The sequence below is a fragment of the Aquarana catesbeiana genome, linkage group LG12 (genome assembly GCF_042186555.1).
Source record: "Aquarana catesbeiana isolate 2022-GZ linkage group LG12, ASM4218655v1, whole genome shotgun sequence".
NCBI classification, from domain to species: Eukaryota; Metazoa; Chordata; class Amphibia; order Anura; family Ranidae; genus Aquarana; species Aquarana catesbeiana.
In genome coordinates this window covers 142,019,268-142,163,446 of record NC_133335.1, presented here as the reverse complement: position 1 = coordinate 142,163,446, position 144,179 = coordinate 142,019,268, and positions in this window count along the sequence as shown.

The window sequence follows — 144,179 nt, the reverse complement described above, 5'->3', positions numbered from 1 at the left end:
AAAAGTTATAGTGTCTACAAAATGGGTGATACATTTATTTTTAATGTTTTTACTGTAATGGCGGTAATCTTTTAGGGGACAAGTGACTTTATTACAGTGATCAGTGCTAAAAAAATGCACTTATCGATGTATAAATGACACTGGCAGGGAAGGGGTTAACACTAGGGGGTGATCGAGGGGTTAACTATGTTCCCTGGGTGTGTTCTAACTGTCTGGGGGCTGGGCTCATTGGGGCAACACAGAGATCACTGTTCCTGATCACTAGGAACAGCAGATCTCCATGTTGTCCCCTGTCAGAACGGGGATCCGCCTTGTTTACATAGGCAGATACCCGTTCTGCCTCTCTGTGCAGCGATCGCGGGTGGCCGGCACATCCCCACAGTATCTACTGCATGAAACAATGTACAGTTACGTTGTTTTGCACAATAGAGCCACCCTGCCACAGTATATGGCCAGTCTTGAAGTGGTTAAACTGTCTTCTTTAATTCCTAGACCATTCATTTTCTGATTCTTAATCTAAGTCTATGTTCCCGATACATGTCTCTATTGTAGTTGGTAAACCTGAGACGGTCGGTCTCCTTATTATGTTCATTTACTTGTGTTTTGCTGGTACTTTATTCAGTTGTACTATTACTACCCTTTTGCCGATTTCTTATATTTCATGGAAATACAGTAAAACCTTGGTTTGAGAGTAACTTGGTTTGAGAGTGTTTTGCAAGACAAGCTAATTTTTTTAATAAATTGTGACTTGATATATGAAAAATGTAGAAATAACTATAATTCTACTATTCTTATTCTCAGGGGCGTTTCTGGAAGTATAGCAATGTCTTTGTGTTATATGTCAGTGTGCTCTCTCCTAGAGGGTAGGGTGTATAGGAGATATGTTTGTGTCTTTATCCAAGGTCACATTTCCAACTTACTTTTAGGAATTAGTTCCTTAGTAGAAATCTAAGAATCCTTCATTCACACGATGCTTCCAGAAAGGTTGTTTATTTGTTCAAAAAGATAAGCAAAGACAAGACTGACATCGGTAACATGAGGCATGGTGATGGTCTCAGGAGGAGGAGGAGACATCTTGATGTTACATTCTCCAAAGCGTAGGGTTACTTCCCATCTCTTCAACCCTACTCCATTCCTTTTCTACCATAAATCTCATCCATTCTTATACTGTTTCATAATGTTATATCAGCATATCCTAGTAACACCCATATTTGCATATATACTTTAAATGGTTATAGTCTAAAGATAAGTAGCATTACTCCACCCATTGTCCTGACATGGCAACTCAAAATAGAAATACCTACCCAGCTAAACCACTCCTCTCTGTCCTCTGTCCTCTGTCCTCTGTCCTCCGTCCTGTTAACCTTCAGAACCCATCACTAATTACATATAACATTCATGTGTTTCATATATTTTTTCAGAAACTTTTATCACTTAAAATAATAATAAACTTAAAACCTTCTAACAATATACAAGCGATGTCTTGATATACAAGTGGTGACATATCACAACTGAGTATAAAAGAGAAGAGGGGCGCCTCTAAGTGTAGCAATACAGTTACATTTAATGAAGTTACAACATTTAGAAACTCACATGGTTGATGATTAAAACAGGCACATCTAAGTATGCAGGCAACCGGGGTAAAGATGTCAGACCATCCTCCTGAACGCCATTGACGTCATCCCTTCCACACTGCGCTCCACGAGCAGTTCAAGCTTCGCTTTCAGACCTCTCTACTGCAGAGTAGTCTTCCCGGTCATTATTGCAGACAGCTTTACCCCGGATGCCATTAAATTGCTACACTTACAGGCGCTTCTCTTCTCTTTTATACATAGTTAGTCAGGTTGAAAAAAGACACAAGTCCATCCAGTTCAACCTTAAAACCTTATACTCTGTAGCTCCTGCTGGATTTTGCTTCTAATCCCCTTGTGGAGGCCTTCATGTGTGGATGGACCTTTTTTTGGTTACAAAAACTATCAAATTGCTATAATCTTTTTATATAGACTATAAACTAAAGGACCAACGAATAAATGGTTGTGGAACAAATTATTTGAGTTTCCATTATTTCTTATGGGGAAATTCACTTTGATATACAAGTGCTTTGGATTACAAGCATGTTTCTGGAACGAATTATGCTCGCAATCCAAGTTTTTACTGTATCCTGTTTTGTACAATGTTTCTCTTTCTTTGCCCCACTGGGTTTGGTTTGTTATACTTGTTTAACACAATTATTAACACAATTATTTAAAAAACTCACATAAAACGAATTTCTAACAATAAAGTCAATTATTCTGCATTATATAAACTTTATCCTATGTCACAAGCTTATGTGCCAAATGATTACAGTGATGTCTTTGAAAAATATCAGCACCAGTCTCCCATTTTTCACCAAATTATGTGTCACTTACTTTCTTTGTCATAGAAAACTATACAGCTGGGGATTTAATTTAGTATGTTTTCAAATACATATATTTTTATTGCACAGGTTTTCATTTAAGTAGAAAAGGGAACATTTTCAGAAAATGCAAAATCTTCCTGAAACTAGGATATGAGCAGAGATTGTTCATTTAAGCTTTAGTTAAACAAAACATTTTTTTTACTCATAGTTGAAATCTCAAAAATGCAAAATGGCATCATGCAAGCTTCCCATTGTTCAAGGAATAGGTGCACATGTGATTCAGAGTGTTCTGAATGTGCTCAGCCCTTGGGGCTGTAGGAAGAGGAGGATGTTAATTTCTTCACTTCTACGGTAATAACACGGAAATCTGTCACCTGAGAGAGAGTAAAACTAGACCAGTTCCATCCCAAGATGGCTGCTGTAACTCACAAGAAATTGTGAAACTGGCACAGATGTTTTCATTAGATTTTCCATGGAAATATCATGCCTGAGGAATTGTGCTGTAATACTTTGTATTAGGAAAAGAAGCTCAGGAGAGATATTTTACTATTGTAATACAGCATTATTGGTGTAGTACCCTCTAGTGTGTGCTACTAGTGTTGAGAGTAGGAAAGAGTAAATTGGGTCAGGGTACTAGAGGCCAGGGGTGGATGACTCATCTTGGCAGCTCTCTGGTGCCTCCCCTGGGTGACTGGAAGGTTGGAGAGGGCAGGGGGTTAGTAGGAGCTTCCATGAATATTTATTCCAATCCAAACAGAGTTGGGCTGGCAGAGGGCTGAGAAAACCTCATTAATAGACAAGGGCCATTCCAGCAGGGGAGTGAGTCGGAAAATGGAGAAGTAGTGCTGGGGAGAGGCTGTTAATGGCCCTTGAGGGACCCCTTACTAGGGGGGTGGGGTTTGTCTCGGGCTAGGTGCTCAGGAAAGCTGACCTGGAGGGATCCTAAGACAGGAGGCGGTAGAAGGATTCATGCCGGAGAGGCAGAAGGAAATGAGCAAGGAGAGACAGTGAGTAGATCAGCAGCAACGCAGCAACAGACAAGGAAGAAACTGCCATCTACAGCAGGCCTCTCTTGAAGACTGCATAGTGCCAAGTCTTCATCTAACCTTGCCCTGGGAGGACTCCATGTGTGTAAGCCAGTCAGGCAGGACTGGGCCTAAAGTCAGTCAGAAGGACCAGGAGAAGGATCAGTCAGGTGTGGCTGGTGGCGGCCAGGTGGGCTAGCATTTCCTGCAAGCAAGTGGAGCTGGGATCAGTGACCACAAGGAAGCAGAAGGCGGAATGTCATGCTGTTCACTCACATTGCACTACTTTGTCAAGGGACTGAAAGTTCCTGCCTATAACGAGCCTTTTGCTAAACTAGTAACTAGTTCCTACAGGAGTGAGCAGCAGGTGTTGTGCTGTGAAAACCAAGTTTGTGCAGGAGGAAGGAAGAGGAGGACTTTTTGTGAATAGGGAAGAAGTTGTCCATTTGTGCATAGTTCTGGACATTTTTCAATTTGGGCATCCCATAATTCCCTACCCCATCCAAATTATCAACCCATAATAAAACACACTAGCGACTCCTATCTGGGGTAGTGCTACATGATAAAGGGGTTAATCTGATTGTCTTAAATACATTAATACCTGTGAGTCATTTGACTGGGTAATTGTTCAATTGACAATTGTTCATCATTTTGCTTTGACGAATGCAACAGCTAAAGGACAAAGCAAAATGATGAACAATTGTCTAGACAGAAAATGTATTAATTCCAGCCTGTAATGACTGCTTTGATTCTGCATTTATTACCAAGGTAGGGACTTGCCAAAACATATCTATTAAAAATGGAACAAATGTTCACCATTGTCAAGTGTGGCATTTTCAGACCTATCAATTAAAAAAAATATTTTTTTTTTTTTCAGCAGACTGAAAGTACACGGGTGCACAGGTTTGCTCTTCTACTTCTAATGTTAAACAAAAACTCTGTATACTGAAAGGCACCTAAATGTTTTACAGCTATCTTTTTTACTCTACGATGTCTCCTTGATCTCCTTTTCAATGTTTTTATTTGAATTTCAAATGTATAAATACGCCTGGCTGTTCAAGTGAAACCAATTCAAAACGCATGTAGTCACTGAATTAAGCATGTAAGTGACAGAGATTGTCAAAGGATTTGTCAATGTCAATTTTTTAGGAGAGTTACATTGATTAAATATAAAATGTTAAGGTCTTCCTAATTGAGTTATTTTCCTAAGTAATATGGAATAAAAAAAGTTATGGTCGGTTACTCAAACAACGCTAATAAAAGCAAATAATATTTATATTTATATCAGAGAGGGAGGGTAGGGAAAGAAAAAAACCCTACCTGTCACACACCCCAGATCACTTATTATTGCTATCTATAATTCACAGTGGAAACATTCCAACTATATGCCTACTATTAGATTTTTCCAAGAATCTGTGTACCTGAAAATGTGTCCATGATTCTGATGTTTTCATCCCTTGAGTCAATTTATAATAGGCTGCATGATTGTCGTCTGATGAAAAGAAATTGTTTACCTAGAAGCAGCATGCAAATATTTGGCTAATGCCTTGTTAAATAACCATACAGATCCAGAGTTAGTAAAGTAATTTCAATAGTATTTTATTTAGAGGGTGATGTAACACTGTGCATTGTTGCTGTAATGCAGATCTTTATTTTTACTACAAGATGGCAGTGTTCAGCAACTTTGTTCATCATAAGGTTCAGGATGGGCATGACAGTAGACAAGATGGCTCCTCTGGGAGGACTTCTGGGCATTTTCACAGGCTAATCCACATGCCTTCTCAAGGATGTAGGAATTGGGCACATGCTAATAGTTATGCACATGCACACCAATACACGTGCAGTTTGGCATGCTCACATGCACCCATGACAGATAGAGGCACCAAATGGACTAAATTGAGCCAGTGCTCATGTTCAGTGCTGCTTTGTCTTCAACCTTCTGTGTCCCTAGAACCTTTGATCCTGCATTCTGTCTCCAGTTACTGATCGGACTCGTCTGACTACTCCCTGAGCTCTGGCAGTACTGACCTCAGCTTGCCTTCTGACTACCACTTCTGCCTTCTCAAATTGCTACTGTTCCACTGATCGACCCCTGACCTGGCTTGTACCTTGCCTACACTTTTGCCTGTGCTCCTATACCTGTTCTGTCTTGCAAGTGTATGACCCAGCTTTCCTGACTCTGTCCTTGCTGTCGCTAAGATCTACCTGTCAACCGCCTGTGCCTATTTACACATTGTCTGCTACCAGTATACGCCTCGCCTGCTTACTAATGCACTACTGAATGACTGGCTACAATAGTATGTTACAGTCGACAGACTGACCTTTCATTCCAACATTATGCTGATTACTGCTAGGTCCTCCTCATTTTTCAATGCCATATCACGATAGTGATATTATCACAAACTCATAGTTCCATTGTGCTAGAGGGAATCACCCTTCTTTCTGCCTCTGACTATACAGAGAAACTGACTTCAGTTGATGAATATTAGGGATGAGCCGAACACCCCCCGGTTCGGTTTGCGGCAGAACATGCGAACGGACCAAAAGTTTGCGCAAAACATTCGAACACTTAAAGTCTATGGGACTCAAACGTGAAAGATTAAAAGTGTGAATTTTAAAGGCTAATATGCAAGTTATTGTCCTAAAAAGTGTTTGGGGACCCAGGTCCTGCCCCAGGGGACATATATCAATGCAAAAAAAAATTTAAAAACGGCTGTTTTTTCGGGAGCAGTGCTTTTAATAATGCTTAAAGTGAAAAAATAAAAGTGAAATATTCCTTCAAATATCATACCTGGGGGGTGACTATAGTATGCCTGTAAAGTGGCGTGTGTTCCCCATGTTTAGAACAGTCCCTGCACAAAATGACATTTCTAAAGGAATAAAAGTCATTTAAAACTGCTGTAATGTAATGTCGGGTCCCGGCAATATGGATGAAAATTATTGAGAAAAACAGCATGGTTACCTCCCCAGCCCATTACCAGGCCCTTTGGGTCTTATATGGATATTAAGGGGAACCCCGCACCCAAATTAAAAAAAGAAAAGGCGTGGGACCCCCAGGCCCTATATACTCTGAACAGCAGTATACAGATGGTCCAAACAAGACAAGGGCTGTAGATTTGTTCTTAAGTTGAATCTGTTTGTAATTTGGAACAGGCACATTTTGTAAGTGTAGCTCCAGCCAAAAAATCAATTTTTCAATTTTTAAGCTTTTTGGATAACATAGGGAAGGGTTATCACCCCTGTAAACATTTGTTTTGCTGTCTGTGCCCCTGTTCAGAAGATTTCATCTCACTTTCTGTCCCAATGACAATTGGATTTTGAAAATTTGGGGTTATTAGGGAAACAAAGATTGGTGATAAAGCATCAGTAGAGACACCTTTTTCCCATATTAACCCTTACAGGAGAAAATTTCCCTTCCTAGGGGTAGATTTCCTCTCATTTCCTGTTGTCTCCCTCCGTTTGTAAGTAAGAGTCATTTGTAAGTTGGATGTTTGAAAGTAGGGGACCGCCTGTATATACTATATGGCCTGCCCTATATACTCTGCAGAAAATTGGGCCTTAGGTGTTGGTGGTACCAGAACACTGTAATGCCCCCGTACAAACGGTTGGATTTTCCAATCGGAGCGTGTTGTCGGATATTCCGACCGTGTGTGGGCTCCATCGGACATTTTCCATCGGATTTTCCGACACACAAAGTTGGAGAGCAGGAGATAAAATTTTCCGACAACAAAATCCGTTGTCGGAAATTCCGATCGTGTGTACACAAATCCGACGGACAAAGTGCCACGCATGCTCAGAATAAATAAAGAGATGAAAGCTATTGGCCACTGCCCCGTTTATAGTCCCGACGTACTAGTTTTACGTCACCGCGTTCAGAATGATCGGATTTTCTGACAACTTTGTGTGACGGTGTGTATGCAAGACAAGTTTGAGCCAACAGCCATCGGAAAAAATCCTAGGATTTTGTTGTCGGAATGTCCGAACAAAGTCCGACCGTGTGTACGCCCTATAAGCCCTCACAGTTACTCTTGGTGGGTGCTGGAAGGAACCCTGCTGTGAAATATTATATCAAGAATTATAATTACATGCCCCTGTTAAACAAGGGCAAAAAAACTGGGCCTTAGGCGGTGGTGGTGGTGGCACAACACTCTAAAGTTTCACAGATACTCTTGTTGAGAACAGGAACGGGCACTGCTGTGAAATATTAGATCAAAAATTTTAATTACACGCCCCTGTTAAACAGGGGCAGAAATATTGGGTCTTAGGCAGTGGTGGTGCTGCCACAACACTGAAACCCCTCACAGATTCTGTTGTTGAGCACAGGAACAAGCCCTGCTGTGAAATATTAGAGCAAATATTGTAATTACATGCCCCTGTTAAACAGGGGCAAAAAAATTGGGCCTTAGGCACTGGTGGTGGTGCCACAACACTGCAACCCCTCAAAGACACTCTAGGTGAGTGCAGGAATGAGTCCTGCTGTTAAATACAGTGGGGACGGAAAGTATTCAGACCCCCTTAAATTTTTCACTCTTTGTTATATTGCAGCCATTTGCTAAAATCATTTAAGTTCATTTTGTTTCCTCATTAATGTACACACAGCACCCCATATTGACAGAAAAACACAGAATTGTTGACATTTTTTCAGATTTATTAAAAAAGAAAAACCGAAATATCACATGGTCCTAAGTATTCAGACCCTTTGCTGTGACACTCATATATTTAATGCAGGTGCTGTCCATTTCTTCTGATCATCCTTGAGATGGTTCAACACCTTCATTTGAGTCCAGCTGTGTTTAATTATATTGATTGGACTTGATTAGGAAAGCTACACACCTGTCTATATAAGACCTTACAGCTCATAGTGCATGTTAGAGCAAATGAGAATCATGAGGTCAAAGGAACTGTCTGAAGAGCTCAGAGACAGAATTGTGGCAAGGCACAGATCTGGCCAAGGTTACAAAAAAATTTCTGCTGCACTTAAGGTTCTTAAGAGCACAGTGGCCTCTATAATCCTTAAATGGAAGATGTTTGGGACAACCAGAACCCTTCCTAGAGCTGGCCGTCCGACCAAACTGAGCTATCGGGGGAGAAGAGCCTTGGTGAGAGAGGTAAAGAAGAACCCAAATATCACTGTGGCTGAACTCCAGAGATGCAGTGGGAGATGGTAGAAAGTTGTAGAAAGTCAACCACCACTGCAGCCCTCCACCAGTTGGGGCCTTATGGCAGAGTGGCCCGACGGAAGCATCTCCTCAGTGCAAGACACATGAAGTTTGCTAAAAAACACCTGAAGGACTCCAAGATGGTGAGAAATAAGATTCTCTGGATCTGATGAGACCAAGATACAACTTTTTGGCCTTAATTCTAAGCACTATGTGTGGAGAAAACCAGGCACTGCTCATCACCTGTCCAATACAGTCCCAACAGTGAAGCATGGTGGTGGCAGCATCATGCTGTGGGGGTGTTTTTCAGCTCCAGGGACAGGGCGACTGGTTGCAATCGAGGGAAAGATGAATACCAAGTACAGGGATATCCTGGAAGAAAACCTTCTCCAGAGTGCTTAGGACCTCAGACTGGGCCGAAGCTTTACCTTCCAACAAGGCAATGACCCTAAGCACACAGCTAAAATAACGAAGGAGTGGCTTCACAACAACTCCCTGATTGTTCTTGAATGGCCCAGCCAGAGCCCTGACTTAAATCCAATTGAGCTTCTCTGGAGAGACCTAAAAATTGGCTGTCCACCAACATTTACCATCCAACCTGACAGAACTGGAGAGGATCTGCAAGGAGGAATGGCAGAGGATCCCCAAATCCAGGTGTGAAAAACTTGTTGCATCTTTCCCAAAAAGACTCATGGCTGTATTAGATCAAAAGGGTGCTTCTACTAAATACTGAGCAAAGGGTCTCGATACTTAGGACCATGTGATATTTCAGTTTTTTTTTTTTTTTTTTTAATAAATCTGCAAAAATGTCAACAATTCTGTGTTTTTCTGTCAATATGGGGTGCTGTGTGTACATTAATGAGGAAAAAAATGAACTTAAATGATTTTAGCAATTGGCTGCAATATAACAAAGAGTGAAAAATTTAAGGGTGTCTGAATACTTTCCGTCCCCACTGTATTTGATCAAAAATTGTAATTACATGCCCCTGTTAAATAGGGGCAGAAAAATTGGGCCTTAGGCACTGGTGGTGGTGCCCTGAAACAAAAATGTTCTTAGAAGCGATCAACATGAACATTGAGGAGGAATAGGATAGTCACTCAGCATAACAGGATAGTAACTCAGCATAGGCAGTCTTCAAGGGATCTCACATTCATAGAAAAATGAATCAATTACATCAGCATCAGGTGCTTGGTAGCTGGTGATCCAAGACTGATTCATTTTTATGAAGGTGAGCCGATCAACTGAGTCTGTAGACAGGCACACTCTGTGATCAGTTACAAAGCCTCCAGCAGCACTGAATGTGCGCTCAGAAAGAACGCTGGATGCAGGACAGGCCAGTAGCTCAATTGCATATTGTGCAAGCTCTGGCCAGTGATCCATCCTCAAGACCCAGTAACCCAATGGATTTTCACTTGAAAAGGTCTCCAAGTCTGATCTTGCCGCTAGGTATTCCTGCACCATGTAAATGTCAGGGCTGGGCTCAGCCCTTCCTTCTCTGAGCTGGCCGCTCAGCAGTCGGCTAATTGCTAGCTCCCATTTCTATCCACAGTTACCCAGCTGTTGTTGATTCTGCTCGTCAGTCCTGCCTACTTAAAGTCGTCCAGCTCACTTGATCTTTGCCTTCGCCTTTGTCAACATCACAGAGACTTTCTCCTGCGTTCCTGTTGAAGACTTGCTTGGCTGACGTTCCATCTGGCTCCTGATCCTGCTTGCTGTTCTACTACGTTTATCTCTGGCTCTCTGACATTTGCTAGGCTGATTACTCCATCCGGTTACTGAACTCTGGCTTGTTTTGACTACGCTTACTCTGTTTAACTTATTATTATTTTTAAACAAGTGTGATTTAACTATACTTCTGTCTCGGTCTGATTCATGGTTCCTGATAGTAAATCAGACGCTGGCGATGGTTGCTGGAACTGATCAGGCCTTGGGGGTGCGGACTAAAGAATTGTCTGAACACATCGGTCAGACAGCCACCTTCTCCACTGTTCCTTCTGTGACTGACCGAAACCTCAGCAACACATTGTCCAGGAGGACCAGGAAATTGTAACCTCCCAGGCTCTGGAAATGCATTGCACAAACCCTTCTGCAAGGCCTCCCGAAGATGTTTCATCCTCTGCTCCCTCTGCGAAGGCTGGATAAGTTCCGCAACCTTACCCTTGTAACGTGGATCAAGAAGGGTTGCCAGCCAGTAATGATCCCTCTCCTTGATACCACAAATCCGAGGGTCCTTTCGCAGGCTTTGCAGGATCAGGGAGTCCTTGCAGCGAAGGTTTGCTGAGGCATTCGATCCGGAGTCCTCTGGGTCACTAAGGATGACATGATCCACAACCACCTCCTCCCAGCCACGTACAAGTCCATGGGTTTCTGGGGACTGAAAACAATCCCTTGAAGACTACTGCTGATGCTGAGCTCTAGGTCCACCTCCATGCTGACACAATCCTCATCCTCCTCCTCCTCTTCCTGTGTGATTGGTGGCCTGCAGGAATACTGTCTGGATAAAGGGGGCCTTGAGAGATAAGGAAGTCCTCCTCTTCCTCCCGCTGTTCTGCCTCAAGTGCCCTGTCCATTATTCCACGAAGCGTGTGCTCCAACAGGAAGACAAGGGGGACAGTATCACTGATGCATGCACTGTCACTGCTCACCATCCCCGTGGCCTCCTCAAATGGTGACAGGACAGTGCATGCATCCTTGATCAGTAACCATTGGGGTGGCAAAAAAAAAGTCAAGCTCCCCTGACCCTGTCCTGGTGCCATACTCACACGGGTACTCATTAATGGCCCTCTGGTGTGTGTGCAGCCGCTACAGCATTGCCAACGCTGAGTTCCACTTGGTGGGCATGTCACAAATGAGGCAGTTCTTGGGCAGGTTGCATTCCTTTTGAAGGTCAACCAGCCAAGCACTGGCATTATGTGACCGGTGGAAATGCCCACAGACTTTCCTGGCCTGCCTCAGGAGATCCTGCGCATCCTCCTGCAGCATATACTCGACACTGTGGTCAAACAGTTCGGGGGACTCCTCCATGCATGATGGTGGGGCTAGGGAAGGAGTGACTGATGACATTAAGCCGATGTAATAGGCTGCTTTGGCAGCTGCATTGGTAGGCAAACTACTCTGAGCCTGGGTGACAGGGGATGAGGAGGATGAGAACGGCTTAGTTATCCACTCTACCAACTCTTCTGCATGTTGTTAATCAACATGGCCAGCTACCAAAAAAAGGACAAGCGTGCCCCAAGGCCACGTGCTGAGGATGCACCGTGTCCATGACCAGCACTGTTGGCTGTAGACACAGAGCCTGCTAGCCCTCTTTTAGTGATCTGTGAGCATCTGCCTCTCCTTGGTGGCCTTCCAGGCATGCTGTAAAATTTTATTAGCAAAACACCTCCTGAAGTTTACCAGAAAAAGTACACCAGGAATGGCCTGCAGTCAGATATAGGCTTGGCTAGACTAGAATGCAGTGGATATATATATATATATATATATATATATATATATATATATATATATATATATGTAGGAGACTGTATATATTTAATGCACTGCAGATCACTGAATCACCTGCCTGCCTGCCTGAAAGTATATTTGAAAACGTACAGCAGGAATGGCCTGCAGTCAGATATAGGCTTGGCTAGATCAGAATGCAGTGGATATATATGTAGGAGCCTGTATATATATTGTATGCACTGCAGATCACTGAATCACCTGCCTGCCTGAAAGTATATTTAAAACAGTACACCAGGAATGGCCTGCAGTGAGATATAGCTGAACTGTATGCAGTGGATATATATGGATATATATATATATATATATATATATATATATATATATATATATATACGAAACTGAGTCACCTGCCTGCCTGAAGTATATTAGAAACAGTACACCAGGAATGGCCTGCAGTCAGATCTAGCTAAATTGGATACAGTGTATATATATATATATGATGTCAGCCCCGCCCACTGACTGGAGCTACCAGGTCAGAAGAGAGGCGGGCGGGGCTGACATCAGAAGAGACGTGAGAGAAGGGAGGCGCGGCCGAGAGTCACATGAGCGGAATATACACACACTAACAGCTTTACGCACGGAGCGCTCTCCCTGGAGAATTCCCTGCTGACCTCAGGAGAGATGTGGCTGGAATGGAGATCGGGGGGAGATGGTGAGCAGGCAGATCGCTCTGCTCATTACAGGCTGCCACTAGCACTGGCAGAGCAGCATGTAAGTACAGGGGGGGAGGGGGGCGCAGTGACACAAGTCCATATCATAGAATTGTCTATGTGCCTTCATCACACCACAACTCTGCATTACAGTCTGTGACCATCTCCTGTGCCATGTCCGCCGCAGTCTGTGCCCATCTCCTGTGCCATGTCCGCCGCAGTCTGTGCCATGTCCACCGCAGTCTGTGCCCATCTCCTGTGCCATGTCTGCCGCAGTCTGTGCCCATCTCCTGTGCCATGTCCGCCGCAGTCTGTGCCCATCTCCTGTGCCATGTCCGCCGCAGTCTGTGCCCATCTCCTGTGCCATGTCCGCCGCAGTCTGTGACCATCTCCTGTGCCATGTCCGCTGCAGTCTGTGACCATCTCCTGTGCCATGTCCGCCGCAGTCTGTGCCCATCTCCTGTGCCATGTCTGCCGCAGTCTGTGCCCATCTCCTGTGCCATGTCCGCCACACTCTGTGCCCATCTCCTGTGCCATGTCCGCCGCACTCTGTGACCATCTCCTGTGCCATGTCCGCCGCACTCTGTAACCATCTCCTGTGCCATGTCCGCCGCACTCTGTGACCATCTCCTGTGCCATGTCCGCCGCAGTCTGTGCCCATCTCCTGTGCCATGTCCGCCGCAGTCTGTGCCCATCTCCTGTGCCATGTCCGCCGCACTCTGTGCCCATCTCCTGTGCCATGTCCGCCGCACTCTGTGCTCATCTCCTGTGCCATGTCCGCTGCACTCTGTGACCATCTCCTGTGCCATGTCCGCCACAGTCTCTGACCATCTCCTGTGCCATGTCCGCAACAGTCTCTGACCATCTCCTGTAGCATGTCCGCAGTCTCTGACCATCTCCTGTAGCATGTCCGCAGTCTCTGACCATCTCCTGTAGCATGTCCGCAGTCTCTGACCATCTCCTGTAGCATGTCCGCTGTCTCTGACCATCTCCTGTACCATGTCCGCCGTCTCTGACCATCTCCTGTAGCATGTCCGCAGTCTCTGACCATCTCCTGTAGCATGTCCGCAGTCTCTGACCATCTCCTGTAGCATGTCCGCAGTCTCTGACCATCTCCTGTAGCATGTCCGCAGTCTCTGATCATCTCCTGTAGCATGTCTGCAGTCTCTGATCATCTCCTGTAGCATGTCTGCAGTCTCTGATCATCTCCTGTAGCATGTCTGCAGTCTCTGATCATCTCCTGTAGCATGTCTGCAGTCTCTGATCATCTCCTGTAGCATGTCGGCAGTCTCTGATCATCTCCTGTAGCATGTCCGCAGTCTCTGATCATCTCCTGTGGCATGTCCGCAGTCTCTGATCATCTCCTGTAGCATGTCCGCAGTCTCTGATCATCTCCTGTAGCATGTCCGCAGTCTCTGATCATCTCCTGTAGCATGTCCGCAGTCTCTGATCATCTCCTGTAGCATGTCCGCAGTCTCTGATCATCTCCTGTAGCATGTCCGCAGTCTCTGATCATCTCCTGTAGCATGTCCGCAGTCTCTGATCATCTCCTGTAGCATGTCAGCAGTCTCTGATCATCTCCTGTAGCATGTCCGCAGTCTCTGATCATCTCCTGTAGCATGTCAGCAGTCTCTGATCATCTCCTGTAGCATGTCCGCAGTCTCTGATCATCTCCTGTAGCATGTCCGCAGTCTCTGATCATCTCCTGTAGCATGTCCGCAGTCTCTGATCATCTCCTGTATTATGTCTGCAGTCTCTGACCATCTCCTTTAGTATTTTGGAAGATAGCCTGGAGCTCCTCTGCTGTCTCTCTTTTTTTCTTAAGAACAGATAGAATAAAAAAAATGGAGTTCTCCTGACTACTTGAGTTTTTTTTGATGAAAACCATGAGCACTTGCGGACTTGCGCTGTAATCGTGATGCATCGTGATGCATTGCGGAATCAAATCGAATCGTTGACTTGATAATCGTAATCAAATCGAATCGTGAGGCCAGTGAAGATGCGCACCCCTAGTATATATATATATATATATATATATATATATATATATATATATACTAAATACACTGCAGCTAACTGAATCGCCTGCCTGATCAATCTAAATGAAATGACACTCTCTCTCGGTCAACGCCAGCAACACACTACACAGGGCCGACGTGCAGGCGGCCTTATATAGTGTGGGGTGTGGAATTAACCCCCTGAGCCATAATTGGCCAAAATTGGCACCCTGCATCATAACCAGTCAGGTGTGTTATGCTCCGTACACACGGTCGGATTTTCCAACGGAAATTGTGTGATAGGACCTTGTTGTCGGAAATTCTAACTGTGTGTAGGCTCCATCACACATTTTCCATCGGATTTTCCGACACACAAAGTTTGAGAGCAGGATATAACATTTTCCGACAACAAAATCCGTTGTCGGAAATTCCGATCGTGTGTACACAAATCCGACGGACAAAGTGCCACGCATGCTCAGAATAAATAAAGAGATGAAAGCTATTGGCCACTGTCCCATTTATAGTCCCGACGTACGTGTTTTACGTCACCGCGTTTAGAATGATCGGATTTTCCGACAACTTTGTGTGACCATGTGTATGCAAGACAAGTTTGAGCCAACATCCGTCGGAAAAAATCCTAGGATTTTGTTGTCGGAATGTCCGAACAAAGTCCGACCGTGTGTACGGGGCATAAGGGTTTTATAGAGGAGCAACAGATATCAAGATAAGTCTGTCATTTTATACAGGTATTCAATGAGTGCCACCCAATTATATTCAAGATTAGCAGAGACATGGAAAGGAGAATGATAGATCTATCAGTTTAAACCAAACGTTTGAGGGTTCTATCGTGTGGGTGTACCATGCCCACAAAGAGTGCTCAGTAGAAATTAGAAGCTTACCTGGTGTGTGTCATCTGGGCACAAAGGAATCCTGTGTCCGTGTGGGTCAATAGGATAACAGCATCCGCGTCATGCAGATGCGCTGCTGTGATTATATATGGATGCTTGCTCAGTGCGGTCGATATCAGTCGTGTCACATCGGCTAGCGTCATAACGAACGTGATGATACGGGTTGGAAGGCCAACTCAGTATGGGAGAGAGGGAGTGTGAACGAGTGTGAATACCTGATCATAAACACCACAACACGTAGCAAAAGACGGGAGTGACATTTAGAGCATCATCATCATGGGAGGCCACAGAAGGGATCCCCTGAACCAAAAGTGCACGGTACCTCCCCACACACACATGAAGTGTGGGAGGATGTTAGGCACCAATAGCCCACCAGCACACAAGTATGCAGCAAATGCACGGAAGAGGAGCAGTACCACAGGGCAGTGGACATACCCAGCATCCTGCAATGCCGCGTAAATAGGCTGACCATACAGAGTCTGCCTTCTAACCCACATCATCACATTCGTGATGACGCTAGACGACGTGACGCGACAGATATCGACCGCACTGTGCATGCGCGGGCGTCCATATATAATCACAGCAGTGCATCTGCGTGACGCATATGCTGTTATCCCATTGACCCACATAGACACAGGATTCCTTTGTGTCCAGATGACACACACCAGGTAAGCCTCTAATTTCTACTGAGCACTCTTTTTGTGGGCACGTTGCATATGCAACATATACGCCCACATGATAAACCCCTCTAACGTTTGATAGATGATAGATCTATCATTCTCCTGTCCATGTCCATGTCCATGTCTCTGCTAATTTTAAATATAATTGGATGGCACTCATTGAATACCTGTATAAAATGGCAGACTTATCTTGATTTCTGTTGCTCCTTCGTGAACCTCTAATACACCTGAGTGGTCATAATAAACACAGGCCCCACAATAAATCTCCAATATAAGGCACCTCTAGGGTCAACTGCATTTGACAGAATTATATTTATTTATTTTATCACTTGATGACTTGTTAACCTTTAAAATGCCTCTATATGTCTACCCTTGTGTGCTTATTCTTCTTATAGGTGGAGCCATCATCCATTTTCTATTCCGACCCTCAAGATCTCCTTTTGTGTAGTCTTGATCACATCTGAAAAGCCTCCACTTCTCGCCCTTTTTGGGTTGGCTACTACCTCTTTTGAGATCCTTGAGACTCCTCTAAATGGGAGAATTAAAAGGACTCCTTCTATAACACAGGTGGACACTAATAGGAGGTAATGATGGGGTAATGATGGGGGGGTGGGGTGCTCCAGCCCAAAGGGATTTGGTCAGATTCCATACACTAGATCAGTGATGGTGAACCTTGGCACCCCAGATGTTTTGGAACTACATTTCCCATGATGCTCAACTACACCAAAGTAGTACAGGGAGCATTTTCCGACTTGTGTTGGACCAGTTAAGATGGCTCCCATAGGGAAACATGCGACATGTGCCCCCAATGTCGGAGCGTTTGTCACACCAGTGTAAACCAGACCTTAAATGCCATTTTTGTGTGCGCTGTAATCTTTTTCTCTCTTACACTCCCTGGGACTGAAAAGTTTAATACTTACGCCAGGATCACAGTTGAGATATTTGTATATCTCTATCAAATCTCCTCTCAAGCGTCTCTTCTCCAGGAAGAACAAATTTAGCACTTGTAGTCATTCCTCATAATTGAGGTCCTCAAGTTCCCATATTAATTTAGTTGCCCTTCTCTGGACTCTCTCCAGTAGGGATGGGCAAACGGTTCGGCCCGAGCATAAGTTTGGGCCGAACTTTCGCTGTTCGAACGTTCGATGAACAGCCAAACAAACGGTTTAGTCGACCATTTGTTCGGCCCCCCGAACCGACCACAATGCATTGCGGCTCTGAACAGTGCATTGCAAGCCCTGATTGGCTGAAGCTGTAAAAGTGTCAGCCAATCAGGGCACAGAGCACTGTCAGAGTCATGATTGGACACTGTCATCATGACTTTATCCAATCATGGCTCATTCTCACCCCACAGTATAAAAGTATTCTTTTAATGGCAGCCACTTTCAGTGTGATTTCAGCATGGAGAGAGATAGAACAGGGCTCTGTTCAGTGCTATTAGTTAGTTCGTGTGCTATACTGTGCTATTTTGCTTCAATTGTCAGTGTAGAATATTAGTTTAGTGTCAGTCTAGGGATAGTGTGAGTGTAGTGAGGAGGTCCATCCTTCAGCTTTTCATAGTGTGCAGCTAGAGTAGGGACAGCTCAGATAGTTTCAGTGTAGTGTAGTGAGACCATGTCAGTAATCTTTACATTAGTGTATAGTTAGAGAAGGGACAGTTTAGATACTGCCAGTTTAACGCCATTTACTTCTGTGTGCGTTACTGCCAGTTTAACGCCATATAGTTCTGTGTGCGTTACTGCCAGTTTAACGCCATATAGCTTTGTGCGTTACTGCCAGTTTAATGCCATATAGTTCTGTGTGTGTCACTGACAGTTTAATGCCATATAGTTCTGTGTGTGTTACTGCCAGTTTAACGCCATATAGTTTTGTGCGTTACTGCCAGTTTAACGCCATTTACTTCTGTGTGCGTTACTGCCAGTTTAACGCCAGATAGTTCTGTGTGCATTACTGCCAGTTTAATGCCATTTACTTTTGTGTGCATTACTGCCAGTTTAACGCCATATAGTTTTGTGCGTCACTGTACGTTTGGCGCATTATATTGCAGTATATTATAGTGTATCCGTGGAGTGTGTCTATGTAGTGTGAGTACTCAAATTAAAGTGCACCAAACACCTCTTTACATTGATTAAAGTGCGTAGATTAATCTACGTACAGATTTCAACTTCTTTAAATTTGCTTATAAGCACCATCCCTTCCCTTCCAATAATGTCTGGGAGGACAACAAGGAGAAGCAGACATTCCCCTGGCACTGTAAGGGGGCCAGCAACAAATGTGTCCACAGGCAAAGGTGGACGTGGTAGTCAATCCTCAAGCAGGGCATCATTTCCCCTGTTTAGTGAGTTTGCCTGTGCTATCCAGCCACAGCATGCAGAGGAGGTGGTGGACTGGCTTACTAAACATTCCTCATCCTCCTCAGCCTGTCATGCAAGCAAAGACAAGTGTACAATCCCCTGCAGTTGCCAGAGTGGATAAACCTACCTTTGTCCACATCTATTCCTGCCATAGCCCCAACATCAGCCATTGAGGAGTCAGCTGAGTTATTTGACCACAGCTTCAGCCACTTGTTCCTTGATGATGCGCAGCCATTACTGGATTCAGATGTTGGTTCTGAGGTTGAGGATGACAGGAACATGAGCCTAGAGAGAGGGAGGAACACTGGTAGACAAATTGGCATTCATGTTCCCAAAGCCACAGCATATTGCCAAGTTGTCTCCAGTGGTATTGATGAAGATAGAGCAGATGGAGATGATGATGATGAGGTCACTGATGTGACTTGGGTGCCAGATAGAGCGGAGGAGGAAACTGAAGATGAGGAGGCACAACCGCAAGGATGCCGACATCAAGAAAGAGTAGAGAGCAGTCACCCTATTCCATCACATTCTGCAGCTGTTATCTCCCGGACCACTCCCCAAAGCTCAAGGAAGCAAATAGTGTAGCTCTAAAAAATAGCATGGCACATGGGCCAAAATAGGGGCAGTGAACCCAAAAAAAACTCAAATAAAAAAAATATGCAAAGGAACATATATAGGTGTTGAACAAAAATAGATATAATAAATGTCCACACAAAAACTAGCAATATCCAACAAAATAGTTCATAAACTTCATGTGGGTAAGTGAAAAATTCCTTTTGAAAAGCTTCAATATAGATATCCCCTCAGTGAACCAGGATGTGTAGTTATAGTGAAGAGAACCACCACCATATAGAAGGGAGGCTTACCAGAACGTTTGAACGCTCAAAAACATATGTTACGTACAATACGTATGTCAAACAAGCTTGTGTTGTAAAAACAACCAACAGAAATGGACGCTGGAACCATCAATTGCCTGTACTAGAAACTCCCGACTCTCATCAAGATGGAGATGTCTGTACAGGTTTATCTCATGAAGGACAGTGCTCAGAAGTCCATGGATGTAATGGGAATGGTTAGGGGAGAGAAAACAAAAAGGGGCCACATAGCATAATTCCGTTGAGTAAAAATGGTATATTTAATGCAAGTAGGAAAACTCACATTTTAGCAGATAAAATCAGAGCTTGTTAAAGTCAAATGGTGGCAGTGGAGACCTTCCCGATGCATTTCATCTCCAAGGACATCATCTGGGGTGTCCCTCCACTGCTGCCCTCCACATATTTATAAAGAACATAACCCCCATTATGAGAGCCAAACCCTGTGTGTTTGCAGCTTATGTAGTATGTATTTCCGGTTTGGAAAGATGGCGCACCCGCGTGCGTTTCACGCCTCAGTTTCAGCCATGTATAATGCATCCAAACCTCTTCATAACATAACGTCAGGTATGGGAAAATCGTGCATCAGCGTGCGTTTCACGCCTCGGTTTCAGCCATATATGGTGAATTCCTAACCTCATCATGACCTTACATCGTCAGTGGGATGCATATGCGTCCCAAACCTTGATGGGGAGAGCTGATAACGATGTTTTGCTAGTCAGCCCTGCACAAACAGGACATCGGAGAGCATGATAGCGCAATGACGTCATGCGCCTCAGCGGCTAGACGAGCGTGCGCTTCACAGTGAGATGACAAAAATGAAACCAAGTGGAATGGCAGGAGAAAATTAAGTGGCACATTAGTGTCACATACCACGGGGTATATATAAAGAACAGGACTGATAAAATATGCTGTCAAGGACCTTCTAAACAAAAAGGAAAAAGAAAAGGAAGGAGCCCATAACCTCATGAGCCCGGGTCACAGTGTAGTGAATGTGATCACAACACCACGACACATAGATTAATGCAGGATCAAATTAAATTTAAATTTTATAAAAAAGAACGACAACTAAGCTCACCCCTGGGCATAGGGAGGCCACAACAAAAGATGAATAAATGAGTAAAATAATAAAAAATATGTGATAAAAGATGTGCCTGATGGAAACACACAATTGGTGAATCCACTAGGACAAAGTAAGTATTATGTGTAGACGGCTCTTTGGTATAAAATTGATGTATCCAATGAGCATGTCAATAAGTTAAATAGATAACCAAAAAATATTGTCCATTTGTTATACTAAAATTAAAGAAGTAAAAATGCAAAAATGGAATTATATTTATCCAGACACCCATGGAATGGATTCTCATGAGGGACATATGTACATACCAAATAGTATTGTAACACTTATAAGAGAGAGAGGAAAAAGGGAAAAAATGTGAATATAAAATAATAATAATAATAAAAAGGAAACCAGATAAAGAGGCCCTAATAGGATTCCTATGCTTTTCTAATAAAAGAGTTGATGTAGCACTCCATGTTCAGGCCGAACGGCAAGTAGGATTGCAACTCATAGATCCAGAAGGTCTCTAGTTGGGACCGAATCTAAAGTAATGCCACCTCAAGGGTCCCCAGGCATACAGCTAACAAAGAGCACTGTTCCCCCAAATGCAAGGGCCCATAATCGGTCGGCAAGACCCTAGCATTCAGTCCCCTACAAAAGGCTCTGTCCTGGCTAGGTCTGTCACATTTCTCCCCTTTCGGCAGGAGACTAACACAGGAGGAGACCCCAGACGGGTCGACTTCAAAGTTAGTCAGTAGTTCCAGTCCTCTAATGCTGGTCTTCACACAGTACCCCAAACAAATTGTTCCAAACAGAGCATTACTCACCCAGCCAACCTCTGCCCCTCTCAGAGAAAATATCCGCCGCTGGAGAGAGGCCTGGACTGGCCCTTCTCCCTAGAGTCCTTTCAGCCGCTGGAGAGAAGACAGGGGCTCACTCCATCATGTTGTTGGGGATCTGGGCCGACTGCCCAGCATCCCTGGGGTATACAGGTGGGGACTGAAGCCTCCTCCACTGTTACAGGAAATTCATCCTCTGTTAGTTGAGGGTAGAGGCCAGCATCACTCTGCCCTGTTGCCAGCCCTTCTTCTGGAAACCCCACACCATCTGCTCCGGCTCACTGTTGGGGAGGGAGGCCGACTGCCCCGGCTCCCTGGAACTCTGTAGTTGTTGCCGGTACTGGGCAGAGGTTGGTAGCACTCTGCCCATTTGCCAGCGCTTCAGCTGGGTTGGTGTCATCATTCTGGGGCGCCGTCTGCTGTTGGCACTCCCTTTCACTGGTATTGTCTCCCAGGTGCACAAACCCTTGTTGGGGAGGGAAAATGGCTGCTTCTCCTCCCTGCATCTCTGAAATCCACTGGGAGAGAGGAACCATCACCTTCTCACCTCAGGCCTCCGAAACTGCCATGGGTGTAGAGCAGGGGTCTGCAGTACTCTGTCCTGCTGCCAGTACTTGAGCAGGTGATGCATAATCTATAACATCCTCCGAACAGTCCATTAAGTCCATACATTCTGTAATCTGTGGCTGGAGAGATGAGCTGACTGCCCCAGCTCCCTGAAACTCCACAGTTATTGCCATTGCTGGGCAGAGTTTGGTAGCACACTGCCCTGTTGCCAGCACTTCTGCTGGGGACTCCACATCATCCGCTTCGGCTAACCATTGGGGCAGGAGGCTGAATTCCTCCACTCCCAAACTGTGCAGCTGCCATTAGGGAGGGGAGCTGGATGCTTCCTTTTCCGTTCCCTCATCTGGCTGCTGGGAAGCGATTGCCACCTTCTCACCATGAGCCTCTGGACCTGCCACAGGTGTGGGGCAGAGGTCTTGGACCCTCTGTCCGGTGACCAGCGCCTCAGCTGGGGAAGTTCCTTGCAACTCCAAAGATACTGCTGTTGGTGCTGGGCAGAGCACACTGAAGTTTGGTCCTGATACCAGCTCTTCTGCTGGAGGCTCATCAGGTTGTTCTTCCTCACCTGAAAAGTCTATCAAATCCCCTGTCTCTGCAACTGGTGTCTGGGGATAGAGGTTTACCATCTCCTGTCCATGGAACCCAGAAGATGCTATCAGTTCTGGGCAGAGGTTAGCAGAACTCTGCCCTGTTGTCAGCACTTCAGCTTTGGGGATGGCAATCTCCAGATTTTCCACTTCCGATTCTTCAACCAGGATTTCAGAGTTGTCAACTGGTATTTCCTGATAGTCCCAGGCAAAGGGAGTCCCACCCTGCTGCTGTGCAGCGTCTAGCAGCTGTCTGTAGGCGATCTCCAGCTCCCATTCCTGAACGGCCAGAAACTCCAAATCTTCCTATGCCCAGTGCCCTTCCGAGACATTCAGTCTTCACTCTCTGTGCTCCATTATTTCCTCCAAAAGCCACTTCCGATCACTCCCAAAGTCAGGGTCCCTGGACAGCCTCCAATACAACAATCCCAGGCCATCATAGTCAAAGCCTTCCGTGGGGCTGTCATCCACTGACCATGGGCACTCTTGGACTACATACCATCGGAGGGCTCTGTAGCTCTCGTCCAACCGCATCTCTGCCTGGATCAGCCTGCTTAACTCAGCTCTCCACTCCTGCTTTATTGTTCCCCCAATAACAGCATTCGTACTTCATACTGTGACCAGTACCTCCAGTAACTTTTCCCTGGTGTTGCTGCTCGAGAGCTAGCGCTTTCTTCCAGAGTTCGCAGCGGATAGAATCAGATCATCCCAGCAGGACCTGCTCTGATACTGGTCCTCTATGCTGTATTTGTATCTTTCGCAACCTCCTTCTGAATTCCTCCTCCATGGTGGCTGGTATCTGTACCTCTCCTTTCAGTTGATGCTGCTGTGACTTCTGCTACTGCAGCAACTCTTTGCTGTAGCCAGTTTGCATCCACAGCCACTATAACTAGGTCTATGATCTCCACTGTAGGGTTAGGACCATAATGTGCCAGTCTTATTTTAACAGCCCGATCAAACCTTTTCAGGTGTCCTGTCTGTTATGCTGGGCCTTTCCGTTATGTTCGGTCTTTCGGCTCTATCCATTTCGATTAGTTCTGCGATAGTGTCCCTCTTCTTACGGTTGTTGTCTGGTCGGCCCCGGTTCTCAAGTAAGTCCTTGAGAGTAGAGCGCTTTAGCCATTCAAACTGTGCTTTCATTGTCCTGTGTCCTCTTGTAGCTGTCCTTCTGGGCTGTGGGAATGATCCTGCTGCTTGCCACCAGTTGTAACGACACCCCGAGTATGAAAGGGGTTAAAGTCGTTTTGGACATTCCATTCCCAAACACAAAGGCAGCTACCAGACACATTAATCAGCCGAACAAGAAACCCATACGAATAATTCTCCCCCAAGTACGAGACGAGGCTCTGTCTTGAGGTTCAAACAGGACTGACTCTTTATTAGAACCAAAATTACAAGTCTTTATATACAGTTAAAGAGGGGGTCCCCCCTCCTGCTCATATTACTCTAATAATACACCTGTGACCAGAAACAGAATTAACATGAACTAATTAACTAATCCTTTAGACAGCCTAGGTGACTCAGAGACATGACCTTTAGGGCAGACTTCATGTCTCCTAGCTAGGGATGAGCCGAACACCCCCCCTGTTCGGTTCGCACCAGAACATGCGAACAGGAAAAAAGTTCGTTCGAACACGCGAACACCGTTAAAGTCTATGGGACACGAACATGAATAATCAAAAGTGCTAATTTTAAAGGCTTATATGCAAGTTATTGTCATAAAAAGTGTTTGGGGACCTGGGTCCTGCCCCAGGGGACACGGATCAATGCAAAAAAAGTTTTAAAAACGGCCGTTTTTTCAGGAGCAGTGATTTTAATAGTGCTTAAAGTCAAACAATAAAAGTGTAATATTCCTTTAAATTTCGGACCTGGGGGGTGTCTATAGTATGCCTGTAAAAGGGCGCATGTTTCCCGTGTTTAGAACAGTCTGACAGCAAAATGACATTTCAAAGGAAAAAAGTCATTTAAAACTACGCGCGGCTATTGCATTGCCGGTCCGACAATACACATAAAAGTTCATTGATAAAAACGGCATGGGAATTCCCCACAGGGGAACCCCGAACCAAAATTTAAAAAAAAATGACGTGGAGGTCCCCCTAAATTCCATACCAGGCCCTTCAGGTCTGGTATGGATATTAAGGGGAACCCCGGCCAAAATAAAAAAAAAATGACGTGGGGGTCCCCCTAAATTCCATACCAGACCTGTCTGGTATGGATTTTAAGGGGAACCCCGTGCCAAAATTAAAAAAAAAAAAACAGCGTGGGGTCCCCCCAAAAATCCATACCAGACCCTTATTTGAGCATGCAACCTGGCAGGCCGCAGGAAAAGAGGGGGGACAAGAGAGTGGCCCCCCTCCTGAACCATACCAGGCCACATGCCCTCAACATTGGGAGGGTGCTTTGGGGTAGCCCCCCAAAACACCTTGTCCCCATGTTGATGAGGACAAGGGCCTCATCCCCACAACCCTGGCCGGTGGTTGTGGGGGTCTGCGGGCGGGGGGCTTATCAAGGGGACCCCCAGATCCCGGCCCCCCTGTGTGAAATGGTACCCCTACCATTTCGCTAAAAAGCTGTCAAAAATGTTAAAAATGACAAGAGACCGTTTTGACAAATCCTTTATTTAAATGCTTCTTCTTTCTTCTATCTTCCTTCATCTTCTGATTCTTCTGGCTCTTCTGGTTCTTCCTCCGGCGTTCTCGTCCAGCATCTCCTCCACGGCGTCTTCTATCTTCTTCTCCTCAGGCCGCTCTTCTCTTCATCTTCTTCTCTTCTTCTCTTCTTCATCTTCTTCTCTTCTTCATGTTCTTCTTCATGTTCTTCTTTTCTTCTCTTCTTCTCTTCATCATCTTCCTCCCCGGGCCGCTCCGCATCCATGCTGGCATGGAGGGAGGCTCCCGCTGTGTGACGCGTCTCCTCTTCTGACAGTTCTTAAATAACGGGGGGCGGGGCCACCCAGTGACCCCGCCCCCCTCTGACGCACGGTGACTTGATGGGACTTCCCTGTGACGTCACGGGGAATGCCACATGGAAGTCCTGTCATGTCCCGTGCGTCAGAGGGGGGCGGGGTCACCGGGAACCATCAGAAGAGGAGACGCGTCACACAGAGGGAGCCTCCCTCCATGCCAGCATGGGTGCGGAGCGGCCCGGAGAAGAAGATGAAGAGAAGAAGAGAAGAAGAGAAGAAGATGAAGAAGAGAAGAAGAGAAGAAGATGAAGAGAAGAGCGGGAGCCTCCTCCCATGCCATGGGTGCGGAGCGGCATAAGGAGAAGAAGATAGAAGACGCCGCAGAGGAGATGCTGGATGAGGACGCCGGAGGAAGAACCAGAAGAGCCAGATGAACCAGAAGAAGAAGATGAAGGAAGATAGAAGAAAGAAGAAGCATTTAAATAAAGGAATTGTCAAAAACTGTCTCTTGTCATTTTTAACATTTTTGACAGTTTTTTAGTGAAATGGTAGGGATACTTTTGTACCCCCTTACCATTTCACACAGGGGGGGTGGGATCTGGGGGTCCCCTTGTTAAAGGGGGCTTCCAGATTCCGATAAGCCCCCCCTGCCCACAGACCCCCACAACCACTGGCCAGGGTTGTGGGGATGAGGCCCTTGTCCTCATCAACATAGGGACAAGGTGTTTTGGGGGGCTACCCCAAAGCACCCTCCCAATGTTGAGGGCATGTGGCCTGGTACAGTTCAGGAGGGGGGGCGCTCTCTCGTCCCCCCTCTTTCCCTGTGGCCTGCCAGGTTGCGTGCTCGGATAAGGGTCTGGTATGGATTTTTGGGGGACCCCACGCCGTTTTTTTTTAAATTTTGGCGCGGGGTTCCCCTTAAAATCCATACCAGACCTGAAGGGTCTGGTATGGAATTTAGGGGGACCCCCACGTCATTTTTTTTTTAAATTTTGGTTCGGGGTTCCCCTGTGGGGAATTCCTATGCCGTTTTTATCAATGAACTTCTATGTGTATTGTCGGACCGGCAATGCAATAGCCGCGAGTAGTTTTAAATGACTTTTTTCCTTTGAAATGTCATTTTGCTGTCAGACTGTTCTAAACACGGGAAACATGCGCCCCTCCACAGGCATACTATAGACACCCCCTAGCTACGAAATTTAAAGGGATATTACACTTTTATTGTTTGACTTTAAGCATTATTGAAATCACTGCTCCTGAAAAAACGGCCGTTTTTAAAACTTTTTTTTGCATTGATCCATGTCCCCTGGGGCAGGACCCAGGTCCCCAAACACTTTTTATGACAATAACTTGCATATAAGCCTTTAAAATTAGCACTTTTGATTTCTCCCATAGACTTTTAAAGGGTATGCCGCGGCATTCAAATTTGCCGTGAACACCCCAAATTGTTCGCTGTTCGGTGAACTTGTGAACAGCCAATGTTCGAGTCGAACATGAGTTCGACTCGAACGCAAAGCTCATCCCTACTCCTAGCTCACCTACTATACAATACACATTATCATGCATCTCAATACAATTGTAGGGTTAATTAGCACACTGGATGAAAAGACTCTTTAGAAGCTGTGACAAGTCATACTGGACTAATTTACATTATAACAGACACAGACAGAGACAGGTGGCTGGAATTGACATCAGCATCTCCTCACAGTATGTGTCCCAACAGTATGAATCAGTCACTATTTGTAATATGGCAAATACAGGGTCCCCAGAGTCTGTGTCTCTTGGGGGGATATGGACCCGAATATAAAGTAATGCCACCTCAAGGGTCCCCAGGCATACAGCTCACAAAGAGTACAGTTCCCCCAAATGCCAGGGCCCATAATCGGTTGGCAAGAGGCTAGCATTCAGTCCCCTCCAAAAGCCTCTGTCCTGGCTAGATCTGTCACATTGTGCACCCCTAGTGCAGTTGCTACTACTTTTCTGGTGGTGTATACAGTACACAATACAGTGTAGTGTGGTTTTGCTAAACAAAATTTACAGCATGTCCGGAAGGCCATCAAGGAGAGGCAAATGCTTACAGACCACTAAAAGAGGGCAAGCAGGCTCTGTGTCTACAGTTGACAGTGCTGGTCATGGACACGGTGCATCCCCAGCATGTGGCCGTGGGGCACGCTTGTCCTTTTCTCTGCAGCTGGCTGTGTTATTGAGCCACAACAAAAAGAAGAGTTGGTGGAATGGATAACAAAGCCGTCCTCATCCTCCTCATCCTCTGTCTCCCAGGCTCAGAGTAGTGTGCCTGCCAATGCAGCTGCCAAAGCGGCCTATTCCATCTGCTCCATGTCAACAGTCACTCCTTCCCTAGCCCCACCATCATGCACAGAGGAGTCCCCCAAACTATTCGACCACAGCATCGGGTACATGCAGCAGGAGGATGCGCAGCATTTTGAAGGTTCCGATGATGGTGCCCAGGTTGAGGAAGGGAGTAACATGAGCCTAGAGAGAGGGGGTGCCCAAGAAGGTCAATAAACTGGAAGTCATGTTCCCCCAGCTGCAGCATACTGCCAAGTTTGCTCCAGTGATGAGGAGGGAGGGGATGATGAGGTCACTGACTCTACTTGGGTGCCTGATAGAAGAGAGGAAGAGGCAGGATGCCCTCCAGGGGGCAGCTTAAGGGCAGCCACCCTATTGCATCACACCGCAGAGCTAAGCAGGTGCAGGGCACTGCTGACTCCCCGCATATTTTTTAAAGTTCTTTGGTGTGGGCCTTTTTTGACACGTGTGCAGCAGATCACACCGTTGCTGTTTGCAACATATGTCTGAAGCGCATCAAGCGTGGCCAAAACAACAGCCACTTGGGCACCACATGCTTGATCAGATATATGACGACCTCCCATGCAGTCTGTTGGCAACAGCACTTAAAAGACCCACATCAAAGAACAAGGCGGACCTCTCCTTGCTCCTCATTAGCTGGGATCTCCAACCCCACTATACCTCCAGTCCTCTCAGAAACCTGCACCGAGAGGAATGAATGTATAGAAATAGGTGTCCCAAGTCCTTGCGGACAATCTGCTAGCGGTACACCAACATCCGATTTTAGCAGGCAAATTTCCCTACCCCAGTTGCTAAACCATCAAAAGAAATTCCGTCCCAGCTATCCACATGCTCAGCGTCTGAATGCTAGATTGGCCAAATTGCTAGCACTGCAACTGCTGCCTTTTCAGCTGGTAGACTCTGCCCCCTTTTGTGAATTTGTGGAATGTGCGGTACCTCAATGGCAGGTTCCCAAACACCATTTCTTTTCATGGAAGGCCATTCCAGCTCTCAACCAGCATGTGGAAGGCAATGTCTTGGCTTCGTTGGACAGGGAGGTCAGCAGTGAGGTGCATATTACCGCTGACTCATGGTCCAGCAGGCATGGACAGGGACGTTACCTTTCTTTCACGGCGCACTGGATACCTCTGCTGGCATCTGGGAAGGATGCAGGACAGGGATCAGTTTTGTTGGAGCTTGTCCAGCCACCATGCCTGCAAAATGCTAGTAGTGGTGATTCTGCCACAGCTCTCCTCCACCCCCTCCTCTTCTTCTTCTTCTTCTATGGCCTCTTCCTCTGCAGATTTGCTCCACAGACATTCAAGGGGCTACGCAAGCACTCAGGCAAAAAGATGCCATGCGGTGCTTGAGTTGGTATGCTTTTGGGCAGGAGCCACACTGGGGCAGAGATTCTGGCAGCTCTGCAGGGGCAGGCTCAGAGGTGGTTGACACCACGCCAGCTTCAGCCAGGAATGGTTGTATGCGACAATGGTACCAACCTCCTCTCCGCCCTCCGACGGGGACACTTGTCCCATGTTCCCTGTTTGGCTCACATCCTGAATTTGGTGGTGCAGCTGTTCTTCAGCAGGTATCCGGGCTTAAAGGATCTCCTGAGGCAGGCCAGGAAAGTCTGTGGTCATTTCCACATGTCATATAATGCCACTGCTTGGCTGGCTGACATTCAAAGAGAATGCAACCTGCCCAAGAACCGCCTCATTTGTGACATGCCCACCAAGTGGAACTCAACGTTGGCAATGCTGCAGTGGCTGCACATGCAGCAGAGGGCCATTAATGAGTACCTGTGTGAGTATGGCACCAGGACAGGGTCAGGGGAGCTTGGCTTTTTTTCGCCACGCCAGTGGCTAATGATCACGGATGCATGCACTGTCCTGTCACCATTTGAGGAGGCCACGAGGATGATGAGCAGTGACAGCGCAAGCGTCAGTGATACTGTCCCTTTAGTCTTTCTGCTGGAGCACATGCTTCGTGGAATAATGGACAGGGCACTTGAGGCAGAACAGGGGGAGGAAGAGGAGGACTTCCTTACCTCTAAAGGCCCCCTTTATCCAGATAGTATTCCTGCAGACCCGCCGATCACCCAGGAAGAAGAAGAGGAGGAGGAGGATTGTGTCAGCATGGAGGTGGAGGATAACACTCAGCATCAGCAGCAGTCTTCAATAGGTTAATTTTCAGTCCCCAGAAACCCATGGAGATGTACGTGGCTGGGAGGAGGTGGTTGAGGATCATGTGATCCTTAGTGACCCAGAGGACTCAGGATCAAATGCCTCTGCAAACTTACGCTGCATGGCCTCCCTGATCCTGCAAACCCTGCGAAAGGACCCTAAGATTTGTGGTATCAAGGAGAGGGATCATTACTGGCTGGCAACCCTTCTTGATCCATGTTACAAGGGTAAGGTTGCAGAACTTATCCCGCCTTCACAGAGGGAACAGAGGATGATACATGTTTGTGAGGCCTTGCAGAAAGGTTTGTGCAATGTGACTCCAGAGCCTGGGAGGTTACAATTTGGTGGTGCTGGACAACGTGTTGCTGAGGCTTTGTTCAGTCACAGAAAGAGCGGTGGAGAAGGTGGCCAGCTGACCAATGCCTTCAGACAATTCTTCAGTCCTCAGCGCCAAGGTCTGATTGGTTCCAGCAACCATCGCCAGCGTCTGAATTACATTGTGCAGGAATATCTAGGGGCAAGATCAGACTTGGAGACCTTTACAACAGAACATCCACTGGGTTACTGGGTCTTGAGGATGGGCCACTGGCCAAAGCTTTCTCAATAAGCAATTGAGCTACTGAAGGCTTTGTAACCGATCACAGAGTGCGCCTGTCCACAGACTCTGTTAATCGGCTCACATTCATAAAAATGACTCAGTCTTGGATCACCAGCTACCAAGCACCTGATGCTGATGTAACCGATTGATTTTTCTGTGGATGTGGGATCCCTTGAAGACTGCATATGCTGAGTGACTATCCTATTATGCTGAGTGACTATCCTATTCCTCCTCAATCTTCATGATGATAGCTTGTAAGAATATTTTGGTTCAGGGCACCACCACCACTGCCTAAGTCCCAATTTTTCTGCTCCTGTTTAGCAGGGGCGCGTAATTACAAATATTTAACAGCAGGGCTCATTCCTGCACTCAACAAGAGTATCTGTGAGGGGGTTGCAGTGTTGTGGTATCACCACTACTGCCTAAGGCCCAATTTTCCTCCCCTGTTTAACAGGGGAGCGTAACAACAATTTTTGATCTAATATTTCACAGCAGGGCCCGTTCCTGTGCTCAACAAGAGTATCTGTGAGGCTTTACAGTGTTGTGCCACCACCACCACCTAAGGCCCAATTTTTCTACCCCTGTTTAACAGGGGCATGTAATTACAATTCTTGATATAATATTTCACAGCAGGGCTCATTCCAGCGCCCACAAAGAGTAACTGTGAGGGCTTAAAGTGTTCTGGTAACACCAACACCTAAGGCCCAATTTTCAGCAGAGTGTATAATGCAGGCCATATAGTATATATGGGCGGTCCCCTATTTTCAAACACCTGACTTACAAACAACTCCAACTTACAAACGACTCCTACTTACACTTTGGGACAGAAAGTGAGGTGAAATCTTCTGAACAGGGGCACAGACAGCAAAACAAATGTTACAGGGGTGATAACCCTTCCCTATGTTATCCAAAAAGCTTAAAAATAGATTTTTTGGCTGGAGCTACACTTTAAAAATGTACCTGTTTCAAATTACAAACAGATTCAACTTAAGAACAAACCTACAGTCCCTATCTTGTTTGTAACCCGGGGACCGCCTGTATACTGCTGTTCAGAGTATATAGGGCCTGGGGGCCCCACGTCTTTTTTTTGTAATTTGGGTGCGGGGTTCCCCTTAATATCCATACCAGACCCAAAGGCCCTGGTAATGGGCTGGGGGGGACCCATGCTGTTTTTCTCAATGATTTTCATCGATATTGTCGGGACCCGACATTACAATACAGCCGCAAGCAGTTTTACATGACTTTTATTCCTTTAGAAATGTAATTTTGTGCAGGGACTGTTCTAAACATGGGAAAATGCATCACTTTACAGGCATACCATAGTCACCCCCCAGGCACGATATTTAAAGGAATATTTCACGTTTATTGTTTCACTTTAAGCATTATTAAAATCACTGCTCCCGAAAAAGCGGCCACTTTTAAAACATTTTTGCATTGATACATGTCCCCTGGGGCAGGACCAGGGTCCCCAAACACTTTTTATGACAATAACTTGCATATTAAAATTTAAAATTAGCACTTTTGATTTTTCACGTTCGAGTCCCCTAGACTTTAACAGTGTTCGCACAAATTTTTTGTCTGTTCGCATGTTCTTCCGCAGTTCTTCCGCATGTTCTTCGGCTCATCCCTAGTCCTATTCATTCTTTCCACAATACCTGCAGACTGTGGATGATATGGTACATGAAATCTCTGTTCTATTCCCACGATTTTACACATTGCCTGCATGATTTTACCTGTAAAATGGGATCCTCTGTCAGTACTGAGGTCTGTTGGTATACCCCAAACTGGAAAAACATGATGAATTAGCATCCTAGCAGCTGTTAAATCATCATCTTTGCGAACTGGTAAGATCTCGATCCACTTTTAAAAAATGTCAATCAAAACTAAAGCAAATCTGAATCAGTGTTTCCCTGATGGTAATGGTCCTATATAATCTATTTGTATAGTGGACCAAAGTCCTTCTGCTGGGGGAATTCTTTGTAAAGGAGGTTTCTGACCCTTTGGTCTAGAATTCACTTGTGCACAAATTAGACAAGATTTAATTACAACAATGGTAGAAGAAAATGAGGGGAATTATAACGGTGCCAAACAATTATTGGAATACTATGTACTAACACGTTGATTAAAAATTATAATGTTTTATTAACAAACAGACTAAAAAAGTATACAATAAATATACACATCAAGGGTGTGATCATACAAAGGAGGGAATATACATAACCAACTTATACAGCAATATAGCAAGACCCAGCCTGTGGCATGGCGGCAGGTCTTGTAAACAGGTATTGAAATCCTACATGTTTTGCCAACATTGGCTTCCTCAGGGACAGTTGATTATACCTGTATTAATTTCCTGAATTCTAAATAGAGAAATAAATGATCAGAAAAAGTATAACAGTATGTATCTCGGACAAAAACAAACAAAATAAGGTAGTATACGTTATAGGGCTGTCAGACATGACCACAGATCTCCCCACACAAAGAGCATTGCTGGAGCGAATGACCGTTCCAATCACCACCCCCGAGGGGACAACTCCCCACCCAGCTGGTAACCCCAAAAAACGCTCAATGCCCTAGATGGTGAAATAATTACCAGTGGGTCACAAGAGGTGAACATAACAATCCCCAGGGTGAATTCAAGGCTCCACGGTGCAATTAGGAGGCTGCAGGGGGCAAAGAAGAGGGCCTGGCAAATTAAAGAAAATTATATATAAATTATATAGTTCTGGTGAACCCCAGAGACAATCTGAGTGTCCAAACCAAACTGATATTGGGCTAACATAGCCTCAATAATACTCACAGTGTATATCTTAATAAATACAACAGAAGAAATGTAAGGGCACCCGGTTGGCTGATATAAATGTTGACTGAAATATCTGGTGAAAGATAACTAGGGAAGAAAAAAGAAGGGGGTACGGGCATATAAAATATGGTATTGAAACCATCATCAAAGAAGTATATTAAAAATACAGTATAAGACCATAACCGATGTTCAAGGAGGCTTGATGCCCCATAACATTCTTTAAATAGATAGAGAGGGGAAAACAAACTCACCTATACCTCCAGTAAGACTGTTCAAAGTAATTTGGACTATGAAGGTACAGTCAATGGGGATAGTATATAAGGCACAGTGAGGCTGTGCTGTAGAAAGAGGCAGAAGGTCAAGCTTACTATTGAAAGCATGTGCAACAAGAGAGCCGACAGCATGGAGTACAAAGTAGATCATAGGCTTACCACATTGCATACCACAGCAGGTGTGGCAGCAGAATGGCCGGAAAGACCGGCCTCTAATGCCCCCCACACACGAGCGGCATCTGACATCACGGAACGTGTGAGCGGACACGTGAAGCCACTGCGCATGCGCCTGTCAATAGCTCCGTGGGCCTACAAGGTCCAGGGGGCTGTGCGGGAGGGTCTGACGCCTCATGTGTTGTGAATGACGCGGAATGTTCAATAGACTGTATAGCCAGCCAAAGCGGTGGCACCACAGTGTACCAGGAGGTGTCAAACTGATCAGAAGATCATCTACATGCCAGTGGCTAGAAGCGGGCGGACACTGGTAAAGGACAGTGCCGCCCTTGGGTGTCCATACAGCCAAGGCGGCATAAGGAGCCACAACCCACCGGAAGGGTGGCTAGCCAAGCACACCCCGTGACACCAATCACAGCAGGAAAGGGAAGGGTAGAGGAAAGGGGAACCCAAGGGCAGCAGAGAGGGAGCCGGGGAGGGGGAGAAGAAAGGACAGTCGCAAACACCCAGCAATTAGGGGAGAAAAACGGGACATACACAGGGACAAAGTGACCACGAGCCGCCCACACACCAATTGGGGGACAGGGGCCAAGTCCCCGCAAAGGTCCCAGAGGGGGCCATGTCTAGCAACCTTTTACAGTACTGACAAATGTAAGTTGATGTAAAGTACATAACATAGCATAAATACATATAAGGTAATGTATATCAATAATTGATGGCAACAATTTGGCATTCAAATATTGTCAAATATAAGAGATGGTACGTAAAATAGGATCTAAAGTTAATGAAGATAAATTGGTCCAGGGATCCATGGTGTGACTTAAGAGTGGGAGGGCAAGTGGGATTAAAAGATGGAAAATGTTGCAATGTGTTAACAAGAACTATCATAAAAAACCATAATTAAAGGATTTGAAGCTAATGTATTCATTTAGCTCTGAAAATTTGGTAGCCTCCAGGGTATGTATCCACTTCTCGAGTTGAAGTAGCTTTTGATCAATGTCGCCGCCCCTGGCATGTAAAGGAACATGCTCCAGGGCAGTGAACCCAGTGACCTGAGGATTAAAATTATGTTGTAAAGCAACGTGTCTATTGATAGCAGTGTTTGTAGTACGTTTGTATAGTGGTTTTATGTGGTTTCTAATGCGTATGCAAAACGGGCGTTTGGTCTTACCGACATCCGCAGCGGCAAGTAGCTAAATAAACTACTCCCAGAGTTTGACAAGTAATTGTGTGTTTAATGCTGTGGATGGAACCATTAGGAAACAGTGTTTCTCGAGAGTCATAGATGAATTCGCATACGTCACAATTTCCACAAGGAAAAGTGCCAAGGGCAGTTAAAGAAGACGCTTGCATGGGAGAATGGTGGCTGGTTATTAAACGGTCTCTTAGTGAAGGAGATCGTCGGTAAGTTATATCCGGGTAGGATTTGATGTATTTTTTGTAGTATCAGCCATCAGTAGTGGTCAAAATTTATTAAGAATGTCTCTTACTTGGTTGTGATGTTGGGAAAATTGTGTGATGAGACGGACAGGTTGAAAAGTATCACAATTCTTGGTGGAGAAGCTTTAAAGAAGTCCATTTTGTGTGAACAATTTCGTTTAATGTGGAGGTACTGGCTGAAAGGGATGCTGTTTAATAGTGGTTTTGGATGTGCACTACCTGCGTGAAGGATGGTATTACCGGACGATGGCTTCCGGTAAAGTGCTGAATAAAGGGTTCCATTAAAATCCAAAAGGATTTCTAAATCTAAAAATGTAATTTTAGTGTGGCTGCACTCCATAGTAAATTTCAGATTATAGGTAAAGATTTAATTACACTGTCTACAGTCTCTCCCATTTTGTCACAATAAAACTTCTCTTTAAGAATTTCAAGCAATTTTTGCTTACCAATGTGACCTAAACTTTCATGATTAAAGCTAGTGAATTCCACCTGTAGGTGTTGTAGTATAACAGGACACAGAAACCCATCTAAATCATGACACAAGATCCCATTTTCACAAACAAAGGAAGATTTTGGGTCACCCGGAGAAGAAGAAAAAAGAGACACATCCCTTTTCTGTTCTTCTGTAAATGAGGGAATCTGTGTGTCTGTTTTCCTCACAACATTAACTGGGACTGATTCAGGTTGAATCACTAATTCTCCATGCAAAGCTGCTTCCTTTGCTAAAGTGTCTGCTGTTCGATTGCCTACAGTTAACTCACTATTGTATTTTTTATGTGATGGAATTTTTACAATTGCATATTGTCATAGCAAATTGGCATTGTATTCATCCTGTATTTGTTTAGGTGACAGAGCCAACAACCATTGAGAAAATATTTGATTGGAGACTCCAGGAACATTCTTCTCAAAAAGGAACTTCAAGGTACTGTGGGGTCTGTAAAATGATTTTGTTAAATCCTACAATATGCTCTGTTGCTTTTACCGAATTATGTACACCCATTAATTGCCGGACATATTTGTCGAAGCCCTTCTCCACAGGAGTAATCAATCGAGAAAAATACCCTATAATTTTCCAATCTTCTCCCTGTTTCTGAAGCAAAACAGCTGAGAAGGCAATTTCTGAAGCATGCACTTGTAAATCAAATGGTGCTTGTTTATCCACAGTAGCTAGTGCAGGAGCTGACTGCAAATCATTTTTCAACATTTCAAAAGCTTTTTGATGGACTTCTGTCCAGGGACCAAATTCATTCCCCTCTTTATGTTTTAACAAATTATATAGCAGTTTTGCCTTCTCTGCCAATGACTCGATAAAATCTCTGGAGAAATTTACCAAACCCAAAAATTGTCTCAATGCTTTGAATGTTGTTGGTACAGGTAAAGATGCAATAGCCTAGATACGTTCCTGTAAAGGCTGCTTCTTCCCTGGACCAATCAAAATTCCTAGATATTTCACTTTTCATGAGCTGAACTTTGCGTGTATTCAACTTCAGACCTTCCTCTTGCAGAAGTGTCAACAGTTCTGCCAGAAGAGTCAAGTGCTCCTCCTCATTATCACTTGAAAGAAGAATGTCATCTACATACTGAATTAAACAATCTGGTCTAGAGAATTTTGATAAAACATCTGCCAACTCCTGATGAAATATAAACGGCGAACTGTGATAGCCTTGTGGGAAGATGATTAAAAACATATTGGACATTTTTGTAAATAGATGAAAATTTATATTGACAGTTTTTGGCCAAAGCAATGCTAAAAAAGCCATTTGCAATGTCTAATACAGAAAACACTTTAACGTTAGCGTTTAATTGTGACATGATGTCTGGTGTTTCCGCTACAATAGGTGAACAACATGGTATGTATTTGTTCAGCATTCTTAAGTCAATTAAAAGTCGGTATGCACTAGGGTCATCTAGCTTTCCTGATGATTCCCTGTTCTAAAAACTCTTGAATAATCATTGAAACAAGTTCATCAGACTCTGATGGTAATTTGTATGGTTTGACAAATGAGTGGTCCTTACCCTCAATATTAACCTCAATACTAGGGATGAGCCGAACACCCCCCTGTTCGGTTCGCACCAGAACATGCGAACAGGAAAAAAGTTCGTTCGAACATGCGAACACCGTTAAAGTCTATGGGACACGAACATGAATAATCAAAAGTGCTAATTTTAAAGGCTTATATGAAAGTTATTGTCATAAAAAGTGTTTGGGGACCTGGGTCCTGCCCCAGGGGACATGGATCAATGCAAAAAAAGTTTTAAAAACGGCCGTTTTTTCAGGAGCAGTGATTTTAATAATGCTTAAAGTCAAACAATAAAAGTGTAATATCCCTTTAAATTTCGTAGCTGGGGGGTGTCTATAGTATGCCTGTAAAGGGGCGCATGTTTCCTGTGTTTAGAACAGTCTGACAGCAAAATGACATTTTGAAGGAAAAAACTCATTTAAAACTACTCGCGGCTATTGCATTGCCGACAATACACATAGAAGTTCATTGATAAAAACGGCATGGGAATTCCCCAAAGGGGAACCCCGAACCAAAATTAAAAAAAAAAAATGACGTGGGAGTCCTCCTAAATTCCATACCAGGCCCTTCAGGTCTGGTATGGATATTAAGGGGAACCCCGGCCAAAATTAAAAAAAAAAAATGACGTGGGGTTCCCCCTAAATTCCATACCAGACCCTTCAGGTCTGGTATGGATTTTAAGGGGAACCCCGCGCCAAAAAAAAAAAAAAAAAACGGCGTGGGGTCCCCCCAAAAATCCATACCAGACCCTTATCCGAGCACGCAACCTGGCAGGCCGCAGGAAAAGAGGGGGGGACGAGAGTGCGGCCCCCCCTCCCTCCTGAACCGTACCAGGCCACATGCCCTCAACATTGGGAGGGTGCTTTGGGGTAGCCCCCCAAAACACCTTGTCCCCATGTTGATGAGGACAAGGGCCTCATCCCCACAACCCTGGCCGGTGGTTGTGGGGGTCTGCGGGCGGGGGGCTTATCGGAATCTGGAAGCCCCCTTTAACAAGGTGACCCCCAGATCCCGGCCCCCCCCTGTGTGAAATGGTAAGGGGGTACATAAGTACCCCTACCATTTCACGAAGAAAGTGTCAAAAATGTTAAAAATGACAAGAGACAGTTTTTGACAATTCCTTTATTTAAATGCTTCTTCTTTCTTCTATCTTCCTTCATCTTCTGGTTCTTCTGGCTCTTCTGGTTCTTCCTCCGGCGTTCTCGTCCAGCATCTCCTCCGCGGCGTCTTCTGTCTTCTTCTCCTCGGGCCGCTCCGCACCCATGGCATGGGGGGGAGGCTCCCGCTCTTCTCTTCTTCTTTTCTTCTCTTCTTCTCTTCTTCATTTTCTTCTCCGGGCCGCTCTGCAATCCATGCTGGCATGGAGGGAGGCTCCCGCTGTGTGACGGCGCTCCTCGTCTGACAGTTCTTAAATAACGGGGGGGCGGGGCCACCCGGTGACCCCGCCCCCCTCTGACGCACGGTGACTTGACGGGACTTCCCTGTGGCATTCCCCGTGACGTCACAGGGAAGTCCCATCAAGTCACCGTGCGTCAGAGGGGGGCGGGGTCACCGGGTGGCCCCGCCCCCCCGTTATTTAAGAACTGTCAGACGAGGAGCGCCGTCACACAGCGGGAGCCTCCCTCCATGCCAGCATGGATTGCGGAGCGGCCCGGAGAAGAAAAGAAGAAAAGAAGAAGAGAAGAAGAGAAGAAAAGAAGAAGAGAAGAGCGGGAGCCTCCCCCCCATGCCATGGGTGCGGAGCGGCCCGAGGAGAAGAAGATAGAAGACGCCGCGGAGGAGAAGCTGGACGAGAACGCCGGAGGAAGAACCAGAAGAGCCAGAAGAACCAGAAGAACCAGAAGATGAAGGAAGATAGAAGAAAGAAGAAGCATTTAAATAAAGGAATTGTCAAAAACTGTCTCTTGTCATTTTTAACATTTTTGACACTTTTTTCGTGAAATGGTAGGGGTACTTATGTACCCCTTACCATTTCACACAGGGGGGGGGCCGGGATCTGGGGGTCACCTTGTTAAAGGGGGCTTCCAGATTCCGATAAGCCCTCCGCCTGCAGACCCCCACAACCACCGGCCAGGGTTGTGGGGATGAGGCCCTTGTCCTCATCAACATGGGGACAAGGTGTTTTGGGGGGCTACCCCAAAGCACCCTCCCAATGTTGAGGGCATGTGGCCTGGTACGGTTCAGGAGGGAGGGGGGGGCCGCACTCTCGTCCCCCCCTCTTTTCCTGCGGCCTGCCAGGTTGCGTGCTCGGATAAGGGTCTGGTATGGATTTTTGGGGGGACCCCACGCCGTTTTTTTTTTTTTTTTTTGGCGCGGGGTTCCCCTTAAAATCCATACCAGACCTGAAGGGTCTGGTATGGAATTTAGGGGGAACCCCACGTCATTTTTTTTTTTTTATTTTGGCCGGGGTTCCCCTTAATATCCATACCAGACCTGAAGGGCCTGGTATGGAATTTAGGGGGACTCCCACGTCATTTTTTTTTTTTAATTTTGGTTCGGGGTTCCCCTTTGGGGAATTCCCATGCCGTTTTTATCAATGAACTTCTATGTGTATTGTCGGCAATGCAATAGCCGCGAGTAGTTTTAAATTAGTTTTTTCCTTCAAAATGTCATTTTGCTGTCAGACTGTTCTAAACACAGGAAACATGCGCCCCTTTACAGGCACACTATAGACACCCCCCAGGTACGAAATTTAAAGGGATATTACACTTTTATTGATTGACTTTAAGCATTATTAAAATCACTGCTCCTGAAAAAACGGCCGTTTTTAAAACTTTTTTTTGCATTGATCCATGTCCCCTGGGGCAGGACCCAGGTCCCCAAACACTTTTTATGACAATAACTTGCATATTAGCCTTTAAAATTAGCACTTTTGATTTCTCCCATAGACTTTTAAAGGGTGTTCCGCGGCATTCGAATTTGCCGCGAACACCCCAAATTGTTCGCTGTTCGGTGAACTTGCGAACAGCCAATGTTCGAGTCGAACATGAGTTCGACTCGAACTCGAAGCTCATCCCTACTCAATACCTTTAAATAAACCAACCTCATTCTTTTTCTCACTCCAAAGTTTTTTGTGTGACTGTACCACTTGTTTTAACTTCAAATTATCTCCTGTATCAGGCCTTTTGTAATCAGTGTCACCTGCTTTTGTCAAACAGATGCTTCTCACATCTGAATAAGTGGCTGGATCAATTACCACAGGCTTACGATTAGCGGAACCTTTCTAAATCACTCCATTGCCTAAATCAATTATCCACCCTCTTTGAAAGAAAATATCTGTACTGATTATATTCTCTGCTCCCTGGCAAAACCACATGTCTATTTCAGTTTGCAAATGACCTGGGATTTCAAAGGAAACATTTTTACACATTTTAGCCTCAGAATCACCTGTTCCATTAAACCCAACAATTGTGCAAATTGCTGCATCCGATAAAACAGGTAATTTCAAACCAGTGACACTGATCTGAGCTCCTGTATCCAATAGAGTTCTCACCCTTTGTCCATTAATTTTATCTTTTAAAAAAGGACGATCACTCTTGTCTAGAAATATGGGAGCTACATAATCTAAATTGTGAGAAACAAATTCTTTTTCCTCTAATTGTCATGTCATTTATTTCACTGGTTGAATGTGCATTCATATTCATACCAATCTCTCTTAGCTCTTTCCTCAGAGGACTGTAAGGAGAAAAAGTCTTGACTTATTCTGCTGAAGGTGGGGCAGAAGGTTGAATGGATATCAATCCATTTTCTTTCCCAATGTTTTTCAACTCAATATCTCTTAAATACTTCTTACATTGCGATTTATAGTGACCTACTCTTTGACAGTAGAAAAAAGTAAATGGATTTTTATGATCAAACTGTCTTACCCTGTCATTTCTGAAGGGGGCAGCATCACCTGCTTTAAACCTAGTCTGGGTGTCTCTTTCAAAATTGCTATTCTGAATGACAGATATCTTTTGTTTTTAAATTACTTTGTTGTAATTGTCTTCTTACAATATCTATAACTGAAGCTGCCTCATCTAGATCTTCTTTTTGACTAGCCAACACCATTGACGCAGGATCTAAATATGTACATTTTTGAACAAATGCCCTTATTAAAGCCGAATTTTCATCCTCCGACGCATATTTCATCTTGAATGCCTTAGCAAATTTCTCTCTAAAATGAAAAGGGTCATCATGTATTGTAACTCTTAAGGAGTCCAATATTTCAGCCGTTGGCATTTCATCCCCCGTAATACACAGTAATAACTGATGCAATCTCTCAGATGCATCACTATGAACTTCAGCTCCATGATTATCAAGCTATGGTGATTTGATTAAATGTTGTGCGATAAAATTAGGAACCCATAAACAGAAAATTCTATTCCTTTGATCATCACTCAAGTTGAAACGATCACAAAAACTTTAAAAGACATCCTCATTGTGAAACGCATCTGCTCTTAAATCATAATGCAAGATATCTTTCAAAATTTTCATCAACTGATCATGTAGTTGCAACTTAGAGCGTCTAAGCTTATCTAATAACTTTTGTTTGCGTACATCAGCCTCTGTCGCATCCGCTTCATCTACCGCAATAGAAACATCTGGTATATAAGATGCTTTGTTTCTGACTGCTTTTTGATATTCCTCGTGGTAATCACAGAGATGTGTTTGTTTTTTGAAGTTGTAACATCCTGCATTTCCATTTCACAGTTTGAACAACTAGGTTCAAAAGATAAATTCTCATGTGTTTGTGTAATTTTTAAAACATTTTCACCTCCTAAAACCAGCTTCATTACATTTCGTAATTTCCTTTTTGTTTTAGCTAATGAGAATCTAGCTTTATCAATTTCAACTTTTTTCAACTTTAGCCTGTAAACATTGTTTTATACATTGATTTCCAGAAAATAGTATCAGACACATGATTCGGTAAACCTTTAAATTCAAATTTGCTTTCATTAGCTAAACAATCAACACATTCCATGATTTCTACACACCGAATATAGGACTTTTTCCTTCATGCACTGATCTCAAATAACCATCTTTCAACACTTCTGATTTCCACACAAAATTCTCAGGTCTTCACAATCATCAATCGATCGATTTTTCTTCTAGGTTCATTCAGTAGTTCCGAATTTTAATTTCAGTACATCACTTCTCCCCTCTGATCAAGGAAGGAAGTGGTAAAAAAAAACTTCTGCCAAATTGATACTGGCTGGCATGCACCAATATTAAAAGTAGCTTTATAGCTGTGAAAAGACTCTTCTGCTTTTCCACGATGATTGTGAGACAAATTTCTTAGTTTTATAACTGAGTCAGCTTGAATCAAACCGTGTGATTTATTTCCACACAAAAGTTACAAAAATACTTACAAAAGTTGTACATTCAAATACAAAATAAATGTAGCTTCAAATAAGATCAAAGATATGAGATAAAGTTGTTTGTTTCAAAAAATAAGTTCAAGACGTTTGCTTAAAGATGGCTGCTGTTTCCTTTGTCCTGAGAGCAGCTGTAAAAAGAGTCTGTATCCTGGGTTTCTATAGTAGTGAAGAATAAGAATGAAATGTAAAAGATAAGTGTCTCCAGAAGTCTGCTTCTTCCTTTTATATGAATACAGATTCTTTGTTTGAGAGCGCACCTAAAAATACACACTACCATATTACTCCCCTCATCACCTCCCATCCATTCCCCACAAGGGTGGGGGCTAGGAGTAATGCAGCGTACACACGAGCAGACTTTTCTACCGGACTGGTCTGACGGACCGAGTCCGGCGGACAATCTGATCGTGTGTGGGCTTCATTGGACCTTCAGCTGACTTTTCCAGTTGAAAATCTGACGGACTTTACATTTGGAACACGCTTCAAATCTTTACGTCGTAACTCCACCAGACCAAGAAATCCACTCATCTGTATGCTAGTCCGAAGGACAAAAACTGACGCTAGGGCAGCTATTGGCTACTGGCTATCAACTTCCTTATTTTAGTCCGGTGTACGTCATCCGTCGGACTTTGGTGTGATCGTGTGTAGGCAAGTCCGTTCGTTAAAAAGTCCATCGGAAGTCCGTCAAAAGTCTGTCAAAAGTCCGCCGGAAAGTCTGTCGGACCAGTCCGGTCGAAAAGTCCACCCGTGTGTACGCGGCATTAGAATACCATTTGACCAGCATATCTAATTAACACCAGACTCAGAGAGTGGGGGATGATAATCTGTCTGCCACAGAATGAATATACACATAGTTTCTCAAACAGACATCTGTTACATAGGAATACCTTTATGAAAATATTTACTTAGAATATCAATCAAAAATGATTTGACAGCTTCTTGAAATTGAGAACTCAGTTCAAACGTCACATCTGTAAGTTATTAGTTCAAAAGACCTTTCATATACACAAAATCACAGGGGATCTCATAACCTCAGTTATATACTTAAGGACCAAATTAAAATTTAGATATTAAGAATATAATAATGACTTGCTGCAGAGTGAAATTGCCATCAATCCATTGTGCAGTTAAGCTAATTACAGACACTAGACTCACACTACTGCTCCAAATCTCCCTGGGGAAACTGATAGCCATTATGTCCTCCTGCAGCATGTTGGTAATGTGTTTTTTACTGTGTTTTGTAATTGTGGCAAGGCGACATCTGTGACATAATGGTGACTGGGAATATCATACTTTTTGAGCCACAGTTTATTTAAAAAATATAAATGGTTTCACGCATGACACTTCTAAACTCAATATAAGATATTCATACAGCTTTAATATTAAATTAGAGTGGGGGGGTTATAAAAGAATCCCCCTTCCACCCCCATTGTTGTTTGTGTTGGACTGTTGGTGTTATTTCTTTTACTAGTTGCACTGAGTAAATAAATACCTGGATAAAGCAAACACTGAAGGGTGAGAAAGAGTTAACAAGACTGACAATACAAATAGCTGACAGACAAATGTATCTTTGTATTAGGGTCTTGTATGTCACAATGGCCACAGGTTAAGTGGGTTCCAGTAGGAACTGATTGTGAAACTTTGTATTCAGACAAAATCAACCGTCCGCATCCCATGACCTATAAAACTAGTTTGACCATTACAATACACAAGGCACTTATACACCTTCCTGCCCAGACCAATTTTTAGCTTTCAGCGCTGTCGCAGTTTGAATGACAATTGCGCGGTCATCCTTCACTGTACCCAAACTAAATTTGTATCATTTTGTTCCCACAAATAGAGCTTTCTTTTGGTGGTATTTGATCACCTCTGCGTTTTTTATTTTTTGCTAAACAAATAAAAAAAGACCGAAAATTTTGAAAAAAAATAAAAGTTTTGCTTTTGTTTCTGTTATAAAATTTTGTAAATAAGTAAGTTTTCTCTTTCACTGATGGGCACTGATAAGGCGGCACTGACAGGAACTGATAAGGTGACACCGATGAGGTGGCACCAATGAGTGGGCACTGACGGGCACTGATGATGGGCACTGATATGCGGCACTGGTAGGCGGCACTGATGGGTGGCACTGATATGCAGCACTGATGGGCATTGATAGGCGGCACTGATGGGCACTCGTGGGTGGCACTGGTGGGCACTGATGGGCACTGATAGGTGACACTGATGGGCACTGAAAGGCTGCAAAGATGGGTTCTTATGGGTGGCACTGATAGGCGGCACTGCTGGGCACTGGTGGGCACTGATAGGCAGCACTGCTGGGCACTGATGGGCACTGATAGGCGGCACTGATGGGCACTGATAGGCAGCACTGATGGGCATTGATACATGGCACTGCTGGGCACTGATACCCGGCACTGATAGGCATCCCTGGTGGCACTGGCAGTGGTAGGCATTGTGAGTGGGCACTGATTGGCAGCTGCCTGGGCACTGAAAAAAAGGAGAGCAGCCGATCGGCTCTGCTCTACTTGCATCTGTCAGACGCGAGTGAGGAAAAGCCGATCACTGGCTCTTCCTATTTACATCGTGATCAGCCGTGATTGGACACAGCTGATCACGTGGTAAAGAGTCTCTGTCAGAGACTTTTTACCTAGATTGGAGTTGCGGTGTGTTAGACTGACACACCGCAACAACAATTGCCGCGATGCGCACCCCCGGGGGCGCGCAGTGGCTTAATACCCTGAGAACATCATATAACGCCCAGTCAGGGTATTAAAATCACTTTGCCACAGTCATTCTGCTATATGGCTGGTGGCAAGTGGTTAAACCAGATGTCTAGTGCCCTGTACACACGATCAGATTTTCCGATGGAAAATGTTCGATGGGAGCTTTTTGTTGGAAATTTCCGACCATGTGTAGGCTCCATCGGACATTTTCCATCGGAATTTCCGACATACAAAATTTGAGATCTGTCATGTATGGTCAGCCTTAATAATATACACCGATTTGGGTTATCTTCACCAAAGAAATGTAGCAGTGTACATTTTGCCCTAAATTTATGAAGAAAGATAATTTATTTGCAAAATGTTATAACATTTCATTTGGGCACAGTGTTGCATGACAGTGCTGAAAGCTGAAAATTGGCCTGGGCAGGAAGGGGGTTAAAGTGTCTTTTGACATTTTGTGTTATTGCACTGCCCTCGTGCCTCCTTTTCCTATGGTCTATGTTGAATGTAATTACTCTATGATTGCTGGTTTCCAAGTTGTCCCATATTTGCACATCTGCAAACAGATCTATATCTTTTGTAATTATTAGATATAACAATGCATTCTTTCTAGCGGGGGAATCTACCAATTGGCACATGGGAGTTATCCTGTAGGACATTTAAGAAAGTACAAGCCTTAAATGAGTGAGCTGCTCTTTCTGTCCAGTCAGTATCTGAATAGAAGTCCCCCATTATGATAGCATTATAAAGAAAAAAGTTCAGTGCGCTACTCAAATAATAATGTGAATATAAAGAAATGAAAAAATTATAGTTCATATGGAAAATGATGGTATCATAAACCGGAGGTGTGATTCCTCTTTAAATCTTCAGTAAATCTTCTATGGAACTTCTAAGACAGTGCAGAAATAGGAATAGGGGGCTGCTTACCAGATTTGATGGATCCCCACCACAGAGATCATACGAGCCTGAACAAACTCCTCTCGGGGTCAGGAACAGCTGGTCTTTGAGTAGAGACAGACTTCCCTCCACGCCTGGTAGTTGAAATTTCAGAGGTGGCAATCAGGAACTCTCTCCTCCATTAGCTGCTCCAGCAAGACCACTCGTAGCAGGAAATAGTATATTTTAAAAGAAAAAGAGGTGCTTCATTGTGCAGTAGTTTAAAATGCTTTAATCTATGAATGGACAACTGACATCAAAGCATTGGCAGGGTAAAACACTGTAGCAATTAAAAAGCCGATCAGCTGAGAGTGTGGTGACGTCACCAATAATAACTTACAGATGTGACGTTTCTCCTAAACAGGCATCGACTGGGAGATGCCTGTTTAGGAGATGCCTGTTTAGGAGAAACGTACGTTGGGTGGAGCCAGAGGACCTGACGTCACCACACTCTCAGCTGATCGGCTTCGGTGTCGGCTGTGTTTTTTAATTGGTACGGTGTTTTACCCTGCCAATGCTTTGATGTCAGTTGTGGGTGCACATACAGTGCACCCATAGTTGTTATTACACTTCTATTACACTTCTGTTGGTGTACACAGTGCACCCCTAGTGCAGTTGCTACTACTTTCCTGGTGGTGTGCACAATACATACAGTGCACCCATAGTTGTTATTAAACTTCTGTTGGTGTACACAGTACCATGCACCCGTAGTGCAGTTGCTGGTGCTACTACTTTTCTGGTGGTGTACACAGTACAAAATACATACAGTTCACCCATATTTGTAATTACACTTCTGTTGGTGTACACAGTATCGTGCACCCCTAGTGCAGTTGCTACTACTTTCCTGGTGGTGTACACAGTACACAATACAGTGTAGTGTTTTTTTGCTAAACAAAATTTATAGCATGTCCGGAGGGCCACCAAAGAGAGGCAGACACTCACAAGCCACTAAAAGAGGGCAAGCAGGCTCTGTGTCTACAGTCGACAGTGCTGGTCGTGGACATGGTGCATCCTCTGCACGTGGCCATGGGGCACGCTTGTCCTTTTTTCCTGCAGCTGGCCATGTTATTGAGCCACAACATGCAGAAGAGTTGGTGGAATGGATAACAAAGCCGTCCTCATCCTCTGTCACCCAGGCTCAGAGTAGTTTGCCTGCCAATACAGCTGCCAAAGTAGCCTATTCCATCGGCTCCATGTCAACAGTCACTCCTTCCCTAGCCCCACCATCATGCACGGAGGAGTCCCCCGAACTATTCGACCACAGTGTCGGGTACATGCTGCAGGAGGATGCGCAGCGATTTGAAGGCTCCGATGATGGTACTTAGGTTGAGGAAGGGAGTAACGTCAGTCTAGAGAGAGGGAGTGCCCAAGAAGGTCAAGAAACTGGCAATCATGTTCCCCCAGCTGCAGCATACTGCCAAGTTTGCTCCAGTGACAAGGAGGGAGGGGATGATGAGGTCACTGACTCAACTTGGGTGCCTGATAGAAGAGAGGAGGAGGAGGAGGCACATCTCCAATGAGGTAGGATGGCCTCCAGGGGGCAGTTTAAGAGCAGCCACCCTATTGCATCACACCGCAGAGCTAAGCAGGTGCAGGGCGCTGCTGACTCCCCACATATTTTGCAAAGTTCTTTGGTGTGGGCCTTTTTTTGACACATGTGCAGCAGATCAAGCGTGGCCAAAACAGCAGCAGCTTGGGCACCACATGCTTGACCAGACATATGACGACCTCCCATTCAGTCCATTGGCGGAGTCTAAGAGCAAGCAGGTGTTCACCAGAGCCCCTAGTGGTGAGGATGGACTGAGCTGCAGTCTGGCTCCAGGTCGCGGCCCCCAGGGTCTCACAGCTCACGGTAGACTACAGGAGAAGAGGAAATAGGCAGCAGGCTGGAACAACAAGGAAAGTAAGGAATAAGCCAAATGTCAGGGTGACTAGCAGACAAGGATAAACATATCACGCCAAAGGTCAGGGTCACAAGCTGACAAGGAAAGTCGAGAACAGGCCAAAGTCGGTAACTGGAATAAGACGTAGGAAACACAGCAAGTACACATGAAAGCTAACACACAATGGTTGATCAGCACTGCTGGCTTGCAGTGCACAGGTTAATATAGGGTTCCCTGATAGGAGCTGGGGTGGAGCCATGCTAGAGGAGAGTTTATAAAAGCAGTTAGGTGAGGGTCAGCTGGTCTCTAGAGATGAACACATGGAGACAGGTAAGCTGACAGACAAACTCTATTGCATACCCATGACAGTACCCCCCTCTTATGAGGCCTCCCCCGCCTGGCCCCTGGCTTAAAGGGAAACTCCAGATGAAACCTCCTCAACAGACGAGGCGCAAAGATCTCAGATGCAGTGATCCAAGACCTCTCCTCAGGACCAAACCCTTCCCAATGTACACTTTAGCACTTAGGATGACATCACTAGGCTCCCCCGACGCGTTGCGTCACATGTCATGTGACTTTATCAAGGTCTACCTGTATTGTATATCTGCACGTAACTATACTTTATAATCCATAAGCGCTTTAGTATTTATTTATCTGTAATCCAGAACTTAACTAACCTCGTACTTAAGATTATCCTCAGAGACCGAAACCGAGGTAGGGAGAGGACGAGAGGACTTATTGAAGGCTAAAGGCTTCTTATGAATGGGTAAAGGCATAAGAAGACCATCGGGAGTCTGAGTAGGGTCCCCAGACCCTTAAAGATGAGCTGGACATCCAGCACAGGATCATCAGACTGGGCAGAAGTCAGTGGATCCCTGAGACCAGGTTGGTTAGAAAGTGATGTGTCACAGAAGTCAAGCTGGATAGCTTCACTGGGCATAGGCTGAACTGGTGCAGAGGCCGATTGAACAGCATTGCCAGGTGCAGCGACCACCAGAATTGCATCACAGGGCGTAGCGACTGTGGAACTGGTGGACGAGTCAGCCTGGATGTGCGTCCAAGGGGGTCCAGGAACAGGCAAAAGTAAACGACCATGCAAACTGGAGTGAATGATCGGCTCGAGTTCACAGGTGGGCTCCTCATCCAGAGTGCCACATGACCCAGAGAGTGCCTCAGCCTGACTATTGCAGGAGACATTCCAGGAATTGCTATATGCAGCGGGAGGAGCAGGAGATACTGGGATGGTGGCAACAGGAAGTTTCTCTTTTGGGGTAACCTTGAGTAGGCAGGAAGAGGAACAGGAGGAACCCCAAGCCAGGATCCGTCCAGCAGTCCAGTCAATGTGTGGAGAATGGAACCGTAACCAAGGAAGACCTAATATGATAGGAGATGAAGCCTTAGGTAAGACAAGGAAGGATATTCACTCCTTGTGGAGTGTCCCTACCGACATCTTAACAGGGAGGGTCTGGAAGCGGATAGGACCCCCTGGGAGAACAGTGCCATCGATCGCCAAGACCACCAATGGCATTGAAAGGGGCAGAAGGGTAAGTCTTATGGAAGATGCAGTTTCCCAATCCATGAAATTGCCAGTGGCTCCGGAATCCAGATGTGCTGAGACCGAACGAGAGGAAGCGCTGACATGAAGGAACACAGAAAGGAGAAGAAGAGAAGGTGAAGGTGATATTTCAGGGTCTAATACTCCACCTTCCAGATGTATTAGCCCCAAGCGTTTTTCCGGACGAAGAGAATAAGTGTGACGAAAATGACCTTTGGCCCCACAATAGAGGCACAGACCCAGAGTTCTGCGCTTAGTGCGTTCTTCAGGAGACAACTTGATCCAGCCCAGCTGCATAGGTTCTTCAGTGGGCAGGGGGTGCTCCTCGGATCGAAGAGAAGGGACTGGGGACTCAGGCTGCCTAAGGAACAGGAGTGCTGGTGTCTTTTTTCCAGGGCCCTCTCCTGAAAGCGAATATCGATCTGGTTACACAAGGTGAAGACACCGTCCAGATCAGCAGGAAGGGATCTTCCTGCTAATTCATCCCTCACTCTATCAGAGAGGCCATGTAAAAAGGTTGCAACTAGGGCCTCATTATTCCAGCTTAATTCAGCTGTGAGGATACGGAACTGAAGAGCATACTGTCCCACAGAAGCGGACTCTTGACGGAGACGTAAAAGAGCGCTAGCCACTGAGGAGACACAACCCAGTTCCTCGAAGATATTCCGAAAAAGTTTCAAGAAATCGGACAGGCTAGAAACCACTGGATCATTCAGTTCCCACAGAGGGGCAGCCCAAGCTAGCGCCTCGCCAGAGAGGAGGGATATAATATAGGCTACTTTCGCCCGATCGGGCAGGAAGTTTTGGGGCTGAAGTTCAAAATGAATTGTGCACTGGCTAAGGAACCCCCTGCAAGCCTTGGAGTCCCCAGAGAAACGGGCGGAGCTGGTAGTTGTAATGAATGTGTGGCTGCGACTGGTGCGATAGGTGCAGCAGCAGATAGCGGTTGAGGTTGTTGAACCGGGGGTCCTAATGAGGCCTGAACCTATTCAAAACGGGATGACAAATCCTGAAGGAATCGCATCACCTGGGTCTGATGCGATTCCTGGGTCTCAAGTCTGCGAACTAAGCCCTGCAACGGATCATCTGCGGGTAGCGGCACATCAGTCGGGTCCATGGCTGATCAAACTGTCAGGTCACCTTGAGGCTAGGTGACAGATGCACTCTGTAGGAGTCGGAAGTGCACCGCTAGGTAGTGGACCCTAGGACTGACTGCTGCGGATTAAACCCTGGGAGGTTCAGGAATCAGGTCTACTGGATCACTAACACAGATTCCACTGGGAGCTAGAGCATAGATTCCCCAGGGAGCGGAGTCTAAGAGCCAGCAGGTGTTCACCAGAGCCCCTAGTGGTGAGGATGGACTGAGCTGCAGTCTGGCTCAAGGTCATGGCCCCCAGTGTCTCACAGCTCACGCTCACGGTAGACTACAGGAGAAGAGGAAGGAGGCAGCAGGCTGGAACAACAAGGAAAGTAAGGATAAAGCCAAATGTCAGGGCGACTATCAGACAAGGATAAACATAACATGCCAAAGGTCAGGGTCACAAGCTGACAGGAAAGTCAAGAACAGGCCAAAGTCGGTAACTGGAATCAGATGTAGGAAACACAGCAAGTACACATGAAAGCTAACACACAATGGTTGATCAGCACTGCTGGCTTGCAGTGCACAGGTTAATATAGGGTTCCCTGATAGGAGCTGGGGTGGAGCCATGCTAGAGGAGAGTTTATAAAAGCAGTCAGGTGAGGGTCAGCTGGTCTCTAGAGATGAACACATAGAGACAGGTAAGCTGACAGACAAACTCTATTGCATAACCTTGACAAGCACTTAAAATACCCACATCAAAGAACAAGGAGGACCTCTCCTTGCTCCTCATCAGCTGGGTTCTCCAACTCCACTATACCTCCAGTCCTCTCAGAAACCTGCATGAGTAAGCATCCAATGATGTGAAACGCGTTAGAGATTGTACCCAGTCTTGTCTCCATTCATGTGACTGTATTTTGGATTTTTTATGTTCTTCAATAAAGATGTCTTTCTTCAGAGTGCAGAAGTCCAGGAACCTTCTTATCTCCTCTCAGAAACCTAAGAGGAATGAAGGTATAGCAATAGGTGTCCCAAGTCCTTGCAGCCAATCTGCTATCAGTACACCTCCATCTGATTTTAGCAGGAAAATTTCCCTACCCCAGTTGGTAAACCGTCGATAGAAATTCGGTCCCAGCCATCCACATGCTCAGTGTCTGAATGATAGCTTGGCCAAATTGCTAGCACTGCATCTGCTGCCTTTTCAGCTGGTAGATTCTGCCCCCTTTTGTGAATTTGTTGAATGTGCGGTACCTCAGTGACAGGTTCCCAAACGCCATACGCCAGCATGTGGAAGGCAATGTCTTGGCCTCGTTGCACACGGTGGTCAGCAGTAAGGTGCATATTACTGCTGACTCATGGTCCAGCAGGCACGGACAGGGACGTTACCTTTCTTGCACTGCGCACTGAGTAATGCCCCATACGCACGGTCAGATTTTCAGACGGAAAATGTCCGATCGGAGCGTGTTGTCGGACATTCCGACCGTGTGTGTGCTCCATCGGACATTTTCCATCGGATTTTCCAACACACAAAGTTTGAGAGCAGGCTATAAAATTTTCCGACAACAAAATCCGATCGCGTCAATTCCGACTGTTTGTGGCCAGTTCCGATGCACAAAGTGCCAGGCATGCTCAGAAGAAATTTCGAGACGGAACAGCTTGGTCTGGTAAAATTAGCGTTCGCAATGGATACAGCACTTTCGTCACGGTGCAATGTCAAAAATGGTTTAATACAGCGCACTCTCTTCTTCTTTATAATGTGAGAAGAATTAAGTAGTTTTGCTGCTCATATTCACAAAGACTTCTCACAAACTTCTTTCTTTATTATTTATCGGGACTCCCTCAATATATTTGGATTTGTGACATCTGATAAAATTATTTTTGGGTTGTTTTTTTTTTTTTTTATTAAAGGCTGTTTTTGGTTGTTTTTTTAGGTTTGTATTTTTTTCAAGTCTGATCTTTGTTCTATTTTATTTTTAGTTTTATTCCATAATATTTTTGTGTGTGTTTTGTGTGTCAAGTTACCACAACACCATTGATATCTTTTATTATTTAATCTCAAGGAGATTGTTTGGTGTTGGTGTCCCTTGTTAATTTCACATTGTACTTTAGAAATGTACCTGAATCCTCACAAACAAACTGTCCTTTTTGAAGGAAAAAACACATAGGAGAGTATAATTGAACCAAAAAATCCTTTATTAAGGGCTCACAACCAAACAAAGAGGGAGGCAACACTGGAGAAACAGCTGAAATCAGCGAAGCCTTGGACCCCCAGGAAAGACATCAATTCTTTAACATCAAAATCGGTGGCCTAAGGAGTCCTTATCTAAGGGAGTGCAGTCTGGTCCAGAAGTCCCAGAGATCCAGAAAGCAGCAGATGACATCTGTGTCCTCAGGCTGTGGTACTACAAGAGCCCGCATCTTTTGCCAGACCAGACTGGACCCAGGGTCATCACTTTCTAGTCTTCTTCCCACGCTTCCTTCCTGGCTGTGGCTCAGGTGTTGGAGATGTGGCAGGAGGAGGAGTAGGACCTGGAGGAGGAGGAGGAGGACTAGTAGGACCTGGAGGAGGAGGAGGACTAGTAGGACCTGGAGGAGGAGGAGGACCATGTGTGAGGTCACAAATGTGGGTAGCAGATGTTATTTGACCCCTCAACCCCTTATTGAGAGCTTCCAACATTAAGGACTCACACAGGAGTTGTTGGCCCTTCTCCATCTGCCTCATTTTGCAGGCAGTTATGCAAGCAAAGTCCTCCTCCACAGTGTGGGGGCTTCTCAGGGCCTCTGTTGCTTTCAAAAAGAGGCCTATGGCAGCCTCCTCCAGGGTACTCCTCTTCCTGCCACCCTGTCTTTGCTGATGTAGGGGAGGGACCGGCATATCAGGCAGCCTGCTTGGCCCGGCCACCTCCTGGCTGAGACTTCCCTGTGTATGAAAAAGGGACATGGTTTTAGTTTTTGCATCATCAATCACAATCATAAATTAGTACTCCAAACTAACATCTAGTTAACATCATTGATTGGACAAGCAGAAATATTTAGAGGAATGCTATACCTGGCTCAAGCTGGACTCCTCCACATGTTGCTGGCTGGAAGTCCCAGGTTGGGCGTCAGAAGCCTCAGCTGGGGTGGAAGGAAGCGTGGAAGGAAGACTGGAGAGTGATGACCTGGGTTCAGTCTGACCTGCCAGAAAATGCAGCCTGTCATAGCCTGGGGACATAGATGTCATCTGCTGCTCCGGATCTCTGGGAATCCTGGACCTTCTTGTGCTCCCTTAGATAAGTGCTCCTCAGGACACCAATTAGGATCTTCAAATAGGTCATGTCTGCCGTGGGGATCACCGTCTTCACAAATTCCAGCAATTGATCCAGTGCTGCCTTCCTCTTTGTTTGGTTCTTATAATGTGGCTGGTTTATCTGCCACAGACAAGGCAGCTCCCTGAACATATCAATGAAGATTGCCATAAAATCGTTATCTTTCAAGATATCCATTTTCACTGCAAGACACAACACAAGACAAACCCTAATGTCAGGCCAAACTCTCCTAATCTTGTTACAATATAGGCCTCAATCTAGAAGCATTATAGGCCCAAGTTTGGCTCTTACCTTCGCTATCACGATCGGCACCTCCGATACTCCTTCCACCGCTCACAGATCGTACGTACTACGCACACGTTACGCTTTATACACACTGCGCATGCGTGTAACTCCGCCCGCTCCTGACATTCTTTCTAGTCTATTCCCCGCCCCTTTTCGTTCGGCGCAGTGGGGGAAGAGCACATGGCGGAGACACAGCAGGTGCGTGCTAATTACAGCAACGAGGAGGAGGGGGAGGAAAGCCCGGATCCGGAAACGTCTGGATCAAGAAGGAGAAGATTTAAGGCCTCAAATATGTCCTTTGGGGAGATGTTGGAGATGGTTGACATCCAGAAAAGGGCCAACTATGATGGAAAGTATGGACCTTACCCCAACCCCAATATCAGAAAGGCCAAGATCATGGCGAAAGTGGTCAAGAGTCTGCACTGGAATTTCGGGGTACGACGATTGAAAGATCAGCTCAGGAAGCAGTGGTCAGACCTGAAATTAAGAGAACATGAGCAGTACAGAAAGATCCGGAGAGTGCTGCAAAAAAGTAAGTAGTTGTGCTGTGTTCCTATTCTTTTTGTGTTTATTACGTTCGTGCTGCTCCATGTGCTTTTTTGAACTATTGTACAGTTTAAAATGGCAACTTTCATGTTCATGGGCACATTATTCATTTGTATCAAACATTTTTCTTTCAGACTATAAAACACCATTGTTTTTGCCATATGCATTTGACCACATTTTTTACGGGCTACTTGTATGAAACTAATTTGGTTGTGTAGATGTGTTTGTTACTAGAATGAAATGCAAACTAGATTCTGTGTAAGGAGAGGACACTCAGCAGCAGTTTTCACATCTAGACACTGGAGCACTAGTGTGGGACACAAGAGCACCCTTTTTATTAGGGGGCCCAAACAGGTGCTCCAGTGTATACTATAGGGGGGGGTCTCCATCTGTGAAGCTTGTACAAGACAGGTAAAGTATTGAAGCTTGACAAAGGACAATACAAATTATACATCTTGGAACTCTGCTAAAATAGACAATTGTATCCCACTTCCAAGCAATGTTTCATATTTATAGTTCTGCCATCAAATATCTGTGTGCTAAGTATACCTTTTTTGTTTCACATAGGGGAGAAAAGACTCGAAGGACACCCCTCACCCGAGGAGACCAGAGACCCCCCACCTCTGGAAGAAGGGGAAATCCCCCAAACACAAAAAGAGCAGGAGGAAGAAGACGTGGTGGAACTCGTCACCACAACAGGTGAGTGTCTGCGACCACAGGCTCAGGTAAGAGATAGATGCCGGCATATTTATAATACATGTTTTTTTTTTGGGTTCTCTCTTTTTAGGTGATCGTGATGTTGTGGATCCTGATCCTTTCACCTCGGAAAGTGCCCAGATCCTGATTGGGGAGATCATGGGGTGTAATGTTGCCTTGGAAAATATCACCAAAAAACATCATTGATGTTGTTATTAAAAATAACAACATCATTGATGTTTTGGGGGGAGTTTAAAACCCCTCCAAAGCCCTTTCTTTTCTGGTGTTCTACAATTTTAAATTTTTTGCGCTAATTGTAGAAAAGCCAAATTTTGAGGATGCACACAGTGTGCCAACATGTGCTATCTGCCATCACGGGAGATCAATGGACGCGTTTTGGGGGTGCAACCCCTTCCTCAATAATAAAGTAGCTGTGAGGAAGGGTTTGCACCCCCAAAACACGTCCCTTGATCCCCCGTGATGGCAGCTAGCACATGTTGACATTCATAAATTGGTGTGCATCTTCAAAATTTGGCTTTTCCGGGGGTGACTTCACCCCATCTGAACGCAGTATCAAACACAGTTCCTAAATACTCATGTCTGATATTGCCTTCAAGTTCTACCAAATGTGAACTTTTTAAGTTCAAGATTTGTGTCTTTCTTGGTGGTTTGAAACATGCCTGTTTTATCTTAAATGGACATTTGTACTTTTTCCAATGCCACCCCAAAAATTGTTATACAACAAACATGTTGGTTTGTTTTAAAAACTGTTTCTAAATGCACATGTGATTGTGCTGGTTAGGGATGAGCCGAACACCCCCCTGTTCGGTTTGCACCAGAACATGCGAACAGGAAAAAAAGTTTGTTCGAACACGCGAACACCGTTAAAGTCTATGGGACACGAACATGAATAATCAAAAGTGCTAATTTTAAAGGCTTATATGCAAGTTATTGTCATAAAAAGTGTTTGGGGGCCTGGGTCCTGCCCCAGGGGACATGGATCAATGCAAAAAAAACGTTTAAAAACAGCCGTTTTATCAGGAGCAGTAATTTTAATAATGCTTAAAGTCAAACAATAAAAGTGTAATATCCCTTTAAATTTCATAGCTGGGGGGTGTCTATAGTATGCCTGTAAAGGGGCGCATGTTTCCCGTTTTTAGAACAGTCTGACAGCAAAATGATATTTCAAAGGAAAAAAGTCATTTAAAACTACTCGCGGCTATTGCATTGCCGGTCCGACAATACACATAGAAGTTCATTGATAAAAACGGCATGGGAATTCCCCACAGGGGAACCCCGAACCAAAATTTAAAAAAAAAAATGACGTGGGGGTCCCCTTAAATTCCATACCAGGCCCGTAAGGTCTGGTATGAATATTAAGGGGAACCCCAACCAAAATTAAAAAAAAAAATGATGTGGGGGTCCCCCTAAATTCCGGGTCTGGTATGGATTTTAAGGGGAACCCTGCGCCAAAATTAAAAAAAAAAATTGTGTGGGGTCCCCCCAAAAATCCATACCAGACCCATATCCGAGCACGCAAACTGGCAGGCCGCAGAAAAAGAGGGGGGATGAGAGAGACCCCCTCCTGAACCGTACCAGGCCACATGCCCTCAACATTGGGAGGGTGCTTTGGGGTAGCCCCCCAAAACACCTTGTCCCTATGTTGATGAGGACAAGGGCCTCATCCCCACAACCCTGGCCGGTGGTTGTGGGGGTCTGCGGGTGGGGGGCTTATCGGAATCTGGAAGCCCCTTTTAACAAGGGGACCCCCAGATCCCGCCCCCCCCTGTGTGAAATGGTAAGGGGGTACAAAAGTACCCCTACCATTTCACTAAAAAACTGTCAATAATGTTAAAAGTGACAAGAGACAGTTTTTGACAATTCCTTGGCCTGGTATGGAAGGGCCTGGTATGGAATTTAGGGGGACCCCCACGTCATTTTTTTTTTTTAATTTTGGTTCGGGGTTTCCCTGTGGGGAATTCTCATGCCCTTTTTATCAATGAACTTCTATGTGTATTGTTGGACCGGCAATGCAATAGCCGCGAGTAGTTTTAAATGACTTTTTTCCTTTGAAATGTCATTTTGCTGTCAGACTGTTCTAAACACGGGAAACATGTGCCCCTTTACAGGCATACTATAGACACCCCCCAGCTACGAAATTTAAAGGGATATTCCCCTTTATTGTTTGACTTTAAGCATTATTGAAATCACTGCTCCTGAAAAAATGGACGTTTTTAAAACTTTTTTTTGCATTGATCCATGTCCCCTGGGGCAGGACCCAGGTCCTCAAACACTTTTTATGACAATAACTTGCATATAAGCCTTTAAAATTAGCATTTTTGATTTCTCCCATAGACTTTTAAAGGGTGTTTCGTGGCATTCGAATTTGCCGCGAACACCCCAAATTGTTCGCTGTTGGGTGAACTTGCGAACAGCCAATGTTCGAGTCGAACAATAGTTCGACTCGAACTCGAAGCTCATCCCTATTGAGGATAGATAGAGAATTGTTATCAGCTGACTTAGCAGTTGGGGGGAGGGAGGGTTCCAAATGATTTGGGGACCCCCCAAATAAAGCCTCTGGCACTCTGCCAGAATTTAAAGCACAAATCACATTTAAAAACATTTTTGGGGGTATTTAGGGTAAAGCACTACTATGGAACTGATAAAATACATTGTTAAGTGAGTACATGAGGTGAATATAGGGCCAGGAGAGCATGCTGGGGAGGTAAGTGAAGGCAAATATGTATGAAGGACAAAAAAAAATAAGTACATAAAAATCCAGCATGCATGAGGACAAAGGAGAGATTCACAGCATATTACAATCATGGTAATTAGGGAATGAGGAAAGAAATACAACATATTATCAAACATTATATACAATAAAATGTGATATTAAAGGATAAAAATCTTACCTTCATATACTCCTTCTGCAGGACCTGTATGATTTCAGAACAGGTCTCCGGGATAATGATCCCCAGAGCCTGGGGGGAGATGCCTGTCGAGAACTTCAAGTCCTGCAGGCTTCTCCCCGTCCCCAAGTATCGCAGGGTGGCGACGAGCCTCTGCTCCGGAGTGATGGCTTGCCTCATGCAGGTATCCTGCCTGCTAATATAAGGGGTCAGCAAAGCCAACAAACTGTGAAATATGGGGTCCGTCATCCTGAGAAAGTTCCTGAAATCATCAGGATTATTCTCACGGATCTCACGAAGCAAAGGCATATGACAGAACTGGTCACGCTGAAGCAACCAATTCTTGGTCCATGAACTCCTCCCCACCCTGTTCATGGACTGGACTTGTGTCAAGGTCAGGACCCCAACACCAAGCCCCCGCACAGCACGAACTCTACGAGGAGTACGTATACGCAACATGGCTAGAAAACGGTCGGCTGCTCAGAACGAAGTAACAGAACGCACTGAAGAACAGAAAGGCTTGTGAAGAGCGACCTTAAAAACAGTAACGAACGAACAAGAACACAATGACTAATCAAAGTCACGCGTAGCTTGCTGCACACACTAAAGAGCAGATACAAACCCACAAGCACAAACTGAACAGCAGAAAACGATCTGAAAACCACGAGTCTGAAAAAGCTCGAATCGTCTCTCACCAAACTTTTACTAACACGAGATTAGCAAAAGGAGCCCCAAGGGTGCCGCGCTTGGTTCTGAACTGGCCTTTTCTAGTCTTGTCGTACGTGGTTGACGTCACCGCGTTCTTGTCGATCGGAAATTCCGACAACTTTGTGCGACCGTGTTTACGCAAGACAAGTTTGAGCCAACATCCGTCGGAAAAAATCCTAGGATTTTGTTGTCGGAATCTCCGATCAATGTCCGACCGTGTGTACAGGGCATAACTCTGCTGGCAGCTGGGAAGGATGGAGGACAGGGTTCAGTATTGTTGGAGCTTGTTCAGCCACCACGCCTCCAAAATGCTAGTGGGGATTCTGCCACAGCTCTCTCCTCCACCCCCTCCTTCTTCTTCCTCTATGGCCTCTTCCTCTGCAGATTTATCCTCTGAACCAGCGGTGCTCCATAGGCGTTCAAGGGGCTATGCAAGCACTCAGGCAAAAAGATGCCATGCGGTGCTTGAGTTGGTCTGCTTAGGGGACAGGAGCCACACTGGGGCAGAGATTCTGTCAGTTCTGCAGGTACAGGTTTAGAGGTGGTTGACGCCACACCAGCTTCAGCCAGGAATGGTTGTATGCAACCATGGCACCAACCTCCTCTTCGCCCTCCAACAGGAACACTTGACCCATGCTCCCTGTTTGGCTTAAGTCCTGAATTTGGTGGTGCAGCGGTTCTTGAGCAGGTAACCGGGCTTACAGCATCTCCTGAGGCAGGCCAGGAATGTCTGTGGTCATTTCCGCTGGTCATATAATGCCAGTGCTTGGTTGGCTGACATTCAAAGAGAATGCAACCTGCCCAAGAACCGCCTCATTTGTGACATGCCCAGCAGGTGGAACTCAAGATTGGCAATGCTGCAGCAGCTGCACACGCAGCAGAGGGCCATCAATGAGTACCTGTGTGAGTATGGCACCAGGACAGGGTCAGGAGAGCTTGTGTAAGAGAACTGTCAGGATGCGCCCGGCACGCACACGTGCACATGCGCGCATTCACGGGCATCGGCAGATTTCCTTGCGCACCAATGCGCGTGCATGTCGCACTGCGTGCACACGCAGGAACACACATCTGGCCACAATTGGTGCCTGACAGCCTTTTTAAGGGTTGCTCTGATTTCTGACAGGTGCTGCTTGATCCTCAGCTGTGTCCTGAGATTCTGAAACCCTGTTTGTTTGACTTGACTTCCTGTTGCTGAAACCCTGGCCTTCCTGACCCTGTTTCTGGACTCTGATTACTCTGATTACCGGTTCCTGATCCTGGCTTCCTGTTAGACCTTGCTCCTGTTTATACCTTGGTACCTTGCTGCCCGCCCATTACTGAACCCGGCTTACCTGATGACCTCGCTCCTGTCTCCTGTTTGGCTCCACGCTGTTTCCGAGTACCTGTGCTGGCCGTCCATCCTCTCAGCTTTGCTGGTTCCAGCTCTTCACCAGAAACCCTGCCTGCACTTCTCAGTCTGCAACACTTCCAGCAAGTTCTGCACGCAGCATTCACAGGCACTCGTGTTCCTCCTGATCCTTGCCACCATCTGTTCCATCTCCAGTGGGGCTTGGATTGGAGATACAAGAGAGGCTGACCTCGTCATTTCAGACTCCTACCAGGTACATGACAGCTTGGCTTTTTTTCACTACGCCAGTGGCTACTGGTCAAGGATGCATACACTGTCCTGTCACCATTAAAGGAGGCCACAAGGATGGTGAGCAGTGACAGTGCATGCATCAGTGATACTGTCCATCTAGTCTTCCTGTTGGAGTACACGTTTCATGGAATAATGGACAGGGTACTTGAGGCAGAACAGCGGGAGGAAGAGGAGGACTTCCTTACCTCTCAAGGCCCCCTTTATCCAGATACTAGTTTTCAGGCCAGATGATCACACAGGAAGAAGAAGAGGAGGAGGAGGAGGATTGTGTCAGCATGGAGGTGGAGGATAACACTCAATATCAGCAGCAGTCTTCAAGGGATCGTTTTCAGTCCCCAGAAACCCATGGAGTTGTACGTGGCTGGGAGGAGGTGGTTGAGGATCATGTGATCCTTAGTGACCCAGAGGACTCAGGATCAAATGCCTCTGCAAACCTACACTGCATGGCCTCCCCGATCCTGCAAAGCCTGTGAAAGGACCCTAGGATTCGTGGTATCAAGGAGAGGGATCATTACTGGCTGGCAACCCTTCTTGATCCACGTTACAAGGGTAAAGTTGCAGAACTTATCCGGCCTTCGCAGAGGGAGCAGAGGATGAAACATCTTCGGGAGGCCTTGCAGAAAGGTTTGTGCAATGCGTTTCCAGAGCCTGGAAGGTTACAATTTCCTGGTGCAGTACAACATGTTGCTGAGGCTTCGTGCAGTCACAGAAAGAGTGGTGGAGAAGGTGGCCGGCTGACCGATGCCTTCAGGCAATTCTTCAGTCCTCAGCGCCCAGGTTTGATCCGTTCCAGCAACCACGCCAGCGTCTGAATTGTATGATGCAGGAATATCTAGGGGCAAGTAATGGTGAAAAAACTCTCAAATAAAAAAAATTAATGCAAGAACCACACATAATTTGCTAACAGTGATGGACAAATAATGAATAAATTGAATATGAAAAAGCCAATACAAACATTTGGAAGCCGATTGGCTACCATGCAGAGCTGCACCCGATTCTGAGTGCTCCAGTTTTAGTAAATCTTCTACAAAGTGCTTGGTTAGTTTCCAGTATGGAAGGTTTTGCTAATGAGTGCCACGATCTTAGTTTCATACTGCAGATGTTGGAATGGGTTCCCGGGAGACCTGAATTTCCCTGTGTCTGGTGAGACCACCTTATGGTGATCATCTGTAGTCAGTAAGGAGCGCCAATACTCACTTGGGTGTGAATTATCTTGGAGACTGGATCTGTTTGCACATTATTTTTTTTTGAGTTTCATCTTCACATTTTATAAGGGACTCTTATGCCCCGTACACACGGTCGGATTTTCTGATGGAAAATGTCCGATCGGAGCGTGTTGTTGGAAATTCCGACCGTGTGTGGGCTCCATCGGACATTTTCCATCGGATTTTCCGACACACAAAGTTGGAGAGCAGGAGATAAAATTTTCCGACAACAAAGTCCGATCGTGTCAATTCCGATCGTGTGTGGCCTGTTGCGACACACAAAGTGCCACGCATGCTCAGAAGAAATTCCGACACGGAACAGCTCGGTCTGGTAAAATTAGCGTTCGCAATGGATACAGCACTTTCGTCACGCTGCAATGTTAAAAATGGTTTAATACAGCGCACTCTCTTCTTCTTTATAATGTGACAAGAATTAAGTAGTTTTGCTGCTCATATTCACACACACTTCTCACAAACTTATTTTTTTGTTTTTTTCTTGGGATTCCCTGAATATATTGTTATTTGTCACATCTGACAGAATTTTTTTTTTTTGTTTTCTTTTTTTTTTATTTAAAGCCATTTTTGGTTTAGATTTTATGTTTGTATTTTTTCCAAGGCTGATCTTTGTTTAATGTTATTTTTAGTTTTACTCCAGACTATTTTTGTGTGTGTTTTGTGTGTCAAGTTACCACAACACCATTGATATCTTGTATTATTTAATCTCAAGGAGATTGTTTAGTGTTGGTGTCCCTTGTTAATTTCACATTGTATTTTTGAAATGTACCTGAATCCTCACAAACCAACTGTCCTTTTTGAAGTAAAACACACATAGGCAAGTATAATTCAAAACAAAATTCCTTTATTAAGGGCTCAGAACCAAACAAAGAGGGATGCAACACTGGATAAACAGGAGAAATTAGCGAAGCCTGGGACCCCCAGGGCAGACATGAATTCTTGAACATCAAAATTGGTGGCCTGAGGAGTCCATATGTAAGGGAGGCCAGTCTGGTCCAGAAGTCCCAGAGATCCGGAAAGCAGCAGATGACATCTGTGTCCCCAGGCTGTGGTACTAAAAGAGGCTGCATCTTTTGGCCGACCAGACTGGATCCAGGGTCCTCACTTTCTGGTCTTCCTTCCACGCTTCATTCCGGGCTGTGGCTGTGCTGTTGGAGATGTGGCAGGAGGAGGAGTAGGACCTGGAGGAGGAGGAGGACTGGGAGGACCTGGAGGAGAAGGAGGAGGAGGATCTGCAGGAGGAGGAGGAGGACCATCTGTGAGTTCGCAAAGGTGTGTCTGAGATGTAATCTGGCCCCTCATACCTTTATTAAGAGCCTCCAATATGAGCGACTCACACATGAGTTGTTGTCCCTCCTCCATCCTCTGCATTTTAGAGGCAATGATGGCAGCAATGTCCTCCTCCATGGTGTGTGGTACTCCCAGGGCCTCTGTAGCCCTCCAAAAGAGGCTTATGGCAGCCTCCTCTAGGGCACTCCTCCTCCTGCCACTTTCTCTTTCCAGGTGTTGGGGAGGGACCTGCATATCAGGCAGCCGGCTCGGCCCGGCCACCTCCTGGCTGAGACTTCCCTGTGTATGAAAAAGGGACATGGTTTTAGTTTTTGCATCATCAATCACAATCCTAAATTAGTACTCCAAACTAACATCTAGTTAACATCATTGATTGGACAACCTGAACTATTTAGAGGAATGCTATACCTGGCTCAAGCTGGGCTCCTCCACATGTTGTTGCCTGGAAGGCCCAGGTTGGGCATCAGAAGCCTCAGCCGGGGGGGAAGGAAGCGTGGAAGGAAGACTGGAGAGTGATGACCTGGGTTCAGTCTGGCTTGTCAGAAAATGCAGCCTTTCATAGTACCACATCCTGGGGACATAGATGTCATCTGCTGCTCTGGATCTCTGCGAATCCTGGACTTTTTGGCGCTCCCTTACATATGTGCTCCTCAGGCCACCAATTAAGATCTTCAAATATGTGATGTCTGCCGTGGGGATCACCTGCTTCACAATTTCCAACAATTGATCCAGTGCTGCCTTCCTCTTTGTTTGGTTCCTGTAATGTGGGTGGTTGATCTCCCACAAACAGGGCAGCTCCCTGAACATGTCAATGAATATTGACATGAAGTCATTATCTTGTAATAATATATCCATGTTCACTGCAAGACACAACACAAGACAAAGCCTAATGTCAGACCCAACTCTCCTAATCTTGTTACAATATAGGCCTCAATCTAGAAGCAGTATAGGCCCAAGTTTGGCTCTTACCTTTGTTCTTACGATCGGCGCGTCCAATGCTCCTTCCTCCGCTCACAGATCGTACGTAATACACATGTGTGTTACGCTTTATACACACTGCGCATGCGTGTAACTCCGCCCGCCCCTGACATTCTTTCTAGTCTATTCCCCGCCCCTTTTCGTTCGGCGCAGTGGGTGAAGAGCACATGGCGGAGTCACAGCAGGTGCGTGCTAATTATAGCAACGAGGAGGAGGAGGAGGAGGAAAGCCCGGAGACAGAAACGTCCCTATCCAGAAGGAGAAGATTTAAGGCCACAAATATGTCCTTTGGGGAGATGTTGGAGATGGTCGACATCCTGAAGAAGGCCGACTATGACGGAAAGTATGGGCCTTACCCCAACATCAGAAAGGCCAAGATAATGGCGAAAGTGGGCAAAAGTCTGCACCGGAATTTTGGGGAACGCCGATCGAAAGATCAGCTCAGGAAGTGGTGGTCGGACCTGAAATTAAGAGAGTCCGAGCAGTACCGAAAGATCCGGAGAGTTCTGCAAAAAAGTAAGTAGTTGTGCTGTGTTCCTATTCTTTTTGTCTTTATTACGTTCGTGCTGCTCCATATGCTTTTCTTAATTGTACAGTTTAAAATGTCAATTTTAATGTTCATGGGCCCATTATTCGTTCGTATCAAACATTTTTTTTTTTTTTTTTTTTTTTAAATTGTTTATTTAACATTTTTGCATGACAATTATAATATCATTAAAGTCACATTCAGAATAAAGAAAATAAAAGAAAAAGAGAACAGAAGGCTTCAATACTGTCTATCAAGAGTACATAACCTTATCAGGGATTTTAGGGTAACTTTACATTATAATTTTAGGATTGAAAATAACACATGGTAAGGACCTTTGGTTACTAATTAAGCGGTGTTACTGTGAATACAGTACTTGTCCTACAGGAATTGAAAGTCTTGTTAAGGAAGAATTCCATAATCAAAAGATTAAAATACTTATTAGCTCGAGAGAATAGAAAACGTGCATTACTATATATTTCCGCCTTTTCAGCTCATTTCTTTTGTCATACTGTTATTATCATAGACATCCCATGGTTGCCAAATGAGAGAAAATTTCTGTATGGAATCTTCAACTATGGCAGTTAGATGTTCCATTCTACGTATATCCTTTAAGATGGTTAGAGTATGCTGTAAGGTGGGGGGGGAAGTGGATAACCAAAGTTTAGGGATAGTTTTCTTAGCTGCTAATAATACGTATGACATCAGTCTCTGCTTTGCTCTGTGGAGGCCTTGGTAGGGAAGACCTAGTAAATAATATATGGGATCCAGGGGAACGGGGATCTCCACCAGCTTCTCTAGTATTTTTTGGATTTGCTCCCAGAATTGTATAACCAGAGAGCATTCCCAAAAGATATGAAAATGGGTGCCTATTTTTTTGTTACATCTCCAACACAGTCGGGATTTAGACGGGTCTCCCGCATGTAGTTTTTCTGGAGTTTTATACCAAAACATAAGTACTTTGTAGCCCATTTCTTTGTGAGAGATGCATCTGGAACTCTTGGAAATGGAGGTCCAAATCTTATCCCAGTCTAGGATAGATATGTCGTGTTGGAGAATCTGTGACCATTTCTTCATATAGTAGTGTGTATCTATTTTTAAGGGGGTGGCCTCATGGAGTATTTTGTAGATTGTGGATATCAATTGGGGTTCATGAGGGCCTGTAGCGCAAAGCAATTCAAATTGGGTTGGTTTATCTAGAGATAGTGTGGGGTTTTTGATAGAAAAGAAGTGTCTGATTTGGAGATATGAGTAATATAGTGTTTTGGGTAATTGGTGTTGTTTATGAAGGTCCCCAAAGGATAACAAATGTCTCGTGGCTGGATTGACTAGTTGTCGTAGCTGAAAAATCCCGGCCTTAGTCCAGGGCAGCATGCGTTCATAGGACAGACTATCTGGTATGTCTGGATTAAAAAGGATATTGGTGAGGGGTGAGCATGTGGATGAAAGGGCGTATTTAGTGGAGCATTTCTTCCATATTGCCAGTGTGAAGAGCATTGGGGCTAGGCATAGGGATCTCAGTTGGGGCATATATTTGTCCGTGGACGGCCATAGCATGTAACACGGGTGTACTGGGGATGTTATGCTCATCTCAATGTCCGCCCATCTATTTGGGGCAGTTCTGTTGGTCCACGAGGTGAGGACCCTTAAATGAGAAGCGTAATAGTATTTAATGAAGTCAGGGGCACCTAGGCCCCCTTTAAGCTTGCGTGCCAGGACCACCGAGCCCGCCACCCTATGTGAGGCGTTGTTCCAGATAAAACGGAGACTTCTCCTTTGAAGATTTTTCAACTGAGACATTGGTATTGCCACTGGGAGTGTCTCAAACAAATACAGTAGTTTAGGGAGGATAGACATTTTAAGAATATTTATACGTCCCAGGAGGGAGATGGGCAAAGCGGTCCAATGATTTAGCAAACGGTTAATTTCTTGGAATAGGGGGGGGAAATTCGCCTGATATAATGAGGAATATGATGCTGTAATTCGGACACCTAAATATTTTAAGGATGTAGAGCTCCAATGATAATTGTATTTCTGTTTAAGGGTGGTCAGATTAGTTGATGTAATATTTATGGGGAGGGCTTCTGTTTTGGTGGTGTTGATTTTAAACCCGGATATTTCACTGAACGTGTTTAGGATTTTATGTAGCGAGGGTAGGGACGTGTGTGGTTGAGTAAGTGTTAAAAGAATATCGTCTGCAAAGAGGGATAGTTTATATTCTGACTGACGTAGACGTACTCCTGTAATGGAGGGGTTTACGCGAATTGTTGTAGCTAGGGGTTCTAAACTGAGTATAAAAAGTAAGGGTGATAGAGGGCAACCCTGTCTAGTACCGTTACTGAGGGGGAATGTGGAAGATAGGAAGGATGCAAGTTGTACTTGGGAGGTAGGGTGTGAATATAAGGATCTGAGGGCCTGTATAAAGGGACCTGAGAAGCCATATTTGGTCAGAATCGCAAACATGAAAGGCCAGCTAAGGCGGTCAAATGCTTTCTGTGCATCTAAACTAAGTATTACTGCCGGGGTTTTAGTTTTGGTTAGTAGATCGACAAGATCTATGATGCGTCTAGTATTGTCCCCTGCGTGTCTCAGGGGAACAAATCCAACCTGATCTCTATTTATCAGAGATGGTAAGATTTTTGAGAGTCTGTTCGCTAGAATTTTGGTGAAGATTTTGTAATCGGAATTGAGCAGGGCTATAGGGCGATAGTTGTCAGGAATAGAAGGGTCTTTATCTGGTTTTGGTATAACTATGATGTGAGCATGAAGAAATTGGGGATGGGGTGTTGTACCTTTTAGTAAGGAGGCATATAGATTTAACATGTGTGGAGATAATATAGGAAGGAAGGTTTTGTAGTAGGAGTAGGGGAGTCCATCTGGACCTGGGGATTTGTGTAGGGGGAGTAGTTTGGTCACTTCGCTTAATTCTTCAGTGGTTATGGGGGCGTTTAATGAGGCACGCTGATCAGGTGATATTTGTGGGAGTTTCAAAGATGAGATAAATGAGTCAAATTTCTCTTGTGAGAATTGGGTATGTGGGTCCGAGCTTAGATAGTTGTATAATTTGTTGTAAAAATCTCCAAAGACTTTAGACATGTTTTTGGGGCAATAAGTGGGGGTTCCGTCCGGTTGTGTTAAATGGTCAGGGATAGAAAGGCTTGGACGCGGTTTCAGCTTGTTTACTAACATTCTGTGGGGTTTGTCAGCATATTCGTAAAACTTCTGTCTTGACCATAGAATGGCCTTGGAGATTTTATGCATATCTAAGGATTTAATTTTGTTACGGATGTTTATCACCTCCTTTAAACGGGAGGTTGTGGGGGCTTGAAGTAAGTGTGCCTCGGCCGACCGCAGCTGGGTCAATAATTCAGATTTTTGTTGGAGTGAGTCACGCTTCCTATGCGATCCGGCAGAGATGCACTCACCCCTAAAGAAGGCCTTGTGGGCTTCCCACAATATGGAGGTGTCTGAGACAGAGCCCTCATTTAACTCGAAATATTCAATCAATTTTGATTGAAGACTTTGTTTAATGCTTTCGTTTTTCAGGAAAGATTCATTAAGTCTCCAATGACATGATCCAGGGGATGTTGCATGTAGGGATATATCTAAAGTTATGGGTGCATGGTCAGACCATGTAATTGGGCCAATTTCAGAGGCGACTAAGTGGGATAGCAGGGGTGCAGAGAGTAGGAAATAATCTAGGCGAGAGTACCCTTTGTGCGGGGGGGAGTAAAAAGTGAATTGTTTACCAGTGGGGTGTTTTACTCTCCAAGAGTCAAACAGGTTATGGGTGCGGATTAATTTGCGGAAAGAGGTGGATAGTCTATAAGCTTGAGTTGGGGGGGTAATTTGGAGGAGGTTTTGTCTATCTTTGTTAGCGGACATACACATGTTGAAGTCTCCTCCTATGATCGTGAACGGGTGGGGAGAGCTTTGTACCTCCTCAAGAACCTTAGTGAGGAAACCTATCTGTCCAGAGTTGGGTGCATATATATTAACAATCTTAAGTTTTGTTTTCAGATGGACACAGTTCAGGATAACATATCGTCCCTGGGGGTCTAATTTGGAATCAATTACTTTTATAGGGCATGAATTCTTGAACAGAATTGCTACCCCTGCCTTCCCAGATGGGTCGGAGGCTACAAATGAGGTGGGAAATAATTTAGAGGCGAACTTAAAGGAGCCTCCCGGTCGGAAATGTGTCTCCTGAATCATGACCACATCGGCTCCAGAGGCTCTGAATTCCTTCAAGGCTAGCCAGCGTTTGTGAATAGAGTTTAAGCCCTTCACGTTACATGAGAAGACCTTCAGAGCCATAAGGAGGACAAGTAATTTACAGCTAGTGAAATCCTAGTATTAAGCAGCAGTATGTTTAACTTGTGTAACTTAATCTGTAAAATCTTTGCATATCTCTCGGTTAGCATATAGACAGTGAGCAAATATATATTAACACGATAACCAGCAAAAGTCAAGTATGTATTCAGGCCAAAAAGGGGCCTATGTTTGAAAAAAAAAGAAAAAGACAAAGAAAAAAAAAAAGGATATGGACTACAAAAAAAAAGTCCAGAGAAAAATAATAATAACAATAAAAAAAAAACTTTTTGTAAGCCTGAAGATGAAAAAATCTTCAGGAGGACTTGGCTATCAGCCAAAGACCTGTAGAGGAGCATGTCGGTCAGCGATGGTTCCCGCTCCCCCCAAAAGGAAAAGAAAAGTGTGTATGTCAACTTTAAACTTTAGATTCTGGGGGAAGAAAATAAAAAGAGGGAAAAAAAAAGAAAAAAAAAAACGGAGTGAGGGAGAAGGGGCCTTCACGGCTAGGGATTTAAAGTCCAAGACTGTAACAGTTGCCGTTAACCTAGGCCATCAAGGACTGGAGTGTGGAGGTCTCTCTCTGCGGACACCAGGGTAATGCCGCCACCAAATCCCCGGGTTATCGAGGAAGACGGCATAAGAAGAAACAGGGATGGAACGTTGAAGAGCTGTCTCTCCTTATGTGGGGTGAATTCAGGTAGGCAGTCTAGTTGAGGCAGGGCGTTGAGGGGTTGAAAAATTTCTTTGACGTCTCCGACGAACCGGGGTCCAGATCGCTGTGAGTGGTTGAAGGGGGCCGGGGACCATGTTCAATGGTGGCGGGGGCAGATCTTCTTCAGGGATGGGCGGTAAACCCAAGTTACGGACAAAGGCCTCACATTCGTGTAAGGCTCGCATTGAATATTGAGTACCATCCCTCGAGGCTGAGAGGCGGAAGGGAAAACCCCATCTGTAGGCAACTTGGTGTTGTTGTAGGTGCATGGTCACTGGCCGTAGGTCACGTCTTTTGGCGAGAGTGATGGGAGATAGGTCACTGTATATTTGGAGTTTAGCTCCTTTATATTCAATGCGATGTTTGTTTCGCGTGGCCGTCATGAGAGCTTCTTTGCTTTCATAATAATGGAAGCGAGCAATTACATCTCTCGGGTTGGTGCCTGGGGGTGGTTTCGGGGCCAGGGACCTATGAGCCCTGTCTAGTCTCCAGTCTATATCCGGAATATGTGGAGCCATAGTGACAAACAGTCCTAGGAGATAGGGACGTATTTCTTTATCAGGGACTGTTTCTGGAATACCGCGGATTCTCACATTTTGGCGTCTCTCCCTGTTCTCCAGGTCCTCCTGCTGTGATTGGACCTGGAACATGTTTTGTTTGAGTGACACGTTGTCTTCTTCAAGCACGTGCACATATTTCACCAGTTCATCAAATTTAGATTCTAAAGTATCTGTTCGATCGCCAAGTTGATCAATTTCCCCTCGTAGCTCCTGAGCCAATTTCCCTACTGCTACTGTAAAGTTGCGGGTCAGATCTTGCAGCAGGGACTGTAATTTTAAGTCAAGCACTGCGACTGTAACTGTGACTGAGCTGTCTGGGGGTGGAGGGGTAGGGGTGGAAGTACCTGTGAGTAATGCAGGATGGTCAGCAAGGAGGTCTGCAGCATGTTCTCCTGTTTCCCTGTAGTTCCCATGTGGAGTCTCCCTTCTTTGTTGCTGTGCAGAGGAAGGTGTCTCTTGGGATAGGGGACTGTGTGGGGAGCGATCCGGTGCAGTGGTCCCCGTATCTGCCGTTCGTTCCACGGCGAGCGCTGTAGCCGTCTGGCTAATTGAGGCCGGGGATTGCGGCCTATACAGGAACCGCTCCATGCTTTGAGCCGGCCGGGAGGTCGGAGGCGGGACGAACCCCTGGTATCCTTGTCGCTGGGATCCTATTTTCCCCATGAGGTGCCCGGGGAGTTCCGGGGTCTTTTCCAGTGGATCCTGGATCTTGTGAGGCTAGCGTTGTGTAGCAGGGTCCAGAAATGGAAGGAGCGGGTCCGGAGCTACTTTAGTGAGCGTCCATCTTCATCGCCGGCCGCGCATGCGCCCCCAAACATTTTTTTTTCGCCCTCTTAAACACGATTGTTTAGGCCATATGCATTTTCCTACATTTTTTAGGGCCTTCTTGGATGCAAAATATTTGGTTGTGTAGATGGGTTTGTTACTAGAATGAAATGCAAACTATATTCTGTGTAAGGAGAGGACACTCAGCAGCTGTTTTCACATCTGGACACTGGAGCACTAGTGTGGGACACAAGAACACCATTTTTATTAGGGGGGCCACACAGGTGCTCCAGTGGATACTATAGGGGGGTCTCCATCTGTGAAGCTTGTACTAAACAGGTAAAGTATTGCAGGTTGACAAAGGACAATAAAAAAGTGACATCTTGGAACTCTGCTAAAATTGACAATTGTACCCCACTTCCAAGCAATGTTTCCTATTTATAGTTCTGCCATCAAATATCTGTGTGCTAATTATACCATTTTTGTTTTACATAGGGGAGAAAAGACTCAGAGGACAGCCCTCATCCGAGGAGACCAGAGACCCCCCACCTCTGGAAGAAGGTGAAATACCCCCAACACAAGTGGAGCAGGAGGAGGAAGAAGACATGGTTAAAATTGGCACCACAACAGGTGAGTGTCTGCGACCACAGACTCAGGTAAGAGATGGATGCTGGCAGATTTTTGATACCTGTTTTTGTTTGTTTTCTCTCTTTTTCGGTGATCGTGAGGTTAGGGATCAAGATCCTTTCACATCAGAAAGTGCCCAGATCCTGATCGGGGAGATAATGGGGTGTAATTTAGAAAAATTTTGAAAAAAAAATTTGGAAAACATCAAGAAAAAAATCAATGATGTGAGTCAAAACAATAATAACATCATTGATGTTTTGGGGCGAATTTAAAACCCCACAAAATCACTTTTGTTTTTGTGTGGTACAATGTAAAATTTTTTAGCAATGTTTCGAAAAGCCAAATTTGGAGGATGCACACAGTGTGCCAACATGTGCTATCTGCCATCACGGGAGATCAATGGACGCGTTTTAGGGGTGCAACCCCTTCCTCAATAATAAAGTAGCGGTGAGGAAGGGCTTGCTCCCACAAAACACGTCCCTTGATCCCCCGTGATGGCAGCTAGCACATGTTGACATGCGTAAATTGGTGTGCATCTTCCAAATTTGGTTTTTCAAGGGGTGATTTGACCCCATCTGAACGCAATATCAAACACAGTTCCTAAATACTCATGTCTGATATTGCCTTCAAGTTTTACCATATGTGAACTTTGTAAGTTCAAGTTTTTTGTCTTTCTTGTTGGTTTTACACAGGCCTGTTTTATCGTAAATGGACATTTCTATTTTTGATAATGCCAGCCCAAAAATTGTTATACGGCAAACATGTTGGTTTGTTTTAAAAACCGTTTCTAAATGCACATGTGATTGTGCAGGTATTAAAAAGTTTGTTAATCAAGAATGTGTGGATTATTGTCTCAACGCTACAACACTTTTGTGGTGATGTAATTGCTGTTTTCTGAGAAAATGGTGGTTATTTCCTAAGGGCAAATCCTCTTTGCACTACAAGAGCATTTTCATTGCAGTTTCAAGAGCACTTGTAGTATAAAAAGTGTATACGCCTTTAGTAAATAACACCCAACAGTGCTTTGTATAAGGTTACATAATCACGCTATTTTCTGGACTGAACACATTTCTGTTAGGGTCAGCTAAAAGAAACACAAGCAGTAAATGTCCACAAAGAATTTCTTTTTTTTGCTTTTTTATTTGAAAAAGGCTTCACAAATTTGTAGGCATATTGATGGCCCCCCTACCCGCAAAGAACTCCAGGTATCGTAACCGGACATCACGGGCACTCAGGGAGGGCAAGCCAGGACGGCCGCTTTCAAGCGCCGTCAGTGTTGCTTCAGGTATCACTGTGGCCTCAGGCCCAACTGAGCCAGCATAGTTGGCCGAATGTTTCCGTAAAAAGTTATGGAGAATACAGCACGCCATGATTATATGATTAAGTTTATACTCCGCCATATGGATAGGTGTCAGAAATAGGCAGAACCGGCTGGCCAGGATTCCAAATGTGTTCTCCATCACTCTTCGGGCTCTGGCCAGCCGGTAATTAAAAACCCTCTGTTCCGGGGTGAGGGTCCTCATCGGGAATGGCCGCATAAGATGGTCCCCCAGCGCAAACACTTCATCAGCAACGAACACGAAAGGGAGTCCTTCCACATTGTCCTCTGGAGCTGGCAAGTCCAAGCTGCCATTCTGGAGACGCTTGTAGAACTCCGTCTGGGCGATGACTCCACCATTGGACATCCGGCCATTCTTCCCCACATCCACATACAAGAAGTCGTAATTAGCCGACACCACCACCAACATCACAATACTATTGAACCCCTTATATTTGAAATAGTATGAACCCAAATTGGGTGGTGGGATGATGTGGATGTGTTTCCCATCAATTGCCCCTCCGCAGTTAGGAAAGTCCCACCGCTGGGCAAAGTGGGAGTCCACAGTCTGCCATTCCTGTGGCGTGGAAGGAAACTGTTGAGGAAAACAAAAATAAATTAATATTTTTGCACATGGAAAGCAGATTAGACACAAACATTCTTGGCCAACCTCCAGATAGCTTTTATTAAGGGGAATTTAACAACACCAAAGTATAATGTACACCTATCATATTCCCCCTCCCCCCCTCTCATGGGCCATTTCTAACATTATGGGGGGTGGGGAAATCTTGGACAGGTAACCCTCTCCACTTCATTGAGAGATGAATGCCTAAATACAGGGTATTACTTGGAACAGCCCCTCCTTAGTTACACTATTGGCAGCCCACTGGACAGGTAAGAAGTGTCATAATACAAAGATAGAAATACACACTGTACACATTTGAGCACATTTGGACATTCTGCTATTACCTATCAAGATAATAATAGGATCTAAAAAGTTTAAACAGTACCATTTGAAAGTATACAGGCAGGCCCTTGCACTACATGCTTTGGGGAAGTCATCCATAAATCTGACCACAAAAGAGATGGGTAGTGTGTATGAGTTTGTCAAAGTCAGCAGATAGATGATTGAGGATAGATAGAGAATTGGGATCAGCTGACTTAGCAGTTGGGGGAGGGAGGGTTACTAAAAATGATTTGGGGACACCACAAAAAAAGGCCTCTGGCACTCTGCCTGAATTTAAAGCTAAAATAACATTTCAAAACATTTTAGGGGGTATTTAGGGTAAAGCACTACTATGGAGCTGATAAAATACATTGTTAAGTGACTACATGAGGTGAATATAGGGCCCGTAGACCATGCTGGAGAGGTTAGTGAAGGACAATCTGTATGAAGGACCCAAAAAATTAATTACATAAAAATCCAGCATGCATGAGGACAAAGGGGACATTCACAGCATATTCCAATCATGGTAATTAGGGAATGAGGAAAGAAATACAAGATATTAGCAAACATTAAATATAATAAAGTGTGATATTAAAGGATAAAAATCTTAGCTTCATATACTCCTTCTGCAGGACCTGGATGATGGCAGAACAGGTCTCTGGGATAATGATCCCCAGAGCCTGGGGGGAGATGCCTGTCGAGAACTTCAAGTCCTGCTGACTTCTCCCCGTCACCAAGTACCGCAGGGTAGCGACTAGCCTCTGCTCCGGAGTGATGGCTTGCCTCATGCAGGTATCCTGCCTGCTGATATAGGGGGTCAGCGAAGCCAGCAGACGGTGAAATACGGGGTCCGTCATCCTGAGAAAGTTCCTGAAATCATCAGGATTATTCTCACGGATCTCACGGAGCAGAGGCATATGAGAGAACTGGTCACGCTGAAGCAACCAATTCTTGGTCCATGAACTCCTCCCCACCCTGTTCATGGACTGGACTTGTGTCAAGGTCAGGACCCCAACACCAAGCCCCCGCACAGCACGAACTCTACGAGGAGTACGCATACGCAACATGGCTAGAAAACGGTCGGCTGCTCAGAACGAAGTAACAGAACGCACTGAAGAACAGCAAGGCCTGTGAAGAGCGACCTGAAAAACAGTAACGAACGCACAAGAACACACTGACAAGTCAATGGTACTTGCTTGCACGCACTGAAGAGCAGATACAAACCCACAAGCACAAACTGAACGGCAGAAAACGATCTGAAAACCACAAGTCTGAAAAAGCGTGAATCGTCTCTCACCAAACTTTTACTAACACGAGATTAGCAAAAGGAGCCCAAAGGGTGCCACGCTTGGTTCTGAACTGGCCTTTTCTAGTCTCGTCGTACGTGGTGTACGTGACCGCGTGGTTGGCGATCGGAAATTCCGACAACTTTGTGCGACCGTGTGTACGGGGCATTACTGATTTACTCATCTACACTGTGTTTATTGGATTTGGGACTCTTCTTCCATTAGTGATTTGCAAATTTATTTTTATTTTTTATTTCCATATATGTTTCATAACAATAGTTATGTGTTTTTTTTTATCACATATCACTTTTATTATTTTTTATGGTACCTGCCTTAGTTTTGTTAAGTGAGAGTCCTTTTCACCAATATTTGTTTGTATTGGCTATTTCATATTCAATTTATTCATTATTTGTGTACCACTGTTAGCAAATCCTGTGTGGTACTTGCATTAGTTTTTTATTTGAGAGTTTTTTCACCATTATTTTCCTTTGATAAATCAATTCATTATTTCACTATATTACCGCTGCATCTTTATTTATCACATTGCTTTTGAGTTTAGTATTAGAATTTTGCTGCTGGCTGCTTTTAGTTACCATATTTATCGGCGTATAACACGCGCCGGCGTATAACACGCACCCCAAGTTTAGGAGGGAATTTTAAGGAAAAAACTTTTAGGAGTAAAGTTTAAGGAAGAAAAACTTACATTAAAATGCCCATCAATGCAGCGTTATCGGTGTCCATCTGCAGCCTTTTCAGTGTCAGTGCAGCCTTGCTCCAGTGTCTATTGCAGCCTTGTCAGTGCAGCTTTGCCCCAGTGCAGAATTGTCAGTGCAGCCTTGCCCCAGTGTCCATTGCAGCCTTATCAGTGCAGCTTTGCCCCAGTGCAGCCATGTCAGTGCAGCCTTGTCAGTGCAGCTTTGCCCCAGTGCAGCCTTGCCCCAGTGCAGCTTTGCCCCAGTGCAGTCTTGCCCCAGTGCAGCTTTGTGGGATCGCCGCGATCCCTGCCGACATACACAGCCGTGTGTAAATTCAAATATGGTGCCGAGACTGCAGGGACTCGGCGCACCTGAGATACACATACCCGAGAGTCCTCGGCTTTTCTCGGCGCCACTGCAGTCTCGGCGCCATGTTTGAATTTACACACAGCTGTGTATGTCGGCAGCGAACGTGGCAATCGCCGCGATCGCTCCAATCACACACAATTGGGGGGGGAACGGCCTATAACACGCACCCACGATTTTCCCCTGATTTTCAGGGGAAAAAAGTGCGTGTTATATGCTGATAAATACGGTATTTCCAATAGACCTTATCTTATTTCTAGCGCAGCGTTAAACCTTAGGGTTTTGTTTACAATATCTAGGGGCAAGATCAGACTTGGAGACCTTTCCACCAGAACATCCACTGGGTTACTGGGTCTTGAGGATGGACCATTGGCCAGAGCTTGTTCAATATGCAATTGAGCTACTGGCCTGTCCTGCATCCAGCGTTCTTTCTGAACGCACATTCAGTGCTGCTGGAGGCTTTGTAACTGATCACACAGTGTGCCTGTCCCAAAGACTCTATTGATCGGCTCACATTCATAAAAATGAATCAGTCTTGGATCACCAGCTGCCAAGCACCTGATTCTGATGTAACCAGGATCCCTTGAAGACTGCATATGTTGAGTGACTATCCTATTATGCTGAGTGACTATCCTATTCCTCCTCAATTTGAATGATGATAGCTTCTAAGAATATTTTCGGTTCAGGGCACCACCACCACTACCTAAGGCCCAATTTTTCTGCCCCTGTTTAACAGGGGCGCGTAATTATAATTTTTGATCTAATATTTCACAGCAGGGCCTGTTCCTGCGCTCCACAAAAGTATCCGTGAGACTTTACAGTGTTGTGCCACCACCACCACCACCACCTAAGGCCCAAGTTTTCTACCCCTGTTTAACAGGGGCGCGTAATTACAATTATTGATCTAATATTTCACAGCAGGGCCTGTTCCTGCGCTCAACAAAAGTATCTGTGAGGCTTTACAGTGTTCTGCCACCACCACGACCGCCTAAGGCCTGATTTTCTACCCCTGTTTAACAGGGGCGCGTAATTACAATTATTGATCTAATATTTCACAGCAGGGCCTGTTCCTGCGCTTAACAAAAGTATCTGTGAGGCTTTACATTGTTGTGCCACCACCACCACCACCACTGCCTAAGGCCCAATTTTTCTGCCCCTGTTTAACAGGGGCATGTAATTACAATTATTGATATAATATTTCACAGCAGGGCCCGTTCCAACGTCCACCAAGAGTAACTGTGAGGGCTTACAGTGTTCTGGCACCACCAACACCTAAGGCCCAATTTTCCGCAGAGTGGATAGGGCAGGCCGTATAGTATATACAGGCGGTCCCCTATTTTCAAACATCTGACTTACAAATGACTCCTACTTACAAATGGAGGGAGACAACAGGAAGTGAGAGGAAATCTACCCCTAGGAAGGGAAATTCTCTCCTGTAAGAGTTAATATGGGAAAAAGGTGTCTCCCCACTGATGCTTTATAACCAATCCTTGTTTCCCTAATAACCCAAAATTTTCAAAATCCAATTGTCATTGGTACAGAAAGTGAGGTGAAATCTTCTGAACAGGGGCACAGACATCAAAACAAATGTTACAGGGGTGATGATAACCCTTCCCTATGTTATCCAAAAAGCTTAAAAATAGATGGAGCTACACTTACAAAATGTACCTGTTCCAAATTACAAACAGATTCAACTTAAGAACAAACCTACAGTCCCTATCTTGTTTGTAACCCGGGGACCGCCTGTATACTGCTGCTGTTCAGAGTATATAGGGCCTGGGTGCGGGGTTCACCTTAATATCCATACCAGACCCAAAGGGCCTGGTAATGGGCTGGGGGGGGGGGGGGACAACATTACATTACAGCCACAAGCAGTTTTAAACAACTTTTTTTCCTTTAGAAATGTAATTTTGTGCAGGGACTGTTATAAACACGGGAGAAAATGTGCCACTTTACAGGCATACTATAGACACCTCCCCAGGCACCATATTTAAAGGAATATTACACTTTTATTGTTTCACTTTAAGCATTATTAAAATCACTGCTCCCGAAAAAACGGCCATTTTAAAACTGTTTTTTGCATTGATACATGTCCCCTGGGGCAGGACCCGGGTCCCCAAACACTTTTTATGACAATAACTTGCATATTAGCCTTTAAAATTAGCACTTTTGATTTTGGCTCATCGTGTTCGGCTCATCCCTACCTGTAACATACCCCCACTATTAAGTTCCCATTTGTTCTTTTCCTTTGAAGATCCACCCATAGGGACTCCACCTTCTCCCCCTTGCCCCATTTGCAATGTCGTCCCTCGTGTTCATCAGTAAATAATTCTTGATATACAGGCACACCCCTCCCCCTCGTCTACCCTTCCTGTCCCTCAGATATAAGGAATACCCCTGGATAGTTGCCAGCCAGTCGTGTGAGCTGTCAAATCAAGTTTCTGATATTCCAAAAAAGCCCAAATCCTCCTTGTGTATCAGCCACTCCAGTTCTTCTATTTTGTTAGCTAGGCTCCTGGCACTTGTGAACATGCCTCTCAGTTTTGTATGGGTGCATATTATTTCCTCCTTAGTTGTTCTGTGGCTGCAATTTTGTTTTGCCAATCCACTCACTCCTGGTTTAGGTATCATGCTTATACTACTGCTAGTGCCTTCATTAGCTCCCTCTGACCTTCTCTAACTTTTTTGCCATCCCCCCCCCCCCCCCCCAATAGAGGTGCACCCTACCCATTTAGTTGCAGTCCGTTCCTACTATAGTCCTGGTAGCCAACTAAAAAGTCAGCCCAGTTGTCCAGGAAACCAAAACCCTCCTTCCTGCACCAGTTCTCCGGCCACTTGTTAAGTTCCCTAAGCTCCTGCTGCCACTCTGGTGTGGCTCAAGGTACAAGTAGTGTCTCTGAAAATACCACCTGAAGTAAATTTTTAGGACGCTCCACCTTCCTCTTGCTTTACCACTGGTACCAATGTGTACCATACAGCTAAGTCCTCCTCAGCCCCACTCAAAAATCTGTCCATCCAATCCGTGATATGCCGAACCCGGGCATCCAGTAAACAAAATGGCTTTCGTGATCATGGTTTTTGTGATAGATTGCCCTACCTGTCCTTCTAATAACTGAGTCCCCTACCACAAACACCTGTCTAAACTTGCTTGTATCCTTGCCCCCCTCCTTACAGAAGCAGTCTTTCCCCTGGCAGCTAGAGGAGGGCGGGCAATTCCACCCCTGAGCTGATATCCCCAACATCACACAACTCAGCATATTTGTTAGGATGTACCAACTCAGGACTAGCCTCCCTAAGCCTCTTCCCTCTGGCTCCTATACTGTACCTCCATATCCGCACCCCCCTCTATGTTGGCCCTGCCAGCACCTGCTGGGTAGGGTCTGTAGCAATGGAACCGACCCCTAGAGGCTTGATGGTGACCTCCAGAGTCAGGGAGAGCTGACATCCATCATTATAGAGTGGGTTACCAGGCATGGTGGGTGTAATGCAAGATAAAATGATGGGTGCCTGTCACTTTTTAATGCAAATAAAAAGATTTATTGTCTCTTAACAAGAACTGTGGGAGAGGGGGTTAGGGCCAGGACACCCTTAGGTAGATGCAATGACAATTAGCAGACTCCAATATGCAGACAGCTATACAGTTCAAAGCCTCCAGCCGGATGCAACTTCTGTATTGGCAGGACTACTGTCTCATATGGCAACTAAGCTTTATCAGTTTCCAAAGATCTTCACACATAGAACTTGGCAGCAGAGTACGGTTCTAGACCTACGGTTTCCCACTGTAGGTCTATAATCACTGAGCTCCCAGTCTCTCACTAGCTTTACAGATCCCAGCTGCCCACTGGATCCCCTGAGCTCTTCCACAGCTAATCCACTGTATACTTCTCAAGCGTCGCACCCGCTAAACTGCTGGGTCCCTGGCTTGGCACTTGCTAAAGCTTTCCTACTTCTTCACTGTCCCTGGCTGGTGAGAAGACTGCTCTGGTACTTCTTCAGGCTTACTCACAGTAGTCTCTGGTAATATGGTGAAGGGTCCCTTAGTGGCGACTGCTTCCCCTTTACCTCTGACCATGACTGGTTCCCCATCCAGCTGAACCTCTGTAACTCGGCTGGACTCCAATTCTGCAGTTCCAACCCTATGCTGCTTCTCCTGCTCCTGCATAGCAACCCAGGGTTACATAACACACGTCCACCCAGACAGCTGTCCGGGTGGCACAGAACACAGATCACCTGACTCCACCCAAATAAATAGGCTCTCCCAGCAGGCCAAGGGACTAAAAAAAACCCTGCCATTTGGCTGAGATACCCCATCCATTCATAATCTGAACTTGCTATGCCCTTGTCAATCAATTGTCACCAGCAACAGTGCCACCCAGTGACAGAAGAGAAAAGGTGCAGCAACTACAGATTTAGAGATGGTTCAGTGGATCTTCTAACAATTAACAAGAACATTTACTATCTGGCAAACTAAATTTGTGAGCAACCCTGCCTAAATCACCAGGGTGCTACATGCCCAAGCTACTTTCCAGTTTGTTGATGCTTCGCAGTGTTGCCACCTGATTCTCCAGATCCAAGATCTAGTCTTCCAGAGAAACAACTAGCTCACATCTTGCACAGCAGTATTGTAAAGGAAATTTGTAAGTTTTGTATATAATTGTATTCTAATTTGTATGTATTGCACACTGCCCTCACTGTGCACACCGCACTAATTTTTTCATTACATGTTTACATTCTTTCGAGTCCTGATTAGAATTAGTCTGCCTATGTTACGCCCCTTGTTACCATAAACGTACAATTGTAATATTAATGTGATACCTACGTAATCATGTGTATAAAAACCTTTAATTGCATCATAATCAAGCAGAACAGGTATTTGGAAAGATGCTAAGTGTATCTTTTGTGTCTGTTCCCTACTGCAGTAGTTATTATTAATTTAGAACCACTAATCAATATGAGGATAAGAGTTGCCTATCTATAAAAATCCATGTCAAGTATTCACTCTTGAACGGCTCTTCAGGGAACGTATACATGAAGCAAGATGTGCACTGGGTCGCATCACCACTCCTGTTGGACATCTTAACCCAATACTCTATTGGGGAGTATTTTATTTTCCTTCTGATATATATATATATATATATATATATATATATATACATATACAGTGGAAACGGAAAGTATTCAGACCCCCTTAAATTTTTTACTCTTTGTTATATTGCAGCCATTTGCTAAAATCATTTAAGTTCATTTTTTCCCTCATTAATGTACACACAGCACCCCATATTGACAGATTTGTTGACATTTTTGCAGACTTATTAAAAAAGAAAAACTGAAATATCACATGGTCCTATGTATTCAGACCCTTTGCTGTGACACAGTGCATGTTAGAGCAAATGAGAATCATGAAGTCAAAGGAACTGCCTGAAGAGCTCAGAGACAGAATTGTGGCAAGGCACAGATCTGGCCAAGGTTACAAAAAAATTTCTGCTGCACTCAAGGTTCCTCAGAGCACAATGGCCTCCATAATCCTTAAGTAGAAGACGTTTGGGACGACCAGAACCCTTCCTAGAGCTGGCCGTCCGGCCAAACTGAGCTATTGGGGGGAAGTGCCTAGGTGAGATAGGTAAAGAAGAACCCAAAGATCACTGTGGCCGAGCTCCAGAGATGCAGTCGGGAGATGGGAGAAAGTTGTAGAAAGTCAACCATCACTGCAGCCCTCCACCAGTTGGGACTTTATGGCAAAGTGGCCCGATGGAAGCCTCTAGTCAGTGCAAGACACATGAAAGCCCGCATGGAGTTTGCTAAAAGGACTCCAAGATGGTGAGAAATAAGATTCTCTGGTCTGATGAGACCAAGATAGAACTTTTTGGCCTTAATTCTAAGCGGTATGTGTGGAGAAAACCAGGCACTGCTCATTACCTGCCCAATACAGTCCCAACAGTGAAGCATGGTGGTGGAAGCATCATGCTGTGGGGGTGTTTATCAACTACAGGGACAGGACGACTGGTTGCAATAGAGGGAAAGATGAATGTGGCCAAGTATAGGGATATCCTGGATGAAAAACTTCTCCAGAGTGCTCAGGACCTCAGACTGGGCCTAAGGTTTACTTTCCAACAAGACAATGACCCTAAGCACACAGCTAAAATAATGAAGGAGTGGCTTCACAACAACTCTGTGACTGTTCTTGAATGGCCCAGCCAGAGCCCTGACTTAAACCCAATTGAGCATCTCTGGAGAGACCTAAAAATGATTGTCCACCAATGTTTACCATCCCACCTGACAGAACTGGAGAGGATCTGCAAGGAGGAATGGCAGAGGATCCCCAAATCCAGGTGTGAAAAACTTGTTGCATCTTTCCCAAAAAGACTCATGGCTGTATTAGATCAAAAGGGTGTTTCTACTAAATACTGAACAAAGGGTCTGAATACTTAAGACCATGTGATATTTCAGTTTTTCTTTTTTAATAAATCTGCAAAAATGTCAACAATTCTGTGTTTTTCTGTCAATATGGGGTGCTGTGTGTACATTAATGAGGAAAAAAAATTAAGTTAAATGATTTATCAAATGGCTGCAATATAACAAAGAGTGAAAAATTTAAAGGGGTCTGAATACTTTCCATCCCCACTGTGTATATATATATATATATATATATATATATATATATATATATATACACAGTGGGGATGGAAAGTATTCAGACCCCTTTAAATGTTTCACTCTTTTATATATATATAATATAAATTTGCTGTTAACCTCCTTACTTAACCACTTAAGGACCGCCTAACGCCGATTTACGTCGGCAAGGCGGCACGGGCAGGCAAAATCACGTACATGTACGTGATTTGCCTCTCGCGGGTGGGGGGTCCGATCGGACCCCCCCCCGGTGCCCGAAGCGGTCCCGTTCTGTTCCCCGGCGATCCGAGATGAGGGGGAGGCCATCCGTTCGTGGCCCCCCCCTCGCGATCGCCGCCGGCCAATGGGAACACTCCTTTGCTGCTGTATGCTAAACAGCAGCAAAGGAAATGATGTCATCTCCCCTCGGCTCGGTATTTTCCGTTCCAGCGCCGAGGGGAGAAGACATCAATGTGAGTGCACAACACACACACACACAGTAGAACATGCCAGGCATACAAAACACCCCGATCCCCCCCCCGATCGCCCCCCGATCCCCCCCCAATCACCCCCCCCCCCTGTCACAAACTGACACCAGCAGGTTTTTTTTTTTTTTTTTTTTTTTTTTTTCTGATTACTGCATAGTGTCAGTTTGTGACAGTTACAGTGTTGGGACAGTGAGTATTACCCCCCTTTAGGTCTAGGGTACCCCCCTAACCCCCCCTAATAAAGTTTTAACCCCTTGATCACCCCCTGTCACCAGTGTTGCTAAGCGATCATTTTTCTGATCGCTGTATTAGTGTCGCTGGTGACGCTAGTTAGTGAGGTAAATATTTAGGTTCGCCGTCAGCGTTTTATAGTGACAGGGACCCCCATATACTACCTAATAAATGTTTTAACCCCTTGATTGCCCCCTAGTTAACCCTTTCACCACTGATCACCGTATAACCGTTACGGGTGACGCAGGTTAGTTCGTTTATTTTTTATAGTGTCAGGGCACCCGCCGTTTATTACCTAATAAAGGTTTAGCCCCCTGATCGCCCGGCGGTGATATGCGTCGCCCCAGGCAGCGTCAGATTAGCGCCAGTACCGCTAACACCCACGCACGCAGCATGCGCCTCCCTTAGTGGTATAGTATCTGATCGGATCAATATCTGATCTGATCAGATCTATACTAGCGTCCCCAGCAGTTTAGGGTTCCCAAAAACACAGTGTTAGTGGGATCAGCCCAGATACCCGCTAGCACCTGCGTTTTGCCCCTCCGCCCAGCCCACCCAAGTGCAGTATCGATCGATCACTGTCACTTACAAAACACTAAACGCATAACTGCAGCGTTCGCAGAGTCAGGCCTGATCCCTGCGATCGCTAACAGTTTTTTTGGTAGCATTTTGGTGAACTGGCAAGCAAGCACCAGGCAGCGTCAGATTAGCGCCAGTACCGCTAACACCCACGCACGCACCGTACACCTCCCTTAGTGGTATAGTATCTGATCGGATCAATATCTGATCCGATCAGATCTATACTAGCGTCCCCAGCAGTTTAGGGTTCCCAAAAACGCAGTGTTAGCGGGATCAGCCCAGATACCTGCTAGCACCTGCGTTGTGCCCCTCCGCCCGGCCCAGCCCAGCCCACCCAAGTGCAGTATCGATCGATCACTGACACTTACAAGGCACTAAACGCATAACTGCAGCGTTCGCAGAGTCAGGCCTGATCCCTGCGATCGCTAACAGTTTTTTTGGTAGCATTTTGGTGAACTAGCAAGCACCGGCCCCAGGCAGCGTCAGGTTAGCGCCAGTACCGCTAACACCCACGCACGCAGCATACGCCTCCTTTAGTGGTATAGTATCTGAACGGATCAATATCTGATCCGATCAGATCAGATCTATACTAGCGTCCCCAGCAGTTTAGGGTTCCCAAAAACGCAGTGTTAGCGGGATCAACCCAGATACCTGCTAGCACCTGCGTTTTGCCCCTCCGCCCGGCCCAGTCCAGCCCACCCAAGTGCAGTATCGATCGATCACTGTCACTTACAAAACACTAAACGCATAACTGCAGCGTTCGCAGAGTCAGGCCTGATCCCTGCGATCGCTAACAGTTTTTTTGGAAGCTTTTTATTGAACTGGCAAGCACCAGCGGCCTAGTACACCCCGGTCGTAGTCAAACCAGCACTGCAGTAACACTTGGTGACGTGGCGAGTCCCATAAGTGCAGTTCAAGCTGGTGAGGTGACAAGCACAAGTAGTGTCCCGCTGCCACCAAAAAGACAAACACAGGCCCGTCGTGCCCATAGTGCCCTTCCTGCTGCATTCGCCAATCCTAATTGGGAACCCACCACTTCTGCAGCGCCCGTACTTCCCCCATTCACATCCCCCAACGAAATGCAGTCGGCTGCATGAGAGGCATTTTTATGTGCTCCCGAGTACCCCTACCCAACGAACCCCCCCCAAAAAGATGTTGTGTCTGCAGCAAACGCGGATATAGGCGTGACACCCGCTATTATTGTCCCTTCTGTCCTGACAATCCTGGTCTTTGCATTGGTGAATGTTTTGAACGCTACCATACACTAGTTGAGTATTAGCGTAGGGTACAGCATTGCACAGACTAGGCACACTTTCACAGGGTCTCCCAAGATGCCATCGCATTTTGAGAGACCCGAACCTGGAACCGGTTACAGTTATAAAAGTTAGTTACAAAAAAAGTGTAAAAAAAAAAAAAATATATATAAAATAAAAAAAAATAGTTGTCGTTTTATTGTTCTCTCTCTCTATTCTCTCTCTCTATTGTTCTGCTCTTTTTTTACTGTATTCTATTCTGCAGTGTTTTATTGTTATTGTTATTGTTATTGTTATTATGTTTTATCATGTTTGTTTTTCAGGTATGTAATTATTTATACTTTATTGTTTACTGTGCTTTATTGTTAACCATTTTTTTGTCTTCAGGTACGCCATTCACAACTTTGAGTGGTTATACCAGAATGATGCCTGCAGGTTTAGGTATCATCTTGGTATCATTCTTTTCAGCCAGCGGTCGGCTTTCATGTAAAAGCAATCCTAGTGGCTAATTAGCCTCTAGACTGCCTTTACAAGCCGTGGGAGGGAATGCCCCCCCCCCCCCCACCGTCTTCCGTGTTTTTCTCTGGCTCTCCTGTCTCAACAGGGAACCTGAGAATGCAGCCGGTGATTCAGCCAGCTGACCATAGAGCTGATCAGAGACAAGAGTGGCTCCAAACATCTCAATGGCCTAAGAAACCGGAAGCTACGAGCATTTTATGACTTAGATTTCGCCGGATGTAAATAGCGCCATTGGGAAATTGGGGAAGCATTTTATCACACCGATCTTGGTGTGGTCAGATGCTTTGAGGGCAGAGGAGAGATCTAGGGTCTAATAGACCCCAATTTTTTCAAAAAAGAGTACCTGTCACTACCTATTGCTATCATAGGGGATATTTACATTCCCCGAGATAACAATAAAAATGATTTAAAAAAAAAAAAAATGAAAGGAACAGTTTAAAAATAAGATAAAAAAGCAAAAAAATAATAAAGAAAAAAAAAAAAAAAAAAAAAAAGCACCCCTGTCGCCCCCTGCTCTTGCGCTAAGGCGAACGCAAGCGGCGGTCTGTCGTCAAACGTAAACAGCAATTGCACCATGCATGTGAGGTATCGCCGCGAAGGTCAGATCGAGGGCAGTAATTTTTGCAGTAGACCTCCTCTGTAGATCTAAAGTGGTAACCTGTAAAGGCTTTTAAAGGCTTTTAAAAATGTATTTATTTTGTTGCCACTGCACGTTTGTGCGCAATTGTAAAGCATGTCATGTTTGGTATCCATGTACTCGGTCTAAGATCATCTTTTTTATTTCATCAAACATTTGGGCAATATAGTGTGTTTTAGTGCATTAAAATTTAAAAAAGTGTGTTTTTTCCCCAAAAAATGCGTTTGAAAAATCGCTGCGCAAATACTGTGTGAAAAAAAAAAATGAAACACCCACCATTTTAATCTGTAGGGCATTTGCTTTAAAAAAATATATAATGTTTGGGGGTTCAAAGTAATTTTCTTGCAAAAAAAAAAAAACTTTTTCATGTAAAAAATAAGTGTCAGAAAGGGCTTTGTCTTCAAGTGGTTAGAAGAGTGGGTGATGTGTGACATAAGCTTCTAAATGTTGTGCATAAAATGCCAGGACAGTTCAAAACCCCCCCAAATGACCCCGGTTTGGAAAGTAGACACCCCAAGCTATTTGCTGAGAGGCATGTCGAGTCCATGGAATATTTTATATTGCGACACAAGTTGCGGGAAAGAGACAAATTTTTTTTTTTTTTTTTTTTTTTTTGCACAAAGTTGTCACTAAATGATATATTGCTCAAACATGCCATGGGAATATGTGAAATTACACCCCAAAATACATTCTGCTGCTTCTCCTGAGTACGGGGATACCACATGTGTGAGACTTTTTGGGAGCCTAGCCGTGTACGGGACCCCGAAAACCAAGCACCGCCTTCAGGCTTTCTAAGGGGCGTGAATTTTTGATTTCACTCTTCACTGCCTATCACAGTTTCGGAGGCCATGGAATGCCCAGGTGGCACAAAACCCCCCCAAATGACCCCATTTTGGAAAGTAGACACCCCAAGCTATTTGCTGAGAGGTATAGTGAGTATTTTGCAGACCTCACTTTTTGTCACAAAGTTTTGAAATTTGAAAAAAGAAAAAAAAAAAAGTTTTTTCTTGTCTTTCTTCATTTTCAAAAACAAATGAGAGCTGCAAAATACTCACCATGCCTCTCAGCAAATAGCTTGGGGTGTCTACTTTCCAAAATGGGGTCATTTGGGGGGGGTTTGTGCCACCTGGGCATTCCATGGCCTCCGAAACGGTGTTAGGCAGTGAAGAGTAAAATCAAAAATTCACGCCCTTAAAAACGCTGAAGGCGGTGATTGGTTTTCGGGGCCCCGTACGCGGCTAGGCTCCCAAAAAGTCCCACACATGTGGTATCCCCATACTCAGGAGAAGCAGCTAAATGTATTTTGGGGTGCAATTCCACATAGGCCCATGGCCTGTGTGAGCAATATATCATTTAGTGACAACTTTGTGCAAAAAAAAAAAAAAAAAAAAAAAAAAGTGTCACTTTCCCGCAACTTGTGTCAAAATATAAAATATTCCATGGACTCAATATGCCTCTCAGCAAATAGCTTGGGGTGTCTACTTTCCAAAATGGGGTCATTTGGGGGGGGGTTGTGCCACCTGGGCATTCCATGGCCTCCGAAACTGTGATAGGCAGTGAAGAGTGAAATCAAAAAGTTACACCCTTAGAAATCCTGAAGGCGGTGATTGGTTTTCGGGGTCCCATACGCGGCTAGGCTCCCAAAAAGTCCCACACATGTGGTATCCCCGTACTCAGGAGAAGTAGCTGAATATATTTTGGGGTGCAATTCCACATAGGCCCATGGCCTGTGTGAGCAATATATCATTTAGTGACAACTTTTTGTAAATATTTTTTTTTTTTTTTTTTTTTGTCATTATTCAATCACTTGGGACAAAAAAAATAAATATTCAATGGGTTCAACATGCCTATCAGCAATTTCCTTGGGGTGTCTACTTTCCAAAATGGGGTCATTTGGGGGGGTTTTGTACTGCCCTGCCATTTTAGCACCTCAAGAAATGACATAGGCAGTCATAAACTAAAAGCTGTGTAAATTCCAGAAAATGTACCCTAGTTTGTAGACGCTATAACTTTTGCGCAAACCAATAAATATACGCTTATTGACATTTTTTTTACCAAAGACATGTGGCCGAATACATTTTGGCCTAAATGTATGACTAAAATTGAGTTTATTGGATTTTTTTTATAACAAAAAGTAGAAAATATCATTTTTTTTCAAAATTTTCGGTCTTTTTCCGTTTATAGCGCAAAAAATAAAAACTGCAGAAGTGATCAAATACCATCAAAAGAAAGCTCTATTTGTGGGAAGAAAAGGACGCAAATTTCGTTTGGGTACAGCATTGCATAACCGCGCAATTAGCAGTTAAAGCGACGCAGTGCCAAATTGGAAAAAGACCTCTGGTCCTTAGGCAGCATAATGGTCCGGGGCTCAAGTGGTTAATCTTAATCTTCTTTATATGCAGCATCTCTCCTGATACTATGTGATTCTGCTGTGTCAATTAAGTCAGCTGACGCATCACCCTGGGCTAAAATAATTTTCAAGAGTCCTCCAGTCATCTTAGAATGACACTAACATTCCCTGCTCTGGTTACCTTTGATAATTACCTTGGACAACTCTCCTTTAAATTTTTATTTATTCTTTATTCCAGCTTTGACTACATTTGTATTCCATCCTCTACATTTTTATCTGTTTTGCATTGATTTTTTGCTGGCTGGATATGACCTTTGGTTATCTAATTACCCCATATTTCCCAAGTTGCCCTTACTAGGGAATGGCCCCCATGTTAAGGCCATATAATCTGACATCTAAGTTCCTTGAGCCAGTCAAGTACCAGTGTATGCGTATAAAATGTCTTTGAAAGGTGGCTGCTAAAAAAGTAAAGTACAATGGTCATCTGAATTTTATAGAGTCCTGACCTTTACAAGCTGAAGGTTACTGACAGTTTACTTCTTTAGAAGAATGTCAACACAAGTGTAATCAAAATGTTTGATGAAAGATATAGGCCATGGGCTTTGCAGCTCAAATGCAGTTATAGTTATTTTGTAATTGTAGGCTTTCTTGCTTTTTATCTGAATACCTCAATATAGATCTGTCAAGGTGTTCAGGAAGCTCAGCTCCTGATGTAAATTGCTTTTCAGCGAATCTTCCTCTTTCTCACTTATAGCCATCAGGTATAGATAGACAACGTGTCTGTGAAATTCTGACTTCCTTAAATAGAGCAAGATTTCAGCAGTGTGTGGATAGCTTGGTCTGTATTCTTAATAAGCAATAGATGTAGGTTTGCTTTTTCAAGATACTTACAGGTAGTATAGTGCCAGAAGGGCTGTCCAAATAGATTACAATGTTCTACGTGCTCTATCATATTTGTTGCTCGAGTTGACTCCTTGGGCATCTAATTAAATACAGAATGCTTGGTGCACATCAAGAAAGACCTGCTTGGGCTCATCATGTAACACATAAGTTTAGACTAATATATTTCTTCTCACATTCAATAAACACTGCATTCTCAAAAGATCACTTATCCTGTGCTAAGGGAAATATACTATTATGGTAGAGAAGCAGCTGCTATAATATAAACAAGCATTACTAAAAAGGAAGCAATCAAAACTATACTTCTAATAAAATTTAAAAAAATAGTCTTTCAAACTTCAGCAGCGCTAAAGGTTTTCAATTAATGCATAAAAGATTAATAGTCTGTGAATCCCAATGAAATCGAGGTTCAAAACCATGTAGCATGTAGCAGTTCATAAATGATTCATCAGCTGTTTTAAATGATCGACCATTAATGTATCTAGTGCTTGTACTCCCTTTAGGAATTGCACTCACCAGATCCAGAATCAATTGAAGCCTCTTACTATGTATGGGGTGGCTGGGATCACTGCCGAGCGAACATCCCTTCAGTAAACGATCAGCCGGTATGCAGGCAGATGCTCGACATCCTCTGATTCAACAGGATCCAATCAGCTGGGAGTTTTCCATAATACTCTGGCAAAAAAAGGGAATAGGAAGCCCCATAGTGTAAAACTGTAAAGTTTTTTATTATCCAAAAGACCCCCTTAATACATTAAACTTACAAGCAAAGGTAAAAAACAGAGCATTCAATAAATGATAGCACGGTGCATTTGGTTCTGTTAATCTCACCACCTGTCGGAAAGCTGTGATCGTCTGTGGTAGTAGGCGCCTATTGATAAAGACGGTTTCACGAAATGTGTCTAGGTGTACCACACGGCTTGCTACACAGGTCTTTGGCTCTGGTTTCTCCCTGGGAACCACCATGGATGATCACAGCTTTCCAACAGGTGGGGAGATTAACAGAACCATTAAAGTACCATTAAACTCCAGTTTGTAAATGCTAAACACAGATCCTAATAGGAGCATTGATTGCCACTTCAAGCAAGCTGCTAGCAGTCTTCAGCAGGCTTTCAACAAATTTCAAGAAGTACTGAAGCCTGCTAGCAGCTAGTTTAACCACTTCAAGTCCAGACACTTTCACCCCCTTCCAGTCCAGGTAAATTTACATCTTTCACGGCTGTCATAATTTGAATGCCAATTACTCAGGCATGCAACACTGTACCCAAATGGATTTTTTTTTTTTTTTTTTTTTTAGACAGATAGAGCTTTCTTTTGGTAGTATATAATCACCACTGGGCTTTTTTTGCCAAATACCCCCCCCCCAATGATCCCTTTTGAAAAGTAGACAGTCCAAAGTATTAACTAAGAGGCATGGTGAGTTTTTTGCAGTTGTAATTTTTTTGTCACAATAGTTTGGAAAATTAAGAAAAGTATTTCTCACACACTGCATGAGCATGCTTGGAATTACACCCCAAAACATATTCTGCTATGCATACCGAGTATGGGAATACTATGCGTATGAAACTTTTTCACAGTTTAGATGCATAGAGGGTCACTCAATCCAAGGAGCTCCTTCAGGCGTTCCAGGAGCATAACTTATGCAATTCATATTTCCTGATCGTCCTCCTGTCAGCACACAACTGTTCCTCATTAACCCTCAGGACCACCTTCTTCTAGCTTTATAAATCTCTGTCCTCCCCACCCCCTCGTGTTCTTTTTTCATTGGTCGCCAGTCTGAATTCCAGCTACACCTCCCTACCAAACCTTTTTTTCCCCCAGGTTGAGCCTCTCCTGGGGTTGGAAGGTCCAGGAAGGATAGAGGTAAATCCTCTTATGACACTGGATGCCCTGAGTGCTAGGGCTGCGGGCATCTGTTGTCTAAAGGACACTCACAGGCTGTGGTGAACTGAAGAGGAATTTAAATGTTGCCTGCAAAAGGCTCCCAGGCTCTAGGACCATGCCAGCTCCCTCTCTGTAGCCGAGGGCTTAGCTGGAGCGGCCGTGCGTTGCTGGGGTAACCAGCACACCATAAAACTGGACACCGAGCACTGTGGACTTCATAGGCAGTGAATCCGGTAGGTTGTATCGTGGTCCTCCTCCCCAAACTCCCTTGGTCGGTTTATATGCTGTTCTCTCTCTCTGCTCTTCCCTCCCTGCCAGGTTTGGCTGAATTGCTCACTGCTGCTGCGCCCAGCCCTCTCGCCATGCACTCCTCAGCTTGTTTGCTGCAGGTAAGATGGCCGATGATTTAAAGGGGCAGCACACACACAAAAAACATTTCTTTTAAAGAAAAGTATAAGATAAGGGGACTGGAAGGGAGTGAAAGAGAATAATAAAAACCAGATGCGTCTATTACTAAAAATATTTTTTCTTGTCTTGTCCATAGCCATGAGCTCGCCACAGCAGGCACGAAAATCTGCAAAAAGGTAGGAGGGGTCTACGGGGGACTAGAGCTGTGAAAGAGTGCCGCACACATTAGTAACGTGTTGCTTAATCTTTTTTAGAAGCAGAAGCCCTAAAAAAAGACTTTCCCGGAACAAAAAAGTCCCACCACTACTCTAAGTCCCTGCAACCAGGGTCCCATTCCAAACGGAGGGATCGATCTCCCATTGGTGAAAGCTGCAGTAAATCTTCAGCAGTAGAACTAAGGCAGTCCGGGAGACCTGCTGATAGCCTATGCTGGGCTTGCACAGCACCGGCTGCTGTTGGAAAGCTTCTATGTGCCACAAGGATGTGGCCATGGATAAGGAAGCAGAAGCATGGAAGGTTAAGGACTATATCCATGAGGCAGTGGCCAAAAGCGTACAGCTAGCCTCTAGAGCAGCCTGTTCCACAGAAGAACCTAAACCAGACACCTCCACAGATCAAGGCCGAAAATCTCCAAGGATCTGTGAGCTCTTATCAGGCTCTTCGTCGGAGACAGAGGACAGGCCCGAGCATTTGTTTGATGTCCATCTGATTTAGCCATACGTTACGTCCATAAAGGAGTCCATAGAATGGGATCAGGACTCTAAACTTCCAGAGAAGATTAGGAGATTTTTTCCAAATTTAAGGAAGCAAGGGCCCTCCTTTCCATTCATGGAGGAAATCCAGGAATTAATGGAGGACTAATAGGAGAAATCGGAGAGAAAGGCGAGAATACAAAATCGCTTTATTAAACTCTATCCCTTCAATCCATCGGATGCTGCTTTTTGGGATTCCGTGCCAGGGATAGATGCAGCCTTACAGCACCTTGCAAGGAATGTCTCCCTCACGCTGGAGGATTCCACCACATTTAGGGATCCGATGAATAGGAAGACAGACACACACCAATCTTAAAAAAGGCTGCTCCTGCAACAGCGTATATTGCCCATCCATAGCCCTAACATAAATCTTAATGGCTATAAAAGTCTGGGTTACGAATGGGAAGAGGGTACTGTGGGCTGGAGTGGAGACAGCTAAAGTCATCGAGGCTCTGGAGGAACTCAACCTGACAGCAGCTTTTCTGGCCAAGTCTTCCATAGAGCTAGGTTAATGGCACATGCAGTGCCATTAACCAAAAAGGGCACTATGGCTCCAAAATTGGACCGCAGATGCGGCATCTAAACAGGAGTTATGTAACATTCCATATAACGGTAAGATGCTGTTCGGAAAGACCCTGGAGGAGGCAATCAAGCGGGTCACAGGTGGGAAATTGGGCCTATTACCTCAGACCTCTAGGAAGAGACAGCAACCCTTCCGGTCAGGCCAGTTCGATTCCAGAAGGGGCCACAGGGCCAGATCATATAGGAAAGGCCAGGAATATACCAGACCTCAATGGAGGGGGACACAGGGCTCCTTCCTGCGCAAGGTGAAGTCGACCACAGGGCAGGCAGCAAAAAAGACTGAGAAATCTTTTTGACAGTCAATCCGTCCAAACCCTCCAAGTTGGAGCCAGGTTGGCAAGATACTGGAGGGAGAGGACAATGAATGTGAAGGACCACTGGATCTGAGAGATCATAAAGCATGGATACAAGATAAGATTTCAAAAGAAACCTGAGAATATCTTTGTCTGAACACATTACCCACAGGATCAGAAGAAATGCAAGTGTTTGCAGGAATACATTGCCAAATTATCTTGGAAACAAGCAATTACGTCAGTGCCACAGGGGTGCCAGGGCAAGGGGGTATATTTTCTGATATTCCTGGTACCCAAAGCATCCGGAGAGCTCAGACGGGTGTTAGACCTGAGGTCCCTAAATCTTCTCATCATTCTCAAAAGATTCAGGATGGAGTCAATATATACAATAACATCAGTGGTTCAAGTAGGAGATTGGTTAAATTGATTGGTCAATTGAAATGGCAGATGCCTATTTACATGTCCCAATCTACAAACACCATCAAAAGTACCTCAGATTCACAATAGAAGAAAGACATTATCAGTTCAAATGTTTGTCCTTCGGCATCAACACCACTCCCAGGGTTTTCTCCAAGATCCTGTTGACGAATATCTTTGTCTGAACACATTACCCACAGGATCAGAAGAAATGCAAGTGTTTGCAGGAATACATTGCCAAATTATCTTGGAAACAAGCAATTACGTCAGTGCCACAGGGGTGCCAGGGCAAGGGGGTATATTTTCTGATATTCCTGGTACCCAAAGCATCCGGAGAGCTCAGACGGGTGTTAGACCTGAGGTCCCTAAATCTTCTCATCATTCTCAAAAGATTCAGGATGGAGTCAATATATACAATAACATCAGTGGTTCAAGTAGGAGATTGGTTAAATTGATTGGTCAATTGAAATGGCAGATGCCTATTTACATGTCCCAATCTACAAACACCATCAAAAGTACCTCAGATTCACAATAGAAGAAAGACATTATCAGTTCAAATGTTTGTCCTTCGGCATCAACACCACTCCCAGGGTTTTCTCCAAGATCCTGTTGACGAATATCTTTGTCTGAACACATTACCCACAGGATCAGAAGAAATGCAAGTGTTTGCAGGAATACATTGCCAAATTATCTTGGAAACAAGCAATTATGTCAGTGCCACAGGGGTGCCAGGGCAAGGGGGTATATTTTCTGATATTCCTGGTACCCAAAGCATCCGGAGAGCTCAGACGGGTGTTAGACCTGAGGTTCCTAAATCTTCTCATCATTCTCAAAAGATTCAGGATGGAGTCAATATATACAATAACATCAGTGGTTCAAGTAGGAGATTGGTTAAATTGATTGGTCAATTGAAATAGCAGATGCCTATTTACATGTCCCAATCTACAAACACCATCAAAAGTACCTCAGATTCACAATAGAAGAAAGACATTATCAGTTCAGATGTTTGTCCTTCGGCATCAAGACCGCTCCCAGGGTTTTCTCCAAGATCCTGTTGGCGACTATAGCATTTATCCGATTGCAGGGGATAAAAAAATGTAATTATTTAGATGGCATTCTTGTCATGGCACATTCAAGCAAGCAGCTGGCACTAAAGCGCAACAAGGTGATAGCAATCCTGTCCAACTTCGGATGGCTGATAAACAGTCAAAAGAGAAATCTCATTCTTGTCCAATGGATGGAGTATTTAAGCATGGTGTTCGACACCCAGTTAGGTCAGATCCTTCTGCCCTTTCGCAAGGAGACCGAGCTGAAAGCCTGTGTCTACAGGGTGACAGAGGCTTCAACGCTGTCAGCAAGAGACTGCATGACAATGTTCGGGATGTTCACCGCAGCTATTCCGGAAATACCTTGGGCAAGGTTCCATATGAGAGCCTTCCAGATGTCCTTCCTGGGACAATGGAATGGCCGGTTATTGGACCAGAAGATCTGGATTCCAGGATGGATCTGACAGAGTCTAAACTGGTGGACCTTGTCGGAGACCCTGTCGCGGGGCATGCCTCTCAGCCTGTGAGACTGGATTGTAATTACCTCGGACGCCAGCCTCCAGGACTGGGGGGCTCACTGGCTCAGCAGGCAGGTTCAAGGCAGGTGGAGCATGATGGAGACCAGACACTATAATCTACTGGAGCTACAGGCAACATACATGGGTCTGATAGCATTCAAGGGGATGATCCAGGGAGCTTTAGTCAAACTCTGATTAGACAACCAGACAGCGGTATCATACATCACCCGACAGGGAGGAACCAAGAGTCTGGCGTTACTCCAATTAGCAACCAAGATTCTCCACTGGGCCGAGACTCATGTGGAGGATTTAACAGCGGTGTACATTCCAGGCAGGCATAACCAGATAGCAGATCGACTGAGCCAGAGGTTTCCCAGCCGTGGAGAACAGGCAATCAGCAGTCACTATATTTAACAAATTTTTGTCAGATGGAGGACACCCAATGTAGACCTAATGGCCACGCCAGGGAATGCGCAGGTGCCAGAGTTCACCGCAAGGTTCAGGTAAAATGAGGCGATAGCCCAGGGTGCCTTCTCGATCTTATGGTGGTTTCCCCTAGTGTACCTGTTTCCTCCAATCCCTTTAATCATGAAGACCCTGCTGAAGATCACGAGGGAGGAGGTGCATGCCATCCTAATTGTGCCCTTCTGGCCAGGAGGCCATGTTTTCCTCTGCTCTCACAGATGTGTCAGCCCCACCAGTACACCTACCTCTCAGGAGGGACCTAATACAGCAGGAACAGTGGATTTACCCCAACTCAGGGAGACTGCAGCTGACGGCCTGGCTGCTGAATCACCCCGACTGTATGCACAGGGCCTTTCAGAGGAGGTAATTGCTACATTACTGGGGGCGAGGAAGACTACAACAAATGCCACATACTCCAGGATTTGGAGAAAATTTGTGGACTTCGTATCACAGCATAGTTTCTCCCCGTTAACTCCAGGTATCGCAAATATTTTGGAATTTCTACAAACAGCACTAACTATAGGCTTGGCCTACAACTCAATTAAAGTTCAAGTGTCAGCCCTGTCCTGCTTCACTGGACATAGATGGGCTAATGAGCCTTTGATAAAGCAATTCCTCAGAGCCGCAATAAGAGTGCGGCCACCAAGGAGGAAACTCTTCCCAACTTGGGCGCGGTCCTAAAGGCACTGTTGCAGCCCCCATTCAGTCCGGCTGAATCATGTACACTTGGATTTCTAACAATCAAACTGGTCTTCATGACGGCCATTACAACGGCCTGGAGAGTGTCCGAATTAGCAGCCTCATCCTGTGAAGAACCATTCTGCATTATTTATCAGGACAGAGTGATCCTGAGAGCCGCTTCATCCTTGGCCTCTAAAGTGGCCTCAAGGTTTCATGTAAACTGCGAGGCATTGTTACCTTGCTTTATGCAGCCTCCAGATGAGGCAAACTATTTGGATTTGAGACCTCTGGATATGGTCGGCTTAATATCACCATATCTTCAAAGGGAAAAACAAATACGCAAAATCGACTAATCTGTTCATCTTCCCTTCGGGACCCAAGAAAGGAGAGGCAGCACCATCAAGGGTCTTGTCCACCTGAATCACAAGAACTATCTCCTAGGCATACAAGCAACATGGCCTTGCTCCCCCGCAGACTATACGGACTCATTCTACAAGAGGGATGGCAGCTTCGTGGGCGTCCGTGGCAAAGACCGGTGAAAACATATGCAGGACCGCTAACTGGTGTTCCTGTGGCACTACAAACGGGATGTGGTCACCGCTAGTTCTTCGATGTTTGGAGCGGCAGTAGTTTTGACTCCTTTGACCAATTAATGAATTAAATTATGGTGAAGCATGGAATTGGGTGTGTTTTTGTTTTCTTTCCCACCCTATATTGGCTTGGGTATATCCTGGGTATATCCTGGGTGTGCTGATGTCATAAACCAGATGTGACCAGAACTTTGTGACTGCGACAGAGTGAACCAGACATAAATAGGTGAAAGTAAGTAAGTTTATTAAAGTAAATGCATATAAATGTGAACACACCACCAATACAAACAAAGTGAACAAACTGAACAACCAAACAGTGATAATAAACCAACCAGCATATATATATAGCAAAAGGGAGTACCAGAATTGTAGTCAAGCCAGGCCAGGGTCATAAACAGGAGATCAGCAGATAGGGGGCCAGGAGTAAACAGACAGGGAACAAGATGGAAGGAATCAGGCTGCAGGGCAAGGATCCAGGGATACAGGAACAGATACAAACAGGTTCAGGATACAGGATACAGGATACAGGAATCAGGAATCAGGGTTCAGGGTTTAGGTTCAGGATCAGGATCAGGATAACAGATAAACAGTGTGCAGGTCAGGGCACAAGGACAATACCAGGGCAAGGTGTGTGTGCACATGTCGGGTATTTATATACATCTCAATCAGACTCAGGTGATGCCTGATTGCAAGAGGTAATGTCGGCCCCACACTGCCAGGAACCACCCGCTGGTGGACGCCAGTATTGCGGCCCAAAGATCACATGATACCAGCAGGGAAAGGCTCTCCTGACAGTTCCAAACTGCCAGGAGACACCTGCTGGTGGACCTCAGTACTGCACGCCAAATGATAGATATTACCAGCGGAGGGAACCTTTCCTGACAGTACCCCCCCTCGAAGGAGCGACCTCCAGAAGCTCCAAGTAGCCGTTGCTGGGGAAAGTCCATGGTGTCAAGCTGGGCAGCGGGCAAAGTCACATCAGGTTGGTCAATAAGTATGTCAAGCTGGGTAGCAGGCACAGGAATCTCAAGCTGAGTAGCAGGCACATCAAGCTGGGCGGCAGGCACATTGAGCTGGGCAACAGGCACAATGAACTGGGCAACAGGCACAAGGAACTGGGCAACAGGCAGGGGCACATCAAGCTGGGCAGCCGGCATGGGCACATCAAGCAGGGCAGCAGGCACAGGCACATCAAGCGGAGTAGCAGGCACGGGTACATCAGGCTGGGCAGCAGGCACGGGCAAATCAATCTGGGCAGCAGGCACATCCAGCTGGGCAGCAGGCACTTCAAGCTGGGCAGCAGGCACAGGCACATCAAGTGGGGCAGCATGCACAGGCACATCAAGCGGGGCAGCAGGCACAGGCACATCAAGCTGGGCAGCAGGTATGGGCACATCAAGCTGGGCAGCAGGCACGGGTACATCAGGCTGGGCAGCAGGCACATCAAGCTGGGCAGCAGTCACATCAAGCTGGGCAGTAAGCATGGGCACATCAAGCTGGGCAGCAGGCACTTCAAGCTGGGCAGCAGGCACTTCAAGCTGGGCAGCAAGCACAGGCACATCAAGTGGGGCAGCAGGTACAGGCACATCAATCGGGGCAGCAGGCACATCAAGCTGGGCAGCAGGTACAAGTACATTAGGCTGGGCAGCAGGCACATAAAGCTGGGCAGCAGGCACAGGCACTTCAAGCTGGGCAGCAAACAGTGGCACATCAAGCTGAGCAGCAGACAGTGGCACATCCGACTGGGCAGAAGACAAAGGCTCATCAGGCTGGGCAGCAGACAGAGGCTCAACAGGCTGGGCAGCAGGTTGGGACACATCAGGCTTGGCAGCAGACAGAGGCTCATCAGACTGGGCAGCAGACAGGAACACATTAGGCTGGGCAGCAGACAGGAACACATCAGGGTGGGCAGCAGGCTCTGCAGGCCGGGAAATGGGCAACGCACCCGCAGACCAGGAAACAGGCATCGCAACCTCAGACCAGGAAACAGACACTGGGACTTCAGGCTGGAATGCTGGCTCTGGTTCATTGGGCTGGTACGCTGGCTCTGGCTCTTCAGGCTGGAACGCTGGCTCTTCAGGCTGGAACGCTGGCTCTTCAGGCTGGAACACTGGCTCTGGCTCTTCGGGCTGGAACACTGGCACCTCGGGCTGGAACACTGGCACCTCGGGCTGGAACACTGGCACCTCGGGCTGGAACTCTGGCACCTCAGGCTGGAACTCTGGCACCTCGGGCTGGAACTCTGACACTTCAGTCTAGAATACTGGCACCAGAACTTCAAGCTGGGACAGATTGGTGGGTGTGGAGGCAGGTTGGGTTAATGGCAGGATCGTTTTAGTTTTGGAAAAACTTTCATTTTTTTTTGGCTTAGCCACTGAAGCTCTGTAGGTGACTGCAGAACTGTAGGTAAGGGGTGCAGCAGACTGGAAAGGAGGATTGGGATATGGCAGAGAAGTGGTAACAGTAGCTGGGGGAAGATGGGTTTGCAGGCAGATGAGAAGAGTCAGGTGGGTTGAATGCAGGATAGGTACAGGGAGCAGAGACCGGATATGAGTATTTGGTTGGGAGCAGCGTGTACTGGGCTGCAACTGAGGTTGATATGGGTGATGGGGAAACAACATTTGGGTAGGCTGGTGTCCGATGGCAGAGGTGGTTTGTTTGACTGGGGCTGATTACACCATGTCAGACCATGCCGAAAGTATAGGTTGTACAAACTGTAGTTTTAAATCTCCCTGTCCAACAAAAGATTGAGCAGACACAATGCACTCAGTAATCACCTGTGGGGAACAGTTTGAGTAGTGCTCACAAAAATCGGCAGGATCATCTTCAAAAGCCACACTAGGGATAGAACCTGATTCACATTAAAAGAAGTAGTGAAATCATCATGGCCTTTTGGAATACAGGGCAGGGCCAGCTCAGTACAGTCTTGAGCAAAGCCTGCACCCCCCCAAACAATATATAACCCTGACTGACCAGGGAGTGAGCCAAATGGATAGTTGCAAACAACTGGTCACTAGACCATCCTTTCAAAGCCTGGTAGCAATAATCACCACTTTCAGATGCCAGCAGAGAAAAATAAATAACCTCATCGGCATTCATGTTTGCAACCAAACTGAATCAAAATGGTTCCCCTGTGCAGCCACTTCTGGTCAGGGATGGCCCTGGTATTCTGTCATAAATACCAGAACTGTGGGACTGCGACAGAGTGAACCAGACATAAATACCCTGTTTCCCCGAAAATAAGACCTAGCGTGGTTGTCAATGATGGCTGCAATATAAGCCCTACCCCCCAAATAAGCCCTACACTGTTTCTCCGAAAAGAAGCCCTACCCTGAAAATAAGACCTACAAGGACTTTAACTAGGGCTTATTTGGGGGGTAGGGCTTATATTGCAGCCATCACCAACAATCACGCTAGGTCTTATTTTCGGGGAAACAGGGTAGATGAAAGTAAGTACGTTTATTAAAGTAAATGCATATAAATGTGAACACACCACCAATACAAACAGAGTGAACAAACTGAACGACCAAACAGTGATAATAAACCAACCAGTATATATATAGCAAAAGAGAGTACCAAAATCGTAGTCAAGCCAGGCCAGGGTCATAAACAGGAGATCAGCAGATGGGGGGCCAGGAGTAAACAGACAGGGAACAAGATGGAAGGAATCAGGCTACAGGCCAAGGATTCAGGGATACAGGAAAAGATACAAACAGGTTCAGGATACAGGATACAGGAATCAGGAATCAGGGTTCAAGGTTCAGGAATCAGGGTTCAGGTTTAGGTTCAGGATCAGGATAACAGATAAACAGTGTGCAGGTCAGGGCACAAGGACAATACCAGGGCAAGGTGTGTGTGCACTTGTCGGTTATTTATACACATCTCAATCAGACTCAGGTGATGCCTGATTGCAAGAGGTAATGTTGGTCCCACACTGCCAGGAACCACCCACTAGTGGATGCCAGTACTGGGGCCCAAAGATCACATAATACCAGCAGGGGAAGGCTCTCCTGACAATTCCAAATTGCCAGGAGACACCTGCTGGTGGACCTCAGTACTGCATGCCAAATGATAGATATTACCAGCGGAGGGAACCTTTCCTGACAGCTGACGGGAGTATAACCAGGAAAACGTAAAATTGTTATTAAAACTCACAGTAATTTCCCTTTCCTGGTCTGTCCTCACATCAGCTACCCCCCCCCCCCCCCCCAAGTGGCCTGTTGCCTCTACAAAAGAACACGAAGGGGAGGGGAGAACAGGGATTTATAACGGTGGAAGAAGGTGGTCCTGAGGGTTAATGAGGAACAGTTAACCCATAGTGTGCTGATGTGAGGACGGACCAGGAAAGGAAAATTACGGTGAGTATTAATAACAATTTTTTTTCTCACACACAGAATGGGCATACTTAGAATTACACCCCAAAATAAATTTTACTACTTCTCCTGAGTATGATGCTACCACATGTGTGAGACTTTTTTGTCTGGACTGATTATGTAGCAGATATTGTATCTTGTGGATCACACAAATCAACCAATTGTGTAATTGTTGCCTCTATAAGAATAGCCAGGAAATATAGCTTAGTGTAGCGTCACCTACAGTCAGGTCCATAAATATTGGGACATTGACACAATTCTAATCTTTTTGGCTCTATACACCACCACAATGGATTTGAAATGAAACGAACAAGATTTGCTTTAACTGCAGACTTTCAGCTTTAATTTGAGGGTATTTACATCCAAATCAGGTGAACGGTGTAGGAATTAAAACAGTTTGTATATGTGCCTCCCACTTTTTAAGGGACCAAAAGTAATGGGACAGATTAACAATCATCCATCAAGGGAGGGCGTGTCCGGACGTGCAGCTGGAGAGACGTGTGTGAGCCAAGCTCCTCACGGCCCACAATAATCTGGAGCCATCCTTTGTCTCTGCTCATCCCATCACAGACACAAACTGCACGTTTTGCTCCCAGACCACTGCCAATCGGTCCTGGGGGTATATTTCTGCCTAATATCAGCCAGATCCTCTCCATTTTTCCCTTTGTCACCGGGACCCTCCGCCGCCATCTTGGGGCCTGCAAGCAGGCTCTCCGCCCTGTACCTCTGGAGAGGTGGATAGATAGATCGAGTGGTCTGGTGGATCGTGTGGTCTCTGAGGGACGGGCGGATTGCATTGTGGACACGGAGAGGCCGCGGGGTTCCGTCCGGCGGCCGATCTGAGCAAATTGCAGCCTATCAATCAGACGCGGACCGCGGCCTGGATTACGGACGCTCTCCCGGGACACTGTGAGTAAGACATCCTGCAATATCCCTTACAACCGGGTCCCCAGGAGACAAAGGCCTACCTGATCCTCTGTTCCCACATCCCCGGGGGAGTTCTGGAGACCCGGGGCGGCCGTGCACACATCCCCGGCGGCCGTCCCTTAGGATAGTCCGCGGCTTCGGCCTACCTCTGGAAGCCGGCGGCCATATTGGGACTCCAATCTGTTCCCAGTGTCACCCATCTCACCCCTTAGGCTGCACAGGATCACACAGAGTGCGGGGGACTGTGAATATTATCTCCTCTCTCCCAGTAAAATGATGGGGAGGAGGGGAGGTGCAAACAGGGGGATTTGAAGATCCAGATGAAGCTTGCTACCACATATGAAAAAGATCCAGCTTAAATAATCTCGGCGCATGCGCGGCCGGCGATGATGGTGGACGCTCATTAGAGAAGCTCCGGACCCGCTCCTTCCATCCCCGGATCCTGCTCCACAACACTAGCATTAATAGATCCAGGATCCACTGGAAAAGACCCCGGAATACCCCGGGCACCTCATGGGGAAAATAGGATCCCAGCGACACGGATACCAGGGGTTTGTCCCGCCTCCGACCTCCCGGCCGGCTCAAAACATGGAGCGGTTCCTGTATAGGCCGCAATCCCCGGCCTCAAGTAGCCAGACGGCTACAGCGCTCGCCGCGGAGCGAACAGCAGATGCAGTGGCCACTGCACCGGATCGCTCTGCACACAGCCCCCTATCCCAGGAGACACCCTCCTTTGCACAGCAACAGAGAAGGGAGACTTCACACAGCAACTATAGAGAAACAGAAGAACATACTGCAGACCTCCTTGCTGATCATCCTGCATCATCCACAGGTACTTCCATATCTACCCCCCCATTCCCAGACAACTCAGTCACAGTTACAGTTGCGGTGCTGGACTCAAAGCTACAGTCCCTGCTACAGGACCTGACTCGTAACTTTACAGTAGCAGTAGGGAAACTGGCCCAGGAGTTACGAGGGGAAATCGATCAACTTGGTGATCGAACAGATACCTTAGAATCCAAATTTGACGAACTGGTGAAATACGTACACGTGCTTGAAGAAGACAACGTGACACTCAAACAAAGCATTTTTCAGGTCCAATCACAGCAGGAGGACCTTGAGAACAGGGAGAGAGGTCAAAATGTGAGAATACGTGGAATTCCGGAAACAGTCCCTGACAAAGAAATACGTCCCTATCTCCTAGGACTGTTTGTCGCTATGGCTCCACACATTCCGGATATCGATTGGAGGCTAGATAGGGCCCATAGATCCCTAGCTCCGAAACCACCCCCTGGCACCAACCCGAGAGATGTAATCGCTCGCCTCCACTACTACGAAAGCAAAGAAGCTCTCATGACGGCCACGCGAAATAAACATCGCATTGAATATAAAGGCGCTAAACTCCAAATATTTAGTGATCTATCTCCCATCACTCTCACCAAAAGACGCGACTTACGGCCAGTGACCATGCACCTACAACAACATCAAGTCGCCTACAGATGGGGTTTCCCCTTTCGCCTCTCAGCCTCGAGAGATGGCACTCAATATTCAATGCGAGCCTTACACGAGTGTGAGGCCTTTGTCCGTAACTTGGGACTGCCGCCCATCCCTGAAGAGGAACTTCCCCCACCACCACTAAACACGACCCCCGGCCCTCTTCAACCACTTACAACGATCTGGACCCCGGTTCGTCGGAGACGTCAAAGAAACCTTTCCACTCCTCAACGTCCGGCCTCAGCTAGACTACCTACCTGAATTTATCCCACACAAGGAGAAACAGCTCCTCAACATTTCACTCCTTTTTTGGCTGCCGTCTTCCTCGACACCTCGAGGGTTTGATAGCGGCACTATCCTGGTATCCGCAGAGAGAGACCTCCCCATTTCAGTCCTTGATGGCCTAGGTTAACGGCAACTGTTCCAGTCTTGGACTTCCATTCCTCGGCCGAGAAGATCCCATCTCTCTCTTTGATTTTCTTTTACTCTCCCCCAGAATTTAAAGTTTAAAGCTTGCGTACACAATTTTCTTTTCCTTTTGGAGGGAGCGGGTACCATTCCGCCCTTGTCGCTGACCGACATGCTCCTCTACAGGTCTATGGCTGCTAGCCAAGACTTCCTGAAGATTTTTACACCTTCAGGCTTACAAAATGTTTTTTTTTTATTTTTATTATTATTATTGTTATTTTTTGGACCTTTTTTATAGTTCATATTTTTCCTTTCCTCTTTTTTCCTTTTTTCAAACCTAGGCCCTTTTTTGGCCTGAATATATACTTAACATTTTCTGGTTATTTTGTTATTGTATATTTGCTCACTGTCTACATGCTAATTGAGAAATGTGCAAAGATTTTACTAACTAATTTACACTGGTTAAACATGCTGTTACTTATTACTAAGATTTCACTAGCTGTAAATTGCTTGTCCTCCTTATGGCTCTGAAGGTCTTCTCATGTAACGTGAAGGGTCTGAACTCCATTCACAAACGCTGGTTGGCCTTGAAGGAATTCAGAGCCTCTGGAGCTGATGTGGTCATGGTTCAGGAGACACACTTCCGAACGGGTGGCTCCTTTAAGTTCACTTCTAAATTATTTCCCAACACATTTGTAGCCTCTGACCCATCTGGGAAAGCAGGAGTAGCAATTTTGCTCAAGAACTCATGCCCTATAAGAGTAATTGACTCCAAATTAGACCCCCAGGGACGATTTGTCATCCTGAACTGTGTCCATTTGCAAACAAAACTCAAGTTAGTTAACGTATATGCACCCAACTCTGGACAGATAGGATTTCTCACTAAAGTCCTTGAGGAGGTACAAAACTCCCCTCACCCATTTACGATTGTGGGAGGAGATTTTAACATGTGTATGTCTGCCAACAAAGATAGACTAAATCTTTTTCAAAACACTCCCCCAACCCAAGCCTATAGGTTATCTACCTCTTTCCGCAAATTAATTCGCACCCACAACCTGTTTGACTCTTGGAGAGTGAAACATCCCACTGGTAAACAATTCACCTTCTACTCCCCCCCACACAAAGGATACTCTCGCCTTGATTATTTCCTACTCTCCGCACCCTTACTATCTCACTTAGTAGCCTCTGAAATTGGCCCAATTACATGGTCTGACCATGCACCCATAACTTTAGACATATCCCTACATGTAGCATTCCCCAAGACATGTCACTGGAGACTTAATGAATCTCTCCTGAAAGACGAAGGCACCAAACAACGTCTCCAATCAAAATTGATTGAATACTTCAAGTTTAATGAAGGCTCTGTCTCAGACACTTCCATAATGTGGGAGGCCCACAAGGCCTTCTTCAGGGGTGAGTGCATCTCTGCTGGATCGCATAGGAAGCGTGATTCGCTCCAACAAAAATCTGAGCTACTGACCCAGCTGCGTTCAGCCGAGGTGCACTTGCTTCGAGCCCCCACAACTGCCCGTTTAAAGGAGGTGATAAATATCCGTAACAAAATTAAGTCCTTAGACATGAATAAAATATCCAAGGCCATTCTATGGTCGAGGCAAAAATTTTACGAGTATGCTGACAAACCCCACAGAATGCTAGTGAACAAACTGAAGCCACGTCCAAGTCTCTCTATCCCTGATCATTTAACACAACTGGATGGAACTCTCACCTACTGTCCCCAATCCATGTCTAGGGTCTTTGGAGATTTTTACAACAAATTATATAACTGTTTAAACTCTGACCCACATACCCAATTCACACAAGAGAAATTTGATTCTTTTATCTCATCTTTGAAGCTCCCACAAATATCATCAGACCAGTGCTCCTCATTAAATGCTCCCATTACCACTGAAGAATTAACCGAAGTGACTTAACTGCTCCCTTTACATAAATCCCCAGGCCCAGATGGACTCCCCTACTCTTACTACAAAACCTTCCTTCCTATCCTATCTCCACATATGCTAAATTTGTATGCCTCCTTACTAAAAGGTACAATACCCCACCCCCAATTTCTTCATGCCCATATCATAGTCATACCAAAACCAGATAAAGATCCTGCTGTCCCTGACAACTATCGTCCTATAGCCCTACTAAATTCCGACTATAAAATTTTCACCAAAATCCTGGCAAACAGACTCTCCAAAATTTTACCATTTTTGATAAATAGAGATCAGGTAGGATTTGTCCCCCTGAGACACGCAGGGGACAACACCAGACGCACCATAGATCTTGTCGATTTACTAACTAGAACTAAAACCCCGGCAGTAATACTTAGCTTAGATGCACAGAAAGCATTTGATCGCCTTAGCTGGCCTTTCATGTTTGCGATCCTGTCCAAATATGGTTTCTCAGGTCCCTTTATACAGGCCCTTAGATCCCTATACTCATACCCTACCTCCCAAGTACAACTTGCATCCTACTTATCTCCCACATTCCCCCTCAGCACTGGTACTAGACAAGGGTGACCTTTGTCACCCATACTTTTTATACTTAGCTTAGAACCCCTAGCCACAACAATCCGCGAAAGTCCCTCCATTACAGGAGTACGCTTACGTCAGTTAGAATATAAATTATCCCTTTTTGCAGATGATATCCTTCTAACACTTACTCAACCACACACGTCCCTACCCTCGTTACATAAAATTTTAAACACTTTCAGTGAAATCTCTGGGTTTAAAATTAATACCACCAAAACAGAAGCTCTCCCCATAAATATCATACCAACTAATCTGAACACCCTTAAACAGAACTACAACTATCACTGGAGCTCCACATCCTTAAAATACTTAGGTGTCCGGATTACAGCATCATACTCCTCACTATATCAGGCGAATTTCCCCCCCCTATTCCAAGAAATTAACCGCCTATTGAATCACTGGACCGCTTTGCCCATCTCTCTCCTGGGACGTATAAATATTCTAAAAATGTCTATCCTTCCTAAACTACTGTATTTATTCGAGACACTCCCAGTGGCAATACCAATGTCTCAGTTGAAAACGCTTCAAAGAAGAAGCCTCCATTTTATATGGAACAACGCCTCACATAGGGTGGCGGGCTCAGTGGTCATGGCACGTAAGCTTAAAGGGGGCCTAGGTGCCCCTGACTTCATCAAATACTACTATGCTTCTCACCTAAGGGTTCTTACCTCGTGGACCAACAGAACTGCCCCAAACAGATGGGCGGACATAGAAATGAGCATAACAGCCCCAGTACATCCGTGCTACATGCTCTGGCCGTCCACGACCAAATATATGCCCCAGCTGAGAACTCTATGCCTGGCCCCAATGCTCTTTACACTGGCAATATGGAAGAAATGCTCCGCTAAATACTCACTATCATCCACAAGTTCACCTCTTACTAATATCCTTTTTAATCCAGACATCCCAGACAGTCTGTCCTATGAACGTATGATGCCTTGGACTAAGGCCGGGATTTTTCAACTACGACAACTAGTCAATCCAGCCACAAGACACTTACTATCCTTCGAGGACCTTAACAAACAACACCAATTACCCAAAACAATATTTTATTCATACCTCCAAATCAAACACTTCTTTTCTACCAAAAACCCCACACTATCTTTAGATAAACCTACCCAATTCGAAATGCTATGTGCTACAGGCCCTCATGAACCCCAACTGATATCCACCATTTATAGAATACTCCATGAGGCCAACCCCCTAAAAATAGATACGCATTATTATATGAAAAAATGGTCACAGATTCTCCAACATGACATATCTCTCCTAGACTGGGACAAGATTTGGATCTCCATCTCCAAGAGCTCCAGATGTATTTCCCACAAAGAAATAGGTTACAAAGTACTTATGTTTTGGTATAAAACTCCAGAAAGACTACATGCGGCGGATCCGTCCATATCCCAAATATGCTGGAGATGTAATAAGAAAGTAGGCTCCCATTTTCATATCTTTTGGGAATGCTCTTTGGTCACGCAACTTTGGGAGCAGATCCAAAAGTTATTAGAGAAACTGGTGGGAATCCTCGTTCCCCTGGATCCCATATATTATCTACTTGGTCTTCCCTATCAAGGTCTTCACAAAACAAAACAGAAACTGATGTCATACGTATTACTAGCAGCTAAAAAAACTATCCCCAAACTTTGGCTATCCACTTCCCCTCCCACCCTACCACATACTCTAACCATCTTAATGGATATGCGTAGAATGGAACATCTAACTGCCATTGTTGAAGGTTCCATACAGAAATTTTCTATCATTTGGCAACCTTGGGACGACTATGATGACAATAGTACGACAAATGAAACAGGATGAAATGATAGACGTCTATGGCAATAAACATTTTATATCTCTTGGGCTAACACACACCTTACCCCTCTGTTTGTGCAAATTCTCCTCAACAAGATTTCCTTTTCCTATAGGACTGGTAATGTAATCACAGTAGATTCGCCTAATTAATAACCAAAGGTTCTTATCACTTGTTATTCCTAACCTTACAGTTGTAGTGTAAGATATCCTATGGTTCCTGATAAGGTCATGCACTCTCGATAGACAGTATTGAAGCCTCATGTTTTCCTTCTTTTTCTGAATGTGACAACGATGTTATTATAAATGTCATGAAAAATGTTAAATAAACAATTTAAAAAAAAAAAAAAACAATCATCCATCAAACTTTCACTTTTTAATACTTGGTTGCAAATCCTTTGCAGTCAATTACAGCCTGAAGTCTGGAATGCATAGACATCACCAGATGCTGGGTTTCATCTCTGGTGATGCTCTGCCAGGCCTCTACTGCAACTGTCTTCAGTTCCTGCTTGTTTTTGGGGCATTTTCCCTTCAATTTTGTCTTCAGCAAGTGAAATGCATGCTCAATCGGATTCAGGTCAGGTGATTGACTTGGGCATTGCATAACATTCCACTTCTTTACCTTAAAAAACTCTTTGGTTGCTTTCGCAGTATGCTTCGGGTCATTGTCCATCTGCACTGTGAAGCGCCGTCCAATGAGTTCTGAAGCATTTTGCTGAATATTCAGATAATATTGCCCGAAACACTTCAGAATTCAACCTGCTGCTTTTGTCAGCAGTCACATCATCAATAAATACAAGAGAACCAGTTCCATTGGCAGCCATACATGCCCACGCCATAACACTACCACCACCATGCTTCACTGATGAGGTGGTATGCTTTGGATCACGAGCAGTTCCTTTCCTTCTCCATACTCTTCTCTTCCCATCACTCTGGTACAAGTTGATCTTGGTCTCATCTGTCCATAGGATGTGGTTCCAGAACAGTGAAGGCTTTTTTAGATGTTATTTGGCAAACTCTAATCTGGCCTTCCTGTTTTTGAGGCTCACCAATGGTTTACATCTTGCGGTGAACCCTCTGTATTCACTCTGGTGAAGTCTTCTCTTGATTGTTGACTTTGACACACATACACCTACCTCCTGGAGAGTGTTCTTGATCTGGCCAACTGTTGTGAAGGGTGTTTTCTTCACCAGGGAAATAATTCTTCGGTCATCCACCACAGTCATTTTCCGTGGTCTTCCGAGTCTTTTGGTGTTGCTGAGCTCACTGGTGAGTTCTTTCTTTTTAAGGATGTTCCAAACAGTTGATTTGGCCACACCTAATGTTTTTGCTATCTCTCTGATGGGTTTGTTTTGTTTTTTCAGCCTAATGATGGCTTGCTTCACTGATAGTGACAGCTCTTTGGATCCCATATTGAGAGTTGACAGCAACAGATTCCAAATGCAAATAGCACACTTGAAATGAACTCTGGACCTTTTAGCTGCTCCTTGTAAATGGGATAGTGAGGGAATAACACATACCTGGCCATGGAACAGCTGAGCAGCCAATTGTCCCATTACTTTTGGTCCCTTAAAAAGTGGGAGGCACATATACAAACTGTTGTAATTCTTACACCGTTCACCTGATTTGGATGTAAATACCCTCAAATTAAAGCTGAAAGTCTGCAGTTAAAACACATCCTGTTCATTTCATTTCAAATCCATTGTGGTGGTGTATAGAGCCAAAAAGATTAGAATTGTGTCGATGTCCCAGTATATATGGACCTGACTGTATATACACACATACACAAATATACACGGGCTTTTTTATTCAGAGAATAGGTGCACAAACTACCACTCCCCCCACTGTTCCCCAAGTGTTCCCCTGGGAGCAGGAGAGTGTGATGCAGAAAATGGTGGGTGTGGCCAAATTGCACTAAGAGCGGGAGGAAATTAAAGGGGCAATAAATACCACAAGTGTACTACATACAGAATGCAGAGTTCAGGAGTGCATTACTTACAGAGTGGAGAGTTCAGGAATGGGCTTTGTACAGAGTGCAGGGTTCAGGAGTGTGCTACATACAGAGTTCATGGGTGCACAGTGTATGGAGTGCAGGGTTCTGGGGTGCCCAGTGTACAGAGTGCAGAGTTCAGGAGTGCATTACCTACAGAGTGGAAAGTTCAGGAATGGGCTTTGTACAGAGTTCAGGAGTGCGTAACCTACAAAGTGCAGAGTTCAGGAGTGTGCTACCCACAGAGTGCAGAGCTCAAGAGTGCGCAACATACAGGGTTCAGGAGTGTACTACATACAAAGTGCAGAGTTCAGGAGTGCACTATGTACAGAGTTCAAGGTTCAGGAGCGTGCTGCGTGCAGAGTCCAGGAGTTCACAATATACAGAGTGCAGGGTTCAGGAGTGCGCTATGTACAAAGTGCAGGGTTCAGGGGTGCGTTACGTACAGAGTTCAGGGGTGCTCAGTGTATGGAGTGCAGGGTTCTGTGGTGCACAGTGTGCAGAGTGCAGAGTTCAGGGGTGCACATTGTACAGAGTGCAGGATTCAGGGGTGTGCAGTGTACAGAGTGCAGGTTTCATGGATGCGCAGCGTACAGAGTGCAGAGTTCAGAGGTGCACAGTGTACAGAATGCAGGGTTCAGGGGTGCACAGTGTACAGAGTGCAGGGCTCAGGGTTGCGCAGTGTAGAGAGAGTAGAGTTTATGGTGAAGAGTTTACAGAGTTCAGGGGTGAGCAGTGTAAGTACAAAAGGCGGGGTTTATAACTGCATATCACACTGGCCACTTTAATCCAAAATTGACTCACCCCCCCCACATCTCCCCCCTCCCCTAGTAGAGAGTACTCCTCCCAACCCTATATCCCCATCCTCAACAGGATTGGCATATCAATCCTAGCACAAGCCCTTCTAAACCCCTCACCCAATGCCAAAACAATTCCCCCTCCCCCTAGCTGTACAAATATCACCAAAAATTATTTTACCCCCCACCAAATTTCCCCTCCCAACACAGACCTCAAATACAGTGCGGCCTGATGCAGGGCAGGAGATGTTCTTCCTCCCAGGCTCCCCCGCTACTAGTGGACACTAGTAGTAATGCCGTTGGCACCCCCCCTTTCCTGTATATTACAACAGTTTTGCCTTAAGGTGGTCGGGAGGGTTTGAAGCAGCTGCTCAGAGAGGAGCGCTGTCACCTCTAAATACAGAAGCCGGACTGTAAAGCCTGTAAAGCATTGCACCCGGTTACGTAAATGGGTGACCCCGCCCCCCTCTGACAACATGGGGAAAGCCAGAGGGAAGTCCCCGTGAAGTCCCCGTGCGTCAGAGGAGGGCGGGGTCACCGGGTGGCCCCGCCGTCCATTATATAAGAAGTGTTAAGAAGAACCGAAGCATCACACGGCGGAAGACTCCCACTGAGGCGGATTGTACAGACGGAGCAGAGAAGAAGCCGGAGGAAGATGCGGGATGAGAAGAGCGGAGGAAGAAGAAGATGAAGAAGAAGAAGATGGAGAAGAAGAAGATGGAGGAAGAAGAAGAACACCAAAGAAAGACCAGAAGAAAGAAGATGGAAGAAGAAGAAATTAATAAAGGACTTGTCAAAAACTGTCTCTTGTGTTTTTTAACCTTTTTGACACTTTTTTTGTGAAATGGTAGGGGTACATTTGTACCCCATTACCGATTCACACAGGGGGAGGGGATCTGGGGGTCCCCTTGTTAAAGGGGGCTTCCAGATTCCAATAAGCCCCTCGCCCACAGACCCCCACAATCACTGGGCAAGGGTTGTGGGAATGAGGCCCTTCTCCCCATCAACATGGGGACAAGGTGCTTTGGGGGGCTACCCCAAAGCACCCTCCCAATGTTGAGGGAATGTGGCCTGGTACTCCCCCCTCTTTTTCTGCGGCTTGCCAGGTTGCGTGCTCGGATAAGGGTCTGATAAGGATTTTTGGGGGGGCCCCCACGCCATTTTTTTTTTTAATTTTGGTTCAGGGTTCCCCTGTGGGGAAATTCCATGCCATTTTTATCAATGAACTTTTATGTGTATTGCCGGACCGACAATTCATTGTAGCTGGCACTAGCGATAGTAGTTTTACATGACTTTTTTCCTTTAGAAATGTCATTTTGCTGTCAGACTGTTCTAAACATGGGGAACATGGGCCCCTTTACAGGCATACTATAGACACCCCCCAGGTACGAAATTTAAAGGAATATTATACTTTTATTGTTTCACTTTAAGCATTATTAAATTAATTGCTTCTAAAAAACGGCCGTTTTTAAAACTTTTTTTTGCATCGATACATGTCCCCAGGTCCCCAAACACTTTTTATGACAATACCATGCATATAAGCCTTTAAAATTAGCACTTTTGATTTCTCCAATAGACTTTTAAAGGGTGTTCTGCAGCTTTCGAATTTGCTGCGAATACCCCAAATTGTTCGCTGTTCGGTGAACGGGCGAACAGCCAATGTTCGAGTCGAACTCATGTTCGACCTGAACATAAAGCCCATCCCTACTTCTCAGCACTCCATCTTCATCCTCCACCCGACTGCCCTTCTGGCATGGATCATGTCTATTTATGAGGTAAGCTTTTCCCCCTGCTGGCCCAAAGCTGGAGATTGACTAAGGCCTCATAAATATGCATGACAGCCCCTCCTTACTCCCACCCTTCAGCTCTGGAAGTTTATAAAAACTTCCAGACCATGGGGAAGTGCTAGGGAGAGCTGCCAGATGACTCAATCAGTCCCTGAGTCACTGAACCCTGACCCAGATTCACAACCCAAGCTTGGCCCTTGGCCGAGCTAAAAATTCCTACACTAACAATTAATTTTAGCACACACTAGAGGGTGCTACAAAAGTTTACTGAAAACTCTGCAAATGCTTTGTCAAAGTTTGCTGCTCACACTGCTCTTATACAAGCTGAAGTCCATGTGAAACTGGCCATTGGTTAAACTATGGTTAAACTATGAAGAAAAACATTTTGGCTGAATCTAAATTGGACTTAGCATGTACACACGTCTATAAAAATAATGAAAGAATGAGTTCTTTCCTGTGCCTCTGCCCACAGATCAAAGCAGTCCTTGGCTTTCCGCCAAGCTTCCCTGTAAGTTTGTGGGTTATTTAGGGCTAGATTGGCTTGAGCCACGCGTAAAGCTTTGCTTGCTTTGTAGTATTCTTTGTGAAATCTTTTTTAATAGCCAGAGGCATAGGAAATAATCCTTCCCCGTAAGACCACTTTCCCAGTTTCCCATAAAAGGTTGAGGTTGTCAATGTGTTCCGAGTTGGTGGATGTAAATGATGTCCAAGTGTCACTTATGATCCGTTTATGTGTTTCTTCATGGACTAGATAGGAGGGGAATCTCCATATTCTTAATGGGTTCTGGGTTACTAGTCCCGTTAGTTGGACAGAAATTGGCGTTTGGTCAGAAATGGCAATGTCGTGGATGCAAGGTTCTGATGCGTGTTCAAGAAGGTGGGGGTTGAGAAAGGGATAGTCAATTCTTGAGAGTGATTTGTGAGATGGGGAGAAAAAGGTGAATTCTCTTCCCTTGGGATGGGTCATTCTTCAAAAGTCCTTTAAGACTGTCCAAAAATTCCTGCAGGTGTGAGGGGTTGTAGGAGGGATTTGTGATATCACAACATTTGTCAGCTAGTTTGTCTTCCCCTGTGTCAACAACTGTGCAATACTGGAGGTTAGGTTTTGGAAGAGGTGTTTTGAGGGGGAATTTGAGGCATAGACATTGGTTAACACCCATTAGTGATTATACGTTTTGAGTGTCACTGTGATAAGCCATCCTTCGAAATCTGACTGGGTCGAGATTATTTTGCAGGGGGGGGGGGGTTATGTATTAGGAGGAGGACTCCTGAGCTACCTCTTACTGCAGGGGATCCAACTACCTGGCCCACCCAACTTTTGCGCATGTCGAAGTTAGTGAGATGTGTTTCCTGGAGTACAGCTATATCTGCCTTTAGGCGTTTTAAGTGGTGGAGAATCGCCATACGTTTGTTGGGCGAACGAAGCCCTTTAACATTCCATAAGACTACTTTCATAAAATTTCACTGTTGAGGAGACTCTTAATGGTGTGGTGGGAAGCAAGGTAGTGAATATTATGAATAGATTTATGTTGGCAGTTAGTGTGTCACTGCGGGACCAGAGAGTGAGTGAAATGAAATAAAGTTTTAGGGGGGGTTGAGAATGGAGAGCAAGATCACAGGATGCTAAGTAAACAGTGTAATAAAAATATACCCACTTTTTGTCATCGAACAGCATTACCATGGGAGGCTGCGATTCTCGTCCACAAAATGTGAAGCGCGATTCCATCCTAGAGAGGCGATGGGGTAGATAAACAGTATAAGCACCCTGGCTCAGGCGGAAGTGTTCCCAATATGTGTAGAATAGACTATCCTACGGTAAGGTTGTGCGTGTCTGAAATAAACAATATAACAAAATAACAGTGAGCACTATAAAGGTACATTTTGCTGGAACTAGGAGCATGCCTATTTAGACAAAGGTCTAGTTTTAGACGCTAAAGCATTTAACAACGTAGTGGCGTTGTTAAGGATAAATTAGTAATACAGAGTGTATGTCCTAGGACGGGGATCAACTAATTTTGTTATGGCCAGATGAATCAGAGAGGCGTAGCTTCTTAGCTGGGTCTTTCCTTGATCTGCATTGTTCTCTCGGATCGGTCATGCGAGAGGGGGTGGGAGGTGCAGAGGTATCCACCGGAATATGGAAATATGCATGAAGGTATTGCATTGCTTCTTCTGGGAAAAGGTTTTGCGGTTGCCTGCAAGATCTGAGAAGCAGAGTATTGCCGGGTAGGCCAGCGTAAACTTAACTCCCTTTTGGAAAAGAGCAGCACAGATAGGTTGGAATGCCTTGCATCTTCTGGAAACCTCTTGGAAGTAGTCTGCGAATAGAAGTAGTTTTTAGTTGCCAATTGTAGGGATTTAGAGTTTCTGAATAATTTCAGGATGTTGACCCTGTCAGCATAATTCAGAAAACGGACGATAACAGATCTCGGTGTACATTTGTTGTTGGAAGGAGCCCCTAGACAGTGGGTCCTCTCGACTGTACAGGGAGATGAAATTCCCAGGGCATGCGGGATGCGTGTGGAACATATGTCCGCCAATGAATCAGCATTATATGATTCTGGTAGGCCAATAACCTTCAGGTTATTGTGTCTGTAGCGATTCTCCAGGTCGTCCAGCTTGTCAAATATAAATTGCTGGACCTGTTTGGACTGTTTTTCTGTGGTGAAGGAGCTTTGCAGCTCATCCTCTAGCTCAGACACGCGGTGCTCTATCTCAGAGAGCCTAGTGGCGTGGTCTCCTAGTTCCTTCCTCAGCTTTCCTGCAGCTATGGCTTTGTCAACTGCTGCAGTTATTGTGGGAGATAACAGAGCTGCCACTGCCTGGGCTAAGCCCGCATATTGCTCTTCAGGTGGAGGGGCGCTGCTTGCGTAGGAATAGCAGAGACTGTAGGGGTTGTGGGGATGCAGAAGGCATCCGCTCCGTCCGCCATGTTGGCTGTGTGGAGGGAGAGCTCTGAGGCGACGGCTGCAGCGGCGCCAGAGGGGCCACAGATGAGGAATTTGTCCATCCACCTGAACCCTTTGTGCGGGTGAGGTGCGGACCGGGAGTCACACACCATCCATGGGCGAGAGGGGCTGGTTTTATATGCGGTATATTCCAGAGCTGTCGTTCCTTACTCCCTGACATGAGGCGCCGGAACCAGAAGTGAGTGACAGTGAGAGGTCTGTAGGCAGCAAGGGGTTAAGCTAGGGTTGCCACCTGTACGGGAATAGATAGTAAATAAATAAATGTCATGCTATGTGTAAAAATATATATAAATATAAAGTGCAAATCTCTAAAATTTTATAGATTTGCACTTTATATATATATATACATATATTTTTACACATACATTTATTTATTTACTATCTATTTTGAAATTAGTGTGTGGTGTATCACTTGGAATGTTTAGCAGCTATGCACGTTTAATATTAAGTTATCTTATTTAAACATCACAATGTTATTTACTTGTGGCGCTGATTGTTTCATCTTATAACCTGCACGGGAATGACCAGGACAGTCTACGTTTTGACAGCTGTGTCCAGGTTTGTATCCTCCTGTAACCCATACACAGCAGCATAAGTTCCAGTCCCAGCCAGTGTGGAAAGTACCTGCAGCCCTCCACCAGCACCATCCATGCCCTCACTCCCCCCCCCACTGAATGCGCTTTCTCCCAAGTCCCACCCACCAGCAGCACCCCCCCCCCGCTCTTGTGGCTTCAGTGGTGAGTGACTTTTCCTGCTCCCCCACTTTGATGCACTCTCTCCCGCCAGAAGCAACCCCCTCCCTCATACCTCCCAACTTTTTGAGATGGAAATGAGGGACATCAGCAAAAGTATGCAGGCATAGGACACACACTTGGCCACGCCCCCTTAACCACTTGCTTACTGGGCACTTAAACCCCCCTCCTATCCAGACCAATTTTCAGCTTTCAGTGCTCTCAGACTTTGAATGACAATTACTAAGTCATGCAACACTGTACCCAAATGATTTTTTTATCATTTTTTCATACAAATAGAGCTTTCTTTTGGTGGTATTTGATCACCTCTGGGTTTTTTATTTTTTGCGCTATAAATGAAAAAAGACTGAAAATTTTGTGAAAAAAAAAAAAAAAATTTTTAATTTCTGTGATAAAATTTTGCAAATTAGTAATTTTTCTTCATAAATTTTGGCCATAATTTATACTGCTACATATCTTTGGTAAAAAATAACCAAAAATTAGTGGAAATTATTTGGTCTGTGTGAAAGTTTTAGAGTCTACAAGCTATGGCGCAAATCATAAAAAAATTATCACATCTGATGTACTGGTGGGAGACCCTAACAAGCCAGGAAAGTACAAATGCCCCCCAAATAACCCCTTTTTGGAAAGTAGACATTTTAAGGTATTTAGTAAGATGCTTGGTGAGTTATTTGAAGTTGAAATTTTTTCCCACAATTCTTTGCAAAATTTAGATTTTTTTTTCCACAAAATTGTCATTGTGATAGCTTATTTCTCTTACATGGCATGTGTATACCACAAATGACACCCCAAAATACATTCTGCTACTCCTCCTGAGTATAGCGATACCACATGTGTGGGACTTTTTCACTGCCTGGCCACATACAGAGGCCCAACATGCAGGGAGCATCAGGTGTTCTAGGAGCATAAATTACACATCACATTTCTCAACCACCTATTACACTTTTGAAGGCCCTGGAGCACCAAGACAATGGAAACACCCACAAAATGACTCCATTTTGGAAAGCTAACACCCCAACGTATCTATAAGGCATAATGAGTCTTTTAAAATGGTTCATTTTTTTCCAGAAGTTTTTGGAAAATGTGGAAAAAAAAATTAAGGGAGGAAGCGTTTGGGGTTTTGGGTGGAGTTGCGGTAAATTACATATGAATTGTATATGGCCAGTTGAAAAAAATAAATTGCAACTTTTTTATACCAATGGTATGTCATATGGTCGTTGAAGTCGACTCACCCCCATGAACAAATTATAATCATAGATGCATTTAGGTTTTTGTATGGGGCCATTCCTTCTGGGGATTTCTGGGGATTTCCACGAAGGTATCGTTGTGGATTGAAGACAATATGTAGACATCCCTTTTGTCCCTCCACTTCACTGCAAAAATCTCTGTGTTTTGCAGACTTGCCGTTTCTCCTTTTCTCAAATTCTTATTGACAAGACTTTAAGTAAAGCCCTTCTGATTCTTTTTTACGGTGCCACATGCTGGCGTCTTCTTCCGGTGAAGGTTGTGGAACAGGGGCAGAGATGTGTAAAAGTTGTCTATGTATAAATTGTAGCCTTTCTCCAGTAGGGGGTATATGAGGTCCCAAACAATTTTCCCGCTTGATCCCAAGTAGTCTGGGCAATTAGGGGGTTGCAGCTGGGTGTCCTTCCCTTTGTACACTTTAATGGCATATATGTAACCTGTGACTCGGTCACATAATTTGTATACCTTCACCCCATAGCGGGCCCTTTTGCTGGGAATAAATTGTTTGATTTTAAGCCTGCCACTAAATTTAACAAGGGACTCATCCATACATATGTAATGGTAAACAGCTGGGGGAATACTTCAGAAAAATAATTTAGAAGTGGCCGAATTTTGAAAAGCCTGTTATAATTTGGCTCATTTCGGGGAGGGCACTGGGTTTTGTCATTGAAATGAAGGAACCTCATTATCATGAGGTATCTGTTTCTGGGCATTATCTTGGAGAAGATTGGCATGTGGTGGAGGGGGTGGGTTGACCAATAGGACATCAAAGTTTTTTGGTGAGTCCCATATTAAATGTGAGGCCTAAAAAAACTTTCAACTCCTCCACCATTAGGTCTCTCCACTCGTAGAGATGGGCATAGTAGGACATTGGATTATTTAAAATAAATTGCTGTGCATAAAGGTTGCAATAGGCCACAATTGTTGACAGCATGTCCTCGGTAAAAATTAAGTAAAGAAAATGTATTGGGGAAAAATTCTCTGTGTCCACCTGGACTCTTGGCTGAGCAGTGAAAGGGGGAATGTTGGCTTCTCCTGAGTTAGGAGGAAGCCACAAGGGATTCTGCAGGGCATAGGGCTGGCATGGGTCCTTGGCCTTTCTTGCCGAGGTACTGCGGTGCTGGTGGATGGCACTGCAGTGCTGGTGGATGGTACTGCGGTGCTGGTGGATGGCACTGCGGTGCTGGTGGATGCCACTGCCTCCTCACCAGAACACCTTAGTTTCAGGTGGGTGGAGATTCGGTTCCTTTTTTGGACATATGAGTTTATGTCGAACAGGGACGGATTGAGACCGATTTATACACTAAACCCACTGATAGGAATCAACTCTTGAGATTTGATAGCTATCATCCCCCCCATGTATTTGGATTCATCATCAGAAGTCAGCTCCTTAGGGTCACACGGATCGTTAGCAATGTAACAACCAGGGACAATAGATTAGAGGAATGTGCTGTAAGTTTAGAGAGTGGGGTTACCCGGATGGTTTAATCACACATGAATTAAATAAGATTCTAAAGCCAGCTAAGACATGTAACTTTAACAAATATAAACCAACTAAAGCTAGGATACCATTTATCTTCCAATTTCACAGCTATTGCAATAAAATTTTTAATTTGTTGAGGAAACATTGGCCGATTTTGAGGCGATCGTACCCGCAGATAGAGGAATTCCAACAAATCCCCATGAAGGCGTATCGGCGGAACAAAACTTTGCGCGATTCCCTTGTGCGATCTGAATTCAGATCGAACACCCATGAAACGAAAACTACATTTCTGGGTAGGAAAAGAAATGGATGTTTTCCATGCCTTAATTGCATCCAATGCAATCTTATGCTCAAGGGTAATCAATTTATCCATCCCACAACTAAAAGTAAAATTATGCTTAATGGCTTTTATACATGTCAGACATCCTATGTGGTATACATCCTTTTGTGCCCCTGCAATCTCATCTATGATGGGGAAACAACCCAGAAAATCAAAGATCGTATAGCACAACATTGTAGTACGATCCGACACCCACAGCCAGGTCTCCCTGTGTCACGTCATTTTTCTGAAATGGGACACAGAGATACCGATTTACGGTTTATGGTTCTGGAGGAGATATCTCGTGATAAAAGAGGGGGTGACAGGATTTTTAAATTGAGGAAGCGTGAGGTTTGGTGGATTAATAGATTACAGTCTTTACACCCTGGTGGTATGAACAGAGACTATGATCTATATCTATTTTTATAGAATTTAGATACAGGGAATTTCAATGATCTGATACGTGACATATACATATTTTATATTTTCTCCAGATCCAGTGGAATGAATTCCCGTTTGAAAAATTGGCCAATCAATTATCGGTCTAATGGGTTAAGAGATCTGAGACTATACTGTTACGAATCAGAGTGATTAATAATTGATAAATGTAATTTGCTGATGGCATTATATGTCGTTGACTTTGGATATCCTTTGAAATTCAGATGATACTTTTTGTAACACAATAGATGGGTCTGTTTTTTGTAAATATTTTTATCTTATGGATTTATAATGTCACTTTTTTTTTTTTTTAATATTTAAATATTTTTATTAAATTTTGTATAGAAAGTATTATACATTCACGTAAAAGCATACAAAGAAAACATAAAAAAACTACAGTAGAATACAGAGCCACATACATCGTGGGAAGGTGTTATGAGGGTAACACCACTTGTTTTTGTTCATTATAATAACACATTAACTGGAAACCGTAAATCTATACTTCTAGGACAGGTATAAAGATACGAGGTTATGGCTAAGTATAGAGTGCTTGTTCTGTATCTTGAGCTACTCCGATAGAGCCTCCCTGCTTCCTTATCACCCGAGGTAGACTAACCGGGTCGCCCCGCACACCCCACCCCAATGGGAACTTTCTGTAGAAGTGTGCGTGGGACCACCCGTGTCCAATCCCCAGATCCTAGAATCAGATGTATGAAATCTTGCGGGGGGCAATACAGGAGGAGCCCTTATTTACTCAAAACCTATCGTAGTAGGAAATATAAGCAAGGTCCTGCATGTGATCAGAGAATTAGGGACAAGAGAGTCCCAAAGAAGAGTGAAAATAAACGTAGGAAAAGGAAAAAGGGAGCAGGAGAGGAGGGAGAGGGATTAGAGTGAGTTAGGTCCAGAGGAGAGGGTGGGAGGAGATCCTCCTCCTGTCATACCTGGTATAAGGTTAATGTTCTGAAACGTAGCCCACGGTTCCCAGGTGGACATAAACCTCCCCACTTTGTCATTAAGTTTAGCCACGAGATGCTCTTGAGTCATAATCCACAATATTTTCCTAGTACAGCTCCTGAAGGATACCGTTGTTTTTTTCCAACTTTTAGCTAAGGTGATTTTAGCTCCTAGTAAATAAAAAATGAGAGGCCTTGGGCTTGTTTGGATAACCCCAGTATATGTTGATTGAGAAAAGCAATATGTATGTTGGGGTGCACCGGTAATTTAGATAAGGTACTGATCATGCTGAAAATTTTCTTCCAAAAGGTTCTAATTTGGGGTCAAGTCCATCATACATGTATCATTGAACCCTCCAGCTCACATCCCCTGAAGCATAAGGGGGATGCTCCCTGGAACATCACCGCCAGTCTGGCGGGAACGTAATACCACCTAGATATGACCTTTATGCTGGCTTCTATGAGAGATATATTGCATATACCTTTAAGGGAGCGAGACCAATATTTATACCATTCTAACGATGTCCTCGTCTGGCCGGTATCCTCCTCCCAGTGTAAACTGGTTTGTCCGATTTTGTCATCAGTGCAGAATAGATCAAGGAGATGCCCCCTTTTTGGTCCTGGATATTAGCACACCAGTGTTCGTAAGGAGTAATGGATAAAGAATTTAAATTGTTGCGCCAGATTGTGTGAAGGAAATGTGAGATTTGTTTAAACCTAAATTTTTCGGAATCCGGCATATCGAGAGTGTTCCGGCAGTAATTTAAGGTTATTGGACCTGTTGGGGTGAAAAAATGTCCTATGCGATAGAGGACTTTATCAGTCCACCATCTGAATGCTTTTATATTTACTCCCGGAGGAAATTCGGAATTATGGAAAATGTGTGCGAGGGGTTTCATAGGGGAAGCCAGAGAAGACTGCCTGAATAATTTAGTGCTGAGAGATATGGAATGTGAAAGAGTGGGGGACATGATTGCTGGTCTGATTTTGGGGTCGCACCACAAGAGATAGTCTAAGGTGTGAAGAGGCGTTGCTCTTCTCTCGATAGCGAGCTAGTCTGGTTTTGAACCCTGGGAAAATATCATGGACAATTGAGCCAGTTGCGCTGCTTGATAATAAGCCCAAAGATCTGGTAACCCCATTCCGCCCTGGGATTTTAGACGTAATAGGATGCTGGACGGACATCTATATCCCCTTCTACCCCAGACAAAGCTTATAATTTCCGACTGTAGTTTTCGTAGGAAGTTTTTCTTGATTGGGATGGGAAGGGATCGGAACAGATACAGGAGTCGCAGGAAAAGTGTCATTTTAACCGCGTGGACCCTTCCCAGCCAGGATAGACCACACTTTGCCCATTTATCTAATTCACCCCTGCATTTACTTAACATGGGTATATAATTCTCTTTGAATAGATTACCAATGTCCGCTGTGAGGTTGACTCCCAGATATCGAATGGATTTCTGGGCCCAAGGGAAATCAAAAGTGCTCGCGAGTTGAGAGAGAATACTGGCCGGAACAGAAATGTTCAGCGCCGTGGATTTGCCCATATTGACCTTTAAGCCTGATACCGCGTTAAATGCATTGAGGGTTTTGTATATTCCCAGAACGGAAATGAGTGGGGAAGTGACATATAACATGAGGTCGTCCGCATAAAGAGCACATTTGTGTTCCTGTTCTCCGCACTGTACCCCCTTAATGTCTGGGTTTGACCTAATAGCTAGGGTTTCAATTGCTATCGCAAATAGTAGAGGGGATAAGGGACACCCTTGTCTGGTGCCCCTGCCTATAGGGAACGAGGTGGAGTACCTGCCCATCAAGCGAACCTGCGCCGTCGGGTTTGAATACAGGGAGCGAATCACATTCAGACAATTTGGACCAAAGCCCCATTTATGTAGAGTATCAAATAAGTATTTCCAGTCTATGGAATCAAAAGCCTTATGTAGGTCAATTGATAAAAGAAAACCGGATTGGGGGACCTCCATCCCAGTGTGACTTTAACAGTGAGATAATGTCTATTGTCCGTCTGATCTGATCCGTTCCTTGTCGGCTAGGGATAAACCCCACCTGATCCCTATGAATGTATGAGGAGATAAAGCTTGATAACCTGTTTGCCAGAATTTTTGTTAAAATCTTAATGTCATTATTGATTAATGATATTGGGCGATAATTACCCACCTCACTGGGGTCTTTCTCTGGTTTAGGGATCATTGAAATATAGGCTGTATTTAGATCTGAACCCAATGGGGTACCTTTTCTAAGGGCATTAAAAAATTTTGAAAGGTGTGGGGCTAGAGTAGGGGCAAATTTTTTTATAATATCCCATTGAGAATCCATCCTGGGGCGGAGCCTAATTTCAAAGATTTGATTGTATCTAAGACTTCTGTCTGGGAGAAGGGGCTCTCCATAAGTTCGCTATGCTCTTTCGAGATGGAGGGTAATCCTATGGAATTCAGGAAATCCTGTTGTGTTTTAGTTATATGTGGTGGGTGAGGCTTATATAGATCAGCATAGTATTGGGGAATGCTAGAGATCTGGGTTTATGGCTAAGCTTAATTGCAAGTTTGGAGCCTATTTTGTCTTTTTGGGAGTATAATTTGGCCCCCGACCATCTAAGTTGTTTCTCTGCTGATGTAGTGAGATTCATGTTCAACTGTACTCGAGCCTTATCTAGTTTGTCTAACAATTCAGGGGACGGATTTAGTTTGTGAGCTCTTGAGAGGGCCTGGAATTCTGCTGTAAGTTTCCGCATGTCCGCTTTATGTTCTGACCGTAACTGGGCTGTAATTTGGATTATTTTCCCCCTTATCACTGTTTTGTGCGCCGCCCAGACAGTTTCGGGGGAGACCTCGTAAGTGGCATTTATGTCAAAATAATCCTTAATGGCTCCCTCTATGATGGTACATTGTATGCTAATACTGACACATAATCACACACATAGGTTGGACTTGATGGGCTTGTGTCTTTTTTCAACCTCACCTGCTATGTAACTATGTATGGGGTCACTTAAGATGAATTCCTGTAATCTCCATCTCGGAGAGTTAGAACGTTCCGAGGCTCTTTGAGTGATTAGGGTGACCATCGAGTGGTCCGACAGGGGGGTGTCCACGATCTTGGATTTTAAAACCAGAGGGATCGTGTGTGGGCTGGTAAATATGTGGTCTATCCTGGCATAGAAGCAATGGGGGGCTGAATAATGAGTGTAGTCTTTAGAATGTGGATTCGTTTCCCTCCAGATGTCTTTTAAGCCCTTATCATGAAGGAGTTTTGCGATTTTAGAACTTTGCTTGGACGGGCGTTTGGGTCTAGGCATACCGGAGCTTGACTTGTCCAATGCGAAGTCAAAAGCTGTGTTGGAGTCCCCACCAATAAAAATTGTGCCCTTCAAATGTGGTTATAGCTTATGCAGCAGGGAGTCAAAAAGGGCTTTCTGGCCCTTGTTAGTGGCGTAATACAAGACGAAGGTGTATAACACCCCGTCTATGGTCCCTGAGACGGCCCAGGGGGTCCAACACAACTTCCGAGTCAGCTAAGTTAATGTGTTTTGCAAAGCAGATTGCAACTCCCTTCGTTTTGTTTTTGGCCGAAGCGAGGAAAAATTGTGGAAATTGATGATGGAGGAAAGAGGGTTGGTAAGAGGAAGGGAAGTGAGTCTCTTGTAGGAAGAGGACATCTGTGTGCATGGTCTTGTAAAGCTGAAAAAGCTTTCTACATTTTATGGGGGAGTTGAGTCCCTGTATGTTGTGGGAAATGATCTTAAGGGTATTCATCCCTAAGGTAGAGTTAGCCATCCAGTGGGGTCATGTGGTGTACGCTATAGATATAGGTCTTACCGACCTGGCGAGTGGACGGAGCAACCATGTAATTAAGCGAGCGTACAAATTTCTTGTTAAGTCCTGGGAGGAGCAACTGAGACCGGACACTGCATCTGTGAACGTGGGGGAACAGGAAGAGGGAATGGAGGAGAAAAGAGATGAGTAAGAGTAGGAGAGAAAACACAAGCGTTAGCTTAACCTTCAAATTGATAAGTAATTGAGAACACAATAAACATTGTATACAACTTGGGGGGGGACCTGGGCTCCCCCTTATCCCAGGGTAGGACGGGAGACTCCCCCTACCCCAAAAACCTGAGAGGACCGCAGAACCATTCCTGGATCAACCGGTAACAGGACCAATGGCAAAAACTTCGCCCTTGGTTCCTAGGGGAGGTGCAATGTTGCCACCTCTACCCCGCCACCTTAAAAACCAAACTGTATTAGAGGAGGAAGTAAAATGGAAATCCTCCTTGTTATAACTGTTATGCCCCGTACACACGGTCGGACTTTGTTCGGACATTTCGACAACAAAATCCTAGGATTTTTTCCGATGGATGTTGGCTCAAACTTGTCTTGCATACACACGGTCACACAAAGTTGTCAGAAAATCCGATCGTTCTGAACGCGGTGGCGTAAAACACGTACGTCGGGACTATAAACGGGGCAGTGGCCAATAGCTTTCATCTCTTTATTTATTCTGAGCATGCCTGGCACTTTGTCCGTCGGATTTGTGTACACACGATCGGAATTTCCGACAACGGATTTTGTTGTCGGAAAATTTTATCTCCTGCTCTCCAACTTTGTGTGTCGGAAAATCCAATGGAAAATGTCCGATGGAGCCCACACAGGGTCGGAATATCCGACAACACGCTCCGATCGGACATTTTCCATCGGAAAATCCAACCGTGTGTACGGGGCATTAGAGCGAACCAATGAAAAGAAAAAAAAAAAAAAAAAGGGAAAAATAAGAAGAAGGGAAAAATAAATACCCTTAGTATCTTAACCTCGAGGGGGATAAGAAAAGGCCCCCTGTAACAAAAGCCAAAAAATTTTTCACATACCCATTGGACCTCCATCCTGTGAACCGTACCCCTCCCCCATAACCCCAGCGAGGGGCAACAGCCCATATAGGCGGCCACCCTGAGTCCCAGTGTGCCAGGGGATTGGACCCCTCTCACCCTGTGATCCGGGGCAAACGTTCCCCCCCCCCGACTAACTATATAAATGAGACTAAAGAAAGAAGTCTCAAGTCTCAGAGTTCCTGTTTTGGTAAGGGCCCCAAGATTCAGGGCCCGTGAGGGGAGAAGATATAAGTAATGTCTTTGAGTTCGAACCAGGCCAATGTAGCCAAAAGAGAGTAACCGGATCAGATCCCTGAGCCTGTGACGGTTGTGACATCAAATTGGGAAGTTTTCTTTGGATCGTTTGGAACCTTGCTTCCGCCAGGAAGGTTGTAGTGGGCTCGCTGGTGGTGGACGTTTCGTGGAGGCGGGTGTGCTTCTGCTTTGCATTTGTGATGACTGATCGTGAGAGATTAGAACCAAGTGTAGGAACAGACGTTCTCCTTCAGTAAGGGTAGAAAAGCCATAGCTTTTATTTTTATATGCAAAGTTGAGGCGCAGGGGAAAAGACCAACGGTAAGAAATTTCTTTCTCAATTAAGCACTGTATCAACGGTTTGAGAGAGCGCCTTTTCTGAACCGTATATGAAGATAAGTCCGCAAAAATTTGAATCCTGTGGCCTAGCAACTTGAGGTCAGCTGAGCCCCTGGATTTCCTCATGACCTCCTCTTTGACTGAGTAAAAATGAGGCTTCACGATTATATCGCGAGGTAGTCCATCAGAACGTGGGGGCTGTAGGGCTCTGTGTGCTCTGTCAATCTCCAGACGATGATCTGAAATGTCAGGGATAAAGTCTCTTAGCAGGCTTTTGACAGAAGCATGAGTGTCCTTTTCGGTCTCTGGGAGACCTCTAATATGGAAATTGTACCGTCTCGATCTATTTTCAAGATCGTCGATGTTAGAGAAGGCGGTTTCAAGTTGGTCCTGCAGGTCCTGTATTCTGGCTGAGTTTTGGTTGATGCGAGAGGCTGCCTGGTCAGTTTTCTGCTCAATGTTGTCAATCCTCTGCCCCAATTGCTGCAAATCAGCATGTATAGAGGAAGTTATCTGTACAGCGTTCTGGGCCAGGCTTTTAGAGAGTAAATGGGTAAAAGCCTCCATCATGGAGGGGAAGTCTGTAGGTGCAGGGATGTTTGCAGATGATTCTGTTACTGTTAATAGCATCCCTGTATGTGGATCCGTCATAGGGGTAAAGGGATAACCAGCACCCATCCGTCCCAGCAAAGATTCTGTGGATGTGGGTGAAGAGATCTGAGGCAGTGGGGGAAAGTCCATACCTGGGGAGGAGGGGGTCTGATTGTCCTGATCCGCTATGGATTCCTCCGTTCCTCCTGTATTGATGAGGGAGCCTCGTGGGACCGCCTCCATCTTGGCATAGCTGACCGGAGCTGCCGCCGCCGTCATCTTGTCCGTGAGGTTCCTCTGGGCTAGCTCCGTTATGGTATCTATGCTCCTGGGGGTTTCCCCCACCTGAATATCCCTGTTATGAGCCTGGGGGTTCGCTCTGGCTGCTGTGGTGGCGATTGAGGGGTAGCGGTGGAGCGGAGCTTAGCAGCCGGTGGCCATCTTAGCCGCTGCCGCGCATGCGCCCATAATGTCACTTTTATTCTTTCTTTCACATGGAGAGGGTTAACACCCTTGGGATGTGTTAATCACTAATGGTAATGATTACATTGTATACATGTGTGGTAATATGTTGGGTGTGGATAAGAGAAAGAGATGATGTCAGGTTCCTCACACGCAGCCAGAGAAGCCTGATGAAGAGCGATTTATGCTCAATACTGTACAGTTGCTTGCACGTCTGCACTTTCATGTTTTTTGGAATATTCAAGTAAAAGAAACATTTGCATCAAGCATCGGTCCTGTTGTTTTTTCATTATATATATATATATATATATATATATATACTGTATTCAGTTTAGCTAGATCCGTTCCTGTTATTCTCTTCCTACTGACAGGCAGGCAGGTGTTTTTACAGTATTTACAGCTACCTGAAGAAAATTGGTGGTGTTCTTCTTATCCTATTAGTCCTATTAGCTACAGTATTTACAGTTAGTGTAGTGCGTCCTCTGCACAGTGTGCACTTAAAGCTACCTGAAGAAAATTGGTGGTGTTCTTCTGATCCTATTAGTACCACAGGCAGCTGCAGTATTTACAGTTAGTGTAGTGCGTCCTCTGCACAGTGTGCACCTAAAGCTACCTAAAGAAAATTGGTGGTGTTCTGATCCTATTAGTACCGCAGGCAGCTGCAGTATTTACAGTTAGTGTAGTGCGTCCTCTGCACAGTGTGCACCTAAAGCTACCTGAAGAAAATTGGTGGTGTTCTTCTGATCCTGTTAGTACCACAGGCAGGCAGCTACAGTATTTACAGTTAGTTTACTGTGTCCTCTGCACAGTGTGCATCTAAAGCTACCTGAAGAAAATTGGTGGTGTTCTTCTGATCCTATTAGTACCACAGGCAGTTGCAGTATTTACAGTTATGCCTCGTACACACGGTCGGAAAATGTGTGATAGGACCTTGTTGTCGGAAATTCCGACCGTGTGTAGGCTCCATCACACATTTTCCATCGGATTTTCTGACACACAAAGTTTGAGAGCAGGATATAAAATTTTCCGACAAGAAAATTCGTTGTCGGAAATTCCAATCGTGTGTACACAAATCCGACGGACAAAGTGCCACGCATGCTCAGAATAAATAAAGAGATGAAAGCTATTGGCCACTGCCCTGTTTATAGTCCCGACTTACGTGTTTTACGTCACCGTGTTCAGAACAATCGGATTTTCCGACAACTTTGTGTGACCGTGTGTATGCAAGACAAGTTTGAGCCAACATCCGTCGGAAAAAATCCTAGGATTTTGTTGTCAGAATGTCCAAACAAAGTCTGACCGTGTGTACGTGGCATAAGTGTAGTGCGTCCTCTGCACAGTGTGCACTTAAAGCTACCTGAAGAAAATTGGTGGTGTTCTTCTGATCCTAATAGTACTGCAAGCAGCTGCAGTATTTACAGTTAGTGTAGTGCGTCCTCTGCACAGTGTGCACCTAAAGCTACCTGAAGAAAATTGGTGGTGTTCTTCTGATCCTATTAGTACCGCAGGCAGTTGCAGTATTTACAGGTAGTGTAGTGCGTGCTCTGCACAGTGTGCACCTAAAGCTACCTGAAGAAAATTAGTGGTGTTCTTCTGATCCTATTAGTACCGCAGGCAGCTGCAGTATTTACAGTTAGTGTAGTGCGTCCTCTGCTCAGTGTGCACTTAAAGCTACCTGAAGAAAATTGGTGGTGTTCTTCTGATTCTATTAGTACCACAGACAGTTGCAGTACTTACAGTTAGTGTAGTGCGTCCTCTGCACAGTGTGCACCTAAAGCTACCTGAAGAAAATTGGTGGTGTTCTTCTGATCCTATTAGTACCACAGACAGTTGCAGTATTTACAGTTAGTGTAGTGCGTCCTCTGCACAGTGTGCACCTAAAGCTACCTAAAGAAAATTGGTGGTGTTTTTCTGATCCTATTAGTACCGCAGACAGCTGCAGTATTTACAGTTAGTATAGTGCATCCTCTGCACAGTGTGCACCTAAAGCTACCTGAAGAAAATTGGTGGTGTTTTTCTGATCCTATTAGTACCACAGGCAGCTGCAGTATTTAGTTAGTATAGTGCATCCTCTGCACAGTGTGCACCTAAAGCTACCTAAAGAAAATTGGTGGTGTTCTGATCCTATTAGTACCACAGGCAGCAGCAGTATTTACAGTTAGTGTACTGCGTCCTCTGCACAGTGTGCACTTAAAGCTACCTGAAGACAATTGCTGTTGTTCTGATCCTATTAATACCACAGGCAGGCAGCTACAGTATTTACAGTTAGTTTACTGTGCCCTCTGCACAGTGTGCACCTAAAGCTACCTGAAGAAAATTGGTGTTGTTCTTCTTATCCTATTAGTACCACAGGCAGGCAGCTGCAGTATTTACAGTTAGTGTGCTGCGTCCTCTGCACAGTGTGCACCTAAAGCTACCTGAAGAAAATTGCTGTTGTTCTTATCCTATTAATTCCACAGGCAGGCAGTTACAGTATTTACAGTTGGTGTACTGTGTCCTCTGCACAGTGTGCACCTAAAGCTACCTGAAGAAAATTGGTGGTGTTCTTCTGATCCTATTAGTACCACAGGCAGGCAGCTGCAGTATTTACAGTTAGTGTACTGCGTCCTCTGCACAGTGTGCACCTAAAGCTACCTGAAGACAATTGCTGTTGTTCTGATCCTATTAATACCACAGGCAGCTGCAGTATTTACAGTTAGTGTAGTGCGTCCTCTGCACAGTGTGCACCTAAAGCTACCTGAAGAAAATTGGTGGTGTTCTTCTGATCCTATTAGTACCGCAGGCAGTTGCAGTATTTACACGTAGTGTAGTGCGTCCTCTGCACAGTGTGCACCTAAAGCTACCTGAAGAAAATTGGTGGTGTTTTTCTGATCCTATTAGTACTGCAGGCAGCTGCAGTATTTACAGTTATTGTAGTGCGTCCTCTGCACAGTGTGCACCTAAAGCTACCTGAAGAAAATTGGTGGTGTTCTTCTGATCCTATTAGCACTGCAGGCAGCTGCAGTATTTACAGTTAGTGTAGTGCATCCTCTGCATAGTGTGCACCTAAAGCTACCTGAATAAAATTGGTGGTGTTTTTCTGATCCTATTAGTACCGCAAGCAGCTGCAGTATTTACAGTTAGTGTAGTGCGTGCTCTGCACAGTGTGCACCTAAAGCTACCTGAAGAAAATTGGTGGTGTTCTTCTGATCCTATTAGTACCGCAGGCAGCTGCAGTATTTACAGTTAGTGTAGTGCGTCCTCTGCACAGTGTGCACCTAAAGCTACCTGAAGAAAATTGGTGGTGTTCTTCTGATCCTATTAGTACCACAGACAGTTGCAGTACTTACAGTTAGTGTAGTGCGTCATCTGCACAGTGTGCACCTAAAGCTACCTGAAGAAAATTGGTGGTGTTCTTGTGATCCTATTAGTACCAACAGACAGTTGCAGTATTTACAGTTAGTGTAGTGTGTCCTCTGCACATTGTGCACCTAAAGCTACCTAAAGAAAATTGGTGGTGTTCTTCTGATCCTATTAGTACCGCAGGCAGCTGCAGTATTTACAGTTAGTGTAGTGCGTCCCCTGCACAGTGTGCACCTAAAGCTACCTAAAGAAAATTGGTGGTGATTTTCTGATCCTATTAGTACCGCAGACAGCTGCAGTATTTACAGTTAGTATAGTGCATCCTCTGCACAATGTGCACCTAAAGCTACCTGAAGAAAATTGGTGGTGTTTTCCTGATCCTATTAGTACCACAGGCAGCTGCAGTATTTAGTTAGTATAGTGCATCCTCTGCACAGTGTGCACCTAAAGCTACCTAAAGAAAATTGGTGGTGTTCTGATCCTATTAGTACCGCAGGCAGCAGCAGTATTTACAGTTAGTGTACTGTGTCCTCTGCACAGTGAGCACTTAAAGCTACCTGAAGACAATTGCTGTTATTCTGATCCTATTAATACCACAGGCAGACAGATACAGTATTTACAGTTAGTGTGCTGCGTCCTCTGCACAGTGTGCACCTAAAGCTACCTGAAGAAAATTGCTGTTGTTCTTATCCTATTAATGCCACAGGCAGGCAGTTACAGTATTTACAGTTGGTGTACTGTGTCCTCTGCACAGTGTGCACCTAAAGCTACCTGAAGAAAATTGGTGGTGTTCTTCTGATCCTATTAGTATCACAGGCAGGCAGCTACAGTACTTACAGTTGGTTTACTGTGCCCTCTGCACAGTGTGCACCTAAAGCTACCTGAAGAAAATTGGTGGTATTCTTCTGATCCTATTAGTACCACAGGCAGGCAGCTGCAGTGTTTACAGTTAGTGTACTGCGTCCTCTGCACAGTGTGCACCTAAAGCTACCTGAAGACAATTGCTGTTGCTCTGATCCTATTAATACCACAGGCAGCTGCAGTATTTACAGTTAGTGTACTGTGTCCTCTGCACAATGTGCACCTAAAGCTACCTGAAGACAATTGTGTTGTTCTGATCCTATTAATACCACAGGCAGGCAGCTGCAGTATTTACAGTTAGTGTATTGTGTCCTCTGCACAGTGTGCACCTAAAGCTACCTGAAGACAATTGCTGGTGTTCTCATACTAATTATACTGAAGGCAGGCAGTTAATTCTGCTAGCTGCAGTATCAGTATATATATACATCCCAGCTTTGTGCAGCTACATCTCACTGCAGGCCATTAGTATGTCTGGAAGTCCAACAAAGAGAGGCAGACAGTCACAAGCCAATAAAAGAGGGCAAGCAGGCTCTCTGTCTGGAGGCAACAGTGCTGGACATGGAGATGGTGCATCCTCATCAGCACGTGGCCATGGGACACGCTTGTCCTTTTTTTTGGCAGCTGGCCGTGTTGAGCTGCAACATGCGGAAGACTTGGTAGAGTGGATGACCATGCCATCCTCATCCTCCGATAGACGATAGAAGATAGACGATAGACGATAGAAGATAGACGATAGATGATAGATAGCGGTAAGGTGCATATTACATATTACTGCTGACTCATGGTCCAGCAGGCATGGACAGGGACATTATCTATCTTTCACCGTGCACTGGGTGACTCTTCTGGCAGCTGTGAAGGATGCAGGACAGGGTGCAGTAGTGTTGGAGGTTGTTCTGCCACCACGCCGCCAAAATTCTACTAGTGGTGATTCTGCCACATCTCTCTCCTCCACCCCCTCCTCTTCTTCTTCCTCCATGCCCACTTCCTGTGCTGATTTGTCCTTGGAACCAGCGGTGCTCCGTAGGCATTCAAGGGGCTACGCAAACACTCAGGCAAAAAGATGCCATGCGGTGCTTGAGTTGGTCTGCTTAGGGGACAGGAGCCATACTGGGGCAAAGATTCTGTCAGCTCTGCAGTGGCAGGTTCAGAGGTGGTTGACGCCACGCCAGCTTAAGCCAGGTATGGTAGTTTGCGACAATGGCACCAACCTCCTCTCCGACCTCCTCTCCGGGTTACTAGCTTGCACAGTATGCAATTGAGCTACTGGCCTGTCCTGCATCCAGCGTACTTTCAGAACGCACATTCAGTGCTGCTGGAGGCTTTGTAACCGATCACAGGGTGCGCCTGTCCACCGAATCGTTCGATCAGCTGACCTTCATAAAAATGAATCAGTCTTGGATCACCAGCTACCAAGCACCTGATGCTGATGTAACCAATTGATTTTTTTTAATGTGAGATCCCTTCAAGACTGCCTATGCTGATGCTGAGTGACTATCCTGTTATGCTGAGTGACAATCCTCTTCCTCCTCAATTTTCATGCTGATAGCTTGTAAGAACATTTTTGGTTCTGGGCACCACCACCAGTGGCCAAGGCCCAATTTTTCTGCCCCTGTTTAACAGGGGCGTGTAATTACAATTTTTGATGTAATACTTTGCAGCAGGGCTCATTCCTGCGCTCCAACTATAGCATCTGTGAGGGGCTGTAGTGTTGTGGCAATTTTTCTGCCCCTGTTTAACAGGGGCGTGTAATTACAATTTTTGATGCAATACTAGGGCTGCAAGGGCTGGGACAGTGATAATAATGGGAGATTTTAACTACCCAGAAATTGACTGGAGTAATGGCACTGCTGGGACAGTTAAAGGGCAAAAATTTATAAACCTAGTACAGGACAATTTTATGGTCCAGTTTATTGAGGCCCCAACTAGGAATGAAGCTCTGTTGGACCTGGTAATCTCAAACCATGCAGAGCTTATTACTAATGTGCAGATAAAGGAACACCTGGGTAGCAGTGACCATAACATGATTTCATTTGATGTTAGCTGTAAACAAGAAATACATAAGGGAAAGATAAAAACACTTAACTTCAAGAGAGCAAATTTTCCAAGGATGAGGGCTGCTCTCGAGGACTTAGACTGGGAGGGAATATTGGCAGCGATAAACATAGAACAGAAATGGGAATTCTTCAAAAAGACTGTTTGGGACCTCACTGCAAAGTATATTCCCATGGGCAATAAGTTTAAAAGGCTAAAAAGAAAACCTATGTGGCTCACGGTCAAAGTTAGAAAAGCTATAAACAATAAGAAAAGAGCTTTTAAAAAATATAAAAATGAAGGAACACTAGTGTCATTTAAATGCTACAAAGAATTTAACAGAATATGTAAAAAGGAAATCAAGGGTGCAAAAATTCAAAATGAACAAGAGATCGCAAAAAATAGTAGGACAAACCCCAAAAAATTCTTCAAATATATTAATAGTAAAAAGGTCAGGTCTGAGCATGTAGGCCCTTTACAAAATAATCTAGAGTGGGTGACTGGGGACAAGGAGAAGGCTAATTTATTAAATACTTTCTTCAGCTCTGTATATACAAAAGAGCATGGGGAAGCTCATGTCCATAAGGGGGGTGGTATTGACACAGCCCCCAATGATCCACAATGGCTCAAAAGGGATATGGTCCAGAAATATTTAGACAGAATAAAGGTGGATAAAGCACCTGGACCTGATGGCATCCACCCACGGATCCTAAAAGAATTGAGCTCTGTAATTTCAAAGCCATTGTATCTAATTTTTAGGGACTCATTAATGACGGGAATAGTACCGCTGGATTGGCGCAGGGCGAACGTGGTGCCTATATTTAAAAAGGGATCAAAGTCTTTACCAAGTAACTATAGACCTGTTAGTTTAACTTCTATAGTCGGGAAGATACTGGAGCGTTTAATAAAAGACCACATAGACGAGTTCTTGCTGGAAAAAAACATTTTAAGCAACAGACAGCATGGGTTCATGAAAGACAGAAGTTGTCAGACAAACCTGATTTCTTTTTATGAAGAGGTAAGTAAAACCTTGGACAGAGGGGTGGCTGTGGACGTGGTTTATTTGGATTTTGCAAAAGCGTTCGATACAGTTCCGCACACACGGCTCATGTGTAAGTTAAAGTCTACAGGCTTGGAAATATCAGTTTGTAAATGGATAGAAAACTGGCTAAAAGACAGAATTCAGAGAGTAGTGGTTAATGATTCTTACTCTGAATGGTCTAAGGTTATCAGTGGTGTACCCCAAGGTTCAGTGCTGGGACCCTTACTCTTTAATATCTTTATAAATGATATTGGATCTGGGATCAAAAGTAACATTTCTGTCTTTGCAGATGACACCAAGCTATGCAGTGGAATAACGTCCTTACAGGATGTCTCCAATTTACAAGCTGACCTCAATGCTCTGTCTAATTGGGCGACTATGTGGCAGATGAGGTTTAATGTTGAGAAATGTAAAGTTATGCACTTGGGGGCTAAGAATATGCATGCATCATACATGCTAGGGGGAGTACAACTGGGGGAATCTGTAGTGGAGAAGGATCTGGGGGTTTTGGTAGATCATAAGCTCAATAATAGCATGCAATGCCAAGCTGCGGTTTCCAAAGCGAGCAAAGTTCTTTCTTGTATTAAGAGAGGTATGGACTCCAGAGAGAGAGATATCATTTTGCCCCTGTTCAAATCATTAGTAAGACCTCATCTGGAATATGCAGTTCAGTTTTGGACACCAGTTCTCAAAAAGGATATCGGGGAACTGGAGAAAGTGCAGAGAAGGGCAACCAAACTGATAAGAGGCATGGGGGAGCTCAGCTATGAGGAAAGATTAGAGGAACTGAATTTGTTCACTCTTGAGAAGAGGAGAATAAGGGGGGATATGATCAACATGTTTAAATATATAAGGGGTCCATATAGTGAACTTGGTGTTGAGTTATTCACTTTACGGTCAACACAGAGGACAAGGGGGCACTCTTTACGACTGGAGGAAAAGAGATTTCATCTCCAAATACGGAAAGGTTTCTTCACAGTAAGAGCTGTGAAAATGTGGAATAGACTCCCTCCAGAGGTGGTTCTGGCCAGCTCAGTAGATTGCTTTAAGAAAGGCCTGGATACTTTCCTAAATGTACATAATATAACTGGGTACTGACATTTATAGGTAAAGTTGATCCAGGGAAAATCCGATTGCCTCTCTGGGATCAGGAAGGAATTTTTTCCCCTGCTGTAGCAAATTGGAGCATGCTCTGCTGGGGTTTTTTGCCTTCCTCTGGATCAACTGTGGGTATAGTATTGGGTATATTGGATTGTACGTTTTTTTTTTTTTTTTTTTTTTATGGTTGGACTGGATGGACTTGTGTCTTTTTCAACCTGACTAACTATGTAACTATGTAACTTTGCAGCAGGACTCATTCCTGCACTCCAACTAGAGTATCTGTGAGGGGTTGCAGTGTTGTGGCACCAGCACCAGTGCCTAAGGCCCAATTTTTCAGCCCCTGTTTAACAGGGGTGTGTAATTACAATTTTTGATGCAATACTTTGCAGCAGGGCTCATTCCTGCGCTCCAACTAGTATCTCCTCACAAGTATCTGTGAGGGGTTGCAGTGTTGTGGCACCAGTGCCTAAGGCCCAATTTTTCTGCCCCTGTTCAACAGGGACATGTAATTACAATTCTTGATCTAATATTTCACAGCAGGGCCCATTCCTGCGCCCACCAAGAGTAACTGTGAGGGCTTACAGTGTTGTGGCAACACCACCACCACCACTAAAGGCCCAAATTTTCTGCCCCTGTTCAACAGGTGCATGTAATTACAATTCTTGATATAATATTTCACAGCAGGGCCCGTTCCAGCGTCCACCAAGAGTAACTGTGAGGACTTAAAGTGCTGTGGCACCAGCACCACCACCACCACCACCACCAAAGGCCCAATTTTTCTACCACTGTTCAACAATGGCATGTAATTACAATTCTTGATCTAATATTTCACAGCAGGGCCCATTCCTGCACCCACAAAGAGTAACTGTGAGGGCTTACAGTGTTGTGGCAACACCACCACCACCACTAAAGGCCCAATTTTTCTGCCCCTGTTCAACAGGTGCATGTAATTACAATTCTTGATAAAATATTTCACAGCAGGGCCCGTTCCAGCGCCCACCAAGAGTAACTGTGAGGGCTTACAGTGTTGTGGCAACACCAACACCTAAGGCCCCAATTTCTGCAGAGTATATAGGGCAGGCCCCTATTTTCAAACATCCAACTTACAAACGACTCCTACTTGCAAACGGAAGGAGACAACAGGAAGTGAGATGAAATCTATGCCTAGGAAGGGAAATTCTCTCCTGTAAGAGTTAATATGGAAAAAACGTGTCTCCTCTTCACTGATGCTTTATCACCAATCCTTGTTTCACTAAAAACCCCAAATTTTCAAAAAACATTTATCATTGAGACAGAAAGTGAGGTGAAATCTTCTGAAGAGGTGCACAGACAGCAAAACAAATGTTACAGGGGTGATAACTCTTCCCTATGTTTTCCAAAAAGCATAAAAATAGATTTTTTGGCTGGAGCTACATTTTAAAAATGTACCTGTTCAAAATTACAAACAGATTCTACTTAACAACAAACCTACAGTCCCTGTCTTGTTTGCACCGCCTGTATACTGCTGTTCAGAGTATAGTAAGTAGTGTAATATCCATAAAAGACCCAAAGGGCCTGGTAATGGACTGGGGGGGTGGGGGTACCCATGCCGTTTGTCTCACTGACTTTCATCCATATTGCCGGGACCCGGCATTACATTAAAGCCGCAAGCAGTTTTAAATGACTTTTATTCCTTTACAAATGTCATTTTGTGCAGGGACTGTTCTAAGCACGGGAAACACGCGCCACTTTACAGGCATACTGCAGACACCCCCCAGGTACGATATTTAAAGGAATATTTCAATTTTTTTTCAATTTAAGCATCATTAAAATCACTGCTCCCGAAAAAACGGCCGTTTTTAAAACTTTTTTTTGCATTGATACATGTCCCCTGGGGCAGGACCCGGGTCCCCAAACCCTTTTTAGGACAATAACTTGCATATTAGCACTTTTGATTTCGAACGTTCGAGTCCCATAGACTTTAATGGGGTTCTAAAGTTCGTGCAAACTTTCGGTCCATTCACAGGTTCTGGTGCAAACCGAACCAGGGGGTGTTCGGCTCATCCCTACTCCTCATCCCTGTCAATGCAGCGCTACTTGCAGGAGCCCAGCAGAAGGGGCAGCCAGTGTAGCAATCAGCCTCAGTACAGGGAACAACCCACAGCTTAAAGAACGGGACAGCAGGAGAGAGGTTTATACAGGTTTATACAGGTATATACAGTCCACCACTGAGCACCATGGTCCATGCTACTGTCCCCCTGTCCATCCCACAGTCCCCCGTCCATCCCCCTGATCCCCTGTCCATCCTACAGTCCCCCTGTCCATCCCACTGTCCCCCTGTCCATCCCCCTGTCCATCCCACTGTCCCCCTGTCCATCCCACGGTCCCCCCTGTCCATCCCACTGACCCCTGTCCACCCTACTGTCCCCCTTTCTATCCTACTGCCTGGTGAGTGTAGAGATGCAACTCTGTGTACATCTTGTGGCATGTATGCGTTCCTTGATCATCCGATTGAGGATGAATACTGCTGTGCAAAATGTAAGCACATTATTTCCCTGGAAGCCCAGGTTCTGAAACTGGGGAAGCAACTGTCAGCACTGAGAAGACCCTCCATACTAAAGGAGAGCTGGGAACGTACATGGCAGGTGCCGGCAGGGGCCAGCACAGAGGTGGGTGGAGACAAAGAGGTGCAGGCACTAGGAAAGAGTACATAGTAGATAGGTGACAGTCAGGAAGGGTAGAGGGTGAAGTGCCAGGGAGGCCGATCCAGGGCAGAAGCATCCCATAAGTACGCTTCATTGAGTGACATTGGTGGAACCAGTTAGGGACCAGCACTGCTGGAGCTGAGGGACTCTCCTAGCTGATGGGGGAAGAACTCCTCCAGTGAGAGTGGGGGGAAGCGAAGGGAAAGGAAAGACAGATTCTGGTGGTAGGGGACTCAGTTCTTAGAAGGACAGAGAGGGCAACCTGTAACAAAGACCTGAAGCGCCGAACTGTATGTTGTCTACAGGGCGCTCGGGTTCAGCACATCATGGATCTGGTGAACAGATTACTGGGAGGGGCAGGGGAAGACCAGACTGTCATGGTGCACGTTGGCACCTATGACAAAGTCAGAGGCAGATGGAGTGTCCTAAAGAACGATTTTATGGACTTGGGAGCTAAATTGAGGAAAAGGACCTCCAAGGTAGTATTCTCAGGAATACTACCGGTACATCGAGCCACACCAAAAAGGCAGAGGGAGATTAGGGAAGTAAACAAGTGGCTGAGGAGCTGGTGTAGTAAGGAGGGGTTTGGGTTCCTGGAGTACTGGGCCGACTTCTCAGTTGATCACCAGTGTTATAGAAGAGACGGGCTGCACCTAAATGAGGAGGGTGCAGATCAACTGGGAGTAAAGATGGCCAAAAAGTTAGAGGGGTTTTTAAACTAGGCGATGTGGGGGGGGGGGCCCAGAGATAAAGGTAGTCAGTGTGGAACATATTCCAGAGGGTAGTATTGTGGGCATTAGTTGTAGGTTGGCTAAAGCACATAAACCCAAGGTAAATATAGTAACAAGTCCTAGTTGCAATCTCAGAATACAAAATAAGAGGATAGTATGCGACCGGTCTAAACTACGTGGCATGTTCACCAATGCCAGGAGCCCAACATACAAGATGGGTGAACTAGAGATACTCTTGTCAGGGCCAGATTAAGAGCATCATGGGCCTGGTGCTAAGGATTTTGGTGGACCTTTTTATCAAAATAATAAAATGAAAACTATTTTTTAGAGAGAGTGAGAGAGAGAGAGAGAGAGAGAGAGAGAGAGAGAGAGAGAGAGAGAGAGAGAGAGAGGGTGAATGAGAGAGAGGGGATGAGAGAGAAAGATGGGGGTGATAGCAAGATAGGGGGTTGAAAGAGAGGGGATGGGAGGGGGAAAGAGAGGGAAAGGGGGTGAATTAGAGAGAGAGGGGACAAGAGAGAGGGAGGGTGAGAAAAAGGGGAATAGAGAGAGGGTGAAAGAGAGAGAGGGTGGTAGGAAAGAAAGGGTTAAAGGGGGCAAGAGAGAGAGAATTGGGGATGAAGGGGGTGAGAGAGAGAGAACAGGGTGAAAGAGAGGGGATGAGAGAGAGAGGGGGTGAAAGAGAGAGAGAGAGAGGGGGGGTGAGAGTGAGGGGGTGAGTCTGTGGGGGGCACAGCATAGTACATTACACGGGGGGAGGGGGGAAATAGCACAGTACATTACATGATTGGCACAACACATTACATGGTGGATACATGGATACAGCACATTTAATGGTGGGCAAAGCACAGCACATTACATGGTGGGCACAGCACATTACACGGTTGGCACTGCCCAGTGACAGACCTAGCCGGGAGAGAGACGTTTGGAGCGGACTGTATGCTAGCCTCTCGCCGATCGATCGGGGGCCCTTGCATTTGGGGGAACAGTGCTCTTTGTGAGCTGTATGCCTGGGGACCCTTGAGGTGGTATTACTGTGGATTTGGGTCCTGGTCCCCCAGGACACACAGACTCTGGGGACCCTGGATTTGCCATATTGGAATAGTGGCTGATTCATAATGCTGGGACAGATACTGTTAGGAGATGCTGATGTAAATTCCAGCACCTGTCTGTCTGTTGTCTGCTAAAATGTGTATTGTAAATAAGTCTCTAGTATGGGATCTAAGAGTCATTAGATCCCCATTGTTGTTTGTGTTAATTAACTCTGCTATTGTGTGAAGAAGAGTCTATGTTGATTGTGATAATGTTGATTGGATTTTCTGAACTACAAGACGGCCAGTCTGGCCTAACGGTCATGTCTGAGTCATCTAGGCTGTCTAAAGGGATTAGTTAATTAGCTCATGTTAATTAGGTTAATTAGGTTACAGCTGTATTGTTAGAGTAGTATGAGCAGGAGGTCTGCACCTCCACTTTTAGTGTATAAAAGCCTGTATTTTGCAATAAAGGAGATTCCTGGTTGAACTTACATACTGCCTGCCTGGTGTTTGTTCTGAGCTATCACAACTGGGTTAGAACGGCACAGAGCTGTAGTTCTAATCCCGGAGCATTGATGTCCGAGCAATCAGATGTCGCGATCTGCAGCCTGATTCTATAGCAGCAGAGGAGTGTCGGGAGAGTGGAACCGAGCGAGCAAGGGGCTCGTTACATTGGTTGGCAGCCGTGGGATTTGCTCTCCAGTTACTGGGACACTCCAAACCAGCCTGCAGGAGAGCCACACTGAAAGACTTACTTGAGAGCCGTGGAGGGAATGGTGGGATCGTGCTTCCTTGCCGTGAACACATCCAAACCATCACCTGGATCCAAGGTAGCAGGATAGCAGGAGAGGAGAGATACCAGCCACCATGGATGAGGAATTCAGAAGGAGTTTGCGAGAGAAGGAGATACAGAACAGAGGACCAGTATCAGAGCAGGTCTTGCTAGGATGGTTTGATTCTATCCACTGTGAACTCTGGAAGGAAGCGCTAGCCCGTGAGCAGCGACACCAGGGAAAAGTTCTCCCCTCCATCCATGTGAGGTACTGGTCGCAGTATGAAGTGCGAATGCTGTTTTTGGGGAACAGCCGAACCAGGAGTGGACAGCCGAGTTAAGCAGGCTGATCCGGGCAGAAATGCGGTTGGACGAGAGCTACAGAGCCCTCCAGTGGTATGTAGCCCAAATGTGCCCATGGACAGCGGATGACAGCCCCACGGAAGGCTTTGACTACTATGGCCTGGGATTGTTATACTGGAGGCTGTCCAGGGACCCTGACTTTGGAAGTGATCGGGAGTGGCGTTTGGAGGAAATAATGAAGCACAGAGAGTGGAGACTGAATGTCTCAGAAGTGCACTGGGCACTGGAAGATTTGGAGTTTCTGGCCGTTCAGGAATGGGAGTTGGAGATCGCCTACAAACAGCTGTTAGACTCTGCTCAGCAGCAGGGTGGTGCTCCCTTTGCCTGGGACTATCATGAAATACCAGCTGACAACTCTGAAATCCTGGCTGAAGAGTTGACAATGTGGCAGAGTATACAGTGTGCTTTGCCAACCTGCACCCGCAGCTATGGAGGGGGAGGTCTTATGGCGGATGCAGCAAGTGCTGACTGACCTTGATGAACTTGTTTCTGCATTGGATGATCTTGGATGGAGGAATGTGCCTGTCCAGCAGAATGCCAGAGAATTGGTAGTGGAAAATCTGAAGATTGCCATTCCCAAACCTGAAGTGCTGACAACAGGGCAGAGCTCTGCTAACCTCTGCCCAGCACTGATAGCATCTTCTGGGTTCCACGGAGAGGAGATGGTGAACCTTTATCCCCAGACACCAGTTGCAGAGACAGGGGATTTGATAGACTTTTCTGCTGAGGTAGAACAACCTGGTGAGCCTCCAGCAGAAGAGGAGCTGTTATTAGGGCCTAACGGTCATGTCAGAGTCATCTAGGCTGTCTAAAGGGATTAGTTAATTAGCTCATGTTAATTAGGTTAATTAGGTTACAGCTGTATTGTTAGAGTAATATATGCACCTCCACTTTTAGTGTATAAAAGCCTGTATTTTGCAATAAAGGAGATTCCTGGTTGAACTTTCATACTGCCTGCCTGGTGTTTGTTCTGAGCTATCACAACTGGGTTAGAACGGCACAGAGCTGTAGTTCTAATCCTGGAGCATCGGATGACCGAGCAATCAGATGTTGCGATCTGCAGTCTGATTCTATAGCAGCAGAGGAGTGTCGGGAGAGTGGAAGCGAGCGAGCAAGGGGCTCGTTACATGCCCAATACAGTACATTACAAGGTAGCCATGGTACATTATATGGTGGGCACAATACATGACATGGTTGGTACTGCACAACACAGCACATTGCATGGTGGGCACAACACAGCACATGCACATGGTGAGCACAGGACCTTATATGGTGGGCGCAGCACATGACATGGCGGGCACAGCTAAACACATTACATGGTGGGCACTGCACATTACAAGTGGGCACTGCACAGCACATTATATGGTGGGCACAGCATATTATATGGTGGGTACAGCACATGGCATGGTGGGCACTGCGCAGCACATGACAAGGTGGGCACTGCATGACACCACATGACATGGTGGGCACTGCACAGCACATTACATTGTGAGCACAGCACATTAAATGGTGGACACCGCACATGACATGGTGAGCCCTGCACAGCGCATTCCATGGTGGGCACTGCATGGCACAGCACATGACATGGTGGGCACAGCGCATTACATGGTGGGCACTGTATGGCATAGCACATTTTATGGTGGGCAATGCAACTGCACATAATATGTTAGGAACTGCACATGACATGC